Source organism: Cupressus sempervirens, chromosome 10 (genome assembly GCF_028749045.1).
Source record: "Cupressus sempervirens isolate cs-2001-9-10 chromosome 10, ASM2874904v1, whole genome shotgun sequence".
NCBI lineage: Eukaryota > Viridiplantae > Streptophyta > Pinopsida > Cupressales > Cupressaceae > Cupressus > Cupressus sempervirens.
The window spans coordinates 704,637,298-704,781,476 of NC_143127.1; the positions used below are offsets into that span (position 1 = coordinate 704,637,298).

General features: G+C 34.8%; 2 protein-coding genes across 3 annotated transcripts; both read right to left on the minus strand.

Annotated features, from left to right (window-relative positions):
- Positions 1–29,249: 29,249 nt before the first annotated feature.
- Positions 29,250–115,705, minus strand: LOC149535768 (putative lysophospholipase BODYGUARD 1). Of its 2 annotated transcripts, none has more exons than XM_089807579.1 (4): positions 115,083–115,705; positions 104,666–105,006; positions 104,369–104,557; positions 29,250–29,635 (listed from the first exon to the last, which is right to left on the minus strand). In XM_089807579.1, the coding sequence occupies exons 1-4, from the start codon at positions 115,597–115,599 to the stop codon at positions 29,576–29,578; spliced, it is 1,107 nt and encodes a 368-aa protein (XP_089663705.1). In that variant the 5' UTR covers positions 115,600–115,705; the 3' UTR covers positions 29,250–29,575. The 2 variants fall into 2 exon arrangements, with proteins under 2 accessions (XP_089663705.1, XP_089663704.1); XM_089807578.1 differs by having other exon boundaries at positions 104,358–104,557.
- On the minus strand, positions 59,922–62,612 carry LOC149535769 (uncharacterized). Its single transcript, XM_089807577.1, has 6 exons — positions 62,451–62,612; positions 62,096–62,328; positions 61,826–61,978; positions 61,340–61,740; positions 60,830–61,235; positions 59,922–60,694 (listed from the first exon to the last, which is right to left on the minus strand). The coding sequence occupies exons 1-6, from the start codon at positions 62,594–62,596 to the stop codon at positions 60,624–60,626; spliced, it is 1,410 nt and encodes a 469-aa protein (XP_089663703.1). The 5' UTR covers positions 62,597–62,612; the 3' UTR covers positions 59,922–60,623.
- Positions 115,706–144,179: the final 28,474 nt, after the last annotated feature.

Sequence of the window (144,179 nt, forward strand, 5' to 3'; positions counted from 1 at the left end):
ACAAGTTGACTATATATGAGCTGATAATAAATTGCTAAGTGATCTTAAAGAGATAGAGAAGAACTTTCACTATTCTATAAGATACTTTTCTCATTTCAAGGACATAGTGCAAGAGATCTAAGCAAAAATATAATTCACAGTAAGATTACAGATGATATTGCAGAAATAATTAATATTTAAATTGTATCAGAATAAGAAACAATAAATGCAATTCAAAAGCTAAATGATGAAAAGACCCCCGCAGTAGATAGTCTCCCAATTAAACTGTATAAAGAGAACTTAGATTGGTTTGGAGATGACCTACTTCAAGTCTCTACTGAAGCCATTAGATAAAGGTTGTAATTTATTTATTTGCCTGATGTTTTCATATTTCTAATCATTTCCTTGTTTTCTTCTACAAGGTTGATGAATTATATGAATGAATGTAATCTTTTATGACTGAAGTGTGTGTGGTGTGTGTGTGGATGCAAGCCATACATCGATGATCTTGTGAACAAGAATGAGTGGAATCCAATGAGCTTCAATGAAATTGAACATGCATGAAGAGGATGATATCAAGCACTTTGTGAACTATGAGTTGTTGTCCATATATGTAAGGCAGTAAGACATTTTTTTAATTGAGCAGTGAGCTCTAGGCATTGTGCCTAAATGCAAGTGCATCCCTATTTGTAATAAGTTAATACTTTTAATAGAGTATAATTTATCGTAGGTTTCAGCCCCATTGTCATCCCTTGTCCCCTCCTAACATGGTTTCCATGATATACTAGAATCTTTTTTGAATCACTAGAACATGATATTAGATCTTACTAGGCTCCCGTGTCAAATGATTTTCTTTTGGACGAGGCCACTACTAGTTTTGAGGCTATTGCAATATGTAATGATATAACCAAAGATAATAAGAAGACTTCTATCATTTTTAGTAACTCTCATCCTTAGACATTTGATGTGTGCCATATAAGGGTAGGTTGGTTGGGGTTGAATGTCATGAAATCTGATCTAAAGTATTTTGATTATAGTTCCAAGGATGTTTGTGGGGTGCTTGTTCAGCACCCTAGGATAGAAAGGGAAGTTATTGATTACTCTTATTTTGTTAAGAATGTTCATGCTAATGGTGTGAAGGTTGTCATGGCCTCTGATTTTTCTACACTAACAATATTGAAGCCTCCTGAGGAATTTGGGGTGGATATCATCTTTGGGTCTTCTCAAAGATTTGGTGTCCCCATAGACTATGGGGGCCCCTCATTTATATTGCTTGGTTACATCTTAAGAGTAAAAATGAATGATGCCTAGGAGGATTATTGGAGTTAATGTGGATTCCCATAGGAATCTTGTGCTAAGGATGGAAATGTAGACAAGGGAGCAACACATCAGGCAAGATATGCCACTAGAAATATCTACATGATACAGGCAGTAATTACAATATATCTTCTATGTATGCAATCTATCATGGTCTGGCAGGATTGAAAAAAAATGTATAATGTGTACATGGTTTGGAAGGAGCATTTATTAGTGGATTAAAGAAATTAGGCACTGTTAATGTTGAGGATGCTCCATTCCTTGATATTGTAAAGGTTATATGTGTATCGTTAAGCAAGGGGATATGGGCATCAAAACTTCTATCATTACTGTCTCAACTCATGGAATGAATCCTGCAAGTGCTACAATGTGTGGAATGAAAATTGTTGTTGTTTGAACTGTTGCTAAAGAAAATGAAGGATGTAGAGGAAAATAAGGAAACCTTGTAGCACTTATGATTACCTATCCTTTAATGCATGGTGTGTATGAGGAGTGTATTAAATAAGATATGTTAAATCATTCATGACAATGATAGTCAAGTGTACATGGATGGTGCAAACATGAATGTGCAGGTTGGACTAACTAGCTCGAGTTGAATTGGAGTGGATGTATGCCATCTCAATCTTTACAAGACATTCTACATTCTACATTCTAGTATGGGGCCTATAGGAGTAAAGAAGCATTTGGCACCATTTTTACCATCACAACCTCTGGTACCAATAAATGGAATTACTACTCCTAAAGGGAATCCACAACCACTTGATATGATATCAATAGCACCATGGGGCTCAACCATGATTCTACCAATATCAATAAAAAGGGAGATTACGAAAAATTGAGAATGGGAAAATGGACATTAAACATACTAGTTTGATGGCAGATAATGTGTATAGAGAAAAAATTATAAATCCTTATGTTTTGGAATGACAAGCAGGGTAGATAGAGTTGAATGAAGGCTCTGACAGGAATAAAAAGAAACACAAGGCAATCAATAGTCGTAGATAGTTCAAGAATTGACTTATTCCTAATATAGAAAATAGTGCAAAACTTAAAGAGAGATTAACATTTATCAAGTAGATTTGATCATCTCAGGGTCAGATAAACTTCTATTAGTCAGGAATAAAATAGAAGATACAAATCCATTGTAAAATAAACAATTTGTAAGACAATATTATCAAACCCCAATTCTTGAGTAAATTAGGCACCAAATGCTGACAAAATATCCTCACAACCCTATTCAAGAGAAAATTTTGACTAACAACCATTGATATGATCCCACAACTTAATTTTGGAGTTACCTACAGATATTTCAAATGCACTATCAGGGGAGCTTCCACAAATTAGAGTGGACAGTCCATGTCAAATCTCTTTAGCGTATAACTTGTTGTGCATAGTTGCCAAGTTTGCTTATTGTATCGGGCATATTAATGAACAAGCATATTAGTTACTATAGGTGTTTACGACAGTTTGATTAGTTTTTGTCGATATTTTTCAGGTATTCTATAAAACAGTTCACCTGCCTTGCGTATGATATGACATTTTGCATGCATCCTACACTCTCTCATTCGGCTAATGATGGATTACGAAGAGTGATCTGAAACGATGATGCTAAAAAACACACAATCAAATCCAAAATGAACTTGCATTACAAATGGATTATGGAAATCTAATATTGTTGATTTTGCATGCATGTCTACCAGGACAATCACAACTTAAACATATATGCATGTTTAAGTAATCAACAATATTAGATTTCCACAATCTATTTGTAATGCAAGTTTATTTTGGATTTGATTGTGTTTTTTAGCGTCATTGTTTCAGATCACTCTCCCTAATCCATCATCAGTCGGATGAGAGTGTATGATGCATGCAAAATGTCATATCATATGCAAGGCATGTGAACTGTTTTATAGAATGCCCGAAAAAAAAAATTTACCCAGGCGTTGGTAGAAATTTCTACCTTCAATGGTCAAACTTTTTGACCTTCATTGGTAGAAATTTCTACCTTCATTGGTCAAAACATTTGACCTTCATTGGTCGAAATTTCCAGTTTCAATGGACAAAATTTTTGACCTTAATTGGTTGAATTTTCTACCTTTCTTGGTCAACATTTTCTACCTCCAATGGTCAAAATTTCTACCTTTCTTGGTCAACATTTTCTACTTTCAATGGTCAAAATTTCTACCTTTCTTGTCGACATTTTCCACCTTTAGTGGTCGAAATTTTGACCAATTCCAGACAGAGTTTGCACCATGGCTGTGAACGTTCTTCGACCAATACTTTGGTCAAAATTTTGACCAACTGGTCAGTTGGTCAAAATTTTGATCGAAAAAATTCTAACCAATGGGTTGGTCGACGTTGGTCGAACTGTGGTCGAAAAATGAGTCGAAATTTCAACCTTCAATGGTCGAAAAATGGTCTTAGATGTAGTAGTGTGGGTTATGTTTTGCAAGGATGAACCAAAACCAAGACCTCCAGGAAAACTCTTCATGTCTAAATGCCACACTAATATATTGCTAGAAATTAGTGAGCAAAAAATGTTTCTTGAACAACCATGCCTCATCATAAACATCTATTTTTTTGGAATTTATCTGCACATTACTTCTCATGTATTCAACCATTCTTTTCTGAAGAGAAAATTAATCCCAAACTTTTGACCAAGATGCTACAACATTTCACATTCATAACTTTCAAATTGATCACTCTTAAGAGAAATCCCAGTAGATAAATTGAGATTGCCAAAATCTAAATGTCCACATAATTCTAAAACATATGTTGCATCATAATCACATTCACTAGAGTCATCTTTGATAGCAATTTTAGATTTCAAACTGAGATTGAAACAGAATGATTCTTCATTGCACATAGGGTCAAACTGAACCGAAATAACTTCATCACTTTTCATGGCTATCAATTCTGAAAACTTTTCATCCAAATTTAAAATCTCAATACTTGAAGAAGAAGACTTACATTTGGCCTGCATCAAGATATGATTAGCTTCCATTTCATGATAAAGAAAAATATAATCCAGCTCTGAATCATCTTCATGGTGTTGCAACATTTTGTTAGCCACTAAAGATCCCTATACAAAATTTGTTCTTGCATCTTTTTCTTCAACAAAAATTTCAGATTTAGTGAAAGAATTATCAATAAATGTTTTAGCCTTTACATCAATACGAATTTCTTCTAGAATACTCAACTTTGCATGGCCTTCAAAAAAAAATGATTCTACTATAGGATTGTTACAAACTTTTGAAAATTGAAAATCATTTTTGTCATAATCTTCAACAAAATTGAAGTTTTCATATTCTAGAAGTGCATTAATCATAGAATGATTTTCAAATGACACCTCGTGCAAAAGATTATCTCTATTTTCATCAAATCTGGAACTTTCTTTATTAGGAGCAAAATAAAGCATGGTCAAATTTTTATTTTCTACGGTGCTTACCAATTCCTTGTTGTTGTCAAGGATGCCTTTCTCCGTGGAAAGTTGTTCTTCTAAAAATTGTGGTATTTCTTGTTCTCCAAGAACCAAGCAATTAATTGGTATTGGTTCTTCTTTTACTGATTTTTCTTTAGGTAAACTTGTTGAAACATACTTCCCTTTTCTTCAGTCTTCAACATTAAAGTATCTTTGGATCACACACTTTAACAATAGAGAGGATTGATAATCTTCTAAGGGATTTAATCCTTTTCTTTCAGCTTCGGTAATACTTTGTTTAAATGCAGTCCAAAGGAATTGTAAGTTAGAATCACTCTCAACATTTATTTCTTCAAATGTGGGTTTCCTTTTTATTTTCTTTCTTTGTTGAACTTCTTGCTCACTCAAGATTGAAAAATTATAGGAAACAAAATCAGCTGGGACTTCTAAAACCACTTCATCATCCACCTTTAATTCATTGCTTATCTGCAACACCCTTTCCTTACAGTGTTTTAATAACTTTGTCTTCACCTCTAGTTCTTTCAATTTGTGATACTTGGCACAGACACCTTTCCATAACACAATTGGTGCATGATCTTCTTTGATACTCAAGTTCATTTTTCTCGCACAAGTAATACTTTCTCTAAAAGCATCAAACAAATCATGCAATACTGGATCATGTGTTTCATGAAGTTCAATCAAAGAAGGATTTAGCCTTCTTCCTTTCACAACTTTAATGGGCATGGTCTTTCAACAACAGAGTCGCCAATCTCTTGCAACTAGAGATAATAAAAAAAATTATGAAAATGAAAGCACTAGACTCTTCAACCAGAAATGATGAGAATCAAAACAGAATCGCCAATCTCAAGCAGAGATAATAATAAAAACTGAGGAAGTAAAACTTCAGGACTAATCTTCTTTTTTGCTTCCCTAGTAGAGTCGCCAAAAATCTGTTGGTAAACATATTGTTCTTTCCAATGTAACTCTTAAATGTCCAAACCAGTGAAAAAAAATTTGATACCAATAGTTTGATAATCTATCATGAGGTTGATAGATTTCCTCTGAATTGAAAGGTGCAGCTCCCTTATCAATGATATTCAATGAATTTTTTTGTTCCTAAACTAATTGGGGTACGTTCTTAACCCGAGAACAGAAGAGGAAAACCAAGCCAGCCCAAGATAGAACTAACTCAGGTAGATTTTAGTTCCTAAACCTAGCCAATGCCAAGAACCCACAATTCCTATGACTTCTTGATACTGGTAATGCAATATGGATGCAGACTATGTGAATGCAATGAAGAAATGAAGATTTAATATTCAGATTTCTACAATAGGAATACATACAAATACTTTGATCTACAACACATTCATTATTTGACTCAAGATGCAAGATAATGTCCAAAACCAAATACAACAATGCTCTGATTGAATATATTCATAAAATAATACCCAAATTCTCTAATTTGAAGGAAAAATCTTCTTTGTTTTGAACACAACAAATACAATGCTCTGATTTTTATTTGCCTACAACTCTGGCCAAATCTTTTACAGAAATCAAAACATAAAACCCCTAAATGCATGAAATGAAATACATAACATAAACTAATATCTTCCCTCTAATCCAGCAATACCTACTCTTGCAAAAAAGAAGAACCCTTTGCAAATGAAAAATTTTTACAATAAATACATTCTCCAGCAATCGTTTGGTTTCTTCTGGTGACTTTTTAGTTCTGTAACTAACTCTTGTCTCTTTGACTTCTCATATTTTTCCTTTTGAAAATTAATATGCTTATTAACTTTTAAAGTTAATAATGATATACATTAACATATTTAAATTATATCTTAACAATTGACATTTAAATATGTTAAATCAATATCAAAATCTTACCTTTGTTGGGTAGACAACAAAATTAATACTGCTGCCAGGTAAAAATGGGTCATTTTTCGAGGGGCATATCTTTTTCTTCTAGTGTTGGATTGAGCTCATTTTTGGATATGTTTTTCCAAACTTAGTTTTCTACATTCTGATCAAAGCGATTGGAAAAATAATCACCAATTCAAAATATATGAGCTACTAAATGCTGGTCTATATGACTGTTGCAAAATTAAAATTGATAAAATAAAGTTTCCAACCACTCTTCCTTCAATGCTTTGTAACCCAGATGTCTTCAATTTGCCAGTATGTTCTTCCATGCTTACCATGTTGATTATCTACTGAATTTTGGGAGTAATTCTCTAGAAAGCTTGTGGCAAAAAATCCCGAATGGAGGTCAAAAAGCATACCAAGTTCTCAATTTTCCACTTCTTTGTTGTAGGTGAAATTTTCACATTCTAGTAACAACTACACTTTGTAAATAATTAACAAGTAATACTTCTTCTTTGCTATCATGTCACTGGTTATATAACACTCAATTTCATTCTTGGCGAAAATCTAATATTTGTCTTCTCCCTTTTGTGGAAAACTCCAAAGTGACTACAAAAGGCGTAGTAGAAAATGAATTTTCCACTTCATATTTAATATCACGTTGATGCCCAAATATTCAAGCAATAAATCATTGCAATATTATCATTCTTTGTTGAATCAATTAAGAGCTCTTTTCCATCTCTCTATTGTGGATTTGATGCTTGGTGGAAATTCCATTTTTGAGTGTGGAAAGCACACCCAATCTTCAATTTTCCACCTCCATGTAGTGGGCACAATTTTGATGTAGATTGATTCATAAATTATTTTTCTAAAGTGATCTTGATGCTAGACCCCTTATGTCTTCATTTTGGATTGAGATTTTCCTTTTCTCTCCTCATGTGGAAAATTGAACTTTGACTGCAAAAGGCGTAGCAGAAAATGAGTTTTCCACTACGCTTTTCCCTTTGGTGGAAAATGAAACATTTGCTTCTCCAATGGGAAATCTGAAAATGACTATGAAAGGCATAGCGGAAAATGAGTTTTCCACTATGCTTTTCCCTTTGCTGGAAAATGAAACATTTTCTTCTCCAATGGAAAATCTGAAAATGACTACAAAAGGTATAGCGGAAAATGAGTTTTCCACTACACTTTTTTGTTTAGTGGAAAATCCCAGGTTGACTACTCCATTGCGGAAAATTCAAGAAGTGCTTGTCTATGGCGAAAAAATTAACTTTGACTTCCATTTGCTTTCACTTTTGCATATCTGGACTCAGTAACAATTCAATCCTTCATAGAGACTTTCTTAGAATCAAGGAATGCATTAGTGGAAATTTATCATGGGTGGCGATTAAAAGTTTTTAAAATTGGGGTACTTTTAGTGCGCCTACATCCACCTAGTTCTTTAAACTTGAAAATGCTGTCCCATTTCATCAAAGCTAGTTTCTTTTTGTCTTTTTTTCTATTCTAGAAAAAGCTTCTAAGTTGATTATCTAATTTCTTTTTACTGCCTTTGGGTAACAGTAAACACGACATCTGATAAATGGGGATAGATGTTAGAACTAATTTAATTTTAGTGGCACATTCTTCTTTAGTCCCTTTCCAAATTTCCATTTATTTGTCTATTTTTTAAACTTCAAGGTTCTAAGATTTGTTATATTTCATGTTGTTTTCTAGCTGTATTCCTAAGTATTTGCATGGGAATACATCTTTATTATATTCCACGTAACTACAAATCATTCTTTCCATATCCAATTTTATATTTAGAAAGAAATCTATTTTTTTCTGCATTTACCATTTGTCCTGAGGCTTTCATGTATGTTTTAATTATTTGTTAGTATTTTTTAGCTTATGTCATTGTGCTTTCTCCTCGAAGAATGGTGTCATCTACAAATTGTTGGTGTGTGATGTTGTCTATTCCTTCTATTGTTGTAACTCCTCTTATATCTCCTTCTACCAGAGCCTTTTTAATTTCTATACCAAAGGTTTTTTCTATAATGATAAAGAGAAAGGGTGATAGTAGGTCTCCCAGTCTTATTGCTCTAGAGATGTTGAAGAAACCTTCTGGATAGCCATTGGTTAGGAGACAATTGAAGATTAGGTTAATCCATTGATGGGAGAAGCCAAATTATTTTAGCATCTTACATAGGAAGATCTAGTCTACTTTATCGTAGGCTTTCTAGGTATCTAATTTCATTAGCATACATGTTTTCTTATTAGTTTGTGCTGAATGAATTATTTCTTGTATAATGATGATTCCATATAAGATTAACCTTCTTGGTACAAATCTTGTCTGTTCTTCTGATATTAATTTTGGCAATATCATTTTAAGTCTATTTTCAAGTACTTTAGATAATATCTTATAGATGGTGTTACTAGAGTGCTAGCAGTCAAAAGTACCCAAGTTCCTCATGGTTAGTTTTTTTTGCGATTAGAACTAAAAAAGTATTGTTGATTTTAGCTACTAAGGAGACTGAGTTCGTTTTTGCTTCTACAACTTTACAAATATCCTCTCCTATGATGCCCCAACATTTTTGGAAGAAAAATGCTTGGAATCCATTAGGACCCAGTGATTTATCTGGGTTCATGTTGAAAAGTGTTGTTTTCATTTCCTCTGTCAAGAATGGCTCATTTATTACTTTGTTATCCTCTTTAGTGATTAATTTTGGTATGGTACTTTACAGGGCTTTTTGGCTGATATATTTGAGTTGTCATAATTGTTGAGTATGTTAGAATAATAATTAACACATATATCTACTATTTGTCTAGGTTCTTCTATCATTATTCCTGCATTGTTTCTCATTTTTGTTATTTTATGTTATTAGTGGTGCTATTATGAAAAAACTTAGTGTTATGGTCTCCTTTTGTTAACCAATTCTCCTAGGATTTTTGTTTCCAATAGACTCCTTTTTCGAAAATGTTTTCTTGTTTTGCTAGAAGTTCTTTTTCTTTAAGATACTTTTCATTATCCATCCCATTTTTTATTACTTCTTCATTAAGTATTTTTAGTTCTTCTCCGTTCTCCATTTTTTCTTTAAATATGTTATTGAAATGATTTTTGTTCCACCTTAAAAAAAATCTTTTAAAGTTTTGAGTTTAGGCATGAAACATAACATCAGAGATCCTTTGTAGGTGCCTTCAGCCTGCCATTGTTTTACATTTTTTGCAAAGCTGTCATCTAGGAACCACATTTTCTCACATTTGAAGGGGTTCCTTGTTGTCTTGATTTGTTCCTCAATTTCCAACCTAACTAGGAAGTGATATGATCTTGCATTTGGGAGGATTGAAGAATGTATTGCATAATTAAAGTTGCTTAGATCACCTTTGAATATGAATCTATCTAGCCTTTCTACTATGTGGCTAAAACCTAATCTTCTATTGTTCCATGTGTATAGTCCATTACTCAGTGGTATGTCAATTGGATTGTCTTTAGTAAACCATTCTCTGAAATCTACCATTGTTTGGGATACTATTTTTGAACCACCAAATTTTTCTTCTAAGTTTAAAAGAGCATTGAAATATTTGCCTATGTTGATTTCATTTTGTACAACCTTCTTGTCTATTGTGGGGATGGATCGATAGACATTTATAAGAATAAATTGGATATCATTTCATGAACACTTTATTCTTCCTCCCATCCAATGGTTTGTTGTTATAATCCTGTTGTAATATACCTTTCTTGGGTCCCAAAGTAGCCCAATAGCCCTTGAGGCTCCATTTGATTCTACCATATCTGATTTCAAGAATCCAAGTTTTTTGCTAAAATTATCTCCATCTTTGTTTGGCTTAGTTTCCAAAATTAAGATTGGTTCTAAGTTAAAGAGTGTTAAGTTGCACTTGAACACATGCTTCTTGTTAGGGGCATTTAATCCCCTAACATTCCACATAGTTATCTTCATTTCTCTTTGGGAAGGAACTTCCCCTTCCTTGCTTTAAGAATATCTTTAATTTTCTTTTGATTCTCTTCTTTTCCTATTGCTTCTCTAACTTCTGCTAGTAATTTCCTTCCTCATTTTTTGGTTTGTTTGCCACATCTTGGACCTCTCACTCCTTCTAGGTTTGCATCTATGCCTAGTTTATCCATATGCTCATTTGCATTCTTGAGATTGTCTGCTATTGTTTTATCTACATTGTCCATATCATTTGTTGTAAGTTGTTTTAATAACTGGTCGCTTAAGTCCCTTCTCTAAGTTTTTAATTCTTCACATTTCTCTGTGTGTTCTTCATTCCTGTTTATCATTATGTTCTCCATATCTTTTCCTTCTAGTTCTTAAACACCAAACTCTTCCCATTTTTTATTTAGATTTTTTATATTATTTGTCACACTTTTATATTCTTTGTTGGTCTCTTTTCCTTCCTTACTAATTTCATTGAGTTTTCTTAAGAAGGCTTCTACCTCTATCAGAATAATACTGTTACTTTGGTTTTTCGTTATGTCATCCTCTTCATGTATCTACTATATAATACTTGACTTAAAGGGATCTTTCTCATTTAGTGGAGTTTTCTAGAACTTATAGGATTTTCTCTTAGATTATTTTTCTCTTTTCATCACCATAATGTGTTCCCATTGGTCTGATGTGGCAGGGGGTCACTCCTACATTTGGGCCTGAATTGCAATGACAAGCCATCATAATTACAATAGTAACCCATCGCCCAACCGACATCAATTGGAATTGGCTCCCATGCATCAGACTTTTGTTGTCGCAAGTTGCGATGGCAAGGGTTACCATCGCAATTGAGATGGCTACAAGTGTCATAAATTGGCCTACCACTTTGGAAAACCATTCATTTTCACTATAAGAATTGGGATGAAAATATGTTGAAGACACTATCACAATTGCGACATCTGTGTGACAGATATGCTATGGGTCCCATGACAAGCCATCAAAAACCTTTGTTGCAATTGGGATGGGTATGTGGCAGGAATTTTGTGGGATTGATGGCCAGTCATCATAATTGCGACAAGGTGTTGTATTAATAAGAAAATTGGTGGCAAACAGTGAACAACTATGATGCAATCATAGGTTAATATTGAGCTTCACTTGGTTTCGAGAATAGTTTAATATTCTCTACTAATCAAGGCCAACCACGTGAAGGTGGAAGCTCATTTGGGCCCCCCTTGCCCACCCCCCCCTAAAAAAAAAATTAAATTAAATTCCCTATTAACATCTAAAATATTTAAGAAATGATCAATGTTTAAAGTACAAAAAAAGGTTCCAAACTTGCAAAAGTGACATAATTTTCCTATTTTCTGCTACATGTCATTTTTCTATTACATCCAAAATAATATTATGTCACTCTAAATCAAAAATGCACATGCGGCTATGTTCAAATGCATGGACAATAGGCAGAGCTAATAAAACACAACACAATTACATTTATTAAGTAGCTCTATTGACTTTTTAATATTATAGATCGTCATCATGAACAATGTTCGTAATGGTCTATAACTTAAAATACCTAATTAAAGACCTCTAACAAAAATGCAAACTTGTTGCATTTTTCAACTCTGCTTGATGTCATATGCATATGAATTGACATTGCATATTGAACTATGGCATCCTTCTTAATGCCTAAAACCAAGAGATTCACACAATTAGTTGTCATACAATCATAGGTTATTGTTGAGCTTCACTTGATTTTGAGAATAGTTTAATATTATCTATTAATCAAGGCTAACCACGTGAAGGTGGAAGCTCACTTGCGCCCCCCCCCCCCCCCCCCCCCCCAAAACATCTAAAATCTTTTAAAAAAGGATCAATCTTAAAAGTACATGGAATGTCCTCATCTCTGCCTACTACTCTCAGGGGAAGTCCATCTTCATTGCTCATGAGAAATTCATCACACGGATACATCCAAGAATGTCCTCATCGCCTCTTGCATAAAATGAATCCAATATTAAAAAATGCCCCCTAAGAAATAATAGTTCAAGTGAAATAACACATGAAAAATGAGAGAGAGAAAAGAGGAATCTACTTACCAATAGGCATTGCCATCACATCTATGGTCATGCTACTTGTTGAGTGTGTTTTATTGTTTTTCTATTGTGCCAAGATCTCTCTATTTACACACACACAGACATATGTATATACATACATAAATACATACATACATATACAGAGATCACAAGGGCACAAAAATGAGATGAAGAGATCAAAAGGGCACGATCACAAGGGCGCACACACACACACACACACACACACACACACACACACATATATACATACATATGTATGTACGTATATACATACATATGTATGTACGTATATACATACATATGTATGTATGTACGTATATACATACATACATGTATGTATGTATGTATATATATAGAGAGATCTTTTTTACGGTGCTAAGTGACTTACCACAACATCCTCCACAAAAATAATGCAAAATAGGAAAAATTTGCAAAGTTACCAAGAAATTTTACAAAAAAAAAATCATAGCAGATATTGTTAGAAAGAAACAAGCCATAATCTAGTTAAATGGGTCTTATTGCTAATTAGCTGGGTTGATATATACATAAATTTAACTGGTTATGGCTTCTAAAAGGGAACGAGCCTCATGATTATGGCATTTACACATAAGAAAAACTTGCTTTTTCAACTCCTTACACTCAACTCTTCACTGAAGTTATTCTTCTAGCAGTGAGAATAGATGCTACAAATTCTTGGGAGCCCAGGGACCCTGAACCTATGCTACATTTTCTGGAGACATGGGAGAAGTTACTGCCGGCTTCAGTACTTCATAACATTCTGGATCATATAGTGTTGCCCAAATTAACGACAGTAGTAGATACTTGGGATGCAGATATCACAAGGATACGACAATAAATTCTTATAGAATTGTCATCATATTAGGCACAATAAAATGAATGAGATCCAGAGATCAGAAGGGCATGACAATGAGATGCAGAGAACACAAGGGCACAACAACGAAATGAAGTGATCACAAGGGCACAACAATGAAATCCTAGATCTCCACATGATACATGCATACATATACATACATACATGCATGCATGCATGCATACATACATATATACATACATATATACATACATACATTCATATACATGTATGTATGTATGTATGTATACAAAGAGATCTTTTTTAAGGTGCTTATTACATCTTAGCACAACAGAAAAATTGATCCAACTGCATACATATTCCAGAATCTAAATAATTAAACAATAAAACTCACTCAACCCGTGCTAAGTGACTTAGCTCGAGATCCTGCACAAAAATGATGTTGATTGTTCCTTTTATTGTACCTGATCTGATGACAATTCTATAGGAATTTGTAATCAACCCAAGTAATCAGCAACTAGACCCACTTAACCAGGTTATGGATTGTATATATACGTATATTTAACTGGGTTATGGCTTCTACAAGGGAATGAGCCTTGTGATTATGGCATTTACATAGAAGTAGAACTTTCTTCTTCAACTCCTTACACTCAACTCTTAACTGAATTATTCTTCTAGCAGTGAGAATAGTTGCTAAAAATTCCTAGGAGCCAAGGGACCCTGAACCTATGCTATGTTTCTGGAGACATGGGAGAAGTTACTACCAGCTTTAGTACTTCATTACATTATGGATCATATAGTGATGCACAAATTAACAATGACATTAGATACTTGGGATCCTCGGAGGGAGAGCATGCCAATACATGCATGGTTACATCCTTAACTTCCATTGTTGGGTCAATGTATGGAGCCTTTATACCCAACCATTCATTATAAATTGGGGAATGTGCTTCATGCTTGGCATTCAAGTGATGCATTTGCATATGCAATTTTATCACCTTGAAAAGCTGTATTTGATCTTGCTAGCTGGGAACAATTGATTGTTCATTTTATTGTACCTAATTGGATGATAGTTCTATAGGAATTTGTAATCAACCCAACTAACCAGCAACTAGACCAAATTAATAGCAGCAATAGATACTTGGGATCCTCACAGGGAGAGTGTGCCAATACAATTCAAAATCCGCAGAATTTAAATCAAGTTATTTATTTGCAATTCTTTTAAACCTTTAATAAGATAGGCATAAAATACCAAGTCTGGTAGACCCAGACATTCTAGTTAAATTTACTGACAAACATAGAACAAATAATAACATAGTCTACTAAGTTTCTCAACATGTTCCTATATTGTTAATACCATGTCTTAGCTAATTTTCTTGAATCTAATTGAAGTCAAATTGGAATTTTAAAAGCTTGTATTTCTTGAGCACATAGAAATCATAGTTATAATTAAGAGGCGCAGACAAGTAAACATATTTCAAACCCCATTGCAAAAGAAAGAAATCATTAAATACAGATACTCTTTAAAAAGATGAACAAATTTTCCCTTAACAAAATTAGATATATTCTAGGATTTATGTATGATATTTCAACTAGATTTTCTTGTTAGAAATCATGACATTTGGAAAAAAGGTATAGATTTGAAATAAAATTTTGTATTAGCCAAAACCAAATAAAAATCAACTCAATTTTTCCACGCCATTGAAAATATCATTCGTTCCTACATTGTCAAAACTTCATCTTAGCTTATTAGGCAACAAATTATCTAACGGGGTTTCTTCTTTGGGGGCAAATTAGATGCATCTTAACAAAGCATTCAAAGCGATATTGTTGAAAGTTTTATGCTATGCTTAAAATTGGTAGAAAAAAGGAGAGAATGAACATAGTTGCTATTTTCGACTGGCAAAGCAGTTTTCAAAGCTAGTAAACTAAATGGGCATCAACAATCAGAGTGGATAAAATATTGACCACCCATTTCACTTAATCCACAACGATTGACGTTGTATGAGATCAAAGACATCTAAACTTTCTTAATTTATCTTTATGTTCTTTATATTTGAGCTCTTATAATCTTATTTTTGATAAGGTAATTGTTTATAATTTGGATAATCTTTTCTTCTTCAAATAGTTGATGCTTGGTGTCAACTTGCAATGCACATTCATAATGAAATATGTCGATTAATCTCCAAGTCATAGCATTCCGGGGCTAAGAAATGTCAATTCAGGAATCTCTTTGGTCACAATGTCAAACACTTCTAGAAGATGTCATAATGTATTTGGGTCAAGAAAGATTACGTGTAGGAATTGTCTATGCAGTACATTTGCATTTAATAATTAAAAAATCAATATAGAATTATAATCTATGTTTTTATATAATTATTATTAAATAAAGAAACAGGTATAATCGCAAGACAAGACGAAAGCACAGTTATATATGGACAAGGGAGTAAATTCCATAAGTAGAGAATCTTAACAAGCTTGCTATTTGGAAACTCCTTACGAAGGATTTATTTAGAACTTCCAAGGATGTTGATATTCATGACATTTCCATTATTACTACCTATAAATTTTATAGCTCCCAAAGACTTACCTTTCCCTTTGTTGAAACATTTAGATAGAAGGAATGCACTTAAGAATTGGTACAAAAGCCTAGAAAGAGTACCTAAGAAGAGATGGATCTCACATTCATTCAATAATAAAATATAGAATTCATTCATTATCACATAAAGTAAAAAATAATTATGAGCATCCATAAAATAATCTCATAATGTCCAAAGCTAACATCTAACATTAGTTTATCCTTTAACATTCATTAATAGTAGCATATAAACACATAACATTCAATAACATGTGAAATAATGTATTTAAGCATGCCTCAACCAGTTATGATTTAATTTTGGATCACCTACCTTATTAGTTTGGAATTTTGTTCCCACCAAAAATCATAAAATGTAAGAATAATTGTACCAAAAAGAGCATAAAGAGATGGTTATCGTGCACCAATCATGTTTTTTAGTTCTTTTGGCACAATCATTTTTACAATTTTTTGGCTCAATCTTCAACTAGTTAGTATGTGTTTTGAAAAATTATTGTTGGCCTATGATTTAGGAAAAAGAGAAATATCAAACTTGAACAAGATGTACATAAATGCAATTAATTTTAAACTTCAATTTTATAAAATTACAAAGAGAATCATAGAATTATAAGAAACTATTGTGGTTTGTACTGTTTGAAAATTATAATTACGAGTGATAAAGTTATATACCTTTGATTCAAAGAGCACCAATAATGGAAATGAAGTATTGCAGAAGTTGCAAGCTCAACTGCCCCCCGCCCCATGTGGATGGCACTATTAAGTAGAAAATAGTTACATCCATCCATACATACATACATACATGGTTAAGTGCTACCTAACTATGTCCAAGGCGTCTGCATACTAGAGGCATACTCTGCCTACTAGGCTGCGTACATACTCGTATCTACGGGATCAAGACCCTTGAACTGCTCACTCTAATGAATATTTAGTTATGGTTTCTAATTGTTTTGATTTAGTTGTATTTGTATAACCACTGATGAGCTTTACTCGCCTAATACAACTCTTTGCCATCATACACCCACTCGGGCAAATCAAGCAATTTTTTATAATTACAATATTGTAATACCTCAATGCAAACTTTGTATTGTAGTTTACAGTTAATGTAAGGTTAACCTATATACATCCTAACTCACTCCTTGCATAGATATGTTTAAAAGTTTGTGACAATAATCAATGGGTCTAAATAGACCAGTCAAGTTAATGTTGAAACACAGAGTTTAGCCTTTTATTTTCAAAAGATGGGTACACTAGGTACATATAATGTCTTAAAATAGTTAAGTGCTATCTAACTATGTCCAAGGCATCTGCACACTAGAGGCATACTCCGCCTACCAGGTTGCCTACATACCCATATCCACGGGATCAAGACCCTTGAACTACTCACTCTAACGAATATGTAGTTCTTGTTTCTAATTGTTTTGATGTAGTTGTATTCCTATAACCACTGGTGAGCTTTACTCACCTAATACAACTCCTCGCCATTGTACACCCACTCGGGCGAATCAGATAGTTTTCTATAATTACAATATCGTAATACCCTAGTGAAACCTTTGTGTTGTAGTTTATAGTTAATGTAAGGTTAACCTATATACGTCCTAACTCACTTCTTATATAGTTATGTTTAAAAGATTGAGATAATACTCGTGGCCATGCTATCTGTTGAGTGAGTTTTATTATTTTTTTGTTGTGCCAAGATCTCTTTGTCTATATACATACATACATACATATACACACATATACATACATACATATATAGAGATCACAAGGGCACAACAATGAGATGTAGAGATCACAAGGGCATGACAATGAAATGCAGCAATCACAAAGGCACAACAACAAAATCCTAGATCTCCACTAATCTCCACAATCCACAAGATCTCTCTATATATACATACATACATATATACATACATACATCTACATATGAAATGTTATCACCTTGGAAAACTGTATTTGATCATGCTAACTAAGAATAGCTGATTGTTTGTTTTATTTTACCTAATCTGATGACGGTTCTATAGGAATTTGTAATCAACCCAACTAATCAATAACTAGACCAATTTAACTAGGTTATGGCTAATTCCTTTCTAAAAAAATCTGCTATGATATGTTTTTCTAAAATTTCTTGGCCATTTTTCTTGGTATGCATTATTTTTATGTAAGATCTTGAGCTAAGTTAGTTAGCATAGGTTGAGTGATTTTTATTGTTTTATTATTTAGATTTTGGAGTATGGGCTTTGTTTTATCATTGGCTTTGTTCAATCCCTGATTTTAGTGAAGTAACAAAGTGGTTTTTAGGGTGGAAAGGACTGTATAATGAAGAGGAAACTTGAAAACTTGAATGTTGAAATGTTGAAATGAAAGCTATCGAGGATCAAACACCTATGGAAGAGTTACAACACGATGTGAAGTTGATTTTAGATATAAACAAAAAAAAATGACATAAATCATTCACCATTTGTTTTTTTTGTGGAAAGTTGTGTGCAAAAGAGGGTGGAGAGCTCTGAACATTGGTGGAGTTTTCATTGTCGTGCCCTTATGATCGCTACATTTCATTGTTGTGCCCTTATGATTTTGCATTTCGTTGTCGTGCCCTTGGTGGAGATCGGTGGAGATCAGTGGAGATCTAGGATTTCGTTGTCATGCCCTTGTGATCTCTGTGCCCTTGCTTTTTAATTTCAATGTCATGTCGTGCCCTTGTGATCTTTGTGCCTTTTGCAATATTACAACATTTAGAGTCAAATTGCGACGACAATTTGCGAGGATGGTGTAATTTGTGGTGCTTGGACCCAAATGTAGTAGTTCTTGCTCTACAATTTTCTTCAAGGGGAGAAGAGGTACCTATGTAAATGTTCTTTTCTTTTCCTTGTAAACATCTATCTCTTTATATTTCCCCTTGCAAGTGATTAGATAAACTTCTCTTTACACACACATGTGTGTGTGTATGTATGCATATATACACATGTATATACATATACACATGTATATATGTATATACATATACACATGTATATACATATACACATGTATATACATATACATATGTATGTATATGTATGTATGTATGTATGTATGTATGTATGTATGTATGTATGTACATACAAACATGCATATACATAGATCACAAGGGTACGACAATGAGATGTAGAGATACATATATAAATACATACATACATTCATACATTCATCTACATATGTAATTTATCACCTTGGAAAATTGTATTTGATCTTTACTCAATCGCCGAGAGATATGTAAATTGTAAGTAAAAATTTCTACATAATTAATTTGGTATGAATAGTTTTGATTGAATTCATCTGAGAAGAGTGAGTCTACTCATGATGATAATGGCTCCATGTATTGGGTCTTTAGAGTAGAGATACTTACAAAAGATTAGATGTTGTTTATGGATATGGGATGATTCGTTTGTGTGAATGGTTGATTGGGAAAGTTGCAGAAAATCAAGGTGTCAGTTGTGAGTAGTTTCATTAATTAGATAAGGGAATCAGCTTTGAAAGCAAGATGATCAAAATTGGCATGTCTCTATCTCAGAATAGAAAACTACCTCAAATGACAAGAAAAAAAATTATTAAATATATGAAAAATCAAAAGAAAATTCACCTATAATATTTTTAAAGGACAAAAATATAATAAAAATATAATTTGGTGGAAAAATCCATGAGCTATGTGGCTCCAAATTGTGGCTATTCCATTATCCAATAGTGGAAACTCTTCTCGTTAAATATGAAGATCTTGAAATTAAAAAAGATAACTATCAGAGATCTATATTTGTGTTTTAATGATAACAAATATACAGTCTAACTTTGAGAAAAATAATAGTCTTAAATGCATATGATTAAATTAAATAAACAAGAGTACTAGTTGTAGCTATATAATTCTAGTAGTACTGATTATGTTAAACAAAATGTTCAATAAAAAAAGTATGAAGTGACATAAATGGATCATCTGCTTGATCCTATTATGACTTAATGTGAATGCATCTGATCATTACCTGGATGACATTATGTACAAGATCTTTACTCAACCGCCAAGAGATAATATAATTTGTAAGTACAGATTTTTACATACTTAGTTTGGTATGAATAAATTCGATTGAATGCAAGGATGATTGCTTGTTTGAATTCAAGACCTGAATGATTAATTTAATTTAGCACAAGTACTATGCAAGTGTGTATGTATGCATGTAAAGCAATTCACATAGTGAACTAATTTACATACATACATGCACATATGCATACAATTAGCATAATCAGTTATCCTTGAATTTGACCAAAGCTATTATATATGAACAAGAGATACATAATTAGAAAGAAAAGAAAAGAACATTTACATAGGTACCTCTTCTCACCGTGAAGAAAATCATAGAGCAAGGGCACGGAGATCACAAGGGAACGAAAACAAAATCCAAAATCTCCACTGATCTCCACCAATGTTCAGAGCTCTTCACCCTTGTTCGAAGCTTTCCACCCTCTTTCACGCACACAATCAATCAAAACAAATGGGGAATGATTAATGTCATGTTTTCCTTTCTTTTTAGTTTATAATCCATAATCCACAATCCACAAGATCTCTTTGTATATATACATACATACATACATACATATATAACATACATATATACATACATACATACATACATGAAAATAACAATACACTTTCTAAGAGTTTATAGTTGTTCAACAAAATTAATGTTTTACAAGAAAATGCATCTAAAGAACTATTAGCTTAGAAGAAAGAACATGTTGAAATAGTACAAAAAGTGTTTGACATGAGAGGTCTGCAGGTGAGAGTGTTGACCAATCTTGAAAACTTGAATGCTGAAATGAAAGCTATCGATGATCAAATACCTATGCCAGAGTTACAACACACTATGAAGTTGATTTTAGATAAGGTAGAGGTAGATATTTAGAAGTTTGATAATTGAAATTTAAGGCATGAGAGCAAAGGAGGAGTGGCTTTAGAAAGAGAACGAGGAGTGGCTTTAGAAAGAGACTGCATGACAGAAACAACAACTAGACAACATAAAGGATATTATGGGAGCCACTGAAAAGAATCCAAAAAAGTATTGTGGTAGTACTATGACATTGGAATCACTTGCAAGTGTCTTTGAGAATTTACAATCCAAATATCAAATGCTTATAAGAGTGTTTAAAGTATTAGCACAATCTCCCTACGATGATCCCAAGTATCAAATTCTTATAAGAGTGTTTCAAGGTTGGGAACCACTTCAACATCCTTTATATGGTTTAAAGGTAATGTTATTGGGGTAGAGGCTTCTACAAGGGAATGAGCCTTGTGTTATGGCATTTACACAAAAGCAAAAACTACTTCTCAACTCCTTACACTCAACTCTTCATTGAAGTTATTCTTCAAGTCTTTGTACATGCAATTTTATGACCTTGGAAAACTATAGTTGATCTTGCTAAGTAGGAACAACTGATTGTTCATTTTATTGTACCTAATCTAATGACAATTCTAAAAGAATTTGTAATCAAGCCAGCTAATTAGCAACTAGATCCATTTAACTAGTTACGGCTTGTTTCTTTCTAAAAATATCTACTATGATATGTTTTTTTTTAATTTCTTGCGAACTCTGCCCATTTTTCCTAGTCTGCATTATTTTTGTGGAGGATCTTAAGGTAAGTCACTTAGCATGGGTTGAGTGAGTTTTTTTTTTTTTTTGGATTTTGGAATATGTATGCAACTAAATCAATTTTTATATTGTGTAGCTAAGGTGTAATAAGCACCTTAAAAAAGATCTCTAATTATACATGTTCAAAAGGAGATATAAAGAGATCCCTGTTTAGAAAGAAAAGAAACCAACATTTACATACTCTTGAAGAAAATCACACAGCTGGGGCATGGCAAAAAAATCACAGAGCAAGGGCACAACATGGCAACAAAATCACAGAGCAAGGGCATGGCGACAAAACACAGAGATCACAAGGGCATGGCAACCAAATCGCAGAGCAAGGGCACGACAACGAAATGCAAAGATATATCACAAGAACGAAATGCACCAAACACATGCATAATCACGAGGCTCATTCCCTTGCAGAAGCCATAACCCAATTAAATATATGTAAATATCAACCCAGCTAATCAGCTACTAGACCCATTTAACTGGTTATGGCTTGTTTCTTTCTACAAATATCTACTATGATATGTTTTTGTAAAATTTCTTGCGAACTTGACCCATTTTTTATGATCTGTATTATTTTTGTGCAAGATCTTTCAAGGTAAGTCACTTAGCACAAGTTGAGTGAGTTTATTGTTTTATTATTTGGATTTTGGAATATGTATGCAACTAGATCATATATGTAATAAGCACCTTGAAAAATATCTCTCTGAATATATAAAGAGATACATATTTAAAAGAAAATATAAAGACACACATGTTTACAAGGCAAATAAAAATGCATTTACATACATACCTCTTCTCACCCTTGAAGAAAATCACAAAGTTAGGTTATGAAGATCACAAGGGCGCGACATGACAATGAAATTGCAGAGCAAGGGCACGACACGACAATGAAATTGCAAAGCAAGGGCACAACACGACAATGAAATCGTAGAGCAAGAGCATGGAAACGAAATGCAAAGATCACGAGGGCACAACAACCAAATGCACCGATCATAAGGGCCACGATAACCTTCACAACTCTCCACCCTTGTTTGGAGCTCTCCACCTCTTTCGCACACAGCTCTCCAAAATCAAAACAAATGGAAAATGATTGTCATTTTTTCCTTTTTTTTTTGTTTTATGCTCATGAGGGTGTCGCAATTATGACTCTGGCACCGTTATTGTGATGGCATCAAGGACAATTGCAAAAAAAAAAAAACATGAAAATGACCACAAATTACCCTGTTGTCACAATTTGACTCCAAATGTTGTAGTGGGTATTCCACTCATTTTTTCTTTATTACCATTATCTTTCGATTCAAAAGGGATACATTACTTTTCTATTATTTTCTAATTTGAATTATTTTATGCATATGATCTCTATGCTACTCTTTTTCAAATATTATGGTTATCATGTCTCTATTGTCTTTCCCTAACTTTGTATTTCCTATACCTCTTTGAACTGTTGATGTAACTTCCCATGTCTTCCTTTGTTGAGTTTCTTCCTATGCACGATCTATTTCCAATGAAGTTATTTCAAAAACCATATTTCCCTCTTCTAATGTAATTACATTTTCCTTTGTTCCTAATAGTGCTTGTTATGAGCTTTTGTAGGATTTGAGCAAATATGCAAATCAAATCCACGAAGTCCACACATACCTACATGTAGAAATCTTGTCACAAAGAAGTAAAAGACAAGAAGAGGCAAGGGTTTGATCTAAAACCACGCAAATTGTATATTCAGATGAAGAAGAGATTATGAATACAAAGAGATCAATCCTTATAAAATGAGATCGAAACTCGAAAAGAGTAACCTAGTAAGTTACAAAGGGTAACCTAAAGGTGAAAGCTATTTAATAATTACTAATTAATTATTAAATAGAGAAAGCTAAAAAATGCATAAAGCAAAATCTTAAGAAGGCAGTTCTAAAAAATGCATAAAGCAAAATCTTAAGAAGGCAGAAACTACCTTCTTAAGATTTTTCTTTATGCATTTTTTAGCTTTCTCTATTTAATAATTAATTAGTAATTATTAAATAGATTTCACCTTTAGGTTACCCTTTGTAACTTACTAGATTACTCTTTTCGGGTTTCAATCTCATTTTATAAGGATTGATCTCTTTGTATTCATAATCTCTTCTTCATCTAAATATACAATTTGCGTGGTTTCAGATCAAACCCTTGCCTCTTCTTGTCTGTGACAAGTTTTCTACATGCAGGTATTTTTGGGCTTCGTGGATTTGATTTGCATGTTTTCTCAAATCCTACATGGTATCAGAGCCAGATCTATTGTAGTTTGTTCGATATTTGGAGAAAAAGAGAGAACAAGGGTTTGGTGGATCAGATCTAGAGTTTTTCGTATATTTCCTGATAAAATAGGGGGTCACTGATTTTCAAAGTAGCTTGAAGCCAAACAGACATCACAGATGCATTCAGAACGCGTCAAAACCCTTGTTTCCATATAAAGTTTGTCCGTTTTGGACAAAGTTGATCTAGGAGGCAAAACAAATTTGCCCAGTAGGGTCATACAGCCTCTGGCATGTGTTACAAGGCAATTTTTTGCAAAAAAATCAGAAAAAATAATTTTAAAAATGGTTTTTTACCACAACGATTAACTAACCGCAACGGAACCTCTGCAATCACTGTTGGCAGTCACCACTTAGCGGCCCGTTAGCAGTTCCACAATGGCCCCGCCGTAGCAACCCCGCTCCACAACGAACCACCACCTCCCACAGCCCTCCCACCACCCAACTACCCCTCCACTAGCGGTGCGGGTTTTTTTTTTTTAATTATTTTTTTTTTAATTAAAAAAAATAAATTTTTATGCATTTCGAAGGGCCCTGTTGGTCTTTTCTCCATAACTTGAGCATATGGACGTATTTTTTCGATCTAAAAAATGCACCGAAAATCTAGTTCCGAAATGAAGACATTGGTGCAAGTTTTTTTTGGTTTTGAGGTAGTTTGGTTGCCTATTTTGGCAATCAAAGCTGGATGTTCAATTTTTCACTCCTGAGGGCATATCTTGAGCATCCCAACTCCATTTTCAAAAATGTTATATTTTTGGAAAGTTGGTTCTGTCTACTTTTCAGAAATGTTGTGGTTTCTTCTAGATTCTGCTCCATGCTCATTCTATCATTTTTTTTATTTTTATTTTTCTCTATGGCGGATATCTTGGGTGTTTCAAGTTTGGGGATCATTTTCTTGGCATGGGATCTCTTTTTTTGGGTTGTACTTTCTATTGTATCATCTCTTTTGCCTTTCTGATCATTGTTGATATCATTTGTAAGAATTTTTATGCAAATGCACTAAGATAAAGTGTCATATTGCATCTGTTTTTTTGTTTCAGTTGTTTGCCTTGTTTTGCCTTCTAATTTGAGCAGTGTCATCTAAGGACACTCATGCAGATTATTGTATCCTTGGGATTCATTATATCTTGTGCCCTATTGTACATGCACTACTTTGATAAAGTGTCATGGGGGGTTGATGTTTTCCTTTGTTTGCCATCTTCCTTTGTCCAGTGAGTGTCCCTTTTGTGACATTAGCGTCATGACGTGTCTAAGATTGATCACCTCAGTACACATTTATGTACTCTTTTGAGCATCTTGATCATGATTGCTTGACTTGTAGTTCTTTTTGGACCACTTTTTCAGTTGCATGTCACCTCACCCTTGTTTATATTGGGGGGGAGGCGAGGTTCTTCTGTTGTTTCTAATGCTTCCTTGGTTTGTTGGAGTGAGCTATGTATTCAGTATTTGATCCTATGTACTAGGTGATTGCAATGGATGGATACCTATACATTTTGGTGAGATGGATCATCTACCATATAAACACTCTTCTTTTCTTTCCTACTTTGGTTGTAGCCTTCTTGGTCCGATCGATCAGCTCTTTAGGCTTTGGTGTTTTACTCTTTAGACTTTGGTGTTTTAGGTCATCTGTATTTTGGAGTTTAGTTGTTTGCCTTGGTTTGCCTCCTGATTCGATGCAGATTACAATCTTCTCTACTTGGTCAGATTCTATTTCAAAGGAGATTCTACAAATCAGCAGTTTCCTTTTGACAGTATTTGCGGCTTCTTCAAGCTTTAGTGGTTTTCTTCATGATCACTCTTTGTTCCTATTTTCTAGAACATTCCTCTAGTTGGAGGCTTCTGCAATCCTTCACTAGGTTTTTAGCTATCTCTTTTTGGAGAAGAGTTTTTCCCACTAGGTTTTCTCTATTTCTCCGTCTCACAGAGATTTTGTTGTAATTGGATACCTCATCAAGCCTTGTTGTTGGGACCCAAGTTTGCTTTCAGCATTGCATTGTAGTTTCCTTGCTCTTTCTGCATTGTTTGTAACTACATATTGCTCAAGTCCTATAGCTTCTACTTATTATTTCTATCTCTATCTGATCCTTTGTCCCATTTGTGCTTGTTGTCTGAGGTTTCTTTGCCTCTTGATTGTTCTTCTAATTTTTTAATATGTCTTCAAGCATCTCTAATATGATTGGACCTATATTGTGTTCAATGCCTTCTTTATTAACTTCCCTATTCCCTATGTCTTCTTTCTCTTCTCTATCTTATGTAGTTTCTCTTTGGTTGGGGCTAACAGAGTGTCCCTCATGTGTTTGGGACCACAATACCATTTGATCTTCAATGTGATTTTGAGTTAGTAGTAGATCATGGACTAGTTTATTATAGGTATTAATGTTCCTTCTCATATCTTCTCTAAACAAATTTTCCTTACCACACCTTTCACATTGAAGTAGTCTAGACATATTGCCCTTTATATTGTTGTAACCAACTATTACGATTCCTTCCTTTGGTTTGTACATCTCTTCTTTCAAGTTTTCTTTAAGATTAAGTATCTGATCCGCTTCTATGTTGTCTTTATTTCCTTCCCTGATCTCCCCTTCCTCTAGTTCTTCTTAATTGACTTCTTCTTTGTTGACCCTATTTCTATTGTTAATTGAATTAAGATTTGTCATTATCTTTGGAGAGACTTGGTTCTTGTTTCTAATGTGGGTTATCCTAAGTATTTCCTTTAAATCATAAGTTCTTTTAATGAATATAGGGTTAGCAATTCTAAGAGGATTAGGTTTGATGATTTCTTTTATTTTCCCTTCATTTTGGTGAATGTTAAAGTGTAAATGGACCTATTCGTTATAATTTTTTTAGGCTTGAATTCTTGATGTCCTAATTCCATATTTAAAAGAAACTTAATGTTGTTAGATTTATCAAAATTTGATTCTAATTCTATTAGATTCCCTATGCCATCTCCTATATGTTTGAATAAATGAATTTGGTTTAGTTCTAGAGAGATGGCTTTACTAATGGTCCAAGTTGGGGCATGGAGTTTTTTTTACCATATTTTCATTAAAGTTTGGTTGTCATTTAATGAATATCATAAAGAAATATTTATAGAAGCAATAAGAACTTGCAAGAAAACCATCTCTAATGTTCTTATCTTTGCATTGAATATACAATAGCCGATTAGATAAAGTAGAAATACTTACATGTTTGCTGCAGAATTCCTTTAACTAGTTCATCAAATTATAGCATCTGGATTCAAGGCCATTCCAATAGGCATACAATCCTAGTTCCTAGCACTCCATCTATTGTTTCTCACTGACTTTGTTGTTGATTATTATTGCATTTTCAGTATGGAGAGAGTTTAAACTAAGGGGGAGGGTACATTTGTTGATTGCTAGTTCGAGGCCAAATTACTTGTTAGATCTTTCCCTGATCTAAACTCAAATCTGGGATCGACAAGGTTGTAGTTTCTAAAAGATTTGTCTTTGAGGCTTTTGCTATTAAAAATGTTCCCCAAGTTCATAAGAGCATCTGGGGGATATATATTCAATACGTACGGTGATATGTACGCATTGGGTTTGGATATAGAGGGCGAACCACGGATTCTGAAGGCTAGTGCTTGGGGTGATTTTCATAACCTCCAATAGGGGCATTGTTAGCCTCAGAGATGATCTTGGGGTACATACTTCTCAAGGTAGGGTTACTATTATTAACAAAGCTAAGATGGTTTTTTAAGTTAAAATTCTGATTGGGAAAGCCATTGGAGGAGAAGGAAGAGACCAAAGGAGGTACCTTTTGCTTATTCGGTAAGGATCGATGCTACTTAAGCTCTACATCAGGGATATTAGGATCAGCATGATGCGAGATGCTAACTGATTTCACAAGTTTGTCATTTTTAATAAGTTTTTATTTTTAAAGAAGTGAAACTCCTATAATATTTTTTTATTTCCTATAAGTAGAATTAAAATTCATGCAATTTATAGATTTATTATGTCACTTATATGATGATTTTTCAATGTGTAAAAATTGTAAGTTGTTTTGAAACATTCATACAATAAGAAAAGTTTCACAATTGTAATTCCAATGAAGAGAAATTATAAATTATTTTATTCTTAACAGTGTTATCAATATTTAAATAGCAAAAAATAGTAAAACAATATCTCTAAAACTAATATTCTAAAAACATAACAAAATAAGTAACTTAAAAATTAGGAAAGAATTAATTTTTTTATCATATATTACTTCCATTTTTTTTTCAAATTTTATTAATTTCTATTTTGTTAAAATTACTATTAAATTATTCTATACTTCATATTTTATTTTAATGGCACTAGATTTGTATAGCCCTTATATTATTAAATCCCTATAGATTTTTCTTACAACACATCAATTGTTTTTCAGACCAAAAATAGCCTTATTGACTAATAAGAAATAAATAAATAAATAATGTAAACTGTAATTTTTGTATGCAATTTATTTATTTTATTAAAATACTAAACAATTAACTTAAACTTTTTAATTATTATATTTTTAATTTAATTTGTTTATATTATAAATAATTATTACTAATAATAAGATATACAAGGTACAAAAGGTGCTGCCTAACAGCAGCGGTATGAATGAATGGGGAAAAGTCCAGTGCCTTCCATAAGGCAAATGACTTCTCCTCTGGCCCTCATGGCTCAGAAAACTGATAAAAGAACTTGAAATAAAATAACCAATCTGCAAATCCCGACGCCTCAAATCTTCCCATTATATTTTCTGCTACTAATATTAACACCGCTATTTGCATCCAGACTGTCAAGCACCAAATCGCAATGCACGCGGAAAGTAATAATCATTGTTTTCAATTTCCCAAACTTCAAATTCAGAGGGATACTTCCCTTCTTCTACTCTGCACAAAATAGCCTATAGGCTATTTATACTTTAGAAGTCTGCAATCAATTCAAATTGATACTCTATCCAGGCATTTTAAATTTGCAATCAATCGTAGAAGAGTCTGATGGAGTTTCATGCACATTATCCTCTCTTGGTGACATTAAATGTTATGTGCTTATAACATAAAAGTTGTGGACAAGAGGATAAATTTTTAGTTTAGGTCGATGACAAAAAATTTATAATAAGAAACATATTTGTAAAAAGTTTTACAATTTACTATGGAAAGCATAATATTAACTCATGAAAAAAACTGGATTGATAAAATTGTGAACCTCCCATTGAGATAGAACAATACGGCATATTAAACCCTAGGAAGACATAGAATGAAACTAATTTTTCAAAAGAAGATAACTATATGCATTTTTCAAAAAGAAAATGATATCTATTAAAAAAATCTGAGGCAAAATTAATGAGAATTCTCATCAAATCATTCACAAGATGCCCACAAATCTTCCAATTCTTTTGCAAGCGTTCTCTCGCGACCCATAATGATAGTCACATGATCAGCATTATCCAACACTTTCAGCTTAGATTTGCTAACTCTTGACTTTATTGCTAAACTGCAGTCTAGAGGAACCACTTTATCCTGTTTCCCGTGCAAGATCATCACCTTACAATCTGTTTGTCCAACAACTTCTAAATACTCGTCCATTTCATTGGCTGTCCCACATATCACATTGTGAAAGTTATGCCAGGCTGACCAGTGTGTATGGCGAGTGGTGTCTTCTATTCGGTAAAATACGATCCTGGAACAAAAATTTGCAAACAAGCACAAAAATTGAATATATATTACTCTTAAAGATGGATTCAGATTACAGGTTCAACTTCTCATAGTTTATTGCTACAAATCATTAGTCTGTACCTAGAAACTTATGGAACCTTGGAGTAAAAACAGATCTATACTCATTTAATTATTTATCTTGCCATAGCAGAGAAAATCAATGAAAAGTAAATTTAACACAATGGTTGGTGATATCTGTTCATGTAAAAATTGAAGAATCAGTGTCAGAGGCGAAGAAGTCAAATCTGGAGTTTTGGTGGGTTTGAGCTGCTGGAACTAACTCATCTTTGACTACATGCCTTCAGTAGTATCAGATTTGCAGAGGATATTATTGGGAGCGAATATCTTCCTGCAACGTTTTCCATTAGTCTTACAATTGTCTAAAGAAAATATATATAAGTAGGAGATATTTTCCACAGCAAAAAGTGTCTCAAAAAATCACAATAAAGAAAATATCACCAAGAAGTACATGCACTGGATCCAAGAGTATTTATTCGAATTGGAGACTTTGGAAAGAAAAAAGCCTCCGAGTAACCATGATTGTAAGCCCACTTTCCAAAATGACAGGCTTTTTCAAGTCAAAAAGAAGCCTGATTGATGTATATTGCCTCAAGTTACCGATTCAGATGTTGATGCGGATGCGGCTATGAGAATTGGGTGCATGGATGTATGATTTATTTTTCTTTTTCTTTTGGTGTGCGTGTGGGGGGTGAGGTTTGGATGCATTGGGGTGTGTTTATATATATAAGATAGAAATATAATTGATATAGGTATAATAATATACTAATGTACATAAGTTTATAAAAAATAGCAATCAACAAGGCAACTAAACCTTAAGATGACATCCTTAAGGAAGGTTGCAGCTCTCCACAATCTCCCCTATGCAGTATAAAGATGGAGTTTTTGTCATCGACAAAAGGGGAATCACGGAACATGGCGAGTTGGAAAGGAACATCCAATCAGCATTTCCACCACATCATCATCTGGAAACCAGTCACAGTTCTATCATAGAAGGATGGGAATGGCAGTTGTCATTACTGTATACAATTTTCAAATAATGTTAGTCAATACAAAGTCTGAAATAACACCAATGATCGGGAAAGTGAGAAAGAAAGAAAGGATTCACACATATATAAAAACCATCGAACAGAAACATGGGTCAGGAATATCCACTGTGAAGCATCCGCTTCTAAGCACCTCCACCTCCATATCCGGAAGCACCCGCTTCCACATCCCACCTCCAGGCAAGCATATCTGGTATCTTAGATATTGGCCGTGCCTTGATGGTACATGCTTTTAGGAATGGAAAAAATTCCTCATTTGAGTATGGCATGGAAGGTAGTTTGGAACAAATAAAATAAACAAGCTGAAAGTAGACTTATGCTCCACCAAGTATCAAAGACAGGGACAAATAAGGTATAGGAGAACATGTCTTCAGGATGGGTTTTCTTCAAAGCCTGCAGGGAGGTAGATTAGTTGTTGGTGGGGTAGGAGGCTGTCTATATCTCCCCCCATCCACCCATTGGGATCTAATGCACCAGTATCCTTTATACCATGAGTGGATTGGTCATCCCTCATGATAACACTGGTGATCAGGGGCAGGGCTTTGGGGACTAGTAAGCGAGCAAAGCATAGGAACTTTCAAATATTCATACAATAACATTGATAAGACATTCATCATAGACAACATATAACGTCAGAGATTCTGGGTGATTGAATAGGAATTATGATGTTCATATATATGTGCATGAGTTAATAGAGACATCCTGTGTATTCAAGTGAGGGATTTATTATTGAAATTTCCTTGAATCCTTCAGAATTGCAAGTTCTGCTATCAAACTAATTCACGAAGAACGATTAGGTAAAAACTGAGTGAGTATATTCCATTTTGGGCTCAGCTGGAATACTAATAAATGGAACTGTCCTATAAGTTGCTTGTGTACTGCACGGTTGATAATTTTTTGCATTATGAAAGTGGTATTTTCTGCTGACTATGACTAAAACTTATATATACCAATATAATGGCTATAGCACGCAAACTTTGTCTGTATCATTCCTTGCATACTAAACAAGTTGCCCAATGTATGAAACAAGATGATCCTTGCCTGTGATTTCAAATGTGAGTAAGCACAGATTTGCAATAGGGTATAAGTATTATATAGTTTTTGTGGTCATGGGTAATCATTGGTCTATTACTTGGTAAACCTTATAATTCCAATTATTGTTGACTCAAACTAGGTAATATATAGCTTGGTTGCAATAAATTTCAATTTTGATGGCATATATACAGCAGATTAGGGCTTTCGTTGATTAATCTTGGCCCTTGATTTCAAATCACTCTTGGTCATTCATTAAACTTGAGCCCTCTATATAAAGGATTATTTTGTAAAGAGAGTTGTGTAACATCCCGTTTTCCCGGGTCTAAAATAACATCTAACATACTCAAAGAATACAGTTATTACTTCGTTTCATAGGAAGACAATTATATCATTCAGGTTCATGTGAATAAGATTTACCGTTAAAATCAGTTAGACAAAATTTCTTAACTAAAAACTTGAAATAACATCAAATGAAATTACTACAGAAGTTGAAAACCACATACCTTGGAAAATTGAAACTGAAATCAAACTAGGGATGCTTCACTGTATCAATTAGGGCATCATTTACCATCGGTTCATTTAGGGCTTTTGATACTGCTATTACAATTAGGGCTTCCAATACCGCTGATTCAAATAGGGCTTCCGCTACCACGGATTCAAAATTAGGGCTTCCAATACCACGGATTCAAATTAGGTCTTCCGATACCGCTGTATCATGTAGGGTTCCAGCTGTCACTCAATCAATTAGGGCTTCGGATTCCTTTTCTTCCGATTACTTAATTGTGACAGTAACTCAAGATTAGAAAATATGCTTATATTTGTTGTTCATATATATGAAAGTAAAATGACAGTAACAATGAAATAATCCAATTTAATCTTACCTCGTAAATAAATATGATAATACCTGTTTTCGATAAACAATTAAATGCATGGCTTATCTCTGTCTGACGCATGTCCGACATCTTGAGAGAGGTGAAACATTGTCAGGGGCTTAACCACCCAACCTCAAACCACAACATATCCCCACACGATCTCTAACGAGAAAGGCCCTCCCTACCCAAAATCGACAGAGAAACATCTTGCCATCCACTGGGCATCATAGTATATAACACGCCATACGACTTGGCACCAGGATATCACAATAACAGGATTATGCATGAGCTATTAATTAATTCACATCAAATGATAAATATTGAAATGTCATAACTGATACTGGTTCATATTATTGATGATTCCTTTCTCACACCTCATCACCCATCTTCTTGGCTACACAGCCGGGTGAGTCCCAGGTATTCGGAATTCTCAGAGCAAACGGCTCTATCAAGTATTCAAGAAGACGACATACATCCATCATCACACATTCTGTGTTTACATAATTATGTTCTTTTAAGATTCCAGAATTTTGATTGTTTAAGTCTAATATCCAAACGATGTAATGGTTATGGATCTGTACAATGTTTTTCTTGGCTTCAACCTAAGACTCATAATACTTGTTTTTCAGAAGAATACAGATGCATTTTATATTCACAGGTATAGTGTGTCTGACCTAGGTCTATGGCTTAGCAAAGAATAAGAATTGCTTTCTAAATTATTTACTGGTTCTTCTTGAGAGCACTATCCCTTATCTCATAGGCATATGGAAATACTTTGTATAGGCTTGCTCTGATATGACTTCCTTTTAACAAAGATCTGATATAAATTCTATATTCTATTATGGAATCAATATTCTGATATATATAACTGGCTATTCAAAACATAAGCTTATGTGCAGCCATAATAAGGAACAAAAGATACCTCTATAGAATGCATGGAGCGAAACAAGTAATGTAGTGAACCAACATCAAAATACCATAAACTTAGCTCAGTCTATATGAATAACCGGCTAAGGATACCCAAATTGGATTTAGAAAGGAGTTATGTCCTTATTAACATATTTGTTTTAATCTCAGCCTATCATTTTATATTGACTGTCAACAGGCATTATATTCAATGGAAAACGAACTAAGAAATTCAATGATTCTATATTATTTCACTCAATATTGGAGGAATAAACCGACTACAATTGGGTTTGTACTTGGCAAACACAAAGAATAGAATGAGTCATGTGACCTATGATTTCATATGGCTTTCTTGCCCTCAGCTGGAAACGTCTGTTCACTTGCTGATTGATAGTACAGTCGCCGGTAGAACATAAAAGTTGGGAAGTCAAGGTGGGAGAGATACTGAGATATCAGACTGTGAACATCCAAACCCCGGCCAAGAATGATTTTCTGTAGTCAGAGAAAAGGAGGGGAAAGATAGCTGAATGGAAAGAGGAAGAATGATCCTCTAAATCGATTCATGGCTCCATTAAAGGTTAGCCGAGACTCCTCAACTTCCATCAGTTATAAGAAACCCGTTCAAATTCCCAAGATGACCATTCGGATTCCAATTATTGAATCGACTATGAAGAAAGAAAAGAATAAAAGAAAAAATAAGAAGTTGGAAAGTTTTAAGACTATTTGAATGCGAAATATTAAATCGATTAATTATGCCAAGTTTTATCATTTAAAAGCAAAGAATATTAAATTGAAAAGGATAGAGTTGAAAGGTTGTAATTCGAAAATTATAATAATTCTAATATTATTATAATTCGAATATTATTAAAATCTTTTATGTACTTATAAACATCACTTTATTAAATTATTAAATTTTAATGATGCCAAATCATTTTTATATTATATACACGCTTATAGATATTTATTAAAATAATATGATGAAAGATAAATTAAAATCTTTTAAGGTACGTTTTATATTTAAACTCAATTAATTTAATTAAATTATTAAATAACTCATGCAAGTCCCGCAGATGTATTCTATTTCAAATCGCTAGGTCCTTTACCCGTTTCCCCAGTGATGGTGATGCCTTGCCTAATTCTTTTCTAACAATGCTTCCACCCCTTCAACATGTTCCCTGCAAGGAATTTCTATGTAATTAAATTATAAATTATTTAATCATAAATAATCAAAACAGTTAACCTTTCATCTTAATTCCATGAATTCGCGATAAATGATCAACTAACATGTCATCTTCACTTGAAATCATAACGACCAACTATCTTACCATTTCTATCAAATTAAACTGCCAACTGACTTCATGCGAACCTCAACAGCTATATTTCAAGCTAGGTCAAAAATTGAGATGTAACATTATGTTAGAATATATAGTCCACCAATATAACTAAGACGAGGGGGTGAATCAATTATCCAACTATTATCACAATTATCAACCTTAACAAAACTTAACCATATGAGCAATATAATCAGAAACCACAACAAGATACTCATTCACAATAACACCAGATATGTTAGCTAGGGAAACCCTTGATCAGAGGGAAAACTCCAGTGAGGATGGTACCCACAAGATGATGTGCTAATATAAATATTCCTTATTAGAGGATGGACCCTATTAGGAATCTATAACAACGTTGAGTACATATCAATCCCTATTAAGAGACTTTGAATACCTGTTAGGAAATTCCAACCCTGTTAGGAGTTGTAGAGGATAGATGGACCCATTGTCCAAACAGCTTCAGGGGCAAGACCAATGAACCCATTGCCCAAATGATCTTTGTATTATTCCTTGTAGAATAATAGAATTGAATTGTATTGCTTCTTCCTCTTTCTCTGTCCTGTCAATCGGACTTCTACTCTTTTTTGATCTTGTTACTAGACCACAAACCTCGCATCCAATAATCCTTTGGATCGCTTACATTCACCAACACTCTGCTCTTATTTACACTTTGCACTTGATACACTTAACACACACAATCAAGGAAAACATATTTCCTTTATAATGTATCTTCAAAATAATTCCTTGAGTTGGCCTTGAGGCTTTCCCAATTAATTATAATAAGATAATTAATTATTTCGTAATAACAATAGCACTGTCAAGTCACAGTCTATACAATTTCTCACACGTGTGACACTAGGCTTGCGCATTCGCTGACGTCACAGACTGTCTATTGTTACTATCTAACTGCGCATCTCCAAATTATATCTCTGTTAGAAAATATAATGCAATCATCAGAAATTGCTTAACAATTACTCTATCTTTGTACTGCTCTTTGTGAATCACTTATAACTTCCATATGACTTCGACTCGTGTTACACATATTTAAGTCATTAGGACACAGTGTGGAACATGTCCTTACTCACACATCACCATAACATTAAACCTCTTTCCCGACAACCTTGATCTCTGTTTGCTACTCTGTCAGTCTTTACAGACTTACTATTATGTTGACATCAATGACAAACAAAGTCATGAATGCAACATGTCAATACTGCCACATGCTCACCAATGCCTAGGACACTCCCCCAAAGGAATACCATCAGCATTCATGCTAACAATCTCCCCCTTTGGCATTGACAACAGCATAGATGAAAAACATTTAAGTTCCAAGAATACCAAACAATACTTTGTTGCTATTGTTGTTCTCATCTTTTCAAATCCACTTCATCAATCAAATCTGAAATCTTTTAGAACATGACTCTGTTTTGCATCTTCTAGATCGACATCATGAGTTGTTCACCTAAACAACTCCTTAGCTTCTCCCTCATTCAATGGTACTCTTATCTTCCCTTTGACATTAATAACTCTTCATGCTGCATATCTCCCCCATAGAGATATTCCTTCTCTTTTACATGAATCTTTCTAAATCTCCCTAATAACTCTCTCTCCCCCATACATACTTAGGAAATGTTTTTCATGCACTCTTCTCACCCATTGACATCAATGACAAAGGCCTCATTATGTCAATTTACTGCTCTAAGTTTTCAACCAGCTCGAGTGTCCAAAGACACTATTCAATACCAAATACCAAGAGTCCTCGATGACTCTGAACATGACAAATACTCCCCCATACAAGAAGCATCAGTGTTCAGTCCAGTTAAACAATAGTGCTCTGTACCACTAGACTAATGCAATCTCTACATCATTTACTTTGAAGTAGGCAAGGGCATAACCTCAAGCATGCCTCTCAAGTACTCAAATGTATTTTTAAGTAATGGCTTCGTAAAGATATCTGCAATCTGATCTTTAGTACTCACATACTCCAATCTGATCTCCTTTTCTGCTACCTTCTCTCTCAAGACATGATACTTAATAGATATATGCTTAGTCTTAGAATGTAATAGAGGATTCTTAGACATACTTACTATGCTTGTGTTATCACAATATATGATAATAGGCTCTGAAAATTCTTTCCCAATATCTTTCAGCATCTGCTTCATCCACATAACTTGATTACAGTTATTTGTTGTTGCTACATACTTTGCCTCATCTATACTTTGTGAAATACAATCTTGTTTCTTTCTCAGCCAAGAAACCAATCTTTCTCCAACAAAGGATGCTCCACTACTGGTGCTCTTTCTGTCATCCATATTGCCTACCCAATCTACATTTGTATAAGCACATAGAGTGAAATCACTTGATCTATCATATCATATTCTATAATTAGATGTTCCTTTCAAATATCTGAAATCCTCTTTACTGCTGCATAATGATACTCCTTAGGATCAACTTGAAATCTAGCTACAATCCCAACTACATTTTCTATATCTAGTCTAGTGTGAGTCAGATATTGCAAACCTCCAATCATGGATTTGTACTTCTTCTGCTCAATTGTAGGTGTCTCATCTTTGCTAAATAACTTATGACCAGTTATCATTGGTGTACCAACAGGCTTACAACTTTCCAAGCCAAATCTTTTTAACAAGTCCTTCAAATACTTTGTGAAATAAAAATGTCATCACTATTCTGTACAATTTGCAAACCTAGGAAAAAAATTAATTTCTCCTATCATACTCATTTCAAACTCATTCTTCATTTCTTCAGCAAACTTATCACTTGCTTCATCATTACCTCCAAATATTGTCATCAACAAATATTATTATTATCAGCAAATTATTCTCAATTTCTCTTAAACACAAGTTACTATTTGTCGTACCTTTAGCAAATCCAAGCTTTGCCAAATACTTGTCCAACCTTGCATACCAGGTTCTAGGTGCTTTCTTCAAACGATATAGAGATTTCTTCAATCTGCATACCATATATTTTTCTTCTGTCAAAGGGAAACCTTCAAGCTGCTCAATGTATACTTCTTCTTCAAGTTCGTCATTCAGGAAGGGTGACTTAACATCCATCTAATACACTTTGAATTTCTTATTTGTTGCATACGCCAGGAACATTCTCACTACTTCTATTCTGGCTATAGGGGCATATGTTTCCTCATAATCTATTCCTTCTTGTTGTGAATATCCTTTGCACACAAGTTTGACCTTGTTTCTTACAACTTCACCTTGTTCATTCATCTTGTTTCTAAAATCCCATTTGGTTCCAATAACATTCTTGTTTTTAGGTCTTGGAACTAATTCCCATGTTCCATTCTTCACAATCTAATCTAATTCTTCCTTCATTGCTTGAATCCAATGATCATCTTTACATGCTTCATTCGCACTCTTAGGTTCAACTTGAGAAATCAAACATATCTCTTCATTAACTATGTTCTTTGTCATCAGTTCTTTGTCTTTGCTTCCAATTATCTGCTCTGGAGGGTGATTCTTTATTAGATTCCTGTTAGAGGTAAGAGTTGTTAACTCAACTCTTACTTCTTCTCTTGGTTAAGATCTTTCTCCTCTTTGCTCAATAGTTTGCACATCATTCTGCAAATCATTGTTAGTCTCAAGGAAAACTTCTACATTTTGTCTAACAATTTCAATATTATCTTCTTCTTCATCAGAATTGTAATCCATCATCTTTTCCTTTATTCCAAAATTTTCATCAACTTTCACATTTGTGCATTCAACTATTGTCTTGGTTCTACGATTCTATTCCCACTGAGATGTCTTGTGTCTTGCAACCTCTAGACCATGTTTCTATTCCAATCAGCTTACCATCTTTCTCTTTGATAATGCAAGTCTTTTCTATGAATTGCAGTTGATAACCTTTATCCAGCAATTGTCCAACACTCAACAAGTTATGCTTCAATCCATCAACAAAGTAAACATCATCAGTGTTAGTCTTTCCATCAAGAGTAATACATCCCATCCTTGTAATGTGACAGGTTGCTTTGTTACCAACTCTAACAATACCTCCATCATAATTCCTGAATTTAACAAACCTTTTTATATCACCAACCATGTGATGTGAACATCCACTATCAATTATCCAATCAGATTTCTTTTCAACTTGGAAAACTAGAGTTTTTTCCTTTCTAATTTCTTTGTCAAGATCATCTTCTTTAATGGCTAGAGATCCTAGCTCATCATGACTTTCTCTGAACTTTTTCATCAGATTCCTCATCTTCATTTGCATACAAACAATTTCTAAGTCTTATAGGCTTAAACTTCTCCTTATACTTTTTCTTTCTTTTAGGAAATTTAGATGCATAATGATCAAATTCATTACAAGTCCAACAAATAAAGATATTCTTGCAATCTGGTTCTCTCTCTTACAATAAGGGCTATACCTTCTTCAATCTTCTTATCTTCATCAGACTTGGCTCTACTGCTGATAGCAATATCTCCATGTGTGCTCGCACTTCGAGACAAACTTGGTCGAACACTTAAGGCACTGAAAGTTGTTTCAACTCTTGTCAATTCTCCAGACTATCTCGAACCTGCTTATGTTGCTTCCAATCTTCCAAGCAAAGTTTCCTTGGTGAACTTCTCAATACATGGTATCAACAGTTCAATCATCTATACTACTTGCTTGAATGATGGTGTCAAAGTTTTCAATATTTTCCACACAACCTCATCTTCTTCCTTGGTTCCTCCATATGATTTGATTCCTGCAACAATCTCAGATATCCTACCAACGTAGCTTCTTACAGATTCATCTTCCATCATCTTAGCATCTTGAAACAAACATATCCAATTTTGCAGTCTTATCCTTTTAGTAAGTGAAATAGATCTCTCTCTGCTTCACTGCATTGTTCAAGCTTTTCTTCTTCTACAATTGTCTTGCTACTTTTTGTCAATAGCCAATAGCCTAGACCCATACACAGCAAATGAGTCTTCATCTTATCCTTCCAGCTATCATAGTTGACTCCATCAAATTTAGGACTATCCTTTTTTAAGTGACTCGTCATTGATCTCCCAAAGCTGTTAAGCTTTCTCTTCAAGGACCTGATGCTCTAATACCAATTGTTATAATATATAGTCCACCAATATAACTGGGCGGGGGGGGGAGGTGAATCAATTATTCAACTATTATCACAATCATCAACCTTAATAAAACTTAACCATATGAGTAATATAATTAGAAACCAGAACAAGATACTCATGCACAATAACATCAGATATGTTAACTAAGGAAACCCTTGATCAGAGGGAAAACCCTGGTGGGGATGGTACCCACAAGATGATGTACTAATATAAATATTCCTTGTTAAAAGATGGACCTTGTTAGAAGTCTATAACAACATTCAATACATATCGATCCTTATTAGGAGACTTTGAATCCCTATTAGGAGATTCCAACCCTATTAGGAGTTGTAGAAGATAGATGGACCCACTATCCAAATAGCTTCAAGGGCAAGACCACTAAACCCACTGTCCAAATGATTTCTATATTATTATTTGCAAAATAATAAAATTGAACTGTACTGCTTCTTCCTCTTTCTTTGTCCTGTCAACCAGACTTCCGCTCCTTCTAATCTTGTTACCAGATCACAAACCTCGCATCCAATAATCTTGTTAATCGCTTACTCGCATTCACCAACACTCCGCTCTTATTCGCACTTCACACTTGATACACTTAACACTCTCACAATCAAGGAAAACATCTTTCCTTTATACCATATCTTCAGAATAATTCCTCTAGTCGGCCTTGAGGCTTTCCCAGTTAAAATAATAAGATTATTAATTATTCCGTAATAAGAATAGCATTGTCAGCTCACAGTCTATACAACTTCTCATACGTGCGACACTAGGGTTTGCATATTCGCTGAGTCACCATCAGACTGTCTACCGTTACTATCTAACTGCACATCTCCAGATTATATCTCTGTTAGAAAATATAATGCAATCATCAGACTGCTTAACAGTTACTCTATCTCTGTAGTGCTCTCTGTGAATCACTTATAACTTCCACATGACTTCAACTCATGTTACACGCATTTAACCTCGTCACCAGGACATAGTTTGGAACATGTCCTTACCCGCGCATCACCAAAACAAACTTATTTCTGTATAACCTTGATCTCTGCCAGTCTTCACAAACTTACTATTATGTTGACATCAATGACAAATACAATCATGAATGCAAATGTCAATACTACCACATGCTCACCAACGCTTAGGATACTCCCCCAAAGGAATAACATCAACATTCATGCTAACAAGTTATGTTGGAGAATTATTGCCAAAGTATTGTCAAAATTGTTCTCTATTCATCGTTGGTCTTCATGGTGGATATGTACGATCATTTTGGAGTATTGTGTGGTTTTATGCATCTCTCACTTAGATTAGGATTTAATTTCATGTAGTTGAAGTCTTAGCTGAATGGGAATAATTGTGGAAGTTTTCATGCTGACTCGAACAAATCTAGGCCACTAGCCTCTTGCTGATGGTAGGAGTGCCTTGTGTGGTAAGTCAATGATTGAATGCACTTAACTTCAATTGATATTAAATCTTTAGTTTTCATCTATTTGATGGGATTGAAGAAGACATTGACATGAAAACCATTTGAGTGTTCCTTAGAAGCTCGCACTAGGTGGTTGGAGGTTCCAATCAAGCTAAATCTATTAGAGTCCAAGTCATCCATGATTCTTTACATTCACAATTAGGAGTAGACAGTTTAAGTTGATGTGGAAGTTGGGAAAACAAAACTATATTTTTTTATTACACATTATGAAGCTAAATCTTTAGAAATGCAAGCGGTTGACGTACATTCAATGAATAGTGCAAGACCCATATGTGGTTACCAGCAAATCACATTATTTCACTATGTGAGTGTCCACAATTAAAGGAGCCTTGAAGTCATTTCATGATCTTCATGAGAGATGGCCTTATAACAAGAGAGGATTGAGTATTTGATGTTTTACTCTAAAATATTGAGTATTTGATTTTGCATGTTGTAGTGGAACAAAACTTACATCAACAGTTATGTAGCATAATATCTTTACTTGATCTCTTTTGTGTGATAGGCGTTTTTCTTACAGATGATCATTGGCTCCTTTGGTTGTTTCATCAACTCCTACATGGTATTAGAGCACAATCATTGCTCTTACATGATATCAAAGTATCAAATCTCTCAAATTCTTGTTCACATGCTTGAGACATAGTGTTGGAGGAATTTTTTGTGCACTTTGGGCTCAAACAGAGGTCACAATTAAATTCAAAGTGGCCAAAAATGGTGTAGGAGCATGTGCAGGTGCATTTCCAATCAACACCAACCAAAAGAAAAAACTAGATTTTCAATTTTCATGCGTTTGGTGGTCTCAATAGCATCTTTCTCGACTTTGTAAGGTTTTCTTCATGGTTACTAAGGATGAAAGGGAGGTTTTAAAACCCAAATTTGATCATTAGTAGAGTTGCATATGCTCAAAACTATGTATGCAAAATGTCCCTTGGAAGCACAAAATGAATTTCATCGCATAACATTTGTTAGTATTCTCCTAATCTATAGAAATTGGAGTTTTTTTTAAAAATGGATTCACTAAAGGCTTTAGATTCTTTCCTGCAAATGAAAATAGCAAGTGTGAAGCTAAATTCCTCTGCAGATATTCACCTTGCCTAAGTAAAAATGTGAGCTTTGGTATAGAATGCAGTACCCATCAATGTGTCAAACATGCATGCAAAGTGTTGAAGCATAGGTGTGGCATGTTGAATTATTATCACTGCAAATGTACTAACATTGCCATTGTTATAGGTGTGTTTCAAATGCAGATTTGAATCTCATATAAATATGAGACATGTCTCTATGGTTTAATCATCATTAAATTAATAATAATATGTATAACAATATATAATATATATATACATATTAGATGCTATACTATAATATATATATATATATATATATATATATATTATTTAACATGGATAAGTATATATAGAAAATGATGATTTACCAATAACAATAATGTATTTCAGACCGAATCAATCCGACTGAAGCTACAACCTTAACACTCCCTCTTAGCTAGGGAGAATTTGTAGAACACATTATGCTCTCTAGTATATGAAGAGATATCATCTCAGTATGATATTCCTAGAATGAAATTTTAGGATATCAACATAAATCCATCAACTTAGATATTATCTTTCAATATAATCTGAAATATGATTCAACAAGAAATATCAATCATATGATATTCATCATATGTATATTATTTTGGTATGTGCATAGGCATCAAATCCTTGATGCCTACCAAAAGAATATGTTATATCCTAGAAAGATATGAGTTATCTGATTTTCAGCACTCTAGGACTACAACTTAATAAGAAATCACAATGTCATGGTCTCTATCATGACAAGTATCATGATCTCCAACACTCTGGGACAACAACTTAATGAAGTCTAATCATGATGCGTTCGTTATTATGACTTCTAGCACTCTGGGACAACAACTTAATGAAGTTTGTCATATAACAGATCTACCATTTATAAGATCGTCACCTTACAATGGTTACCTTCTATTATATATGTCAATGAAAGATCGTTAGCTTTCATTACATATCATATGCGAAATAGTAACCACCATGAACCAAGTTAGAGGGTGGCACAAGGGCTATCACCTCAATTCTCTCTCATAGAGAAGAATGCATTATAAGGAATTTCACTTTGAACTTTTCCCTTATGGAGAAGAGATCACACTTCAAATTTATCCCTTTGAACGACAATCCTGGGAAGTCAAGTCCTCTAATAACTTAGAGCTCTCTTCGCCTAAGGATGCCTGTCGAACTCCCTTTGAATCTAATATCAATCTTCTTGACTTTCTAGTGATAAGTCATTACTTCCTCATTATGTACACAAAGTAGGCCCATCAAAATCATGCAGTCACACACATGTATCTCTAGACTCCCTCTAAGTATCAATCTTCCAAGCTCTTTATCTAGTCTGATCATCAAATGACTAATGAATTCTACATCACAGTTTCTTTCAAGCTACTGTCATAAGATTGAGCCTACACAATATTTTGGTAGTATGTGTAAAGTACCAACCTTCATTTCCTGCAAGAACATCCTCAGACATAAAGAAAAAATATCAAGGTAGATAAATCTTCTAGCATGTATAGAATTACAAATATGAGAGAGACTACAATGAGTAGATAAATGTAACACTCAAAGATAAGAATACTTATCTGGACATGAATGAAACATCTCCCCTTTAAAGATGGTTCAAGTGGGAGTGGAACATTGTTTATCATTTCCCCCCACAATGTGAACTTCCCACTTTATTATCAAATAATTTTGCATCATATTCAAGTATGAAAAACGTCTTAGTTATTTTGTCAATGCCAGAAGATCACTTTGTTGGTTCTGAAAACTGCAGATTGGAAATCCAAGAGCCTGCCACTTCTCCGATAGGATTCCACAATCAATTTTGGCCAACAAAAGAGAATCACCTTGATTCCCCTACACTTCAAGCTCTGCTACACCTAGGTGGGTAAACCTTCTCCTCGAACCTGATCACTTGGTTCAGAGCTTTTTTTAAGCGAATTTAAGCTTTGAAGAGTTCTTCGGTTAGCAAAGTCCTTAAACGCATTTAAAAAGAAACTGAATGTTGAGTGTTCAAAATGGTTGGATGTTTTGTATAATGTTTGTCAATAATGAATTTGATGCTTGTAGGAACAAAGATATAGATTTTCTGAATTCAATAATAAAAAGGCTAGTGCTCTGCTTATCCGGGCAATAGAGTCAACTTCAATGAGGATTTTCACATACAACTTTATAAAACTCTACGCACTTATATTGTCAACAATTAAATAATCAAGATGCAACAAATCAAATATATATGCAATCTTAAATTAGTCCAGATTGAATTCTAACTCCTCTGATAGGGAGACAAATTGGACACAGATACGGAAAGAATTGTATATTTCACTATATCTGTGATGATCATATTCAAGATGCTAACTGATTGTGTCCACTTATCTAATATTTAAATTGTATACAAAATTTGAAAAATGATTATAAATGACGAATCATCTACAGTTTAATTCTCCATACCTTTAATAATAAGCAAGCAACTTTTTATTTTATTATTTAAATAAAATAATTGAATTTACATTATAAAGTCATATCTAAGCTTCTTATCCCTTCGTACAAATTTCCTTCTAAAAATGCTTCTTCGAATGTCTTTTATTACAAAATAATCGATGTCCCTCAAATGAATGAATGAAAGATTTTTAATGACGTTCACGAGGCCATAAGCCTAAGGGACCCACAGAGAAGTCCTAGTCAATTGGATGCGATTTCTCCAACCTCTCTTTTGTTGTTAATCTGCATAAGTAAAATGGCCCCATTAAGGAGTCTTGGTCCTTCGAAAAGGTCTTTTGTGTTGTTCACTTTTAACATTTTTTTGTGTTGGCTACGAATGTCTTCGTACATCGTACAATCCTTCAGATAGTGCTACTCTGTTTCCACCACACCCTCATTGCAAAATCTACAAATTTTGTCCTCCCACTCTTCCTTAGGGACCTTCCATCTACCAGTTTCACATCTCAAACAGTGGGAACCAGATCTCAATTGAGCGATTAGGATTTTTGCCTTTCCTTTGATCTCGGCTCCTAAATATTCTTTGTCGTCATGTTCGCATGTGAGATTATATTCTTTGACATAATAGGCTTTTTTTCTACCTAGCTGGTTTGCCCACGTGACAAATCTGACTTTTCCTGCCACCCACTTTTTTATTTCAGAATTGTTTTCCGGGCATTCTTGGTAGTCAATGTTCCACTTATTGAACTATTTATAATTTTGTTTCTTCCATGTCTTCTTCCGACAAACTAGTTCTTCATCAACCACTCTACTAGGCCAACAATGTGCATCCATTTTACTCACCTTCTTTGGATAGCTCAACAATCTAACAATTGTCAAGGCCTCCACCGGGAACATGCCCGCCTCTGCTAAAATGATCTCATATGGGACTATGGATTTGATTCTGAGATTAGTTGTAATGAAGTGTTTTTGAATACTTTCAATTTGTCACCATTTATGGTTTGATACGCTACTCCCCCATACCTCGCTACCATGTAAAATAACTGGTATCACCAACAACCCAAAAAGGGTTTTCTTAGTCTTCCAATCCCATAACTGTATTGTCTTGCACCTGTTTTGAAGAAGATAAGATGCCTTCCATCCCCCTTGTATCATTTTTGATCTGCATGTTTCCCAACTAAGCCGGTAATGAAAATCTATCCCCAAATACTTGTATTCTTCTACAAATTCTAGCACTTTTTCATTAAAGTGCATTGTTGTTTTCTCATCCTCAAGGAGAAAACCGTGATCTTGGTCTTAGAAGTGTTGACCTCCATCCCTACCTCCGTGCAAAAGGTTTCTAAGTTTTTCAAATGTTCTCTCAGCTCTTGTGTTGTTTTAGCAATGAGAATGAGGTCATCGACATATAAAAGCAATCTGATCACATAATCAGCCAGCTGAATTCCCTCTCCATTGGCTTTGTTTAGCCACTCCTCTAACTTGTCAATATAGAGGCCAAACAAAGTAGGCGATAACGGGCATCCCTGTTTGACCCTTATGTCACTGCCAAAGCATTCTGACATGCCCACTTTGGTTCTAATTTTTGTTTTAACTTGTTCGTAAAGTTTATAAACAGCAGCTCTATACTCTGTTGGGACCTCTAATTCTTCCATCCTATTCCATAACTTATCCCTAGGGACAATGTCGAAAGCTTTCTTAAAGTCAACAAAGCAGCAAAAAGCCTCGTCCCCCTGTTTATCCCACATTTTTCTATGAGGAACCTTAGAGTAATGCAGTGATCAATGGTGGAATGTTTTGGTTTGAAACCCACCTGTCCTATAGCTCTTTTCCCTTCTTTTTCTGCCCATCCACTGATTCTCTACTCTACCACAGTCTCGTAGATTTTGCTTAATAGTGGGTTTACCATGATGGTGCTGTAGTTGGAAGGGTTGTTGACATCCCCGCTCTTATGGAGAGGAATTACTACACTGGTGGCCCATTCCGTGGGAAAGCAGTCTTGCGTGACCATGTTAAAAAATGTTCCTAATGTGTGGAGTCAACAAATCTGTCCCCCACTTCAGAAATTCAGCCTTCAGCCCATCAATATCTTGAGCTTTTCCACTTGCTAATCTCCTTATCCCTAGAATAATGTCTTCATCAAAAAAAAGTTCATCCGAATTGGTGGTTGTGGGAAGTGAAACATCATCCTCTAGTCTCTCATAAAGAGTCTTTGCATACTCTAGCCATTGAGAATCCGTAATTTTATTTTCAACCTGTTTCCTAACTTGCTGTAACTTCCTCCAAAAATCTTTAAGATTGTGCTTTCCTAACATGATTAGCTCTTTCCTTCAATTAGTCACATATTCTTCTTTTTTGGATTTGATTAGCCGCTTGTACTCTCTTGTGATTGTTTTGTTTTCCTTTCTCCCTTTAAATTTCCTTTTTGCGGCCTTGCATTCTTCGTCATACCATGGATTAGTCGGAAAGGTGTTTGAGATGCTCTTCTTTATCCTTGTTCTCTTGCAACCTTTTAGTGCTTCCTTCATTAGTGGGATTAGAAAATTGCTGCTGATGTGACTTTTCTTATCACTGTTTTCCTTGATATTCGTGATGTTATGATGCATTTGGAGTTGTTGTTCAAGAGCGGAGCAAAATATCTTTTTATTATCGTTGTTTATAAGAATCTTGCCCTCTTTATGTCCTTTTGTGCTTTCATCTAGAACCTAATCACTTTTCAGTCTTTTGACCTTCATATTGTATTTAATACAGAGAGGCATATGGTCTGAATTTAGTTCTATGGGACATTGTTTAATTCCGAAATCAACTACTTTGGTGATGATTGATTGTGAACATATTAGATAGTCTACCACACTTTGTCCGTTATGCGTTTTGCAAATAAATTTCTTTGATTTAGGCCACATCTTCATACCATTACACACAACTAGTCCGTGGAGGCTGCATAGCCCTAAGAGTTCAGCACCAAAGTGACACACACCACCTTTTTCATCTTGTGAAGTTTGTTTGCTGATATTGTTATCATCTTCTTTTAGCCACAAGGGATTACTGTCCTCTGTTAGATCGTTGCCCAACAGAATAGCCTGGCTACTCGCTGTCCTAGCATTAAAATCTCCTAGAAGGATTGTGTTACCAGTTTGATTAAAGAAAAGCACATCTTTCTTTAAAGCTGCAAATGGATCTTCATTGTCGAGATGTCTCTTTTTGTAGAATTTAGAGCTTTTTGGTGCAAAATAGCACACTACTAGCCATGTGATCTCCTCACCATCCTCAATCTTCAGCCATATAAATTGTTTATTTGGGTCCTCTTTCTCTAATTTTATGATTTTGTTCCACGTATCTTTTATCAAGATAGTAATCCCTCCATGACCTTTACTTGTCTTTGTTTCTTCATTCCACACAGAGATTTTATCGTACCCTTCGAAATCTGAAATCCTACTTCTCTCATGTTTGTGTCTTTCTAGGAGACAAATAATGTCTTGTCCCTCGGCTATGGGCTCCAACCTCGGTCCTCTTCTCCATGGATATCCTCTACAATTCCAACTTACCGTGCTTAGATACTCTCGTGGGGCCCTAAGTTCCTATTTTTGATTCACTAATTTGTCGGCAATATGTGCTCTACCGTTTTTCATCCAAGCCCATTTGCCAGCAGCCCTTGCTGATTTTACTTTCTCCCACTCCTTCCTCCTTTCCTCTTGCTAGTTAATGGTTAAATCCTCGTCTAAGAATATCTGGGTGTCTTTGAGTAACCCCCTGTTCTTCAAGATTGCACTCTTATCTTCTATTTGCTGAAAGTAACTCTCACATGTCTATTTTTCCCCATTCCCATACTTCTTCAAATTTTGTTTGCTTGCCAGATTTTACCTGTCCATTTTAGTTTGTCACTAAGGAAGTCGTGTCAAAATCTTTGTTTTCTCTCATTCCCCATAGTCTTTTAAGCCTTTGATAATGATGTTTACAGCCCTTTCTTGTATTTCCTTCTCCTCTCTGATTTGTCTCTTGACTTGTTTTTTAATGACTTCCTTCTATTCCATGGATGGTTCATTGACCACTTGTGCCCATGATTTTGCTTCTTTTATTTGCACTTTTAATTCATTTTCTCTTAGCACTATGCCTGCTAATGTTGCTTGAACTTCCTCCATTTTTGTTGTGGTATTTGATTTAGTTATTTTTTCCAAGTTATTTTCTATTGTCACTTTCCCTTCATTCAAAGTCTGTTTGATAGATATTATTTCTTGCTGCCCTCTCTCGATGTCGTCTTGAAGATTTAAGACCTGTTTTTTCAACCATTTATTTTCTCTTTCAAGTTCCCAACTGGATATTGTGACCTCCTGTAACTTTTCTCTATCCTGTTGTCCTTTCTCTTCCAAGTCCTCTACCCTTCTTTTCATGTCCATAAGGTCATTACATATGTTTCCGAAGACCAAAGTAGAGAAGAGGAGGGGGGTTGTAAGGTTCTTGTAGAAAACTCCCTTTGCAAGTTCCTTTGTTTGTTCCATCTTTTATTATAGGAATCCCTGTCACAGTTTCCTGAGATTCCTCTTGTATTGGTGAAACATCTTTTGCTTGTTCCTTTGTGTCGGTTATTAGGAGGTTTTTAGCTGTCCTTAGTAAAATCATGATAAGTTTCCTCTTCTACAGTTTTATTTTCTTCTTTTGGATTTGTCTCCTTTAAGTATCCCTAGGTATTGTTTTTCATTGACGAAAATGAATTTGGTGTTTACATCGTGATGCTCTTCCTACTGCTTTTTTGGCAAGAGGTATTGACGACCTACAAGAGCCCTTGGTTTTGACTGCATTTGAGGATTGCAAAGCAACCACTGTGCCGTCCTGAGAGTGTTCAAATACTGGTTTAGGTTCCCATACTGTTGCCTGTCCTGATCCTGAATATTCGGTATAGGGCCTCCTATTCTTAACCTCGCAATATTCTGCATTGTTAACCCAGATGTAGAATCTCTTTGTGTTTGTGTTCGTTGTGTGTTTATGTGTGGTGCTTGTTTTGTCATGAGAGAAAGGATGAATGCAGTTTTCGGGTTCCAACCCGTTCATAAAAAAATACAATAGAAAAGAAAATAAAGCATAGTTTGCCGAGTCTAACCTCTAATCTCGGTGTTTGATAAAATAATAATAAGATTTTGTTTCTCCTACTCTGTCATCTACTGCTCCCTATGGACTTGACCTGTCTCCTTTCCTATGCTCAGCCTCTATGTGGTCCCAGTCTGTTGTCTTTTCTGCCCTGTTTGTTGTTGCAAATCCAGGCTCTGCCCTTGTCTTGATAAACTCGTCACTCTTCAAATCTCGTGCAAATCCTGTGGCTGGTTGTATCCTCTGCAAATCTCATCACTGGAATCAGGTCGTGCATTCAGCAGTCATAACAAACCCTCTGCAAATCCCGTCGCTAGTATCCCCTGTCGCTGGATTATTCTCGTCCTGATGCATCCCTTTCCTCTTGGTCATTAGGCTTTCTCTTGTGTGGACATTTTCAAAGAACCTTGACATCCTCTATTTATACCTTATTCATGACTTAGAAGTGAGTCAACGAAACATTATATCCTTTTAAATCGTAACTCTTCATCTGTTACTTTAATATTATTATTTTTAATATAACACCGCTTGTTCAAAATTTAGAGGTTATCCCGTCAGCTCTTCCTTAAATAATTACACTTTTAATTATAATCACATCTTTTAATTTTCAATATTGTTACAGCTTTCAGGATGACCTTATTCGATGATATGAAATATAAACATTCTCAAGCTAACATAAATTTATTTTTTATTCATGCCTTCATATGAGCTTTGCCTGAACGAACGTTGATCACCACAATCCATTATAATCTTTGAGTGTCCTACCGGTGATGGTATGGCATTTTGGTTCATATCAATTAATCACTGGGATCAATCGCCCAACCTTCCTCATCCTGTTTAATACTCGGTGTCTGACCATCAACACTGGTTCTCTTATCATTAAGGCCTCGTTTGGTTAAAAGAAGATGAGGGGCAGAAAAGGGATATGAGGGCAAAAGTCTGGTTTTAGAGCTAAAACCAGGCATTTGGTTCATCAAACTTAGAACCCGATTTTCACTTTCATCTTCCATTTTTTTACCAAATTTGGAAGATGCATCTTCCAACAAAATAGGTGGAATTCCAAATTATAACCTGAATTTGGGTTTTTATGAACGCGTTTTAATAAAACCATCGAGTCTGCCAAAATCATGGTAAGATTTTTGGAAGATGAAAAAGGCATTTGGGAATAGGGTTTCTCGAGCAATATTGTTCTTTGCATTGTTCTCTGGCGATGGCTGAATAGGGTTTCTTTGCATCAATGACGTCTGTGCATTTGGAATAGGGTTTCTTTGCATCAACAACAGTTGTACATTTGGTAATAGGGTTCTTCTGCATCTCTATTTCTCTCTGCTTTGGACGACAACGACAGCTTTGAACGATAGCTTTGGACTCATCTCCACACGCACGATTCTCTTCTCCCACCAATTTTTGCATTTTGGGTTTTTTGTTGTGTTTGGACAAAATATTATGACGTTCCACTCTACCTGGACAAAATATTCTCTTTAAACTTCCCATTATTGTCTAAAAGTTTGAAAAAATACAGCATTGGAGAATTTATATATACCTTCACATGCTTGATAACATTCATAAATTAGAAGACAAGTGCTAAAAAGGGGACAGTTTGGAGTTCAGAAAAAAATACAATGAATTGGTGGATTTCACACACCTACTTGGGTGTTATTAATTAACTATTCGTACCTTAAGTTCCTTGTTTTACCTGATATAATCCAAAAACCTTTTTTATTCAATCTAAGGCTAACAATACATCTAGTTCCACAAAAACATAGATTAAACTGAAATTTTCTTTACATTCAAGACATAGATCAGTTCAAAATGATATTCCCTGTAGGACTTCAAACTTGATCCCAATATCAAATTACGGACCCTATACTAGTTTATGAGGTTGTAAACTATGTATAGATCAAGTATGTATAGATCAATGCCAATCTTGGCTCCGATCGATACATAATTCATCTACACATAGTTTATGAGATCATAAACTATGTATGGACCAACTACATATAGATCAATGGAAATCATAGCTTTTATCTATACATAGTTGACCTATACATTGTTTATCATGGATCTGTTTTTATCTGCTTAGCAAAACAGTCAATATGTGCTCAGTAATGAGATCAATGCCAATCATGCCAATGAAATGAGCCACTAAACTATGTATACATCAACTATACATAGTTTATGAGGTCATAAACTATGCATAGATCAAGTATGTATATATCAATGCCAATCTTGGCTCTAATCTATGCATAGTTCATCTACACATAGTTTATGAGGTAGTAAACTATATATAGATCAATGTAGAGAGAAAGCCTATTCCCAAATGCCAACAATGCTCCTTTTCATCTTCTAAAAGATGAACCTCAATTTTGATGGACCCGATGGTTTATTAAAATGCATTCATAAAAACCCAAATTCAGATATAATTTGTACATGTGTGTGTACATACATACATGTGTGTTTGTACAATTTATACATGTGTGTGTGTACATACATACATACATACATGTGCATGTGTACATATATACACATATCTTTGTATGCATATACATGTGTGTCTGTGTTCATAAATACATGTCTGTGTGTGCATATAGACAAATGGAATCAATATTATGCATTCATTGCTACAGACAGATTACATGGAGTAGAATGACACGTTATTGTTGCATTGTTCATTATGGGCTTATGATCCTCATCAGTTGGTACTCCTTGTTGTATTTGAATAAATAATTGACTTCTTAATGCAATGAGCCTAGCAAATAATCATGTTGTATCTCAATAGGTGATAGTTGATATCTCGTAACTAATAGTGTATAATTTGTCCACATCTTACACTACTGATGGATCTTATGGACAGTATAGAGGTTCAAGGGCGCATAGTTAGGTACACCACATACACCCGTATTCTCACAATTCTTTTCTCTTTCGTAGTCATAGCCAAAGTACTGGTAGCCCGAGAAGGCAGTCAAATGGGTAAACGAATAAGAAAAGGAAATTCTTTTTGTAGAGATATTATTCCAATGAGGTGGATTGTCATGATCAAATTCAAATGAGTAGGGCAGTCGTCTTTCATCTAGCTTGTATTCTCACGCTAAAAGGAAGCTTGAGAGATACGATCCACTTGAAGTTAGAGGAAACTACTGATGTTCCTCCACACCCTTGGGCACAATCTGAGGAACCGCAAGATTGCCCATAACTTTGGGCACTCAGGAGAGACAGTCAGTCAGTACTTCCAAAAGGTGTTGACGGCTGGCTTAGCCCTTCACAAGGATTACTTCATACCACCTAGTCCAAGCACTCCTCCCGAACTTAGTGGGAAGGACTGTTTTGACCCGTTCTTCAAGGTAAATAGTGCATTGTTACAAGTTTATTGTCTGGATTGTTATCCTTATCTTATTATTGCTTGCGCATACATTTGATCAGTGTATCATATCCCATAGGATTGCGTTGGAGTTATCGATGGAACCCATATTCCAGTCACTATTGATGTTGACATACAAGGTAAATATCGTGATAGAAAAGGGAACTTGTCGCAAAATGTTCTGGGTGTCTACTCCTTTGATTGTAAGTTTCAGTACTGTCTTGTTGGTTGGGAAGATCTGTTGCGGATAGTCGTGTTCTAGCTTCAGCTCTATCTAGAGCAGATCCACTTGTAGTTCACCCTGGTAAGCCAAATCACATTTTAATATACTCAAGGGTATGCTAAATGTTTCAAGTATTGACGATATACTTTCTTTATGCAGGAAAATATTTTCTAATGGATGTTCGATATCCAAATGCACCTGGATTTCTTGCTCTTTATCGATGTACATGCTACCACTTGAAAGAGTGGTCAAGAGAAAACCCAATAAACTGTACACATGAGTTGTTCAACCACCGACACTCCTCTCTTAGAAATGCAGTAGAACGTACGTTTGGTATTCTGAAGCAGTGTTTTCCAATCCTGAGACATGCAATGTCTTATGGTATCATGACACAATCCTATATTGTTTTAACATGCTGTATACTTCACAATTTCATTATGATGGAGGATAGCCTTCCATCGGAAGTAGCTATTGAAGAGGAAGATGATTGTGATGGGATAGAGGTACCAGTGTTTGAGACATATGGGTTGTCTCAAGAGGATAGAAATGAGTGGGCACAATTTCAAGAAGATATAGCAAATAGGATGTGGGAAGATTACAGATCCCAAGAATAATTGAACTTTTATGGGACAATGTGTTTTATTTGATTAAAGTGATGTATGCATTTATAGTGATGGATGATTTCCTTTTTCTGATGTTAGTCCTTGCTACATTCCAATTAAATTTAAAGAGCATTAACTTTCAATTTCAATAATATTATTAGTTTAAATTGTAATATGTTTATACCTATTGAATATGTTAGCCTCGTTGCATTAGGATGTATTAAAAATTGAAATTTAAACTTTATCATCTTCAATTTTAAATGAAATACAGCAAGGAGTACCAAATGATGAAGATTATAAATCCACTATTAACAAGAGAACAACGAATTCATTGAAAATCTTATTTTTCTAATGTTAGTTCTTGTTGCATTCCATTTAAATTTAAAGAGCATTAACTTTCAATTTCAATCATATGATTAGTTTAAATTGTAATATGTTTAAAGCAATGACAACAATATATACCTTGTGAACAGAAATTGTGGAGCATGGCATATACTGAGCTCATGATGAGCATGAACGAACCCGTTAGTGTGAGCCAAATGGATTCTCCCATTACTTTGAGCGAGATGGATGGACCCCTCAATGCGAGCCACATATCTTCTTCTTCTTCAAAGAAATAATGTGGAAAAAACAGATGGTACGCAAGTTTATAGACTTGCTCCTCAAACAAGTTCATCTCAGATGAAAAGGTGAAGGTGGTTTTGAAAAAGAAGCGTGGACCGCCATAGAGAGGACATTCAATGCAAAGATGAACTTGAATCTATCACAAGATATTATTAAGAATAAGCTCAAAAAATGGAAATTAGGATACAGAGTAATAAAGGACTTGAGAAATACAATTGGGTTTGCTTAATGAAGCAACTCAAATTGTGGATGTTGAAGATTCTATGTGGGATGACATTTTGAAGGTAGGATGATCTTTGTACTCTTTTGATTGAAGAAATATTGCCTTCTTATTTTAATAATGAAAGACTAACAACCTAATCCATTTATTTATGCTTACATGTAGAGAGAATTCAAAAATGCAAAAATGTATAAGAGGTCACCCTTCCAATATTTCAATGAGTTGGCTGTAATTGTCGGCAATGACATTGCTGAAGGGTACACAGCTGCAACACCCCTTGATGCTGAAGAAGGGCGCCCTATGAACGATGCATTCCACCCGCTTGATGAAGACAATACCGGTTACGATACACCTCTTGACAGCCAATCGGATTTGGCTGAAGAGTTATATCATTCCAATCAGTCTAGTGCAAGTGGTAGAGGAACTCCTCCACCATCATCATCAAGAAGGGGAAAGAGGAAGAAGACAACTCTGGCTGCATCATTGGATGTGATATGCGAAACTATGAAGGAACTCAAAGATGGCCTCGATAAGCCTCAGATTGTAAAAATGGATAAATTTGAAGAGGTTAATGTTTTGAGTGTCACGTATACTGCTCTCAAAGCCATCCTTGAACTAAGTCGAGGTGTTTTCCCGAAAGCACACGACACCTTCATGCTTCAACCCAAAAGAGCCAAAGGGTTCTTGATGATGGATGAGGCGGAGAGAGTGGACTGGATTGCAATGAAATTTGGTGCAATTTAGTTATTTCAGCTAGTTACTGCTACTTTCAGAGTTTCTTGGTTTACTTTGACTGTTACTTTGATCTTATCCATTGACTATTACTTTGAGTGTTACTTCATTTACTTTTTGTTTTTATACATATTTTATCTCATACATTAATTGTTACATAGTTTAGTTGTTCATTTCATTGGCATGGTTGGCATTGATCAATACATAGTTTAGTTGTTCATTTCATTGACATTTGCATGATTGGCATCTGAAGTAATTCTAGTTTATGAGTTGGGTTTGTTTAATGGTATTGCATTGATCTCTCACAACACTAAACTGGAACTTGTTACTAAGCACATATTGACTATTTTGCTAAGTAGACTGACAACAAACTGTTACATAATTTAGTTGTTCATTCCATTGGCATTGGAATGATTAGCATCTAAAGTAATTCAAGTTTATGAGTTAGCTTTGTTTAATGGTATTGCATGGATCTATACATACTTGATTAATCCATAGTTTAGTTATTTATTTCATTGGCATGATTGGCATTGATCAATACATAGTTTAGTTGTTCATTTCATTGGCATTGGCATGATTGGCATATGAAATAATTCCAATTTATGAGTTGGCTATGTTTAATGGTATTGCATTGATCTCTCACAGCACTAAACGGGAACTCCTTACTGAGCACATATTGACTATTTTTCTAAGCAGGCTGGCAACAAATTGTTACATAGTTTAGTTGTTCATTTCATTGGCATTGGCATGATTGGCATTTGAAGTAATTCCATTTTATGAGCTGCCTTGGTATTGCATGGATCCATACATACTTGATCTATACATAGTTTATGACCTTGTAAACTATTCATATAGTTGTACATTTCATTGCATACAGATAATCAGAGCTTTAACTACGATATATACAGGTAATCAGAGGTAATGACATGAAAGCATTGATCTATGCATAGTTTATGACATCATAAACTATTATGTGTAGATGAACTATGTATAGATCAGAGCTAAGATTGGCATGGATCTATACAAAGTTTATGACCTCGTAAACGTTTGGTATAGTTGTTCATTTCATTGTTATTTAGAGCTATAGTTGAACTATACTTAACGTGGAATAAACCAAGGAGTAGCAAATGATGAATGCTCAATTGTAGAACTTGAGAGCATATGCTGATAGAAATGTGTTTTGGTACATGATTGTACAGTTCGTGATTTTGTCCCATGTTATATGTATATTCCTAATTTGCTTGGATATTTTTTTATTTCTTGTCTTTTTTTCCCTATTTGGTTTCCTATGTATGTGCTTCCTGATGGGATGTCAACGGTATTGACAAAGTGTCTTTCTTTTGTGTTTTTCTAATTGATCCTGATTTGTTGATATTGCGAGACTGCAAATGCTGATTAAAAAAATTATATATTAGATGATTGTTTGTTCATGTTTGTAAACGGTCAATATTTTTGATGCTACTCCTTGGTGCATTCCATTAAAAAATAATCAAGTTTTACTTTTTCAAGCATGTTTAGTTTGTATATGTAGGATTGACCATCTAATGATACAAACAGTAATGGGAAGATTGAGTAGCATATGAGAGGGTTGCTCATCGAATGTGGGGCATAAGGGTGTAGAGCGTGGATTTCCCTGTGTTTTTATATTTAACAATGTGTTTTCACACCACCATTCAAATCACGGATATTGTTCTTTCCCATCAGTTCATGGATATTGTTTGTGTAGAGTGTGGATTTCCCTACGTTTTCATATTTAACGGTGTGTTTTCACACCACCACTCAGATCATGGATATTGTTCTTTCCCATCAGTTCATGAATATTGTTTTTCCATCTTCTATCTCATGCTAGATATGTTACTTTGAATTATCTGTACCGATAGCAATGAAATGTACAACTATATCAATTATGTTAGATCAATGAATAGTTTACGTGGTCATAAACTAGAGAATTTATAGGAAAAATGGTTATTGATAATTGAAAAATAGAGAGTTTTTGCCTCTTTTTCTCGTCTATGTAACATAATATTATGATGGCTTTTTAAAAATAAATAAATCTCACTTATCTTTCATTGAATTTATAAAGATTTTTTATTTTATTGTAGGTTACAAAGAAGTGAAGGCAAAAAATATATATATTGTTTTTCTTTTAGCTTATAAGGAATGCACAAAATTCTAAGAAAGCCAAAAACAAAAGCATAAGATCTTGTAACAAAATTACTGAGTGCGGATTTAGATCAACTTATGCAAATGATAACAATATTAACCTGTATGAAAAATCTCTCTACTAACAATTTGCTTATAAAATGAATCTGCTATAGTTTGTTATGGATTCAACCAATTTATGTCATTTTAATCGAGTTCAAAATGATTAAGGTTCAATTTTAATGAATAGAGTCATTTGATGTTTTTTATGATGAAGATTCTAAATTAAAAGGGATGTTTAAAAAATTAAGGCAAATCTTTTGGTTGAAGGGAAATTATGTTTCTGCTGTAGATAATTTTAACACGATTTTTATCTATCTTATTTTATTAACAAATTGGAACTATGTTTTACAAGGTTCTTTGCATTCTTTATTAGATTTTTGACATTTTACTGCATTTATTTAAAATATATTTGTGAGAAGTTATGTGATGTCAATAACAAATTCAATATAATGTTAAATCAATATTCTTCTTTTATGGATACTATGAACTTGTCTATCTCTTATTCTTTACAAATAATTTCAATTTTTTTTTGTCTCATATTTTTAAAAATAAATAAGATTCTTTCAAATTTGTGTATGATTGAACATGTTCAATGTTTATTTGTTTAAAATAATAATAACATTAAGAATAATTATTTAAATAAATTTCTATCAAGTCTTTCTCTATATACAACATGTGAAAACATATTAGCATAACAAATACCTCAAATCACAATACTTATCTGAAGGAAAACTGACATATTTTCAGCCATATACAGTTGTGCAGTTTCGGGAATTCTTGGGTGCATTAAAACATTGAGCAGTTTCGTGCATCGAAGTAGCTACATCAAATGAGTCAAATATCAAATGAATATCTTTCTGCTCGTTCGACATTCGCAGATCGAAAACTGTGGTCCATTTTCGTGCCTGCGCAAAATCGCAAGACTGATTTAAGTGAAAGGACTCCTTGTTGCGATCTGGCGATGTTGTGCAGTTTCGTGCATCAAAGGAGATAAATCGAATGAGTCAAATATCGAATGAATATCTTTATGCTCGTTCAACATTCGCAGGTCCAAAACTGTGGTGCATTTTCGTGCCTGCGTAAGATCGCAGGACTGTTTGAAGTGAAAGGACTCCTTGTTGTGATCTCGCGATGTGGTGCATTTTCGTCCCTGTGCAAGACTACAAGACTATTTGAAGCGAAAGGACTCCTTGTTGCAATCTCGCGATGTTGTGCAGTTTCGTGTGTCGAAAAAGATGCATTGAATGAGTCAAATATCAAACAAATATCTTTCTACTCATTTGACATTTGCTTTAACACCTAGTGATTATCGGCAAGCGGACAATGAAATATAGTCATCTTGGCGATGAGCGATAAAGATATTATATCGCTATATGTCTCAGCGATAGTGTTTTCCGTGATCAAAAAGGGGAGGATTGTGTTGTGGCGATCAGCAATAGAAAATACATGATTGTCATAACTTATGGCGATGGCAGTATGATCTCTCAAAAGGTTGCTATATAATATAGCGATGGGTCTAAAGGATCGTGCATTACGTTTGGAGTAAACATGGCATAGCGATAAGCTATAAAGACACGTATATCGCTATGTGTTATGATGGCAAAGTAGTATAGGTCACTATATATCAAAGTAACAAGAATCGAAATCGGATCGGAATCGGCAAGGCCAAATCGAATCGTGAATCGGCAATGAATCGGCAATGAATCGGCAAATTTGAAAAAACCCTTTAAATTTAAAGATTTTAACAATTTAAAACTTATTTCATGCACCCTTTATTGAATATAACTTAAACACACTATAACATCATCAAATAGAAGTTAAAACTTAACATACATAAACATGGAACATAAAATCCATCACATATGTAACTATGTTATCTAAAATGTAAATTGTAGGCTAGCTGAAGTAAATAGAAATCAAATGATCACAATGATTTAAATCATAGAATGTATGTAAGATGATCCATAAGACATCAAATCATAAATGTATGTAAGAATCTAAGATGAAGATCCATGAAAGTTTGAAACTTTGAAACATATGTCTATCAATGATTCAGTATCAATATCTGTAAACAAAATATAAAAACAAGGCTCCAGCTCAAGCCTCAGACTCATAGTCATCATCATCATCCTCAACATCATCCTGAAGCTCGGCTGCAACCTCAGCCTCAGCCTCTGAGTATCCAGTCTGCCTAGTAGCAAGGCGTCTAATGTAGGTCCTAGAGGACTGCCGAGCCATCTCCCGCATGTATGATGGGCTCATGAACGTCGCTCGGGCTTGTGCCTGTGCGTGCCCGTGTGCGTCTACCAATGCCTGAAGAATGTGCTCTAGCTGCCTCAGCCTCTATATCCACCTGGTCAACCCACACACGGTCTTCCTCAGTGAAGACTGGATCCACAACCTCTGTGAGCCGCTCTGATTCTGGATCAATCTCCTCCAGAATGATCGGAGAGGAGTCAATGCCCAAAATCTGTCTGATCCTAAGACGGAGGTTGTAATGAACAAAGACAATATCATTCAACTTTTGCACTGTCAACCTGTTTCTCCTCTCCGAATGGATGTGCTCGAACATGGACCAACTGCGCTCACATCCAGAAGCACTGCTTGGCTAACTCAGAATATGAATGGCAATTTTTTGAAGTTTTGGGGTTGTGGCCCCAAACATTTGCCACCATCTCTCTGCAATAAGGGGAAAATTGAAAATAGAAACAATTAGTCTCATTTACAAATTACAAGTTAACTCTAAAATTACATAATCAACTTTAAGATTAGAATCTAGATTCATGAACATTGAATATATTATTTAATTTTTACCTGGTTGTAGTGTTGTCTGAGCATTTATGGCCATCCTGCCAGAGAAAAGTGGCCCCTCTTTATTGTTGAACTGGTCTAGCTCAACAATCACAGCAGCGCTATCTTCATCGCTACTCAACCTCTGAATCACTGTGTATAAGCCAGTGAGAACCTCCACATCCGCCTTGAACTCAGGACGGAAACGATATGCCAGATTCAGAAAGTAAGCTGCTACATGGATGGGTCGATGGAGCTGATTCTGCCATCTCCTATCGATGATGTCCCAAATAGGGCCATACCTCTCCTGCACTCCTGCATATTGGGCTCTGATGGCCTCCTTGGCCCTATCCATGCCCTCATAAATGTAGCCCATAGAGGGCTTCTCCCCATCAGCAATTCGTAGCAAAGCTACAAGGGGCTCAGTGACCTACATATAAAGTAAAACAAAAAACTTGAGTCAAAACTTAAATATAAAATAATATAACTTAAAGTAAAAGTAAAATACTAAATGTTAAATTGCAATAAATTTACCTGCAGGATTTCTCTAGCGGGTTTCCAAAAACCATCCTCATCAAATATGCAATCCGCCACATCTATCCCTACAGTGGTCGTAGCATAGGAAGAGGAAATCCACTCCCGCCCAACAAACATGCTCCTCAATTCATCCCTTGATGTCAACAAGGACTGCAAGGTGATGAAATTCGAGGCAAACCTCGTGATACCTGGGCGAGCTAACTCTTTGCCTTCTGTGTACTTCCTCATTGTGCTAAGGACAAATGAATGATTATAAATGAATTTGCATATGTTTTTTGCCCTTTCCACACATGACTTGACAAACTCAAGTTTGCCAATTTCCTCCAACATGAGGTCAATGCAATGTGCCGCACAAGGGGACCAAAATATGGTGGGGTGCCTCTCCATCAAAAGTTTACCTACAACAATTTTAAGTCAATTAGAAATTCAAATTTCAAAATTCAAATAAATTTATTTTCAAAACTTGAAAAGTTAAAAGTTTACCTGTAGCAACATAACTTGCTGCAGTATCCGTCATCACCTGGATCACATTTTGTTCTCCCACCTCTGCTATGACTTCCTCAATAGCCTCACATAAGTATGTGGCATTTTTTACATGTGCGGAAGCATCAATGGATTTGATAAACATGGTATATCCTACAAGTAACAAAACAACGAATTAGAATATTAAAATTAAATGGATCATCAACAAATTAGCATTCAACAAATCAAAATTTACAATTATGTATGTAGGAAAGTAGAATGATCAATTACCTCCACAGGATACAAGAAAATTGAGGAGTGTTCTATTCCTCCTATCTGTCCAACCATCAGTCATGATGGTGCAACCCTTTGCAATCCACTCCTTTCGGTTCTCCTCGAGCTCAGCCCTCATGTCCTCTACCATCTCATCCAAGAGGTATCCGCTCAACTCAGCCTTAGTTGGGGCTTTAAACCCCGGACCACAAATAGCAACCGCGTCTATCATGTTTTGCCAATAAGGAGCCCTGTCACAAATAAAAATTTAGATGTCAAAGACTCAAATTATAAAACGAGTAAATATAATTAAAGTTTCACTTTTACTTTTAATTTTAACTTTAAAGAAAACAACGAAAAAAGAATCAATTACCTGGCTGCAATAAATGGAATGTTGCAAAAGTACCAAAATTTGCATATCTCCTTTCTGGCAGCATCATGAATTTCCTTGTTCAAACCCATGCCCTCAAGCGTGGGTTGGGAACCAAGAGTAGTGCGGGGCACAAAGTAACTATCCATTCTGTTTTTCCGCACTCTGGGCTGCAATAGGTTGGTGTGGGGGCTGCAATAGGTTGGTGTGGGACTCTGTCTCAGTATGTGACCGACTAGCACTAGCACGAGCAGAAGAACTAGAATAAAAAGGAGGCCTAGAAGAACCCTCTCCAACACAACCTACAGATGCAGAAGCTGATGCAGATGCAGATGTGGATGCGGCTGCAGATGCGGATGCGGGAACATGGGAGCCAATACCCCTTAACCCTTCAAGTTGCATTTTCCTATTGGCTTTGTCTTTTTCAATTTTTTCTAATGCCATTAAGCAAGTGCGTTTTGCCTCAGGAGTTTGGTGAGTGCAAATTGTAACATCGTGTCCAGGTATAGCAGCAATGTGGTATTTCAATCTATAAATACCCCCAGAAGTTATTTTTTCTTTACAAAAAATACATTTTGTTTTATATTTGGTTCTTCCAGGAAACTCTTCGTTATATTTCCAACATTCATCTTTTCTACCCATTGCGAATTTGCAAAAAATGAAAGCAAAGGCTGCTGCAATAAAAATTTATATGTAAAATATCAAAGTTTGAAGCTAATAAAAGCTACAAAACAACAAACCCTAGTTTGCAACTTAGTAAAAATAAAGAACATTCAAGATCTAAACTAAAAATCTTGAAAACTATAAAAATTTAACAAAAAATGCATAATACACTAACATGCAAAAAAAAAAAGAGCACTTACCTCTTGCAAATGAGTTGAGGAGTGTTGAGATTGGCTCCCTAATGCTCCCAATGCAATTGATGGCCTCCCCAAATGGATTGCTGATCTCTTTTGTGCTCTTTCTTCTTGCCGGTTAGAAACCTATGGCTTTTCTTTTCTCTTCTTCTCTCTCACTTTTCCTCTCTTCTACTCATGTTTAACAAATAGAAGGCCCTTTAGGGTTATAACAAAGAGAATAGGTCAAAAACAAAGTAAAAAAAACAAGCAATTTTTCTAAATTTTACAACTCTATACTTTATTGGCCGCGGGCGATTCATGCCGATTTTTCAAGGCGATTCATGCGATTTTTTGTATGAATCGCTTGAATCAGCGATTCAGGCGATTCACCTGAAGAAATCGGCAATGGCGATTTCCGACTCCAAAAAAATTGCCATTGCTGAATCGCCGATTCAGGCGATTTTATGGCGATTCTCGTTACTCTGCTATATATTATAGTGATGGGTTAAAAACTTAAAAGGATCATGCATCGTGTTTGGAATAAACATGGCATAGCAATAAGCAATGAAGACACGTATATCGCTGTGTTCTGACGACAAAGCAATATAGGTCGCTATATATAATAGCGATAGGTCAAAAGGATTGCGCGTTGTGTTGGTGTAAAGATGACATAGCGATAAGCGATGAAGAGACGAATATCACTATGTGTTATAATGACAAAGCAATATGGCTATAACAAGGATTGCTATAGATTATAGCGATAAGGCAATTTTGATTGAGAATCTCTTTTACAAGAAAATGGATATGGCGATGAGCATTAGGGTTATCACTAATTCTAGCGATAAAAGTGAAAAATGTAATAGATCGCTATTATGAATAATGAGATAAAGTGATCGATGGTGTGTACATGTTTTTGCCAGGAGTTCCAGTGATCATTTATTTGAATATATTTTTCGTGGAGCGGGTGAGTGATGACCAGAAATTACTATTGACACCGATCTCACGATGTTGTGTAGTTTCGTGTGCCGAAGGAGATACATTGAATGAGTCAAATATCGAATGAATGTCTTTCTGCTCATTTGACATTTGCAGGTCAAAAATTGTGGTGCATTTTCGTGTCTGCGTAGGATTGCAAGACTGTTTGAAGGGAAGGGACTCCTTGTTCGGTCTCGCAATGTTGTACAATTTTGTGCATCAAAGGAGCTACATCAAATGAATCTCTCTGCTCATTAACATTCGCATGTCAAAAATTGTGGTGCATTTTAATTATTAAAAAAAATTAAAATGAGAAAATAATAATAAGATAAAATAATAATAATTGAAATTTTTTAATAATAATATAATTATAAAGGAAGGATTGTTTTTTAAAACTAAATTATGCAATCCATGTGTGATGAATTTCCATCAATCAAATCATATAGGATGAAGTTGGTATCTATTTATAATACTTGTGTTTCATAATAAAATAAGATTAAAAAAATCTACATCAAATTCCAATTCCAATTCAAAAATGAACAACAAACGCAAGAAAAGAATATTCCCAGTCACATTCCATTCCAATTCCAATTTCTAAATTGGCAACCAAACGAAGAATATAAATTTGTATATTCATCTTTCGTGTCAACCAAATGGTCCAACTATCTTCCCAAAATGCAAAACCAGGTTTTCAAAAACCTAGTTATGAGATAATAAGGTTTTGAGCCAAATTCATCTTCCCCAACCAAACGGGACCTAATTTCCTTATAAACATTTGTAGTGGTTGTAGATAATCACTGCTTCATTGTCAGACTCCTATCTATTTATCTTATTTGTCTTGATCCTATTACTCATATGCTTATTATTTTATTTATCTGAAGCCTTGGTATTTATCAATGTTTTCCTCAATTGCCGAAAATGCTAGAAGAGACGAGAAGTTGGAGGACACTCTGGGTTATCCTTTGAACATAAGAATTCATTCAGTCTTCTCTTCCACAGAATGAGTCACCCTTCTATTCACGAACTCCACTTCCTTATTGCAGTGTTCAAGGAAAATGTGTTTCAGATGTTTGGAGGCTTCCAAAGGTATCGTTTGGTGTTAAGTATAGTTGTCGGTAAATTCTATATTGTAGCCGACGACTAGAATTGTATCCAAATGGGCGCATGACAGTTGAGTCACCCCTTCGGGAAAGTATATGTACACCGTTTGGAAGGGAATTTGAAGACATCATCAGAATCGTTAGAATTATTGTAATAAGCATATTGCGTATATGAATAAAGTATTTGTTTTGCGTTATATCTTACTATACTACATGCATTAAGTATCATTTTACCCTCTACGGTAAACATTTGGCGTCTTTGTAAGTCGAACCTAGAACGAAGGAAGTGTGATGAAGATTAATGCTGAATTTGCTTAATAAGGATAGGAATAAGAGAAAAGATAAGGATGAAATACATACGACGCATGAAGTTTTAATTTTAGCACAACAGGCGAAGCGCAAATAGAAGCTTCAGCAGATTGCCGACAAACACCGAGGGGGTGAAGGGGCACAAACGAAGGGAGTGCATTCACCTAGCAGGTCGAGGAATGTTGAGGAATTGCTGGAAAAGACTTGACATCGATTGAATTTGGTGGAAGAAACAAGGGAGGAGTTCCTTAACCTGTATACGCTGAGGGTAGAACATCTGAACGGAAGGGAAGCAACTCGCACGGCTCGAAGTGCCAAGGGAGCATGGGTGTAGAGTGAACTCTTCATTCCTAATACACCCGACGAATGGATATAGGGAGAAAATCAAACCATTTCGCTTGAGGAAGATCTGTTCTCACCAAGTAGCACGGTTGTTGGAAGTAGGATGGTTGTCCAAAGCAGCACGGTTGTATAGAACAGCACAGTTGTGTAGAACAACACGAGTGCTCAGAACAACACAAGTGTGCAAAACAACGTGGGTGTGTAGAACAATACGGGTGCTCAAAATAGTGCGGGTACACAATAGGTACCTCAGAATCAGGTACCTCAAAATCAGAAGAAAGTAACAATGGCAAGACCAAAAGAGAAATTGCCAAAGTTTAATGGAGATAGGACGACAGATCCAATCAAACACTGCAAGACGTGTAAAACAATATGGACAGAAAACGGTATAACAGATGAAGATGATTGGGTCTGGCAATTTCCAGCAATCCTATGGGGCGTAGCAATTGATTGGGTTGCAAGTGCCGACCATCATAAATTGACTACATGGGCAGATGTCAGAAAAGAGTTCATAGCAGAGTTCCAACTAATATGGAACAATAATGAAATTGTAGCAGAGATATACAACACTAAGCAAGGAAAGAATGAAACAATCTATGCCTATGCAAGACAACTAAAGGAGCTAATTGGGAAAGATGGAGAGTCAACCAATTGACTGATTGAAGAAAAGATGGTTTGTTGAAGGGCTACGGCCGGCTTTGAAAAAGAAGATGAAGATTGTACCACCACCATCGTACACCAATGCGTATAATCACGCAATGGGCCTGGAAAGCGAACAGAAAACAAGCAAGAAGAAGCATAAATCGTCAGATTCAGACGATTCATCGTCTGAAAGTAGCAGTAGTGGTGAAGAATCAAGCAAGAAAGTTCAAGCGTTACAGAAAGATATGCTATGAATGATGAAAGAATTTAAAATTTTGAAAAAGAATCCGAACTCAGTGAAGGGAGAATTGTGGTGCACGGACTGTAAAGAGGATGGCCACACAAAGGGTTCATGTCCGAAGAAACAATTCTATGATATCTACCAATGGTGGGACATTCCATAAAGGAGTGCTCGTTTAATATGAAGTCAAAAGGACACCAGCAAGTGTTGCTGACGCAGGAAGTGTCCACCGAAAATAACATGAACAACAATGCAACCTCAGGAGGTTATCACAACAATAACTGGCGCGGAAGGGGTGGAAATAATAATAACAATAATAATAATGGAGGCCAGAGTCAGATTCGATATGACGCGAGTGGATGACCAATGATACAATGTCGTGCATGCAACCTCTAGGGCCACTTCACCAGAGATTGTACCACGAAGGAGACACCGCAACTATTATGTAGATGGTGTGGTCCGGGAGACCACGAAGATTCAAAATGCCCCAAGCAAGGGGTGAATTTTTTAAGCATTGAAGCATGTGATGAGAAGGTACTAGCCATTACACGTGAGCAAGCTAAGAAGGCAAAGTACCCTAATGCAGAGGAAGAAAAGAAACGAACAAAGTTGGAGAAACAAATGGAAACAGGAAATTTGCAAGCAAAAGACTATCAATACCTCGAAGAGGAACCTGGCTGAACAAAACATGATAAGGCAAGTAATGCAAACAGAAGTTCCGATAAAATTAAATGACCTTACAATGCCCCAGTTACGGACAGCCATTTTGAATATGACACCAATTCCGAAAGTGATGGAGGAAACAGGAAGGGACGGTAGTGAAACGATGACAACAGACCTGATGCTACTAGCACTCACGATGGGAAGGAATCCGGCAGGAGTCGAGATGGGTATTCTGGGAACTGTACTTACAAACACAATAGTGAACGGAGGATCAGGGGTGAATGTGTTACCAGAAGATATATGGAAAAAGTTAGGACAACCCGCGCTGTGGCCACCTACATTCCAATTACTCACGGCGGATCAACGCGGAATCAAACTGTTGGGAACCTTGATGGCACAACCGATAACTATTGGAACACAACCATTTTTATTAGATTTTGTAGTCATTCCATTGAAAAGAAAAGGGTATGATGCTATCCTTGGACGGGATTGGTTGGTACAAGCAAAAGTGAAACATAACTCGAAATGAAATACCCTATCCATGCAATGCGGAGGCCGAAGATTCGTAATTGACCTGCACACAAATGGTAGGTGAGGAGCTGGTGTCATCAAATTCCGAAGGTGAAGGTGACGATGAAGGAAAGAAGAGAATGGAACTGGACGAAGGAGGAGTATTGAGATTAGGAGGGTCAAATGATGACGACCTAGACAAGGTGAACGGCCTATTCCACTAGTAGATGGAGGATTACGAGCTCTTTCCAAACTATAATATGTTAAGGGTCGATGAAAGTGAGAAAGGAGAGGAAAAGGAATGTTTGAAGGAATACAGAGAAGCAGAAGAAGGAAAGGCAGTTACAGCTGAAGCTGAAGGGAAGAACATATAGTACAAACCCAGAAAAAGGAAAGATTCCACCGTACGGTACACGGTGAACGGACCGCGCAAAAAGAAAAGGTTACAATGCACCACAAATTTAGTAGAAAGGTATCAGCAGCAAGGAAAACACATCATATGGTTTGCACAGGAAACAAAGAGGAAGGGCTTAATAAAAACTTCAGCAATACAGAGTGAAGGTTCTAAAATCAAGAATATAATTATTGATGGCAAGGAGTGGCAGTTGACAAAATTTATGGTACCAAGTTCGAGGATTGTGATAAAAAAAAAATTGGAGATATGGAAAGTCTAAGGGAGGGATGGTATAATTTAAATAAACTTGATGAGTGACGATTGCAGGCACAATGGGCCACGAAGGTTATACAGAACAAGCATAAGGCATGGCACGACAAGCACTTGAAGTTGAACAGATTTCAATTGGGACAACTAGTGCTAAAGTATAATGGGCACAACGAGATCAGGCCAGGCAAATTTAAAATAAAGCGGGTTGGGTCATATAAAATCTGTGAAGTGGGCGATAACAAAGCAATCAAACTATGGATGCTAGACGGAAAGGAAATGGCCGACGTAGTGAATGGATCGAAGTTGAAAATCTATTGCGAAAGAAATAATGCGCCCCAGCGGACGAACAACTGAGAATAAATAATGAATATTAATGTATATATGTAAATTAAGTGTAAAATGAAATCTTTCTATTTTAAGTTGATAGACGTAATAAGGAAAAATAAAAAATAAACAGGAGAACAGTAGTAAAAAGAATTATCCCAAAACCGTATGACCATTGGAAAAGGAGGAGACTATAATAGATATCACAGAGAAGGATAACATTCATTTAAACAGTAAACAAAGAGTATTACGAATAGTAGCAAACGTCTGGAAGACACTATACATTCTTGTTTCTATTATTTGGGAAGAAGACACCATACGAACCGCACAGACATAGAAGGCAAGCACCGTACGGCCTGAACGAAAGTCATTTAGAGGGAGTCAGTGAGTATGGACATAAATAAACAAAGACAAAGGAGTTGTGAAACCACTGTACGGTCGTACGGACAGAGAGAGAGGCACCGTTTGGCGGTGATAGAAGGGAAACAATTAGAATACCGTATGGCGAAGGAGAGGGTACCGTATGGCCAGTAGAGGCAAAATGTGCGGATACAAAGATATGGGAACTCAACAAATGTTGCAATAAACCATACGGCAAGCAAGAAGGCAGAGATCGTATGGACACAAATGCACTGTCTATGAAAGAGAAAGCACCGTACGACCTTCTGTACAGCATAAAGGATAAAACATAGGGCCGTACGAACATACAAGAGCATTATTGGGAGGAAGAAAGTATCGTACGACGTACGGAGGAGCAATTAAAACAACAGAAAGACGTTGAAGCGGCCATTTGAAGATATTTTGTACAATCGTACGGCTCAAGGAAAGAAACATCAAGCACCATACATTATCAATATACATGAAAGTGAAAAGTGTCAACGGTGTACATTCAAGAAAGAGAAGTCCAGAAGAGCAAAGTTGGACCGTACACCCAGGAGTTGAAAGAAGTGGTTGTACGGCCCTTGCAAGATCAGTGGGAGAACGAAGGAAGCATTGTCATACGATCAGTCAAAGGGTTGCAAAAGACAAAACAACCATTATTAAAACAGGGGTAGAGGTGATTGATAGAATGGGACATGAAGTGTAAAAAAAAAAAATTTTAAATGACGACAAATCATAACAGTTGAGAATGAAAAATATATGGTACTGAACGGAAAGACATAAATAGGTAACGAAGAAAACATAAGCAGTTGGCAGAAAAAGTATGGGATCGGAAGAATATCACAAAAATGGTGTGTTCCATGGACTTTTCTGTGAGTTTGAGGGTGCCCCCTAGACCCCCAGTCAGTTCAGTTATCAGTCGTGGGAAGTATGACCAGTTGATGAGACTTGGAGCTGCTCCAGACATGAAGTGCCTGTGTGCCAAAGGTGGAGAGAGCACTGGAGCAAGCCTTATGAGAGGGGTGATACGCTTTGAAGCACTTGGAGTAGGTGTTGGACGTGAGGCTGTCTTGGTGGATGCATAGAGAGCTCGAAGGAGCTGATCATCCAGTTGGAGGCAATAGAGCGACACTTGGCTCAGCGTACCCAAGAGTTGGAAGCAAAGAATGTGGCACGGGTGGCTATCAAGGTCAAATTGGCTAAGGTGACAGTATTGTGTTAGCGGAGGTTACAAATGCAACGCAAGCACGAAAGGAATGTGGATGTGATGTGACAGAAACAAATCTATCTTGTTATAGTTAGTCAGTTAATGTATTCCATTTTGTTAATCTATCTCGGATATTTTGTAATTATCATCCAGAGACGACTTTTCTTTTTGGGGGGGATGATGTTGTCGGTAAATTCTATATTGTAGTCGACGGGTAGAACTGTATCTGAATGGGTGCGTGACGATTGAGTCACTCCTTCGGGAAAGTATATGTACACTATCTGGAAAGGACTTTGAAGATATCATCAGAATCATTAGAGTTATTGTAATAAGCATATTGCGTATATGAATAAAGTATCTATTTTGTGTTATATCTTACTATACTACGTGCATTAAGTATCCTTTTACCCTGTACAGTAAACAAGTATGTGCATTGCTAACACACTGATGGCAATACCATCCTTCTTTGGGGACGAGGAAATGGCTTTCATCATTTTTTGGTCTGACTGGCTCCATTTTCCTCATTTCCATCATGCCTGTTCACTCAGCAAAATGAGTGGGAATGCACTCATTGGTAACATAGAGCTCGACATTTCTTTCTTCCTTTTGTGCTTGCCGGTGATCATCGTAATGTTTTACAAGTGGTTTTCTTGGCCTGGTCCTGCAAGTGACATCCTCAGCCAACTTAAGTTCTATCCATATTTTCGAACTTCGCACTTCAGCCAACAGCCACATAACATGGAAAATTATCCTATGCCAGATTTTACATACTGTCCTGGAGATGATTCATTACTTAGCATCTTATTTGCTACACCTGTAGGTTTTGGTAACACTGAAGATGAAACTTCTGCATTATTAGACAGATCCCGTGCTAAACTCTTTGACATCAAAGTTTTATCAGTCTTTATAAGAATACTTTTCAAAATGGAACGAGGACTGCATCAGATTCTGTGTTTGAAGAATGTAAATTGTTTCAATGGCTTTTCTCACTTTCTTTAGTTGATACCTCTTATTCTGCTGCTTTTGATATTCTAACTACTGCTATTGTATATATTGATGCTGCATAATGTTCATGATATGTATTTGTTCATTCTTGATGTTTTTCCTGTCTTCTATTAAACTTCAACCTTTCTTTTATACAATATAGTCTTGCATACATGTTTTATCTGAAGGCAAATAATAGCAAGATCATCTTCAAAGACATCTTTATCTATTCTTTTGACATTCATGATGTTGGTGTTTTGAAGCATATTGTATGAATATAAGTAATGGGTAGGATCTGAAGATTCTCCCTTTGTGTAGTATTTGGGACTATAAATTTAGCCAAAATGTAGAGTTCCATCACACTCCAAAGTACAGTCATAATCTACTGCTAAAAGAATATGATTACTCTTTTAATCACTCTTTCCTTGAATGATGACATATGGCGAATCAACTATTCATTATCATCAAAGATTTCTTCAAATGTAGATATCCAGGCACATAAAATTAGTCACCAAGACTACCTAGATTTCTATGTGGCTACAAGAATGACTTGGATCATCTCTTGATTAACTTAACTTTGCATGATAAAATTTGTATCTCTGAATAATCTCCAAGACTATCCATAATAGAATACATGGACCTTCAAATATAATAAGTGGATGTGATCTTGGTTTGTTGAGATTATTCTATCATTCTTCTTGAGAGTCCTTGTTCTCTTAGGAAATAGACATATCCTCGCCCTGTGGATTCTTATTGGATATTTGTTTCGATATATATATTGTGCATCATTGGCACCAATGTTGGATATGTCAGTTTCCCTAACTAGTTCATGTCCACAGGATATCAACCCTCATTGTAATGCCCCTCCTAGGAATATAATTTACTTAACCAATAATTCTGAATTAATGTTTTGATTTTGCTTCCTTGCCATATCATAAAGCCCTTATTTTATATTTACATATTATTCTATGTTCCACAGTCAATACTTCATCTTTAGAGACATCATATATTATACATAAGTTTTTAATCTTCCATCAAATGCTAAAGATCAATGCCTCAATATAATGTCCCTGAATCCTATACGAATTGGAACTAATATTATTCTTGTAAGAGACCATCTAAATCTGTTTCTTTGATATGTAGAGGTTTAACTATCAAGAGTTGTATCTGGTGTATTTCTCCAATCTCAACTTCACAGGTAAACCCTTCCTCGTAATAATAAAATTCTCTTGATGAAAGTAAAATGAGGCAGCAATTACTCCCAAAGCCCAACCTATGATAGATATAAGAAGTTAAACAAACTCATGCTTTTGATCTGTGGTATGGCTCATGTAGGTGCCGTGAGTACTTTTTTTAGGCAAGTCTTAATCACTTTGTTCATTCAAATTTGTAATAGTTATGTGCTGAATGCATTGAGTCAACTTGCTGATGTATATCGCAAAGATGAATGGAAATGGAGGATACAAATCAAATGCCTTGATTATGATTCTAACCTGTATCACTATAATTCATTGTTCTATGCATCTATCTTTTATATCGATTGGGCATGTTCCTTATTTCATCTTTATGACTGTGATATTAAATATGCTGATTGGGTTGATAGGGCCCATTATTTTCTCATCTGCGGCTGAAGTACTGTTATAATATAACTGACATTGGGGTTGAGAATATTTGTTTAGGGTTCTCCTTTGCTGACTGGACTCCTATCCCGTCTATCGATTTCATTTTTGCCGACTTTTCTAGTTATTGATTTGATTCTGAAAAACCAACTCCTCCTGCGTCTTACTGGATCAAAGCATATTTTACAAACCTCCTTTCAATGCTATTGCTTGTCATCACTTCCTAAATTTCACAGTGTTCAACACAGCAGTTCGTTAGGTACTGTCATCTATGAATCAAGTTATGGTACTGTAGATAGATATTTGCCAAGATCAACACCAAATAACATTACCAACTGCACTTTCAGAGGCCACGATGTGCACGGAAACAATATAGTTCCAAATTTTATTTAATGTATAAGCCAGTGATTAAAATACAAGTGAAACTTCCAACAGATGAAATGGATTGAATGCAAGAATTATTTCTTTTATGCATAAAACAAAACAGCTTTGTTAAGTTCCCCTTCTTCTTAGTCAAGCCTTCTCATTACGCAGCAGTAACTGCTGCATATAGTTGTGACTTTACTTCTTATGGGGACACTTTAATCTTTCATTCCTCTAATTTGCCTTGTTTACACTCAATCAGTGGTACCTTGTCCTTGGGGATTTGTCTTCCACCCACATGCCTTCCTCATGCTGGGGTATCATCTCTATGCTGGTGATTTGTGAAACACATATCGCCATCTATGACCAACCTTCACAAACGCTTCGTAATTTTCCTTTATGTGTGGGAAAAGTTTCATCCGATCTACTAAATTTATCCATGGACTACTACACATTTTGTTGAAGACCATTCATATGCCTGAGAGAAATTTCATTTCAGTATTCCCTGTGTATAGATTGGTCTACGATTGATTTGCCCGAATATTTTATTGGCAATATATTTGTCTTATGTGATCTAAATTAATATGAATTGCTAATACATATCAATCCCTATCCCACATCACAAATGTATCCACATTGTCTTCTTGGGCAGCGACTGCAGAGTTAGTATGGAGTTTAAATTCCTTAGGTCACGTCTGCAATGTTTGTATGGGGTTGTGATTCCCCCCATCTTCCTTTTCTAATCGCTCTCCTTTATTCCTGTTCGCTGCCTTACATTTTCCAGACAAACTATCCTTGTGTATGTGGAGGCCCTCCATTTTCTGCCACAGTTTATCAGCCAAGTCATGCTTATCTGTTTTCTTTAAAAGGCTGTCAGAAAGTTCAACAGCTGGATTTGTTTCTTCTACATCACATAAATTGTGTACAATCTTCGAGTGCTTAGTCTTGTTTATGGTCCCATTTTTCGTAGAAGCGTAATCAGAACTAAAGCTCATCTTTCAGATTATTTTGATTAGCATTTCTAGTATTATTTGTTACATGATTTTCTTGACTATGATTTCACATTTATATATGTTAGTTTTAGGATTTTTTTTCTTTACCATCTTCATTTGCAGTTTGGCTCTAATACCATGTTGAATTATCAAGATTGCTGCAAATGTACTAACATTGCCATTGTTATAAGTGTGTTCCAAATGCAGATTTGAATCTCATATAAATATGAGAGAAGGATACATGTCTCTATGGTTTAATCATCATTTAATTAATAATAATATATTAACAAAAATTATAATATGTATAACAATATATGTAATATATATTATATACAATAAAATATATTAATTAATATGGATAAGTATATATAAGAAATGATGATTTACCAATAACAATAATGTATCTCAGATTGAATCAATCCGACTGAAGCTACAACCTTAACATGGCAGGTGGACGATTGCAAATTAAGTTATATTTTGGGATGCAAAGAGTCTCTGCAAAAGTTTGTGCTGAGTCTTGTGTTTTGATACTGAGTTTAAGTACAGGAGGGAGTACATCTTGCATTGATTGGTATCAAAGCTAGTAGTTCTGAGTGTATGGGCCAATCGCCAACGAGATGTGATCTACACTAGGACCTATGGGTGGCGAGTTGAATGTTGTACAAACTGATCGTCGACTGTGAGGAAGTTTGAACATGAGGAGTGAAGCAGTACTAGGAAGCTCAAAAGATACATTGTCGTTGTGTGAAGTCCCAAACAATTGAGAGCTTGGAACCTTAGAATGCATGATAAGAGATTGTAGCAATTGAAATGCTGAGGCCGATGAAGAGAACAAGATGGATCGTGAGGAGGCCCTTGTTGATTGCATTTATCGAACAAATTAGGATAAGAGTTATGGGATGTGGAGATTCCCATTAAAGATAGAGAGTTGCAACCAGAAGCTGAAGGATGTAAGAGTAGCCCATACACATGAGAAGCAAAAAGAAGAGGTTGTGATCAAGATAGATCATCAGTTGGTAAATGAATGCAGAGGAAAATAGAGAGGAAAATACCTCAAAGACTGAGGCAGTGAAAGAGGAAGAAGTTCAAACAATAGAGGTTGTTGATGTTTATCAAGAACTTGATAAAGACAGCATGTTATTTGTGACAAGTGAAGACAAGAAAGAAGATGTCGCAACTATAAGTAGTGAAGCAGATGAGCATAAAAAGGATATTGCAGTGACTGAAATCATGAAGGTAACTGATTTTTCTAAGTTTGGTGAAGTAGATGAGATAGTGCAAGTGGATGTGGTTGTGGAATTTGCATATATACATGAGGAAACTATAGAGTGAGTTCAAGAAGATATTGCAGATTCATATGAATATAATTCGCGTTTGTGTATAGACTGTTGAGAATGGTGCACATGAGAATTGGTTGAGGTAATTGGTTTGTGGTGCATTGAAATCCATGATGGAGAGAAAAGGGGAGAAGTTATTTGGTGGAGGAGGTCAGTTAGCGGCGAGTGGAATCCCATGAAGGGAAAGAGAAGATGAAGACTTTGGCATAGGAGGATGGCACATGGTAAATGTACATACACAAAAGGGGAGAAGAGTGGTAAGCAGAGTTGTAATCAGACAGTGATGGTTGTTCTAAAGAGATGCTGAAAGACAAGGAAAAAGAAGAGATTCCATCTCCCCGACACAGCAATGGAGTTCATTGCGGGTTGCTAGCAACCTGAAAATGTAGTCCAACTATCTAACTCCATTTTGTTAGTCTCACAAAAAAATTCCTACTCAGCGTGTTTGGTCCAGGAGCACCCACAGGTGCATTTGCAATCAGCACCGACCAAAAACAATTTTCTTTTTGGATTTTTAGTTTTGGTATGTTCAGTGTGCTCAATGGTATCTTTCTCAACTTTGTAAAGTTTTCGTCATGGTTACAAAGGGTGAAAAGAAGATTTCAGAAACCAAATTTGATCATTAGTAGAATTGCAAATGCCCTCATTACCGTGTACACTTGGAAGCACAATATGAATCTCATTGCATAACATTTCTCGGTATTCTCTTAACCTGTGGGATTGGTACTTTGAAATAAAAAATGGATTTACTAAAGGCTTTAGATGCTTTCCAGCAAATGAAAGGGGCAGGTGCAAAGCTAAATGCCTCCATAGATATCTTCCTTGCCTCAGTACAAATGCGAGCTTTGAGAAAGAGTGCAGCACCCATCAAAGTGTTGAACATGTATGCAAAGTGTGGAATCATTGGCGTGGCATGTGGACCATTTGACTGTCCCAAAGAATGTGATCTCTAGCTTTGAGATGAATGTAGGACATGCTTGAACCTTCAAATAAATTAAATTGGCTGACATAAGCCAATGTTTGGTACTTTTCCGCATAGGAAACATGGGTTATAAAAAACACCTCCAATTCTTTGAGCTGAGGAGAATGGGAGTGACACCATAGTAGACATTGGAGACAAGGAAGAAAAAAAATTAAGAAAGTTCTTCAAAAACCCATTAATGCCATCCAACAAATGCCATCTAACTTAGGAGCAGTGCTAGGGACAATGGTTTTTTTGAAACTGAATTGTTATGATTTGCGGCTTATAAAAATGGAAATCTCGTGTCCATCGGTTGGAGAACCATTCAGCTTCAACTAGAGTTAAAGCACAAGTCTTTTGCTTTTCTTATATGTATGAAGGTGAGGTGAAAAGACATGTGGATATCAAATAGAAAGTCAGATCAAGGTAAGGAGAATGAGGATCATGGAAAGACATTGATAGGAATGAAATAAATCGCTTTTAGCAGATGGTAGTGGGGAAGGAAGAAGTGTTTTGTGTGGAGCTGCACAAAGACAGGAATGTGGAATGTGGTCTGCATAGAGAAAGGAAGGCGAAGAAGGACAATGTTTGCAAATTTTGTGTCTGTGGATTTTTAAAACAATGTAACTTGATTTTATCATTGCAATCTACACTGTCTTTTGGGATACAGAGAGTCTATGCAAAAGTTTCCAAACTTCGAGTCTTTTCTTTCCAAACTTCGAGTTTGAGTACATAAGGGAGTACCTATTGCGTCAAAAACCATAAAAACCGTCTGTCTTTTGCTAAATTTTCAGGAGTTGAGGAAAACCAACTTTTAGTTACTAGGGTTTTTGACTTGGGATCCATGCCATTTTTTTCTCAAATTTACTGATTTTTGTGCAGGTACAACGATTTTTCATCACTGGGTTTTCAAAAAAAATCCTCAAAATTAAAAGAAATATCTGGTTTTTAGGCTTAATTTTTCCAAAAAAAAATTAAAATAGGCTTAAAAGGTTGAAAAAATGACCTTTATTTCTGTTGTTTTACAAAATATTAGATTTTCTAAAAATTCCAACATTGTTTTTTTCAAAAATCAGAATATCAAAAGAAGCAATTAAAAAATCAAATTCTAAAAAGGAGGAAAAGTGCATGCCTTTTACATTTATTCAAAATTAATATAAACCCACCAAAGAAGTGGGGGTGTTGATGGGTGTTTTATTACCACACCAACACAAAATAAAGTGCAGAAAGACACTTTATCCTCTCTTGAGCAAAGACCCCTCGTACGCTAATGATACGAAGATCATAGAGGCAACTCCAAGGTTCCACTACGAACCTGCGACTTTATGTTGGATATGAGCTCGTTTGGCTTGATGTATGTGTTGGAATGTGAAGTCATCATGGGGAGACACTAGCTTTGGTTGATTCATCATGGAGAACAACTAGCTTTGGTTGATCCATCATGGATAACCACCTTCTTTGGTTCAGTCTGGAATTGACCATGGCAAAGTCATCCATCCGTTGGTGGCAGAAATTTAATTTGTACTTACTATAACTGTAAGGGTATGATGAATCGACTTACTATAAATAAAATATCATTTTGATGACTTGACAAAAATAGTAATTTTGACAAGTGTTGTACATGTAATTGTATGGGTCATACTAAATTTAGTAAGTGGAATGTAATTACTAATTAGGAATCTGCAGCTTGGTTGTTATATGTTGGAATGTCAAGTCATCATGGAGAAACCACTAGCTTTGATTGATTCATCATGGAGAACCTCTAGCTTTGGTTGACCATCATGGAGAACCACTTTGTTTGGTTCAGTCCGGAATTCACCATGGCAAAGTCGTCCATCCATTGGTGGCAGAAATTTGATTTGTACTTACCATAAATAGAAAGGTATAATGAGCCGACTTACTATAAATAGTAATTTGTTTTAATGACTCTACAAAACTTGTAATTTTGACAAGTTTTGTACATGTAGTTGCACGGGTAATACTAAATTTTGTAAGTGGAATGTAATTAAGAATCTGCAACTTGGTTGTTATATTCAACTCAAAGTCATGATTTCTCACATGTTTTGAACATTTTTGTAACTTTGAAATTTTTTGAGAAATAATACTGAGAGATGTTTGCTCATGGTTTTTAAGTGGTATAATTATAACAAGGTTTTCCACGTAAAATTTTGTGTTATGTGTGTTTTCTCTTTAATGTAATTTCCTACACTTGTTAATTTCTTAACAGTATGATAGTAACCCAAGGGGGATATTATGGTAAAATAATGAATGTGTTATTAAACAAAGATCGTGAATTATCTATATATACAAGATACAAGAGAATGTTTCTATAACGAACAAGGGAGGAAATAGAAACATTCTTGTAGAGTGAACAAAGAAAGTTTCCATAACGAACAGAAGTTTATGGAAACATTACAAAAAGAGTGACCATTAGAAAAAGACGAAAGAGAGAGAAAATAGAAACTATCTAATATCGTAATAGGGGACTTATGTGTGATATCACTCTACACTTTAATATTGTGGTTGAAACTTCAGCAACAGATGTAGCAATCTTTTGATGCTTTTCTCTTCAAGCAAACTTAACCGAAATCAACTAAAATTGGTGTGGAAGGGGTTAGAAGGATCTAATTATACTCCTAAGGGAAATGATATCAATGGATAAATGTCTAATGGACGAATCCTAAATAAACTAGGTTCCACTTTGCCATAATCAATGGAACCAATGCAATCTTCCAAGGGTTATGCAAAAAAAATTCATATCATAATGAACAATGCACATTCAATGATCAAAGTTAAGCATCCACAAAAAAGGGCTCAAGCTAACTTGTCATTGCAATTCATAATCGACAATGTGCGAAAAGTATGAGCCATGAAAAGTCATCAAACACTTTTAACATTCTCCATTAAAATCAAAGAACTCCATCGAACAACTGAGAAATTGGAAGATCGCCATGCATCAAGTTGAAATAAACACGAATCAATCATATCTTCAAAAATATCAAATATTATTTTCCAAGTCTTACAACAATGTTTTCTCCTTCTCTTATACTACTTTATAATGTCCCCATTTTTTGTCAGTCTGTGCAATTGATAGAGTTAGCTCATCATAGCGACCCTTGTGAGCTGACAGGGTGTTTTGGGGGTCTCAGTTGATTACTTACTATTTTTCGTAGATCTATTATGGGCAGTTGCTATTTTCGGCTACGCAATGGATGGCTTGGCAGTTGGCCGTCTCCTATAGTTAATTAGGTTGATAATTGCATGAGCTCTTATTTATTTATTATTCATTGAGTTGCATTATTATAATAATGTTTATATTATTATAATAATGACTTTAAGAGTTATTTCTAAAAAGCAAGTTGGAAAGTTTCTAGTGTTGAGTTCTTTTGGGAAACTTCCACGATTTATTAAGTGGATTTTTATGGAAACTTCTGCCAACAAAAGCTTATAAATGAGAGCTCATTTCATTGGGAAAAACACGCTTGATTATATATTTGATATTGTGCTTTCGTGGTTTTTTCTTGGGTTCTGAACTCTACGCCCTTGCTGATGTATAAGGGATGGAAATTCTGAGAATAGCATTTGCAATTTAGCTGCTGAGGTATAGCTAAGATTGCTTAACTTCTCTACTGTTCATCATTGTATCTAAGAAGTGTTGTCATTCCACTGCTGAAGTATAGTGGATTTGATATTCGTTTGCACAATCTCCTACTGTGTATTTTGTGTCTTGCAGATTGGTTTGAGAATACTGCTTGGATAGTGAGGAGGATCGAATTTTCTCATCCATTCTAGAGACGACATTCTAGAAATTCGATTTGTGGTTACTGAAGGCTGCCCATTAACATTTAGTGGCAACGTCCCATATAGTAATACGGGCCTGGGCAAGCTTGGAGTCAAAATTCAGCTACCAAAGAGTTGGACGGCATTGGTTTCAAGACCTGCAATATACTGTCAATCGTGTGGGAACCCAACCATCAGCCACGTGTGCAAATTGCAGACCTGTGGCTAATGTGTATGGGCTTGCAAAAGCTACTGTGTGTATACAGTTTGCTTGGACAGGTCGGTTTTGCATCTAAGTCACCTGTGTTTATTTCAGAGGGCCGATTTGCACATTCAGCTCTATAGCAGGTTCCTTTTCTGAATTACTTTCAGCATAATTGAAGATATCAGATTCAACATTTCGGTCCAGGATATGATCAAACTAATAAATATTGCAATACTCTTCAAATCAGGTTCATTAGAGTTTGTTCTTTCAAGCAATAAATAAAGTTATTTGATGTTTCAATTACTCGTGGTGTGAAATTCGGATTGAAGTAATTATTTTCTTTTAAGTAATTTCTTTATTCAAAATCGCAAAAATCATCAAAAGGGTTTTAATATAAACATTATAGATCAAGAAATCAGTCTTCACTTCAGTATCACAACCAAAGACTATTTCGGGTTATTACAGTGGTATCAGAGCGGTTTCTTGCCAGCCTGTAAGAATAGGGCTTAGAATCAGTTGTTAGTGGTCAATGATTGATTCATTATTTTCTATCATGGTTGACGATAGGAGATTTGTGTCAGGTATGCATTATACCTGAAGAGGACATAATTCTCCTCCCAGAGAAGGAGAACCTGAGATTAAATTTGGTTCGGATGGTAGTCCGAGTGTTTCTAGTGGCACGAGACTACAACCCATAGATGATGAGGTTGATAGAGATGCCCTGCAGGCATTTAGGAATATTGTAGTCGGGCAACAGCAAATGACAGATGTACTGCAACAATTGTCTAATACTCTACAGCAGATAGCACTACCTCGAGGACAGAGTAGGGAGAGAGCTCGAGACGTTTTTTTAGGTTCTCATAGATCTCGAGTTGAGGATAGAAACTAGGATGGTGTTGGGTACAGAAATGCAAATCGAGTTCGAGTTGAGGATTGTAGTGGATTAGCTGACAGAGCTAACATACATATGACGCTCATGATAGGTTGTGGAGGCCCACGTTTCTGAGACCTTGAGATGGATGTGGTTAGTATTGAGCCTGAGGTCACTCCTTTTGCTGATAATGTGCTAGGACACTTTACGGAGTGGGATACTTTACCACAGTCGATTGAAGATCATTTGAATTTTGATAGGTTCCTGACTCAAAAATGGGAGCATTCCAGAGTGAGGCTCGGACATGAGAGACAACAACCTCAACAAAATGAGCTACAACAAGTTGTCAATAAGATAACTTTGGAGCACTTTGATGGAATTGGGAGAGTTACAGCATGAGTATGGATTCATAAGCTAGATACACATTTGGCTTTGCATCCTATGTCTAAAGTGGATGCTATCAAATTTGGAGTGTTGCATCTAGACGAAGTTGTCCATGACTGGTGGTACAATGGGTTGGTTTCTTTGCAACATGATCAGATCACTTCCTACCAGGAGTTCGTGGATCCCCTAATCGAGAGATTTGATAGGAAGGATCCGGAGGTGTACTTCCATGAGTTGGCTCGGCTGAAGTAGTTTGCTGGATTGGAGAGCTACATTAGTGAGTTCCACAAGCTTTCAATCATGGTTTATGATATTTCGGAGTGCAGACGAATGATGTTATTCATGGAGGGGTTGACTGAGCCACTACGTGGATGGGTGAAGTCATTGGACCCATCTTCTCTATAGTTAGCGATGAGGAAGGTGCATGACTTGGAGGCCTCTTCTCAAAGCAAGGTTGCTTTGAAATCTTCTGCTCTTTCGCCTGATGATGAGGAGTGCCAACCAGTTGCTAGGGACAAAGGCAAGTTAGTGGGAAAATCTAATGACACTTCTAGAGAGGATTTGAGGAGGCATCAACTTTGCTTTTGGTGCAAGGGGCCTTTCTCTAAAGGTCATACTTGTGCATTAAGGTCAAAGGGAGCGATGAATCATGGTATGTGGGTTTACACTGATATGATTACGGATGAGTCGTCACAACAACATGAGGATGTCGATGAAGATAATCATACTAATGATAGAGTTTATACTATGATGAGTATTTATAATTTGGTATTTGACTGACATGTTCAGGATTTGCACCGGGTACAGAGTTGGCCTGAGCCTAAGTTGGATTGTTTGCAGGATGATGGGGTAGGCATAATGAAGGAGAGTGTGTCGAGATCTCCTATGAATTTGCTAGTAAGTGATGTTCCAACTTTTACATCATCAACATAGATATTTCGTGCCATGTTACAGGTTGTGTTATGGGTCCTTATAATGGCATTGGCATTCAGTTGGTTCAATGAGGACAGGGACATAACTTGCTTCTTGTGGGATCCCGGTGGAGGTTTTTGTTTCATACCAAAGTGCTTGAGGACAAGAAATTTCGGAGATGGAGGACTGTAATGTCCCCATTTTTGGCCAGTCTATGCAGTTGATAGAGTTAGCTCATCACAGCAACCTTCGTGAGCTGACAAGGTGTTGTGGGGGTCTCAATTGATTACTCACTATTTTTAGTAAGTCTATTATGGGTAGTTGCTATTTTCAGCAGCCTAGTGGATGGCTTGGTAGTTGGTTGTCTCCTACAGTTAATTAGGTTAATAATTGCATGAGCTCTTATTTATTTATTATTCAGAGTTGCATTATTATAATAATGTTTATATTATTATAATAATGAGTTAAGAGTTATTTCTAAAAAGCAAGTTCGAAAGTTTCTAATGTTGAGTTCTTTTGGGAAACTTCCACGATTTCTGAAGTAGAGTTTTATGGAAACTTCTACCAACGAAAGCTTATAAATGAGAGCTAATTTCATTGGGAAAGACACGCTTGATTATATATTTGATTTTGTGCTTTCATGATTTTTTCCTGGTTCTGAACTATATGCCCTTGCTGATGTATAAGAGTTGGAAATTCTAAGAATAGCATTTGCAATTTAGTTGCTGAGGTATAGCCAAGATTGCCTAACTTCTCTACTGTTCATCACTGTATCTGAGAAGTGTTGTCATTTCACTGCTGAAGTATAGTGGATTTGATATTCATTTGCACAATCTCCTATTGTGTATTCTATGTCTTGGAGATTGGTTTGAGATTACTGCTTGGATAGTGAGGATCGAATTTTCTCATCCATTTTGGAGACGACATTCCAGAAATTCGATTTGTGGTTACTAAAGGCTGCCCATTGACATTCAGTGGCAGCGTCCCTATAGTAATACTGGCCTGGGTGAGCTTGGAGTCGAAATTCAGCTACCAAAAAGTTGGACGGCATTGGTTTCAAGACCTGCAATATACTGCCAATCGTGTGGGAACCCAACCATCAGCCACATGTGCAAATTGTAGACCTACGGCTAATGTGTATGGGCTTGCAAAAGCCATCATTTGTATACAATTTGCTTAGACAGGTCGGTTTTGCATCTAAGTCGCCTGCGTTTATCTTGGAGGACCGATTTGCACATTTAGCTCTATAGCAAGTTCCTTTTTTGAATTACTTTCAGCATAATTGAAGATATCAAATTCAGAGTTTTGGCCTAGGATATAATCAAACTAATAAATATTGCAATACTCTTCAAATCAGGTTCATTAGAATTTGTTCATTCAAGCAATAAATAAAGTTATTTGATGTTTCAATTACCTAGTGTGAAATTTGGACTGAAGTAATTATTTTCTTTTAAGTAATTTCTTTATTCAAAATCACAAAAATCATCAAAAGAATTTCAATATAAACATTATAATCAAGAAATCAAATCTTCACTTCAATATCACAGCCAAAGACTAGTTTAGGTTATTACATACTTCTACTCTCAAAAGCAAGAGTTATTCACTTCCAATGATTTACGAATGAGAAGGTATAGCCTTTTATAGAACCCCTTACACAAATGAATGACCAAGATTGATTTTAAATCAAGGGTCACAATTACAAGATGGAACCCTAATTAGGGTTTAGTACAATAGCACTTCTATGGCACAAAAAAGTGGGCCCAAGTCAACAAATGAGAAAACATTACTAGTAGGAAAGTGGGTCAAGTAGACCAACGAGGGAAGACGTCCACTAGGCATTTAATAACTCATCGCTAAATTAACTTGCCCTTTGTTCTTCTCTCTAAATGGAGTGAACCTGGACATGTCAACTTGAAGACCCTTGATTAGCTGGTGAAGACAACTAGGTGCCACATCAGCATGTTATGTGCCATGTAGACTTGGTAACTCATCATGGGCAATGTTTTCTAACTGCATCATTTTATAACTAAGGTTATAATTTTAATCAACTCTTCAAAATCTATCTCTCCTTGACCATTTTTACCTTCCATGTCATTTTTCTCCTTTTCTCCACTTTGAAAGGCTTCCATTGCACATGGGTACCTAATTAGACCTTTAGTTACAGGGACTCATTCATACATAAATCTTTTTTGACTCCCCAAGTTTCACTTAAGGGAGTGTTAGAGCATGCATTCTAGTTGCATTAGGCACATTCACATATGTTGCTTTAATTAATTGTGCACATGCTCAAGAATATTCTTGTGCATATTATTATGCATAATTGAGTATATGTTTGCACATTTATGTTCTAGCTTAAGCTCACTTAGTTTAGCCTAAATTTAGGTTAGTTTTGTCTAGCTAGGCTCCAATCTGCACATTTGGTATATCATACACTTCTAGTTTGAATATCTAGCTCTAGTTTACTATTTTTAACTTGAGTTACTTTTAAGATAGTTTTAACACTCCTATAATGTCTCCCCTCAATTGAAGAGTCAAACTACAATAATCTCTCCAACACTCATTAAATCTTATGAAATAAAAGAAGATGAGTGTGTGGAGTCACTTTTAATTAAGTCCCTCCAATGACTCCTGCTTTTCAGTTGCGTTAAGTGAGGCCTTTGGGGTTTCCCTTATTGATGGGCAAATTGATGAGTTTAAGCCAATAAAATCTTCCAACTAAAGTTGCGAGCTCATCTTCTGGAAAATTGCCTAAAATCTAGGCTTTTGCAACTATTCGGTCTTTTCTAGATTGTGAAGTCTTCATAAAGCCATTGTTGAGGATTATTTGGTTTTCTATTATCTATATTTTCATATTTTCTTATTCTGCAATAAGGTTGTAGTAATACTAGGACGAAACCCTTGGTAATTGGTGAACTTGGACGTCTACCCAAGCTTCAAATATGGATGTTGAGACAACCACATGATTCAAAAACTTAGTGTTTGGAAAGTAAGCGCAGGACAGATTTGGGGTAGTGTTGTCCTGCATTTTGTCACCACAAAATGCAGGTGACAAAATGCAGGTAATAGTACGAAACTTTTTCAACTTAGTTTTGCATTTCTCTGAGTTTAGTTTGTTATTTAATTGGTTAGTATTGATCAACTAATCAGTACCAATTGATATAATGAATCCTTTTACTGAAGGCTTTCATCAAATCTTTTTCATTTTTCTGATTGTTGAGCCTATGCTTGATTTTTTAGGCCTTCATTGTCCTTTTCTTTGCTTTTGAGTTTGCATTTATTGATTTTTAGTCCTTTGGTTTTGCTCATGTCATGCTTTTCACTTTTCCCTTTAATTTGGTCTAACCTAGAGGTCAATTGAAATTGTCAGTCAAGAGTATTGCTCATTTTAGTGCCTCAAAAGTGGACCTTTTGGATGCAACACCATGAATTAAACATATGATGTTATATTTTCAATTTGACTTTCACTTTTTGAAAAATATAACTTATATTCACTTTTTGATATGTTTTTAAGTTACTTTAACTTTAAATTTTTAACTTAAAGTGACTATAGTGCACTTTATGTTATAATTTTAAGTTGAGTTACTTTTTAATTTTTCACTTAAAGTAATTATATAACTATATAGTTTTAGTTTAATTTTTGGTTTTAAAAATCAAATGTTTATTTAAATGTTACTTTAAAATGATGTTTATATGTTATATTTGAAAATATGATAAATAAATATTGTTTATGACCCATTTTGTAACATTTTTATAATTTTAAGTGAATTAAATGACTTAAAGTCTTCATAAGTGAACATTTTATATGCAATAACATGTAAAATCCATCATAAGTGAACATTTTACATGTCGTTGCATATAAAGTTTATTTTAATGAACTTTTTTTATGTCATTACATCAAAAGTTCATCATAAGTGGACCTTTTTTTATGCTATTGCATCAAAAGTGAAGCTTTCATGCTTAAACATCTAAAAGGTGAGTTGCATTTTAAAACATGTTTCCTCTCCCAAAAGGTCCTTTTTTCCTATGAGCACATTTTAAAACTTGTAATGGCACCCAAGATGTGATTTTGAAGAGATGCATGTTTTAAAATGTGTAAGTGACTCCAAAAGGTCCAATTTGATCAAAAGACATGTTTTGATATATGCATTGACCCTCCAAAATTCTGTTTTTGAAGAAAAACATGTTCTTGCCCTCCAAGAACCCGATTTTGATCATAACTTGAGATTTTATCAATGGATTTGCATGAGATTTCTTCCATTAGGGTCGTTTTTTGCTTGGCAATGGATTTTCTAACATCAAAAATGGATTTATCTTGCTTCCATTAAGGTCGTTTTTGCTTGGCAATAGATTTTCTAACACCAAAAATGGATTTATCTTGCTAAAAAACAATTTTTCAAACTCCTTCCAAGGGCATGTTTATGGAAAATTCTTCAAATAAATTCATTTTGAGTGATTTAAATCACGTTTTTGCAAGGAAAAGAGGAGTTTTGGCATCTCCAATCATTTGCAATACATCTTGGCTCTCATTTTTGCACTTAGAAGCCAAAAATGTTTCCATTTCATGCCTTTTATGAATCACGTTTTTGCTAAAAAGCCCAGAAAATTGGGGTTTTTATCCATTTTTCTGCATTTTGGAGTCACGTTTTTGCATTTTGATTCATGTATATGCATTTGGGGAAGTCGTTTTTGCATTCACAAGTCAAAAATGACTCAAAAACATGCATTTTTTGCCACATTTTTGCAAAAACGGCCCTGATTTTTGCATTAAAAAGTCATGTTTTTGTTCAAAAAACTCAAAAAGATGCATTTCTAGCCCATACCTTTGATCAAGATGGATTGTTTTTGAGTTTTAAATGCATGATATTGTCTTTGGAGACCATGTATTTGGCACTTCCATGTCAAATTCGATCCTTCATTGGTCATTAATTTTTGTTAAATGCAAGTACAGAAAAAGTCAAGATGTTGTTTGGAAAACTGGATTTGAGGAAGAATTGGTCTTCAAGTCTATAAAACTTGCTATTTTGGCTCTTTAACCTCCAAGTAAGTGGACATTTTCAAACTTGCTCATCAATTCGTGCTTATCTTGCTATTTAAATGCACATTACTGCTTGATGATTGCCACTTGTTGAAATCAATGCCATGGAAAGTGCATTTTTTCTTTAAAAATGAAGAAATTGTTCATTTTCTTGTTTTTGTTTTTTCTCCAATTTCCAATTTCCAATTTGTGTGTTGAAGTGCATTGCATCTTGACATGTTTGAGTTTAAGACCAAAGACGTGTTTGTTTTGTGTTTGTTTTTCGTTGTTTGCTTGCTTGCTTTTTCGTTTTCCTTCTTTTGGAAGAAATTGCAAATTCTTTCCCAAGAACTTGAGCATGTTTCACTTCACTCGACATTCCATTTCCATCTTTCCATGTCACAACACTTCACATCTCATTCAACAAATGCGATTACATATTTTCCATCTCATTCACCATCCGCACATGCATGTAATCCCATTTTCCATTTCGCCTCTCTATATGCATTCACGCCTCCATGACAAATACATGTTTTCCACTTCCCATGTCATTACAAGCTTTGCATCTCTTCCATTTGCACTTACATGTAAAAGCTTGTCCACCATTCGCCTTTGCTTTCCATCTCATCCTTCATCCCTTGTTGCATGTTGCATTTACATGTAATCCATTTTCTGTGCAATGACATCTTGAAAGCCCAAGTCACATTTTTTAAATCAGCACTCTCCATTTGTACGCATTCCCATGCGCCAAGCACTTTACTTCAAAATAGGAAAAAAAAAAGTGTAAAGTTGTTGATGGAAAGTTGTTCCGAGTTTATATCCGGACATCGTCAAGAAAGTTTTCAAAGTGTCAAATAATCCAAAATGTGTCAATTTACAAAGGAGAATTCACGACAACTTGAACGAGAAAAGCTTGATCACATCAAGTTTTCAAATGACTACGGCAATTCATCAAAATCAGAGGTTATCAAAAGATGCAACACCATGGTTATCAAGGTGAATGCAATGGTACAAAATACAGGAACTCCCAATCCTGTGATCATCCGGGATTGCATCATCAAGTACAAAGCCCTTCAGAATAATCCCTAGGATTGTTTCAATTCTCTTTTGTCTTTCTTCTTCTTCTTCTTCTTCTTTCATGTTTGTAATTGAAGAGGATGTATTACATGAAGATGTGTAATTACATGTAATGCGAGTTACATGTGTATGTAAAAGATGTAATGTGAGTTGCATGTGCAATTGCATGTAACCCTATATTTTCTCTTTTAGTTAGACTAGATCACAATTGGTTGAGTTGCTCCCACTTTTTCCTCCACCTTTTTCTCAGCTTCTTTATCTATATAAAGGAGTGCCCCCTCATTGTGAAAATCATCTTTTGTTGTATGCAAGAAAGCTCTGCCACATTTGTGCAAGCATAACTTTGATTGTGTAGTACAAAGTTGGGAGAAAAGCGAATAAAAGAAGCAATTGGATTCGAAGCTTTGACTGGAAGCAATTGTGATAGAGAAAATTAGAAGCTTTGACTGTAATTTGTGCCTATTTTCTTGATTCATTTTATTATTGTGTGTTCAATAAAAGAGCATAGTGATTTAAGAAGCAATCAGAGCTGAATCATTGACTAGGAGCGGTTGTGGAAATATATAGCTAGAAGCTTTTTTTGTAGCTTATAGTTCTTTCTTAATTCGCAAAATAGTTAAGTATTCTTACTTTTAGGAGTCTTTGTGACCTAATTGTAAAGCTTTTCATATAGAAGTATGACTGGACTTAGAGCCAAACCAGTACATTTTCAGCTAGCCTTTGACTTAGTGAAGGTTTATCGATATCACTATTTCCAGCTCTTGATAGAAGTTATTAGAGATTCACCCTACCCATTATTTGCTCCACGAATAAGTGGATTCTTTCTTGAAAGTTAAGAAGAAAGGATATTGGTAACACCCATTTTATATAATCTCTTGACTTCGTGCTTACCTTGAGTTGATCCAAGGAATGGTGAGAAGGGGAAGCCTTCCCTTTAAGGTAGGAGAGACTCTGTCTCACACGCTGTGGTTGGTCATCCTATTTTGCGAGTGGATTTTTACCCAAAACTGTCGATTGCAAAATATCCACCCAACACGTAGCAATGCTTGCATGTAGTGATTGCAGGGGTTAGAGAGGTTTCATCTGTAGACAAAGAATATCCAACAAATCCTCATCAAATAATAGCTAATTGGGTAATGCAACACTACCAGATCTTAATATGGAGATAAACAAACGGGGTTTTCTTATTCAAGTATTTATCTTTTTCAGAACTTCTGACACTGTGTTGTAATTCTTGTTTCAAATTAAGCTTGGAATGAATGAGAAGGCTTCTATAAAAATCGATTGAATAAATTTTGTAAGCCTAATTGTTTTTTCAGTATAACCTATAATAAGTTATATTCTTGTCTTTGTATTAATTCCTTAGAAAGGATATTTGACTTTCTGTTTATAAAGCGAATCATTCATTCATTGTATCCCAAATCCGAAATCCCAATTTATTATGTGCAATCAATGCAAAAATTTAAGATTGTTATATAGCATATTATCTTTGCTTGATCTTTTGTGTGATAGGTGCTATGCTTGCAGTTGATCGTTGGCTCCTATGGTAGTTTCATCAACTCCATTATATCAAAGCTCAATCATCACTCTTATGTTCTGAAGGTAGTAAGATTGTTCTAAGCAATGACAACTTAGTGGATAATGGAAAATATTGCACAAGATCATTAATTCTTCAAAGGATTAAAGAAAAACTACTCACAATTATTGTAGGGTATTCCATCATTCATTTTAACTAGATTACTACAATCCTGATTCCATAGGCGTAGGTTTGGGTTGGAATCCATCATCTAACATATCAAATGCATTCTTGAAATAATTTTTGGTTGTCTCAAGCATTGCTTTTGAGTTGCCTCTATTAACTAGGTCATCAACATATACATGAATTATCACAATCTCCCCCTTGATTCTTAAGGCAAAGATTCAAATCATATGGGTGACTATTGAAACCATGTGAATTATCACAATCTCCCCTTTGATTCTTGAGGCAAAGATTCAAATCATATGGGTGACTATTGAAACCATGTTGTATCAATCATTCATCACTTTTATTATACCAAGCTCTAGGAGCTTGTTTGAGAGCATATAGGGACTCAATATGTTTGCATACCTTTCTTCTTCACTGGGTGTAATGCGGCCCTCTAGTTGGGTCATATAGACCTCCTCCGTAAAGACTCCATCAAGAAAAGCACTTTTTCAATCCATTTGATATAATCTCCATCCACATTGTGCAGCTAAAGAAAAAAGCATTCTAATGGCTTTATTTTTTATTGTGAGAGCGAATGTCTCCTCATACTCAATCCCTTTTTTGTAGGCATTACCTTAGCTACAAGTCCAGATTTATGTTTATCTATACTACCATCTGCCTTAGCCTTAAATATCTATGTACATCCAATTCCTTCATACTAGGTGGTAGATCAAAAAAACTCCAAACATTTTTCTTCATTGGAGATTGATACTCTGCATTCATAGCCTCTTTTCAAGGCTTTGATTCTAGTCCTTCCTAAATATTAGATGGTTCAAAGTTATCAAGAACTTAACTCATTAGTATCATTGCAAGCCATGTTGGAAGTCTTTGGTCCTCAAGTGGAAGTGTTTGGGACTTTATCTAGCCTTGCATCATGAATGGTACTAGTATACCACTTAGGCATAGATCTCATGACATTTTATAGATTTTGCATTAGATTGACTGTCAACATTCCCATCAAAGTTGTAAATAGGAGCATTGTCTAAAGTTGGTGAAGAAATGGGAGAAGTTATATCATTCTTCTCTTTAAAAATGACAAATTTGCTAATTCTCTTTGAGTGATCATCAACAAAAAGATGAAAGTACATGAATCCATTATAACTAGGTGTGATGGGTCCAGACAAATCAGTGGGCACTAATTGCATAGCTTGTCTTGTGTGAGGTTCAGAAGGATAGAAATGTACTTGATGTTGTTTCTAGTAATAAAACTATTAAGTACCAAGATTTGCACCCGATACTAAACTGAATGAGTTCAGTAATTCTAGTATAACATGGGAATCACTTCTATGCGGGACATGCAATTGAAGTGAGACCTCCAGTATCTAGGCCAGTTCCTATATGATGTCAACTTTATATATCACCTATCTTAATGAAAACTGTAAACTTGAAGGAAAAGGGAAGAAGAATGAACTTTAATGGAAAACTTATAATGAACTGCAGAAAATGAAGGTGATACACCGATAATACTAACTAAAGACCATACTTTCCTTAACACATTTAGTGCATACACAACTATCCCAAGAAGGTATGATCTTGATGAATACCCTACTTGTATAAGTATTTCATAACTAGGCTTTGCTGGAAAACATCATAAGAAAATGAATCACAAATGAAATTTTTTTAAACAACTTTACACAAGTTATGACCTACAAATAAAGCTCAGTGTACTTCCAAGATGCAGAATGAGACATAAAAAATGCTATAGATTTCAAAGGACGAAATACAATAAACACTTAATATCAATCACTATGATGCATACAAAGAACTCACAAGATATACCCAAAATGTTGTAATATTACTCTCAAAGGTCCTGAAACTAAATACTCCAGTCTGATACAGTCCTAGAAAAACAAGCACAATGCTCTGCCATAAAGCGAAGGCTCTCCCCAAAAAAAAACTGAACCTCCTTCTCTTTAAAAATCAGAAGTATATTTCATCATGTCTCCTTTAACAAAATCCTACAAAATGGGAATCATCAACTCGAATTTGGAAAGAATCAGTCAAAAACAGGACTCTGAAGACTCCAAAAATGCACCAAGTGTCTCTCAAACTCTTTCTATGCCATATGTCCATGATGACAACTCAAAGAATACTTTAAGAAACTCCTAAAATCTCTCCAAGGACTCAACAACTCACAAAGTATAAGTCAAACTCCTCTATGTGTTCACAAACTTCAAAAATCTTCCTCCCCTCAAATCTTGGCACTTAGAAATGCTAATTTGACAATCAATTTATATGATTTGTCCAATTATCAAGCCCCTTCTTTTTAAAAAATAACTTGTAATGTATATGGTCACAAAATAGAATATCATAATAATATTATTGTTTTAAATTCATCCTTTTATATTTATTTTATTAGGTAATATTGATAATTCACTTAATAGACATAACTTTGAATAATGTCCTATTAAGTAAATATATCAATTTTTCTAATAAAATAAATATACAAGAAAACTTTAAACCGATATTATTATTATGAATCTTATTTTATTTAACTAAAGACATACTTTGTAAACAATTACAAAGTGGGCTTGATGGACCTGAAATCTCCATCAAATTGATCATAAAATGTGAAGGCCAAAAAGGAAAGCTAAAATACATTTTTGTTTACCGTATGGGTAAAGAGATTAATGCATACAGACAATAAACAAGAACAGCAGTACTCCTTTTATTATTTGTATATGCCAAAGACATTACATTATGCTTACAATGATGATTTACAATGATCTCAAATAGGGTATATATACTTCCCACCGAACCTTCCCAAAGGGGTCCATCGGCTACATGACAATGCTAATCTACCCGTCGGCTACACAATGTTTACCGACAACATCATCCCATCGGCTACACAATCTCTACCGACGACATCATCCCCCCCAAAAGAAAAGTCATCTCCTGGCAACTTCAGAACTAACAAAATAGGAGACCACAATATACAATACAGAAAGAATATATACTAGAGAGGAGGTTGTAATCCTGAAGAATGTTATTGTCGGCGCAATTCATACACTTGATCCGTTCGGATGCACAAATTCTTCTGAATCCGCGTATTAACCTCTACGGCTTCCTTCAGAAGAAGCGCTGTGTCCAAAGCCTGGGCCTTAGCTAATTGCAATTCCTGCTCAGCCGCTTCCTTATCCCGCAAAAGTGTTGCATGCTCAGCCACCCACGCTGCTTGCTGGCTAGCCAAGTCCGCATTTAACTTTTCTCTAGCCTCCCTTTCTACTATCAGAGACCTCCGAGTTGTGACCTTTTCTGCTGCCCTATCCACCTCTGCATGTCTGCAAACATAATAGACTTCTTTGTACAATCCCACTATTTCATGCGCCAGCTTCTCCATCGGAGTGGTGCACGGCCCCAACTTAGGCTCGATGGCCCAATCAGCCAACATCTCAGGTGTCTCAACTGTTGGCCATCCCCTGTCCTCAAAGCACAAATAGAACTGCTTCAGAGAAACCCCCCTGATATAAGCCCGGACTAAATGCAACTCTTTCCGACGAGTCAACGCCTGTAATGCAATGGTGTGTCTTTTCTTCAGTGCAACCCGCATGGCCCTGAGGTAGTCCCTACATCTGTCCACATCTGACCCATAATCCTCCTTCACCACATCGTCCATGGTCCATTCCCCATCACTACTCGTCTCTGCCACTCCTGCGGTAACCATGTCCACATCTGGTGCCGCCTCCTCCTTCCTGGATGCATCCTCAGACCGTGGAACTGCCACCTCCTATGGCTCGGATATAGTGGTTGGTCTTGGGGAGACCACTCCATGCCTCGGGGATTGAATGGACGGATCGACCTCTACAGGAATGAGTCGAAACTGCTGCCACAGAAAATACGCTCGTTCTATCCATCACCTCCATCTTCTCGGGCTGCTCTGTTTATGCTAGCTCGATACTCTCCTCTCGTTGTGCTAGTTGTGCTGACTGTGTTGGCTGCGCCTCCATCAACAAGGAGGACAAAATAGTGACCACAGCATCAGAGCCAATCACATCTAATCGAACATGAGGTTCGGGCTCTCGGGCTAGCGACTCTACCAACTTTGGGGCTTGCTCTATTGACGCAACGGGGTCTGGTGTACAGCACTAGGAAGGCATGCCCTCGGTCGCGGCCATAGGAGAAACAACATCCGCCACAGTCGCCAAGAAAACAACATGTGAAGTGGTTGTCGTTGCAACATCTAACGTCCGTGGGACAACATCTACCACTACCCATGGGACAACATCTGCCACTGTCGGTGGAGTCATAACGACTGGTGCATGACGCTGGCCAAATAGAGGAATGTGTGAAGTGGGAGTGGTCAAGTGCGCCAAAGTTGCCAACTGCGCTGGGGTGAAGAATGTGGACTCGCTAACTGTTGAGTCGCTGCCAACTTTCGCAGAAGTACTCTCTTCCTCAAACTCGGCCCTGCTGCTCTCTGAAGTGTCCTCCCGTCTGCTATCCGTGTCTCCATATGCCTCTAATCCTTGGAATACCTTCTTCTACCGCGCTGTTGTTCCACCCGTGTCCAAATGTCTCCAATAGAATATTGGAGGCTCTCCTAGTGCCAACTTTCCCCTCGGTGGAACCTCAAAATCATCCAATGGTATCTGATTAATGGCTGCCTCCAGAAACAGGCCAATGGCATGGTGCAGCATAAAGAACGTCCGGTATTGAAGTGTCATAAACTCCTCCATCTTGTCAATGAGGACTGTAGCCCAATCATACACTGTGCTATTCATGATGTCATTCATGAATACAATCTGTGGCAAAGCTATATCCGACACCCGACTTGCCCCTGTCAACTTGCTTTTGATGACATCCATGATGCATCTCCAGTGGCCCTTCCGAATAAAATCTCGCGAAGCCCTCTGCATTTGGCACCCTTGACCACTGATTCCATTTCTTCAGGCGTAAGATCGCGGCCTACTAACTTCACCCAATATTCTTTTCGTTCCTGTGACAGCTTGTGGTTCTTGATTTCCACTTTCCACCCTCCTTGGCCAGGGATGCCAAAAACCCTAGCAAAATCCTTAGGTATGAAAGGAACTGTCATGCGATGCTTCTTGTACAAAATTGTATTGGTTCCACTATGCCTATTGTATGATTCTATCATGGTTCGCAAAACCGATTCAAACAATCGAATGGAGAAAACTAGAAGCTGTATGGCCCAATGCACTTGTGCTCCTACCATAATTTGTTTAATTACCTCTATGTTCAGAGTTTCTTGCCACCATTTCCAACATTCGCTGCCATTGAGCCCTTCAAATTGAACCGTACAATGTGAGAGTTCAACCCTTACTTTTTGCTTCTTACTGATGGATGTTAATGGCCCTGCAACTCGGATTCCAGAAGCCAAGACTCTAGCATTCTTTTCCATACTTGTCTTTAGCTAGTTCTTCCACTGCTTTTGTTTCCCTGCGGATTCCATAATAACGGCCTCTTGGCTTACCTTTATAATGTAGGGTTTTTCCTCCTAACGCTTTTGTTTTCCGCAGCAAAGTTCTCTCTGGAACTTCCCGAGAATATCCCTTCCTAAATACTTCTTTTTCTCCCACGGAGATTTAAAACAAGTGAAGCCGTGAACATGCAAAACACCCCCCGCTTTGAAACACAGTCAGCAAATGGTTAGATCAAAGCCGCGGGACTGGAAAAAGATCTGACATGAAACAGGAACTCCAAATCAAACTCTCGCCGAAAACCACAACCAACGATTCACGTAGCTGAATGAGGAACGAAATCGCACGCCAAGGATAATTTATACTAGGTATAAATTGACCCGAGATTAAAAAGCTATCGTGCACAGCCACAAGATTTAGGAACCTTTGCTGCCAAGAGGAAAACGTAAGCCGCTTGAGCGAAAATCAGCATGTAAAGCTTGCCCTCGATCTTTCAGTACAAAGGTCCAACGACAACCTTCCCGGTTCCTTCAACTACATCCACCCCCTCTTCCCGAGGCCCTGAATTTTCTTTCTCATAAACTATAGATGCTACACCACTGGTTCCTTGTTTTCTTAGCCGCTGAAATTTACATCTATGGTGACATAAAATTAACATCCGTGGGATATAATGTCGTCTGAGGGAGGTATAAAGTTTATGTGCGGTTATATAAAAATAACCCACGAGAGGAAACACCTGCGAAATACCATGTCCACAGGAAAGGTGCCCGCAGGACAAGTGTCCGCGGAGCTGCCCGCAGAACAGGTGTTTACGGCCATCCTCCGAGTTTTTTCTTTTCTTTTCTTTTTTTTCAATTTTTTTTTTGGAGTATTATCCAGTACTACAATAATCATTTTTTTTTCTCATGTTACTACAACAAATCTTTATACAACACTTTCTCATTGAATATGAGACCCTTTCTTTTTACAATTTTATGACTTTCACAATCTCAAAGTCTATAACCAAATTCATCAATGTCATATCCAACAAATACACATTTCTTTCACCTAGCTTCCAGCTTGATTCTATTTTCAAAATCTATATGTGCAAATGCTTTACAACTGAAGTATCTGAGAAAAGAATAGCTCACCTTCTTACCAGTTCATGCTTCCTCTGGAATACCACAACCCAAAAGAGTCGAGGGACCTCTATTAATCAAATATACAATAGTATTGACAACCTCTGCCACATATTTAAGGGCAGTCCAGCATGCAACCTTATGCTCCTTGCACACTCCATCATTGTCTTGTTCGTGTGTTCAACCACTCCATTTCCTTGTGGAGTCTTTGGAACAATCTTTTGTCTACGAATACCATTACAATAATCTTCAAATTCAATACTACAATAATCAACACCACTATCAAATCTGAAACATTTTAGCCTTTTACAGTCTCATTTTCAACCAAGCTTTTCCGTTTCTTAAAAGTTACAAATACATCAGATTTATGTCTAAGGAAATAAACCCATACTTTTCTAGTTGCATCATCAATAAATGTAACAAATGATGAGAGCCACTAAGGGAAGATACCTGAGTTGGTCCCCATACATCTGTATGCACAAGCTCTCATTTTTCATTTTTCTTTTCCTTCCCACTCTTCACAAAACTAACTCTCTTTTGTTTTCCATACACACAACTTTCATAGAAATCCATATTGACACATTTTAGACCTGGAAAAAGTTTCTTTGAATGAAGTAATTTCATACCTTTCTCACTCATGTGCCCAAGTGTGTTGTGTCAATGTTGTTTCAAAATCTACAACTATTTGTTCTCCCTGCTCAACTGCAACAATTGTTCCTCAACATTCATTTTTCTCTGAAACAATTAAAGTAGAAGGAATGGTATGACTTATACAAAGATATAAGGTGTCTACTTTCACACCTTTTGCTACTACTAAGAAACCTTTTGAAACCTTCCAATTTTTATCATTAAAAGTAACTGTCCAACCCTCATTACCTAGTTTCCTACTGAAAGTTAATTCTTACTCAGTCTTGGAATATATCTTACCTCTTGTAGTAGCCAATGATTCTCATTCTGCAACTTAATCTTAATTTTCCTCTTTCCAACAATCTGAGAGGGTTTATTATCTCCCAAATAAACAAGCCCAAAATCCCCTTAGACATAATCAAGAAAATAACATCTACAGGGAGTAGCATGAAATAAAGCTCGTGAATCGTCAACATTTTCTAAGAAAAGAAGCAAAGCATCCTCTTCAAATTTATTAGTTACCACATTTGTCTCCTTGTTTCCTTCTTGTTTGTCTCCTTTATTGTTCTTTTGATTCCAACATTCTTTCTTCTTCTTATGCCCTAGTTTCGCATAGTACCACCAATCTCTTGGTCCTCTGGATTGAGACTTCTTTCCCTTTGGTTTTTCTCTTGATTTTCCACGATTTACATAATTGTTTCCTCTTTGATTTGTTCTTCCTCTACTCTGTGTGTTCAAAACATTTCCTGATGTAGATCCACCAAGCTTTTCCTATGAGTTTTGTCGCTCACAATCACACAAATAACATCATCAAATTTTAGGGTATTAGATCCAGCAATAGAATTACTCATAGCCATTACCAAGCCATTCCAGCTTTCAGGCAAAGAACACAAAATCAAGAGAGCCCTAATTTCTTCATCAAAAGTAACATTTACAGAAGATAATTGACTAGTAACCATATTAAACTCATTTAAATGATCGGCAACCAATCCACCCTCTGTCATCTTCATATTAAAAAACGCTTCATGAGAAATACATTGTTTGAAGCGAAGGGCTTTTCATACAACTTTGCTAGGGTTTGCATCAACTCTTCAATCATCTTTGCTTTCATAATATTAAATGCCACCGATTGTGCCAAACATAATCAAATACTTCCAAGTGCCTTTCTATCCGAAATATCCTAGTCCCTATCTGTCATAGTTGTCGATTTCTTGGATTTTCTTTGCAATGGCTGCCATAAATCCTTCTGATAAAGATATCCCTCCATTTGCATTTTCCAAAGCTAAAAGTTATGCCCAGTAAACTTCTCAACCTTTAACTTACCCTCGTCTGTCATTGCTCCCACTCAACCGTGAGACTCCCACTCAACTGTGAGACCTTCCTACAAAGGATAACTAAAACAACCTCGCTCTAGTACCACTTGTTAGGATTAAAGAGACAAAAAGAATAACTACATGCAAATATAACCAGTATCAGAAAATAATAAACCACACAGAAGAGAATGTGAGACACAAAGATTTAACGTGGTTCAACTAAGCCCTAGCTATCTCCACCAACAATGAATCCAATATTCTTATTATCCAGTGATTACAACTTGAAACAATTTTTTATCCCTTACAACTCAATACCGTTGCAAGAAGCAAAAATCTCATCATACCTAATGAAATCCCTAACCTTAAGCCATTTTATACAAGCTTTTTGCCACTTACCAAATTAGGGCTAGAATAAGTCGTCTAATAGAAAAAATAGTTGCACACGTGGGGCTCTGCCCTAAGACCCTGCAAGGGGCACTGTCCCCAAACCCCCATAGTAAAATATGGGTGGAAACTATGCCGAATAAAGTGGGGAAAAATTAACCTGAGTCTGATTAGGCTCCAAATAACAACTTGGGTCAGCGCAGGGCCCACCCTTGGACTTGTGGGTCTGCATAGGTTCATAGTGGTTTGGACTTGGACGGACCCACAAGTCCAAATGCAAACCCTACTTGGACTCACTGCATACCATTTTGAGGACCTGAACTCGGTTTGAGGATCCAAGGTGCGAACCTAGTTACGTAGGTTGAAAAGGCTTACCACACAACACTCCATGCAACCTTGTTCAAACAAAAGTGTTGTAAGGTTTGGTTTACTTAACATGCACTAGACCAAATATCCATTTTGTTGAAAATTATCTTTCAAAATTCATACAAGAACCAAAGATGTGTCATTGAAAAGTAGCAAAGAGAGTTCTAAGGTATATCCAAGGTACATCGAATCATGAATTAAATATAAAAGGAATGATAAATTCTTATAGGAAATCCACATCAAGATTTGTTTTCTTCTTGGGCCTAGTTTCTATTTATTTAGGAAGTAAGAAACAAGCCACTAATGCTTGTTCTTCAATAGAAGTAGAATATCATGCAGAAAGTGCAGTAAATTGTGCAATAGTTTGGCTACATCAAGTGTTAGAAGATTGGAAGCACCTTAAAACTAACCCATAATCCTTTATTGTGAAAATCACAGAGTTCTCAAGCTTGTTTGTAATCTAGTGTTTCATGAATAGACCAAGCAAATTGAAGTTGATTGCAACTTTATACAAGAACATGTTCAAAAAAACAACATTAAACTCCTTTGCTGCTCAACACAGGAATAATGAACAAGCATCTTCAAAAAGCCTCTTGCAAATGTGAAGATTGGTACTTTTCGGAAGCATTACTTACTAGTAGTTAAAAGCTTAGAAGACGATGTGGGATTCCTTACTGCAGAGGCAAAAAAGGGAGTGGATTCAAAAGTAGAGGTGGGTAAAAGCTAGCCGAAAGCCACTCCCAACTAGCCGGAGGCAGGTGGAAGCCATGAAGCCACTCCTAGCTAGTTGGAGGCAGGTGGAAGCCATCCCACCTCCTGTTGGTTGGGAGTGGCTTTCAGCCAACTTTCGCATCCAAGAGCACCTCCAATAGCCCCCGCAAGCCCAGATGACTGAAAAGACTTTCTTTTTTGTATTTGACACTTAAAACACTTATTTAGCACATGAGCAAAAGACTTTTTTAACCTATTTTTTGCTCCTAAACCCTAAAATGGCCCTGGAAATATCATTCTATCAAATGTTTTAATTTTTTATAGTTCTTTCATTTCTTTGCATGTATATATATTGGTAACTGAGCTTAAAAGCAATGATTTAACAAGTGGTAATGTTGGATATTGCATTATTCATCCTTCAATTGTTATGTTTTCTTTTTGTGTTGATTTGTTATTTTTTTGTAGCATATTTAGGATATTATTTGTTATTTTGTTGAACCTATTGTCCACAAGATTCATCATATCTATTGTATAAATATGTGACTCCTAATGCAATGTAAAAACAATCGGAGTCTTATGCTCTATAAGTTGTCTATGCAACAAAAGGTAGGGAAAGCCTTATGGAGCTTCTAGTGAGGCCTTTGGGTATCGTGGAGGAATTGCAGGATGGCTTGAGTTCAAGATGAAAGAAATGCTTCTCCTAGTGTTACAGGCTTAATGCTATGGTGAGTAGACTCAAGCTAGGAAATGAGGTAATGCATGAGAAGATAATGTTATCTCTAAAAGTTGCACCCAGATTGAGTTCTAAAACCCAGTCACTTCGAGAAACATGGAAATACTCCTAGGTCTGTGGGTTACCTAAAATGGGAGTAAATCTCTGAATTCTAGGTTGGTTCCTTATGAGATGCTTTCACCTATTTTCTCTTCAAACATAACTTAGAACTTCGGAGGGAAAGAGATAGAGGGATAACATAATTAAAACTTAAGACTAAGGTGATGCACCGAACTTGAAATGAGATTGATATTCTTAACACAATGAAACCTTCTTGAAACGGTTCAAATATGACACAATTCTAATAACAGATTACTCATTTTGCAAATGGTAAAAAACTAAAGGATTCTCACTTAGGACTCAAGATGAATCACAATAATGACAACAAATCAGTACCTTTCATACAACAAGATGAACCTCGGAAAAGATCTTCAAACAACTCTTCCATTCAAAATTTCAAAGGGTGAGACAATAGAATTCCCATAATTGTTATAAAACAATCTGTATGCAAACGATGAAGGACTCGAGAAGAAATCACAATAATAGCTCTCTTACAAAAAACTGGGAACTCTTACAAATGAGCCTCAAGCTCATACTTATGTTTTTTTCCATCCAACTACATCATTAATGCAAGCAACAACTCCTTGGTCGAATTTAGTTTTCAAGGCCAAATTTGAGCCCCTAAAAAGTCTTCAAAAAGGTGTAAATATGGCCCAAAAGTCATGCCTCCACAATATCAACATAAAGATCCCTCATTAATGCACTCTTATCTCTCAAAATATCCCACAACAAGTCTCTAAAAAGTAATAAGTTTCTGATCTTCAAATCCCATCAATATGACCTTAGACACCTTGAAATAACTCTCCAAAATATCTCTGTTTGACTTGTAGAGATAAAAATAAATATCTTATCTTGTACTTAAAGTAATAATTATTAAATAACTTATAATCCATTTACTTAATAAATATCAATTAAGTAATGAACTATAAAGTATTCAATACGTTTATTTAACAATTATTAAGTAATTTGTAATTTATTGTTTAAACAAAATTAATTACATTAATAATATTTATTTAGTGATAATTAAATTACTTAACAATATTATTGATATAATAATGTTCATTAAAAATAATAAATTACAAATTATTTAATGATTTTTTTAAATGATTGAAAATAAAATCTTTATTTTTATTTTATAAGCCAATTTTCATATTTTTTATATTTTAAATAATATCAAATAAATGATTTATAAAATATCATTCATAAATATTATATAACAAAATTCAATACAAACTTACAGAAAAAAGAAAAAAAATTTGAAGCTTGTTATCGTTTCCAAAAATCTGGAAGCTCTTTGTTGTTTTCTCTTTAGATCTGAGACTTTGGGGTAAAGTTTTATTCAGGAAAAACTCTGCTTCCTTCCTCTTACAGCAGTTGCAGATGTACTTCTGCTGATGGCATTTCAAACTTGTAAATGCTTCCTTTACTTCGCTGCTATTGATGGTAGAGTCTGTAGCTGCTAGTTCATTTTTTTCCTTTTATGACCAAAATGATGTATTGCATACGTATCCTTGTTGCTTTGTAACCCTTCAATTTGCTGCAAATCTGACTCTTGTATTTGGTTCAAACAAAAAATGCACCATTGATTGACATAACTATGACTCTACCTAAAATGAGCCGAGGGGTAAAAATTTAGATAACAGATACAAAACTTAATAATGGACGTGAACAACCTTACAAACTTCTACAAAAACCTAACTGCAGTGATTAAGAACATGGTGGTAGCTCGCCACAATGCTCTGCTATTGATATCTCTCAACAAAGTTCTACTGGATATATCAAGTGGTCACAAATTGCCATGGTTGGGCAATGACAAGTCAGTGCACTCATTTAGATGAGTGAAAATGATAAAAGGGATTATGATGTTTTGGAGGTGGCAGTCGGTGTTTTATTGACTACGATATTGGCATTGAAGGGATCTGGGAGAGAAGTACACAATAAGGCATATGAAAGATACAAAACTGCTCCCAGTGGTTCAGTTATGTCCCAGTGGGATCTTCTTCAGCTTCCCTGAATGGGAGTATGTTTTCCATGTTCTATTTTCTGGCTTCTTTAGAAGGATGATATTTTCATTTTATCTCTTTCTATGGTAGCTTTTATGCTGTTGTTTCTAATAATTTTGTATCCTAGCTGTCTCTGAGTGCCTGCTAAACCCATTTACAGATTGTTTAAGCAGGTCTGTTGCTACTTGTTTTGTAGATGTATTCAGGCTTTTAGCAGAAGATCTGGTGCCTCATAATAGCACACCACAAATATTTATTTGAAACAATAGCCACTGTAAGTCTTGATCGGTTGAATGGATCACAATCTTTAGATCGAGATAATTCCTTCACCAGATAAAATGAGCAGAGTAAATTGCATTAGTAAAACAATTTTAAAATACCTTTGCAATATAATTTGAAGTTTGCAAATGACTCACATTAACTGCAAGCTTTTGCCCACAATGGAGTTTCTAGGTTAAAACATTTGTGCCAATCTTGTTTCTGGTTGATGTTTCTTGTTATTTTCATCCTTGATTCATCCAATTGTAACAATGTTTCATTCCAGCAACAAATGAACACTAATTCCACACACACATGGTCTAATGTTTGTTAATTTGAAAATAATTCAAATAGGATAGCATAGAAGTTAGTAAATTTCTATAAAATCCTGACTCTTAAGGATAGTAAGGATCAAAGTTATACAAGCAAACATTTGGGTGTATATATATTTATCTCTACGCACTACAGGATGATATATACCTGCTCCTTACCAACTGCTTTAGAATCCATTCCCATAATCGGTGGTTCTTGCATACTACTAGACAAACAGTTCTACCAATATGCTCATACCATGACATTATGGATGAGCCAAAAGCTAGGAGAGGCCAGATTGTTTTGGGTGCAACTCTTTTCAGCACAAAATGACATGTTTGCTCCCCAGGTGGTGCTGAATAATATGGCTGTATTCAGAAAATAAGATGAGATTATTATCACAAAAAACCAAAAGAATTAGCGGAGCAATGTCAACATTGTTAGATTCAAGTAGGAGGAGAACATATGGTACTCACTGGAGATAAAAGTGTTATCGACTTCAATGCATATGGGTACTTGGAAGCCAATGCTAGAGCAATGATGCAACCCATTGAATGAGCAACTAAATGGAAGGACTTGACATCGTATGGGTGAAAAACTGACCGTTCTATCATGTCTATATGCTCTTCTACTGTATATAAGCAATTAATTGGCTTAGGACTCTTTCCAAAGCCAAGAAGGTCAACTGAAAAAAGCCTATATTTTGACTTTCCTGCTTCAGAAAATTTGGGGTAAACAGTCTGAGTCCAAAAAGAGGATGAAGAAAGAAACCCATGTATGAATATCACATCCATACCCGAAGCACAATTATGCGAGCCTGCCATTACAAGGAAACAGTAAGGAATAGATAAGGCCACAAAATGTTAAAATGTTAGAGAAATTTATTTAAATTATAAATTTTAATAGACCTTCAACATTGGTATTTTATGTGGAGATGTGAACATAGCAGAGTGCAAATTTTCCCTGATATTACTACATTTTGGTAATAATTTACATAAGAGTTGAAGAATGAAAATGAAATATTCCATTAGATTTCAATGGAAAGATACATTACTGAATCATTTCAATAAAAAGTTCTATATATCCATAATCACTTCTGTAAGAGTTCAAAATGGATGCCTAACTGTCTTTTTGAAGTATAAACAAGATTTATGTATTGTAAAGAGGGAAATACTGGCATAAACGGATTACATATAAAGGATGACTTGAATAAAGTTAAATTACTGTAAGTTATAGGTGGATACTTATGGCATAACCCAAATGATTCCACCTTCCAGTGATCTTAAATCGTAAAGAAAGTTGGCAGAAAACCAGACTTTCAGTGTGACAACTATGAGTCATTTCAGTAAAGATCCAGCTCAGCTCATCTCAAGTACAATCAATCAGTCAGTCATGTAAGAGAACATCAACAGTTCATTATAATAGAAGACAAGTTTCCGTGAAAAGAATTATTTCAATTCAAAGATAGCTAATTCAACAAGGAAATTTTCTAAATTAGTCTCCATAGGGAGGAGAGAAGGAAGAAATTATGTTTGGTAGGAGAAGTATTTTATGCTAGTGGAAATACTGCATATATGAGAATCGAGATTCCTAATTTTCAGGACAGTTATTCTAGCGAATAGCTTCAGGCGGTTTATCATAGTATGTTACTATGTACTTGTCTTTTCATAGTAACAAAACACAAAGCTCTACTATTATGTTCAATTATTTATTGATTACAAATCTAAAATTTGATGCTACACAATAATGGCATAAACGTAACCTTACGGAACAAAAAGAGCATGGATAACAAGAAGTTGTGTTCAAGATGGAGGCCTAATGTATGATTGCATCACAGAGGAAGTGTAGATACTACAAAGGAGATAAGAGAATTAAAAAATTGCCCAACAACATGAGGCCATAGATGAATTAATTGGTGACAAATATATAGAAGGTAAGCCAGTAGAACAAGCTCCCAAAAAATGGCCAAATTTGATATCGTAAAAAATAGTAAACCTTCTAAAGCTAGAGTTGACTACATATTTTGGTAGTTTGAAGCCAGAAGCACTAGTGGATTGAATAATAGTTTACAAACCTAGTGAATACCCATAATTTAATTTGGGAGATTCTTAAGGATTTACTCGCCAAGCCAAGGGGGACACATTTACAATAAATACTCAACCAGTTTTTGGCAAGTACCTGCCAAAAATCAGTGAGTCTACGTTAAAAACTCGTGTACAGCCTCCACAACTGTGAAACATAAGTTTGATGCAATTGGAACACAAAAAACATGGTAAAAGCATGATTTTGATACATTCATAAGATATCCCAATTTTCTCAAGAATTTGTGCTAGCTGTTGTGTGTTGAGGAGCAAATTAGGGGTTTTTGCAACTATATTATTAGACCTAATTTATATTTACTATTTAGCTTGAGGGAAAATAGTTGATGCAACTTAGCCAATGAGCCAACCCACTCTTGAGGACGCAATCCTTAGAGCCACTCGACTCAACGTTTCCAAAACAAAGGGTAGAGATCACTCTTGTGTGGAGGGTTCAACACAAGAGACCATTTCTACCTAATAATAATAAAGAGAAGCTAAGGAGGAAGAGCTTATGCTTTCATTATGAAACAAGATGGGAACAAGGGCACAAGGGTGGCGAAGAAGAAAAATCATGCCCTTGGTGCAAAGATATATGGAGGCCATGACACATATGCAAGCAAAAGGACAAGAGGAAAAATGGAGTATGCTTCAAATGTAGGAAAGAATGAGAGCTAGGGCATGTGTGTAAGGAAAAAGTTCAAGACAACAAAATTGAAGCATCAAGGTTGTGTTAATGCAAAATAAACACCCTATAGTGCCTTCCATGTTTGCATTTTGTACCTTGGCTTATTTTGATTTGAGAGATACTTTGATGTGTTCTCATGTATTGCATTTGAGATGCTTCAATGACTTTATGGTTATTTTGGTTGCAGTATCATAGCTGATAAATGTTAGATGCTATACCATTTAATTTGATCATATCTGCATGATGATGCTAGTGATGTGACATGATGCCTTATGATGATATTAGATTATTTTGTATTTGGACGTGCTTTTTTGTTTATGATCATAAGATAGATATTGCTGGACTCATTGTTGATGTGAATGTGCTACATATATTTATCTTGCTCTTATAGTGAACTTCTACAATGATTTTAATGGATTATTTAAATGAATTTAATTAAATGCTTTATTACATGATTTTGTGCACTTATTTCTTTGGCACACACACACACACATGTATGTATGTATAGTGCATCTACTCTTGATGTTGTTTGTTTATTGTACAAGATTTATATCCCTGGCAGTGGCACATGGAGTTAGTGATTTGGTCATTCATACTAAGTCAATGTTGTCCCTGTATGGGCAATGTAACTGCCTTAATAGGTTAATTAATCCTCCACTAATTGGTAAATCTGGATTCATAATGCATTTGGTGTTTGGACCCGTGAACATATTTGTGCATTTAGGACTCTGGAGTGGTCGTAGAAGATATTACTTTAATGCAATTTAATAGTTTAATGGAAACTTTATGTTGATCTAAAGGTATTAATATATACCGGCTAGTTTTCCATAGTTGAATTACAAGCAATTGGAATTGCCTGATATAATTAGGAAAAGGGGCCAATTGATTATTAAGTTATTTTAATAACCTAATTATTATGTCACTTTAAAAAGTGCTTATATTGGCAAAAGGAACTCTTTTATTTCACTTTGCACTTTGCCACATTGTGTTTTGAGAGCGAAATTACTCAAACCCTTTTGTGGCAAATCTTTCTTTTGTTCATTGGGTGAGATTGGCTTGGCAGATTGTCACGAGGTTGGTCTCGTCTCGTAGCAAGAAAATCTTGTGTTGTTGAGCATTTCCCCCCTTTCAGCAGATCTATTGTTATTTATTTGTTGCATTTCCCATTTTAGACCTTTTGGCTGTGAGGTAGAGTCTTCTCATTTTAATGTTTCGCTTCGTTTTACCTTCTGTTTCTTGTTGCTAAATGTTTGGAGGATGAGAACTAGTGTTCCCCTCTGTTTCCATGCTTCAATTCAACCCGGTTGGATGGGTACAAAATATGTGTGTGATTTGTGATTTAATTTGTAAGTTTTAGCGAAGTTATGCTGCTAAAATTTACATGTGAGCTTGTAGCTCAAGTTTGATTTGAGATTTGGGTGTTTGACCTCATTTGGGAAGTGGGTTTTTTGATTTCGTCAGTTTTTGACAACATTGATTTTTTGAGCAATATTTTGGTTGCTAAATGTACTAGAAACAATAGCAGCGGCAATTGGTTGGATAATCAAAGCAGAGGATGTGGAAGCAATAGCAGAGCAATGCTTGTTGAAGGATGTTATACTACTGGACTTGTGAATTTCGATAGTTGGAATAGCCATTTGCAGAGAATGTACCTTACTAATGAGGAGGACATGTGGATTAAGAATGAGCATGGGATTTATGTCTTGAATCCTGTCAGGTGTTCATAAGTTCCCCTTAGGGAAGATCTTCTATTCACCTGAGGTGTCTGATGCAAAAGCATTCAGGGGTAGTTGGGAATCTTACATCACCCAAAAGCATTTCTTTACAATTTGTTTCTTTTTTGTTCCAACTGGACAATTTCTTGTGTTTTGGGTATCAATCGGTCCAATTGCTTCATTATCTTTTGCAATCCTTATGATATGATCTAGGCATCCTGGAGATCCTATGTCTAGCTTCACATCTTGATCCGATGTTCTCTAGATGAAGTTATCTTAAGATTGATTCAGTCCTATATTTGGTTCTTGTTCTAACAATCGGGTTGGCAAGATTCGGTTTGCGAAGGAGATTCATGTCACACGAATCCTAATGGTGCATTGTTCTATGTTGTTATAAATGTGATAGGCCTCCTTGTGTGTGTGTGCACAACATGGTGTATCTAATTGGGGGTGTTCTTATACATTTGGGCCCTAACCTATATTGTTTGTAATAAGTTTCTTTCTATTGGAGATTGTTAATCAGATAAATCGACTTGTGGTTCGCTATCTTGTATATAAGTAGGGTAGCAATTCTTATTTGGGAGGGGGGATAGTAGCTTGGTGGTAGTAAGGATAGTCAAGAAATTTGATAGTGAAGATTGGATAAGGCTTATGTCCTTAGTAATGAGGCATGTCTATTAAATAATTTGTAATCTATGCTTGGAGGTCAACTTGATGATAGTTGAAGATCATACTTCCTTATTTGCTAGAGTTGCTCATTGTTTGCTTTGTCATTTCCATTGTGGTGTTTTTAGCTACAAGTTTGGACATCTCCCTTGGGGACTTCTCCCTTCCCTGCATCAGATGGGGAAATCAGAATTATATATCAATATGTTGTATTTTACATATATATACACACATATATACATATATATACATACACATATATTTACATGTATACACATATATACATACATACATGTATATAGATATATTCGTAATACATGAGATATTAGTATATACATAGCTTAATCCTTAATTACTTGCTATTGCCCCTTTAAGGGATAGGTTGATTTTGTTAGAAAGAGGACTAAATCTTCACGAGGTAGGTGAATCCCAGAGTTGAATGTAGATGGGGTCCTAAAGCCTTGAGGGAGCCTACCTATAGATTGGTTTCCAAGCGCCCTATGTGATGCAGAAGCATCTTGGGTTTCCTTGCAATCCTACTCATTTTCATTCATTCTACCAATTACTGCCGAGTTTATAGTGTTGACCGAGTTGCAGTGCCAAGCTTTGCCGAGTTCCTAGCATGTGTCGAGTTCTTGTTGGTGTCGAGTTCCTGTATGTGCCAACCATTTCCAAGTGCCAGTATTTGTCTTGGTCCTTCTTTGACTGAGTTGTCTGCATCTAGTTACAGTTTGGGCCGACCTTGCATATATCTAATTTTGGTATTTGTATTTAATAAGTGTCGTTAGCTGACTTGTGGTTGTGTATGCATTTAATGTAGGATTTAATTTCTATGATAGGCAGACCTATGGCTACACAAGTATTTAAGAAGGTGTAGGATCGAGTTTTAGTGAGTCAGTAGAAGTTAAGGGACCTAGAAGGTTCGAAGCATATGTGTCTAAAAATGCAAATTTGAAGCTAGATCATGGATCTTGTAATGTATTTTGTATCTAGTCGTAACCCAGAAGACCTTACAGCTGAGCATGTATGCTAATAATTTGATGAATCAATAGAAGTGTTTGTTCTCTCTCTCCTTGGTGTTGTTCTCTTTGTTGTTTGCTTTTGTTGTGTTTACTTTGCAAGGTGGTTTAGATAGTTGGGTGTGCCTTTGGCCCTAGTCATTTGTTTTCTCCTTGCACCATGATGACAAGAAAATCTCCATCCTCCTTAGGGTCTATGATTATGAGAGAAGTAAGGAATTGGAGCTTTAGTATGTTAACTATCAAATGCATTTTAATTTAATCTATTCTAAATTCATAATGACGTACATTATCATTAGGAATTTACAACTTCCTAGAAGGGAACATTACAGAGACTAAGTAAATTTCCAATTCCAAGCATAATCAAAAACCCAATCGAGAATTTCAGGTAAATCAAGTAAAGTCCTAGTTGGGGACATTATAAGGTAGCAAAGATACGCCCTTTGTAGGACATGAAAGTGGTTGTGAATGAAGCGTAATAGAATGCACATGATGAGAACCTTGAGGAGGTTGAAAATGAAAAAGAAAGCAGTGTGGTAGTGGAAGCACACTTAAGGAAAGAAGAAGATGATGACAAGGTAAGAAAGCATGCACAGATGTTCTTCTAGGAAAGTTTGAGTCAATCTACAATCCAGCATTGTTAGCACCAATGAAGGTGGACAAAAAAAAGAACAAGAATGTGCAAATGTATCGAAGAAAGCTGGAAATTAATCAAGGTAGTCAGCTCAAGGTCCAAGAGGAGAATGAAGAAGATAAGTTGCCCTAGAAAAGATAGCAAAGAATGAGAAAGACAAAAACCAGTTAGAGGTCAATGATTAAATGTGGACAAAAACCCACACAACAACGACCTATAATCTAGTGAGTGGCTGGAAAAAGAACCAGCGAGACAAGCTCTAACGATATCAAACATGGTGGAAGAGTACATATGTTATGGTAAATTGATATTGTAATAAATGGAGGAGATGAAAGCTCCTTGTATAGATTTACGAAGGCAATGTTTTTGAAAGTAAAAATTGTGAATACCCTCCCTTAATGGCTATCATCCAACTACCCTGCAAAAGACTCTACATGTCTTGAGGTTATAAATTCTTCAAAACATTCTACTATTGTTAAGACTCTCCCTCCATCTACAGAATGTCAATGACGAAGAGTAGCTGAAATCCATCTAAAAATACAAAAGGCTGCCCGCTTCTTCAAAATGCTCTGCAACAAGAGACAAAAGCCTGCCACTGAAATGAGTCTGTCACTAACGCTCCCATAATCTGCAAAGCTTTTGACCAGAAACCGTTACTAAACATCCAACTTGATGTTGGATTACAAAGTTGTCCCTCCATGTAGCCAAAGACACGCTAAGAATAGCTGCCACGATTTTGAGTAAAAATCTAGAAACCCTCCAAATTTTTAAAGAAGAGCACGACGCCCAAAATAAACTACAAAAAAATGCCATTTTTGAGGAAAATTTGTCAAACCCAAGATGACAAATAATTGTTTTTACAACGGAATCACACACAACTTTGTAAATTATAGAATTTATGAATGATTTTTTAGAACAAAACCGAAAAACTAAATAAATAGTTGGCACAAAATCCGAGAAATGGATCAGCATAAACATCATTTTTAAAGAAAAATGGTAAAACCTTTCTAGAAACCAAAGAGCCCTCCCTGACAAGAGCAAATGCTAAATTTTTTAGAGAAAAATTATAAACCCAAAATCAATCAAAATTCAAAGGACAAAATTATTAAAACCCACCTAAAAAATCATGGAAACCCATCAAAAAAAAATTAAGGGAAAAAATTATGAAAACCCGTTCCAATATTTTTAAGGGAAAAATTTATGAAAACCCATTGGAGAAACCTTCATGCAGCAAAACACAGAACTTTGTGTGATAAACAGCATATGCAAGCAACATGCAACTCACAAAAAGCACATGCAAGTATATGCAACCCTCAAAAATCAAAGACTTTTTCTCAAACCAGGAAATCGTGCAATCAAAACCATCGATCAAGCTCACAATTTTTAGCAAACTCTTCCAAGAAAAATCATAAAATACCTCTAATGATTTTTTATTTTAAAAGTTTGAAAAATAATTAGAAAAATAATATAGATCAAAAGAGGCTCGAGGTTTTTTTTTTTAAATCACCAAATTTTATGATATTCCATCGACCCTCTTTTATACCATGTTATGTAAATTGATATTGAATGAGACAGAAGAAATAAAATCCTTATAGAGATTTACATAAGACGATATTTTTGAAAGAAACAATCATGAAATAAAGACAGATATAGAAACTACCTATTAAAACTAAAGACTAAGGTGACTATCAAAGAAGAATTACAATATTCCAATAACATTATGACCTACTCAAGAGATCAAAATAATTCTTCTACAATTTAACCCTAATTTGTGAGTATCATACTCCCAAACTCTTACCTGGTGTGTTTGATCATGATGTAGAAACAACTTAAAAATCGGGCAATTAGCATCAACCAAAGAAAGCATCTTTTATGATGTCTTTTTTTGGATCCAATGTTGGAGTTTGACTCAACAAGCTACCCTTAATCCTGATAGCAATACCACAATTTCTTAAAATAAATAATACCACAATTTCTTAATAATAAAAAGTACCACAATTTTCATAGTTTCAATAATTTCTAACTTGGAAGAGAGTGTCCAAGACTTGGTTATGTATCAATTGGATTTGAGGGTCCCAAATGTGAAAGGTATCTGACCTAAGCATATTTTTGGTCCAAAATCACAAATCTTCAAGTATAGACAGTTTTTCAAAACAATTGACATCCCTATGACATGGCTGCGCAATTCAAAAGAAACATCCCACATCTGAAGACATGTGGATGATGGATTGTTCAACAAGATGGTAACCACGTCCATGAATTTGGATAACCAAAAACATATTTGTGTTAATCTGTCCTTACTAGGCTGCAATAACTCCATGAGAACGTGGTTGTTGGAGAATTTGGATGCTTCAGAACCAAAATGACAAAAAAATTGCTGATATTGCAGCAGATTGAGTGGAAGACCCTAATGTGTTTGTTGTGAAAAATCCATTCGCTGCAATTTGTGCTGTTCAGCATAGATGGCTTCAGAGGCATTTATTGAAGGTGTGAGCTCATTGGAGTGATTGGAATGCCTTTAATCAAACCAAACGTAGATTCATAATGGGTTTTCCATCTAGAACGTGAATCAATAGAATTTACCCATCAAATTTGAAGTTTTTCCAGGCCAGTTGTTTTTTTAACCTTTTCTGGGCATTTTTATGGCATCACAGCTGCACATAAACCAAGTGGAGTTTGGGAATATCAATTGTAAGTTTGAACTGGGGATTTTAGTTGACAAAAATCATTCTTCAAAGATTTTCCATCAAAGGTAAATTTGAAGGTTTTGTGGCTCTGAAAATTAGGCCAAATATTTGACAAAATATACAGTTATTAAAAAGCTGTGATTTGCTGATTTTGAATGTTCTGAAATGAAATTGGATAAGTCGAGTCCTCTTGTGCCTCTAACCACTCATAAAAATGTAATTTGAGTAGCAGCATGCCCTATCTTCATGCTTCATTAGTTAAAGTGTTAATCTTCCATTTAAATGTGTCTCTAAGACATGGAAAATGCATTTTTGGTCTGAATCAATTTTGAAGGTTTTCAGTGATTTGATTTGGCCTAGGGTGGTCAGTGAAACTCAGACGCAGTCTATCCTGATCGTAAATGAGTTTAGTATTGTTTTAGGGTGCGTTCATGTTTTGGTTCCAAGATGGGGTGGTATGATAAAAACCCCTACATTGACTACATCATAGTTCAACTCTAAAGCTAAGAATAGTTGCCAAGGAGAGAGGATGGAATAAATAGTTTTGTTTATTTTATTCTGATGTTACATGGATCTTAGCTTTCTCTAATCTTGTATTGCCCTTTCCGAGTTAATATTTCATTAGCCTGCAAGGGCAAGAAAATAGATAACGTTTGGAGGAGACTTTCACTTAGCAATCAATGTCCAAATAATATAAGTACACAGTAACTACGTAATTGAAAAATGTCATTCATTCTGCAACAATTGTTCTGTGTTCTTTTCACTTTTCATTCAAATTTCCTTATACTTTTTCTTGAACAATTTTTCTTCTGTTGTCTGCCAGTTCCACATTTAAACCATAAAAAAAGCAGATGGGAGATTAGGGCTATTTTCCAATAGATAGATTGCTACATATAATTGTGATATTGCTATCAGGATTTAACTGTGTGATTTTGAGTCAAACTCATTGACCCATGTTTCATGAGTTGTGATTCAGCATGAATCCATCTCTCAAGAGAATAAATGGAACACTTAGCACTCATTAGATCTAAGTGATGCTCATAGGGGTGAAGCACCGGGACTTCCCGGGAGGTCACCCATCCCAGTACTACTCCAGCCTGAGTGCGCTTAACGACGGAGTTTCCTTTCAGGTAATAATACAATATTATTTTATTTGCTCCTGCTACAAGTTTGGACTACATGTGTACTACTAGTGACAAGAGCCCTCAGGTTTGGCATGCATTCTTGACAGCAAAAATTGCATGTTATTAGTGCTACATTGGGCCTAGAGAATGTTTAAGTGCAGCTTCTACTATACTTCTGTTACTACTGATAATTTCATTAAATTATAACATCAACGACAACAAATAGCATTAATGGCCCACAAACATTATTTCTAAGGAAAAGAAATACTAGTTTCAGCATACCTTGCCCCGCAACTTCAACATAAAGTTTCCGTGTATCTGATGAGAGACATCTGTGGCAAGCACAATCAGACCACCTACCCCCCAAATGTTTGGATTTCCAATTAGTTCTCTCGGTAACGTAATCCACTCCAGTTCTACCGTGTTTCTTCATGAAACAAACTACAGCCACTACCAGTTCCCTCACAAAGTTCTTCCTCGAATACAAAGTTTCTGACAAACCTTCTACTGAATTATTGCCATCGAAACAGTAGCATGGTCTCCGCTCTTTCTCCACCAGAAAATCAACCACCCCGTACACCATGCATAGAATAAAATCGAACAAGTCCAGAAAGGCAAAGACAATTATATTTAATATTCCAATGAAAGCATCTGCTAGAGACTTAAAAATGCTTCTCCGAGGAACTAAGTTGCCCACATTGGCTAATTGTTGGTCTGATTCACAGCTTTCGTTAATGGCCTTATCCTTACACAGACTTTGTTGACACATATTCCCTGTATATAACACGAAACTGTACATACGTGATATTTAAAGCTCCTTCATGTCATTTTGTTTTGTGAATGAGTGCGAGCCAGATTTCCAATTTTAAGGTTAGAACTTTATGACACCGCATCCAGTAGCCTAGAAGATCAAAGAATTTCCCTATTCTCGGTCTATTAGATGCCCACATACGTCACTCTAGCGATCCATTGAGAAGGCGCCATGTGTCATGGTAGAGTTCTGCTGGACAAATTTTTAACATATTTTCTGCACTTTGTGTCATCTCTATTCTATAATTTTATTACTTAAAGCTTTATAATGACGTTTTTTAGTTTAGAAATCAATTGTAATGATAGAAGTTGAACATTATAGTAATTAATTTATATAGTAAATGAAACATAGATGTATCCTTTATTAGATGCTACTTTGTGTCTTTATTATTAGTCTTGTACTAGAGACAATTAGTTTATTCTTTGGTAAGCGTGCAAACAATTTTTATCCTATGATCTTATATAATTTTTTTATTAAAATAAATTGTGATTTTTTATTTCTATTTTTCTATCGGTCCTTCTTAGTTTTGCTCTAGTCTTTTTATTTTCTCTGCAGAAAAATAACAGTAAATGAAAACAAACCATATGTAACTTTGCATGCTTGTTTAGTTGTCTTACCACGTGTTATTTTGCATGTTTATTGGCCTACATTTTACATTTGTTTATAGTAATTTGATAGATTATTTTTTATTTTCCAAAGAAATCTTTGGCATTAGCTAGGTTAATGTAACAATCACATTTCTCAGGGCTCAAAAGAGGATTCATCTATGTCTTTATCACGAAGTTGAGGCATTCTTTGTATAGGAAGAACATTGGCTTTGTCAAATTTGTGTTGTTGTTTTTTTTTTTGAAAAAAAAACTATTTGTGTCTGCATGTTAGTCTTGGAATGTATAAATTTGAAGCATCTGGATATTAGTTGTGGCATTCTTAACCTTTCATAACATCCAACATTTCTTCTCTCATTTTCTATAGATTATAGGCTACTTTGAGGATTCTTGAGCAATTTATTTTAAGAAATTTGTATCTTTCGTTTTCTTTACCATGAGTTTGTTTTGCAAATCTAATTCACTGGTGCTTTTTGTATTATGCACAATCTTATTTTTATACTAATTATCTCTATAATGAGCCACCACTCTAGATGTATTTGTATAATCCTTTTACTGTAACAAGGATTTTACTGATTCCACTATTTAAAATAAAAATTTGAGAGTTATTTTTATTTCTTTGGATTGTGAAAAAAATTGTGTGTATTCTCCCTTGAATATTTGAATGGGTTTCTTGTGCATTGCGTGGTTGGGCTATGACTACTACTAGACTCTCTATGCACAATCAGTTTGAGAAAATTGAAACATTTAATGATTTGGTTGTACAGGAGATTGAAATTACTTAAGAATTTTTATGTTACTTTAAATCTCCTATACAAAAGACGGCGTTGGTTTTATCTTCACAATAAGGACACACTCTATATTAATTCCTGCCTTCCTCTTGTATAGCATGAGGGTTCGATCTTTTCTCAAAAAAAAGTGGCTTAAAACAACAACAATGTTACTTTTTAAGTTAATCTTAACTGTCTAAAAACTATCGTAGTCTCGTAACTCTCTTATGCTAGATAGGGAAGACCGATTCTCAGAGGCCATGAAATATTGATGATTTTGTGCTTGGCGAGCAAGAAGAGGTGGGTTCTCAACGGTTCAAAAGATGGGAGTATTCAGATTCAAAGGAAGGAAAGAAGATTCTCCTTCATTCATGTTTGGTGGTGATTGCAATCCATGAGGGACCCATTACCTACATTGTCGTTGTGTCAAATGTGGAGTTTGTGGTCTATATCGAGGAGCCTAAACAGGAGCATCAGAGCTTCACATCTTTCTATGCCACAACTTCAAGTAATTGAAGAGCATGAAGCGGAAGGAGAACAAAAGAGGAATAGGTGCAGAGTGATTCCTGTGTTGTCCCCATCATGGTTGAAGGCTAAATTGAATTCTCTCAACTCTCACACAAGATCCCCACACCGTTAAACATCATTAGATTTCTACCCATGAACTTGTTTTGTTCTTTGTAATCTCATTCTCTCATTAAATTCTATTATGCATTACCTAGTAGCTTATTCCCTTTCTATGATTACTCATGAGTTGACAACACATACACTACTATTAGAACAATGATCTTTTGAATTATTGTTTTGATATAGTGAATGTGACTTCTCTTTCATTGTAATATTATTGAACATATTTTGATATGATTAGTACTATAGTAGGAGTTTTTGTTTCTTATCAATGCACCACATTACTCTCATCACCTGACATTTAAATTTGTGTTTCAAATTCAATGATGCTTGATGTTTGAGACTATGCTTTCATGTGAAGAATATTAATTCAACTTCACTAGCTTTTACTCAATAACATATAATATCTTGTATTTTTAGCTGCTCATATAGATATGTTTATAAATTCTAAATGCACAAATAGAACACATGGGTTGTTTTTACGAATTTCTAAAAACACATGATCTCAATGTCTAAAATAGATTTGCTAAATGGACTTAGAAACTAAAAGAAAATGCCAATAAAATATGCATAGCCATCTTTAACCACATTTTTCAAAATGCTCACTATCTACACAGAATCAAAGGAGGGTGGTTGTGGTATGTTTAATATTCAATATTGTGTGCGTCTAAGTGATAGAAAGCTTTCATAGGAGGGTCATTTTTAGTGCAAATCTAAATATAGCCATGGTGAAAGGGAAAGGAGTCACACTGTCATTAATGAATAGCTTTGTTCCCTACAAAACTATAATTGTGTGTTGCTAGCAATCTATCATATTGAAGCTCTTGAGAACATTGATGGTATATTTTCTTTAGTCGAGAACAATATTCCTACTAGTCCTATCCTTAAAATGGATATCTCCTTTGATTTTGACTTTTTGTCCTTATTGTCTATTTTTTCCACAGACCTTCATTTGACAATGAGAGCTTCTTTATAGCACTTCTACCCCATTTTAATATGATTCTTCTCCTTCCTAGAAAAAAGGGGAGGCTACCCTACAACATATAATGGACAATGTTTAGTTCTTAGTGGATACTTCTTTGAATGGAAAGTGAACCAAAAATGGAGGAAAGTGAGATCTAACGATGGGAAATTTGTGCTATCTATTCACCAAATTGGAGAAATTGGGAAATGCCATTATTGGAGGGAGATTGGGCAAATTCGATAATCATTTCCTCTATTCCTTTTGACATACTCAAAGACCAAATAGGCTTACACTTGTTCATAGTCAACGGATCCCTCAATCCCCAATTGCTTGCTAAAATTTCTTGTAGAATCTTGGAGTTCTTTAAAGATGTAATGTATCAATCTGTCTGTCAGACTCTAACATATCTAACAATACATTGATATTAGGATTAATACTTTGTTAATCTTTGCAACCTCCAATTTTTTGTAAGGATTAATACTTTGTTGATCTTTGCAACCTCCAATTTTTTTCAGGATTAATTCTTTGTTGATCTTTGCAGCCTCCAATTTTTATTTTTATTTTTACTTAAAGGATCTACAAACTCATGCCTTCTTTATGAAAATCACTTTATAGCAATTTAGGTTGAACCCAAAATTCTTTTGCATCTGAAATTTTGAAGTAGGTCAAATCTAGAATGTTATTGATATATTGAATCATCCCACTCTAAGGTGCAATTGAATGGATTTGGTGAGTGTTTTAAAATGCTACTTTCTGTTTGCCACCAGTATACTTTAAATGGCTTTTGTTTGTGGATCCCAACATATAAAATGACAAATAATTATTTATTTTATCTACCTATGCCATTAGTGGATTAGGAATCAACCTTTAAAATAAACTTATGGGAGATGGAGGGGATGGATTGACAAGAAAGAGTTTTCTTACATAAGTAGGCTATTTTATTGTATATATTAAAATCATTTATTTATTTATATGTCAAATGTGGTATAACATAATAATGATCAATATACCTAAATAAAATAAATTTTTAAATATTATATCAATTATTTTTTTCTATTTTCTATTTTATATAACTTATGTTTTATTTATCTATTAATTAAATTTATTTTTATATTAAGTATTTTATTAATATATTTTTAACAATATTTTTAAAAATAGAAATTCTAAGGAGAAAATTTAACTAGTTTCAAAACTTAGGAAAACAATTTCTTATAAAGTTAAATACAAAAGGAGAATGTATTATAAACATTTAAATTGTAGTTTTTGTTTATATGAATAAAATATGATAAGCATTAAATCAAATATCTCCAAAACCTCACTATAGTTTTCTATTCATATGAATATGAGATGATAAGCATTGGAGTTAAAATGAAGTCTATTTTTGCTCTTCCAATAGGGGTAATGAACCAGTGTCCTCAAAATCATTTGTTAAGTTCTATTTAAATAATTTTTAAAAAATAGAAATATCTACAATTCTAAAAAGTAAATGCAATATCCTTAATTAAGTAACAATAATACTTCATCTCTTATGCCTTTTTACAATAGGCAGGGACTTGTGCTCTAACAGAGCTCTTGTTTTTAAGATAAATTAAAAATAAAGATGATTTTGTTATTGATTTTTGTCTTATTTAAATTTTTATTCGTAAATTTATTTTTTCATAAATTATAGTATATATTATATTTATTTTTTTAAATAATTTATTTATTTTTGTTGGGTGATCAAACAAATTACTAATATCTTGATGAATCATGATTTAGGAAATCATCTCCTCAAAAAATGGAAGTAATAAGAATATCCATTAATAGATAAGACAATTAATATTTCTTCTTATCACCTCCCTTCTTGTGGAGCTTAGAGTAGTAACAAAGGAAATCTTTAATTTTTTAACTTTTTTGCCCTTCATAGTTACCCAACCCTCTTCCACCTTAGTCGCCTCCTCAAGCCAATCAAAAGATGCATCTTAATGCAAACCCCCATGCAACCACATACCTTCCTTTTGAATTGTGATTAGCATTTGATCCCATTTCCTCTTGTTGAAATTGGTCTTCAATAGCAAGACCAACCTCCTCTCAAATATCTAGAATTTATTTTTTTCTCCCTCCCATTCAGCCTAACAATAGCTTGTGAGTTTATTAGCATAAGCACCTTATCACTTCTTGAGAGCTAGAAGTGCATTTGAATTAGAAATCTCTTGTTGATGCAAATCACTACCTTGAATAGCCTGAGAAAATATCTTTTGTTGTTCACCCTTCTTTTCCATTAAACAATGGAGGTGGGAAGCATCCTTCCACCAAGAGGCTATCTTATCATGTTTATGCTTAAAACATTGGGCATCCATGTGCCCAATCTAAAAACATCCCCTACATCTTCTTAGAAATTTGGCTAAGGATATATGTTAGAGTTGTCATTTATGGCAACATATAGCTTACTTTGAGAAAGAAAAATGAAAGGAATAGTCTACAGTTATTATTTGAAAATTATCTAAGTTTGCATCAGCAGAATAGTGTACAGTTAGCCTATTTTGTTTAGTGCAGTTCACTGAAGGCACTTGGGCTTATGCCCACTTACAAGAAGGAAGGACATGATGCATATGACACGTGGGTAAAAGCACATAAATTTTTCATATGTATGGATGGAGTTATGACATTTTTATTAGTTATTATTTATTGCGATAGAACAGAGATAAAGGCATAATAAAGGCATTTTGGTTAAGGAATTGTTTTGGTTCACCAAAACAATTACTTGACAATGTTGGGATGACATCCTAGATGTTAACCTACACGTGGCAAAAGATAATTCAAAAGATTTAGCAAAGTATCAAGCAACAAGGTCGACAAAATGAAAGAATTTGATATAAAGGAAGAAAACTTTTTGTTTAGCAAAGTGTGGCATTGTATTGTAATTATATAATGTATATATGTGTACTTTATATGATCGGTATTGATGCAAATTTGATTTTAGTTCAAAGCAACACAGTTGTATGATCAGTTTTGGAGAATGAACCAAAAGGCATATCAGATTTTAAAGATATTGGCACTATATGAAGGTTTTTATATCCATCTCTATTGATAGCATTGTAAAGTTATATTTTCTTATTTGAGCAATGGGCCCTTCTTGCATACTTTTATATCATAATACCAACTCCTAATAGGTTGAGGCTTGTAACAAGGCCTAGTCCTCTAATAAGGACAAATGCACTATACGGATGTAATAGACTCTAAATAGGATCAATATCTTTCACAAGATACTTTTTATTAGTGGATCATTTTGTGGGTACCATCCCCACTAGGTTTTCCCTTGGCCTGAATTTCCCTAGTTGACAAATAATGGTGTTATGAGTTGCATTGTATTATGGTTATGTTTGCTTTTCAGTTTGATTATATATGAAAATTTAAAGATTGTTAATAATATCCACAGTTGGGAAAAAGTTTGTGGAACACTAATTCAAACTCCCCCTCCCCCACCTTAGTATTCCCTATTTCTAACTATTGGTAACATAGCATAGTTACTTAGAGGAAGCTTAGTAGTTTGAGTAAGATCTCTATGGATGTGGATCAATTGTAAAAGATCTTGAGAAACTTGATAGTGTTGCAGAGAAAAGAAATAAGTTGAAGATCAAACTTAAAGATGCACAAGACTTCATTCATAAATTAAAGAGAGTAGATTGAAGAAGAAAGAGTTGTGTGATCAGATCAAGGATAGTGGAGTAGTTTCAAGACTTAAGAAGGAAAATGAAATTTTGAAGCATGAGCTTGGAGTTACAAATTTGAAAAAAGGATGATGGAAGATGAAAAGAAAAGTCATTCAAATTTGAGAAATGAGAATGTAGATCTGAAATCCAATCTTACCAAGGTGACATCTGAACACAAGACTACAAAATTACAATTTACAAAACTTGAGAAGTACAACACTATTGTTAAAGAAGAACTTACACAAACAAAACAACATCTTGAGAAGTTATATTCAAGCACTAAAAATCTTGATGAATAGATTATGGAATGAAGACCTTTTGGAAACAAAACAAGAATTGGATATGTTGAAGGAGAATCATCTAAAGGATATGAAGTTATTGAGGAATAAGATCTAGTGAACCAACAACCTAATCTACAAGAAGATCTGAACAAAGAAGTACATAATCAATCTAATCAACCTAAAGAAGTAAAGAAAAAATTCAATGGAAGATGCTTTGCATGTAATCAGCTTGGAAATATGAAGAAGGATTGCATAAGTAAGTATCCTAAACCCTTTTCTAGTTATTTTTATAATTACTTTGCTTATGGACATAAATCTAATGAATGTATGAAGCTTAGATGTAATAATGATAATAGAATGTATGAAAGTACTAACCATGTAGCTAGGAAACTATTGGGAAAAACAAATGTCATAAGAAGTGCAATTATGTATTATAAGTGCAACAATTTTAAGCATATTGCTAGGGATTGTAGATTACAAACAAATCAGTTTGGACTCGGATATGGAAATAGAGTTAAAAGATGTCAAAATTGCAACAATTTGGGATATACAACAAGATTTTGTAGAATGAATAACATGAGATCACATAATGTGAACTTTAGAAGGAATGTGAAAAATAATGTAAGAAGGAATGATAATGTGAAAAGAAAGTAAGTTCAAAGTCCAAACAAAACATATTTTACAGAAGGAACACCTGCAAACACTAAGGTATGGGTAAAGAAGATAAAAGACACATCAGAGAAAAAGATGAAATCAATAATTGTGGCATAAAAACCCCTTATCAACTTAAGCAAGTGTCTTTGTGAAGGAAATAGGGGATAATATACTAGATTCATCAAACCAATTAATGGTAACATAAAATTTTAGGCACTTGAGGGTAGAATGGAATGTTGTTAGGAAGCTACAATAAAGAGTGCATAAGGAAATATAATTGTATGTAACTACAGGAAAGAAATATAACTTACTAGATATATTGTCATCTTTTTGAGTTGTTTGTACTTGCTCAATTAATGCAAATGCAAATTTTGGTGGATTTAAGGGTTGAAATCAATTATTTTGAATATTGTTTGATCGATAGGAGATCGTAAGGAGTTAGCAAAGAGATTGAAATGTGATTTGGAATATTTGAGCAACAATTTTATCAATTTTTTGACAAAGCCTTAAATTTGGGTTAACAAAGGTATTTTTTATTATAACATTCATTTATGAAGCATATTTGAATCTAGATATTGTGAAAATTTATCTTTCACTAGTTCATGATAATTTGAAGAAACCTAGGCATAAGTTTAGGAGAAACCATATTGTACCTTTGGAAGATGACCTTTTCAAGGAATTTTTTGTAAATACCAGATGGAGTTTTGATTATGGAAGACATTAGATCATACATTCACTGCAAGTTTGAGACTACATGAGATTCAGACATAATGAGTTAATTTGATAATGTGTATAAGGAAGATAAGGCGCTTAAGGAATTTTTTAACACCTAGGGCAACTAAAAGTTGTGAACTATATATTTTACCATGAATTTGAGAATGAAGAGGGGAAAATAATGATTTTAAGCCATGTACATGACAATATATTCTAGATTGGAAATAAACCTATCAAAATTACCAATCACCTAATCCATGAGGTAACAGACTTGAGCAACAAAGGCATAATTCATGTAAATGAGAAAAATGTGAAGAAATTTGTACAACAAAATATAGAATCTAAGTGGGATGGTAGAGGAATGACATTGAGTTTAATCAAGAAGGATGGTGTAAGATTTATTAGTAATATTTTGGACTATAAGATGAATTCAGATGAAGTTTCAGCAGGAGTCATAAATTGCTTATAAGATATGTGTGGACAAAAAGGAAGTGAATCATTGTGATATTTTAAGGCAACAACTATTTGATAATCTTGAAACACTAAAGAAGAACAAGTATTCTACTTTCATATTTGAATCACTACTTACTTATCTATTCTTTCATATTTTGAAGAGTTCTCCTAACATGCCTACATCTGAGTGGAAATATGATAAATGTATTTGTTGGAAAGTAAAGTCCACCAAGATAACTGAGGGATTGGAGGGGTGAACCAGTTATCAGACTATTAAAACACTTATCAAACTTATTAATCCTTAGCCATGGGAACAATATGACCAACAACCATAAGAAGAGACACATACACAATAACACCACATATGTTACCTAGGAAAACCCTTCATCAAAGGGAAAACCCTAGTAGGGATAGTACCCACAAAATGATGTACTAATATAAAAGCTCCTTGTAAGAGGATGTACTTTGTTAGGAGCTAGTGAAATACATTAAGTGCATATAAATCCTTGTTAGGAGACCTTAAATTCCTATTAGGATATTCCAACCCTGTTAGGAGTTGTGCCAACCCTGTTAAGAGTTGTAGAAGATAGAAGGACCCATTGTCCAAACAGTTTCAGGGCAAGACTACTGAACACATTGTCCAATGGATCTTTGTATTATTCCTTGCACAATAATAGAAAAAAAAACTTGAACTCCTACTATGTCCTCTTGACCAAACCAAACCTCTTTAGATCTTGATACCAGGTTTTCTAACTTGCATCCAATAATCCTTTGGATCGCTCACACGAATTTACCAAATTTGCATATCACTTGTATAATTTTCACTTGCATAATCACTCACATCACTTACATGATTTACCACAAGGAAAATAAGCTTCCTTTGTACCATATCCTTAAAATAATTCACTAGGTTGGCCTTGAGGTTTTCTCAATTAATTATAATAGGACCTCTTAAAAATATTACAATTCTTTACATCTTTTCACAATTACAAAACATTGTCGACTCACAGTAAATACACCTTCTCATATGTGCGACCTTGAACCTTACACACTCATTGATATCATCATCAGGTAGTCTACTATCACTATCTAACTTCACTCATCACAATTCTATCCATGTTAAGAGATACAATCCAATCATCAGAAACTATTTTTGAGGTAATTTTCTACATATTGTCCTCTGTAATTCTTGAATAACTCTTACATGTCTTTGACTCATTGCACACACACTTGTCTACTTCATCAAGCTTTAATGTAGAACATATCCTCAACTGTGCTTGAGCTCATGATCAATACACAGTCTGTATGACCTTGTTCTTTATCTATCTGTCTTTATAGAAATGATACTATGTTGACATTAATGACAAACACAATTATGAGTGCAACATGTCAATCATGTTAGCAATATCCCCCTCTGGCATTGATGGCAGCATAAATGGAAAACATCTAAGTTCCAAGAATACCAAATCCAACTCTACTATTGTTGTTGTTCTCTTCTTTTCAAATCCTCTTCATCAATTAAATATGAAACTCATAGGAACAACTCTTCATCCATGCTTTCTCATTCTAACATGGATGGGCATCACTTGTTCACAATTCTCCCCCATTGATATAACTTAATGTTTCTCTCCATTGACATCAATCTATCCACGAACAATTCTCCCACATGCATACATCTCCCACATACTACCAGAAGATGTTTTTCATTTGATCTCTCCCTTGTTGACATCAATGACAAAGGCATCATTATGTCAATCAATTTCTCAAAGTCTTCAGTTGGCTTAAGTGTCCAAAGACACCATTTTATACCAACTACTAAGATTCCTTGATAACTTTGCTCATCACAAATGCTCCCCCATACAAGAAGCATCAACATTCCATCTAGATAAATAATAGTGCTCTATACCACTAGACTGATGCACTCTCTGCATCATCTACTCAGAAGTAGGCAGGGGTATAACCCCAAGCATAACTCACAAATACTCAAATGTATCTTTAGGCAAAGACTACATAAAAATATATGAAATCTACTCCTTTGTATTCACATACTCTAGTTTGATTTCTTTCTCTACAACTTTCTCTCTCAAAACATGATACTTAATGGATATATGCTTAGTCTTAAAATGTAACACAAGATTCTTAGACATACTTATTGTACTCATGTTATCACAATATATGATAACAAGTTCTAAAAACTCTATCCCAATGTCCTTCAACATCTATTTCATCCACATGATTTGATTATAATTGTTTTTTGTTGCTACATACTTTGCTTTAGTAGTACTTTGTGAGATACAAGATTGTTTCTTTCTTAGCCAAGTAACCAATCTTCCTCCAAGGAAAAATGCTCCACTATTTGTACTCTTTCATTATCCATAGTGCCTACCCAATTGACATCAGTATATGCACACAAAGTAAAGTCACTTGCTCTATCATACCACAATCCAAAATCAGGTGTACCCTTTAAATATATGAATATTCTCTTTACTACTACATAATGTGCTTCTCTAAGACCTTCTTGAATTCTTGCTACTAAACCAACAACATTTTCTATATCTAGTATGGTGTGAGCCAAATATTGCAAACCTCCAATCATGGATCTATATTTATTTTTCTCAACTGTAGGTGTCTCATCTTTGCTAGATATCTTGTGACTAGTTAGCATAGGTGTACCAATAGGCTTACAAATTTTGAAGCTAAATACTTTCAACAAGTATTTCAAATACTTAGTCTATGATAGGAAGATACCATTACTATTATGTACAATCTATAGACCTTTATAGAAGTATTTCATCTCACCAGTCATACTCATCTCAAATTCATTCTTCATTTCATCAACAAATTTGTCACTTGCTTCATCATTACCTCCAAAGATTATGTCATCCACAAATATCACAATGATCAACAATACATTCTCAATTTCTTTCAAATACATGTTATTATCTGCAATACCTTTAGAAAATCTCAACTTTTCCAAATACTTGTCCACCCTCGCATATGAGGTTCTAGGTGCTTTCTTTAGACCATACAATGATTTCTTCAATCTACACATCATTTCCTTTTTTCAAAGGAAATCCTTCAGGTTGCTCAATGTAGACTTCTTCAAATTCTTCATTCAGAAATGTTGACTTCACATCCATCGGATATACTTTGAACTTCTTATTTGTTGCATAAGCCAAGAACATTCTTAATGCTTCAATTCAGGCGACAAGGGCAAATGTCTCTTCATAGTCTATACCTTCTTGCTATGAGTGTCCTTTGCATACCAATCTTGCTTTATTTCTCACAACTTCACCTTGTTCATTCCTTGTTTTTGAGAACCCATTTAGTTCCTATAACATTCTTATCTTTAGGTCTCGCAACTAATTCCTATGTCTTGTCTTGACAATTTGATCTAGTTCTTCCTTCATTACTTGAATCCAATGATCATCCTTGTATGCCTTAGCTACAATTTTTGGTTCAACTTGAGAAATCATACATAATTCTTCATGTACTATGTTTCTTATCATAACTCCTTTTTCTTTTCTTCCAATAATTTGATTACCAAGGTGATTCATTGTCAAATTCTTGTTAGGTGTAGGCATTACTGACTCAACTCTTGCTTCTTCTCTAGGTTCAAATCTTGGTTCATCTATATGTTCAAAAGTTTGAACATCATTCTACAAATCATTGTTAGTCTCAAAGAAATTTTCAACATTTTCTATGATAGGCTTAGGATTAACTCCCTCTTCATCAAAATTATAATCCAACATTATTTCTTTGACTCCAAACTTTTCATCCACTTTAACATTTGCACACTCAACAATAGTTTTAGTTCTTTGATTAAAACATCTATAAGCTTTTATTTTCAACGAATAACCAAGGAACATACCTTCATCACTTCTTGCATCAAACCAACCAATATTATCATCTCTCTTTATGTAACACTTACCTCCAAAAATTATGAAATACTTCACTGAGGGTGCATTTCCAAACCATAATTCATAAGGAGTTTTATACTTTTTTTAATCTACAATATGTTCATTGTGTATACTATTGTATTGACTACTTATCTCCAAAATGTCTTTGATACATCGTTCTCAAACATCATGGCTCTCATTGCTTTGTTACAGACCTATTTCATCTTTTAGCAATTCCATTTTGCTTAGGAATCTTAGGTGTTGATAGTTGTCTCTTAATGCCATTTACTTTACAAAAGGTGTTAAACTCATTTGAGGTAAATTCTCCACTTCTGTCTGATCTTAAACATTTAATATTCACTCCAGATTCATTCTCAACTCTATTTTTAAACAATTTGAACTTCTCAAATGCCTCAGGCTTTTCTTTAAGGAATGCTACCCACATCATCCAAATAAAATTATCAACAAAAATCATGAAGTACCTTTCACCGTAGAATCCTCTTGTTCTAATAGGACCACTAAGATTTGTATGAACAATCTCAATTTTTGATATAGTAGAGAACTTCTTGCTAGGAAAGGAAACCTTCTTCTGCTTATCCATAACACATTCTTTGCACACAACATTAGTAGGCTTCACAATTTTAGGCAAATTTGTAACAACAAATGTACTACTAGCCTTCACAATATTATCAAAGTTTATATGACAAAATATTATATGTGATAACCAACTATTATCCACCTTTGCAACCAAGCATTTCATTATTGTAGGGTTCAACTAAAAAACATTACCTTTGGATCTTGTACCAATACCAATAAACTTACCATCTTTATCCTTGATAATGCATATCTTCTCTATGAATTGTAACTGATATCCCTTGTCAACCTTTTGTCCAACACTCAATAGGCAATGCTTTAATCCATCAACAAAATAGACATCATCAATGTTAGTCTTTCCATCAACAGTAATAGATCCTATTACCTTGATATGACAAGTTGTATTGTTACCAAATATGACAATCCCTCCATCATGATTGCTAAACTTAACAAATTTATTCATGTCATTGGTCATATTACGAAAACAACCACTATCTATGATCCAATCAACTTTCTTTTCAACCTGCAAAACTAAGGCTTTCTCTTCTTTAATTTCTTCTTTTATAGCTACAAATCCTAACTCATCATCACTTTCACTTTGAACTCTTTTATCATATTCATCATCTTCATTTGCATAGAAACAATCTCTAGGTATTCTAGACTTGAAATTATTTTTAGACTTTTTCTCTCTTTTAGGACACTTGGAAGCATAATGACCAAATTCAATACAAGTCTGACATTTAAAAAAGGGAAATTCCTTCTTTAATTCTTCTGTCTTCCTCAAATATGGATCTAATGTTGCTATCATAGTCTCCACTAGTGCTTTCACTTCTTTACAAGGAAGAGTGAACACTTAATGTACTAAAAGATGTTTCTACTCTTGTTAAATCTCTAGATTTCTTCAAGCTCACTTCTACTTCCAATCTTCCAAGAAGAGTCTCTCTAGTAAACTTCTTAGTGAAAGGTGTCACTTGCTCAATAATCTACATCATTTGCCTAAATGGTGGTGTCAAAGTTTTCAAGATCTTCCATATAATCTCATTCTTGTCTTTAGATCCATTGCAAGACTTAATTCTAGCAATAATTTATAATATTCTACCAATATAACTTCATACAAATTCATCTTCCATCATATTAGCATCTTGAAATGAATATATCCAATTTTGTAAGGTTATTCTTTTAGCATGCACATCGCCTTCAAAAGTAGATTCTAAAGCTTTCCAATTTTCATTTGATGTCTCTAAGGATTTTACCTAATTGTATTCATTTTTAGGAAGATCTTATAATAATGCTTCTTTGTTAAACATATTGCACATAAATAGATCTCTTTCAACTTCACTACATTCCTCAAGTTTGATTTCTTCTCACCAACCAATATCTTGGACCCATACATAGAAGATGAGTCTTCATATTCTCTTTCTAGCTATCATAGTTAGCTCCATTGAATTTAGGACTTTTTTTCTAAAATGACCTGCCATAGATTTGTTAAGCTTTTCCTTAAAGGACTTGATACTCTAATACCAATTGTTAGAAAGTAAATTCCACCAAGATAGTCGAGAGGGGGGTGGGAGGTGAATGAGTTATTCAACTATTAAAACACTTATCAACCTTATTAATCCTTACCCATGTAAACAATATAACCAGCAACCATAATAAGATACACATACATAATAACACCAGATATGTTAACTAGGGAAACCATTGATCAGAGAAAAAAACCTGATGGGGATGGTACCCACAAAATGATGTAATAATATAAAAGTTCCTTGTAAGAGGATGGACTCTGTTAGGATCCAATGAAGTACATTTAGTACATATCAGTCCTTGTTAGGCGAATTTGAATCTCTATTAGGAGATTCCAACCCTGTTATGAGTTGTAGAAGGCAAAAGGACCCATTGTCCAACCATCTTCAAGGAAAGACCATCAAACACACTATCCAACTAATCTCTATAATTTTTCTTGTAGAATAATACAAAAGAAATAACTTGAACTCCTCTATCCTCTTGACTAGACCAAACCTCTTCACATCTCGATACCCAATCTTCTAACTTGCATCCAATAATCCCTTGGATCGCTCATGCACATTTACCAACTTCACATGTCACTTGTATAACTCACACTTGCATAATCACTCAAATCACTTACATGATTTACCACAAGAAAAATAACCTTCCTTTATACCATGTCCTCAAAATATTTTCACTAAGTCTGCCTTAAAGCTTTCCAAATTAATTTTAATACAACCTCATTAAGATATTACAATTCATTACATCTTTTTGCACTTACAAAACATTGTTGGCTCACAGTAAATACAACTTCTCATATGTATGACCTCGAACCTTGTGCACTCATTGACATCATCATCAGGTTATCTACTATCACTGTCTAACTTCATTCATTATGATTATATCCTTGTTAAGAGATACATTCCAACACGGGCATGGATTTTTAAAAAAAAGATATTTTTCCTTCCATATTCAGACCAATCTAAAACATTTTAATTGATGGTAAAAAATTGAGGTCAAATGTACTAGTGTAATCAATACCTTCTTCTTGAGAATAGCCTTTACATATAATTCTTGCTTTGTTTCTTGATACTTTTCCATCTTCATTCAACTTATTTCTGAATACCCATTTTCTACCAATCACATTCTTATCTTTGGGCCTAGGAACAAGAGTCCAAGTTTTATTCTTTTCTATTTCTTCTATTTCTTCATTCATAGCCTCAATCCAACTTTCATTTTCTAGTGCATCTTTAACACTTCTAGGTTCAAATTTAGCAAGAAAACATGTACCTTTTAGTTTGCTTCTTGTCATTATTCCATCTTATTTGTCTCTAATGATCTAATCAGGTGCATGATGCCTTCTGACATATTTAGCCAATACAGGTTCTTTAACTTTTGAATGAATTGTGTTGTCTTTATTTTGAATCTCAACTTCAGGCTCAGGTCCTTCTATCTGTGGCTCAAGTTCTTCAAACTCAGTATGTACTAACTCGATAGCCTCTGAATGTAACTCGGGTCCCTCTGACTCGGTTTGTACTTCCTGTAGCTTGGTAACTATCAGAGACTTGGAGAGTTCGAGAGATGAAGTCTCTTTTTTGTCAAATGTATTTGGAAATGTATCAAGTTCATAGTAGATAAATCTTCTGTAATCTTCTAGCTCTTTTTTCCTTTCTTCTTCATTATTTTCTGCAAACTCATCAATTCTCACATGTGCATTTTCTATGATTTTGTGAGTGGACAAATTCAGACATTTGTATGCTTTACTTTTACAGGAATACCTTAGAAATATACCTTCATCAACTTTTACATCAAATTTCCCTTTTCTAGATTCTTTCGAGATATAACATTTTATACCAAATACTTTCAAGTAACTTACATTGGGTTTGTAGTCATACCATAGTTCATAGGGAGTTTTGTTTGAGTCCTTCTTCAATTGAACTTGGTTCAAAGTAGGAACTATAGTGCTGATAGCTTTCTTTCAGTATTTGATAGCAACATTCTTCTCAATCATTAGTGTCCTTGCACAATCCATGATGGATCTGTTTCTTCTTTTAACTATTTCATTATGCTCAGGAGTACCAGGGGCTGATACTTGTCTTTTGATTCCTCTTTCAATGCAGAAATTGTTGAATTCATTTGAGATGAATTCACCACCTCTGTTTGATCTTAAGCATTTCAATGTTTTTCCAGTTTCTTGTTCTACTCTAGCTAGATACCATTTGAATTTCTCAAAAGCTTCTAATTTTTCTTTCAGATACATAACAGTCATCATTCTAGAATAGTCATCAACAAAAAGAATGAAAAATTTTTATCCACTATAAGTTTCTATTCCAATGGGTCCACATAAATCAGTATGCACAATTTTCAAGACATCTTCTGACTAATAGTTTTTGCTCTTAAAACTAATCTTTCCCATTTTACCAATTTGGCAATTTTTGCATAATCCAACATCAGGTTTCTTCAAACTAGGAATACCTCTTACTCTTCTGAGTTTGCTTATCTTGACCATATTATCAAAGTTTGCATGACATAGTATTTTGTGCCATAACTAGTTTTCTTCTACTTGAGCAATAAAACATTAGCAATCATTAAGATCAAGAAAAAATAGGTTACCTTTTGTTTTCCTGCCTTATCCAATTAGATTTCCTTGGCTATCCAGTAGTCTTGCTATGCCATTCATGAATTCTACCTTGAATCCAATGTTGTTTAGTTGTGCCTCACTTAGTAAATTATGTTTTAGTCCTTTAACCCAATAGGCATTGTCACATACAAGTTCATTGGTTAATGAGATATGACCTTTTCCTTTTATGCAACAAGGTTCATTGTTTCCAAACTACCTCCATCATAGTGTTCAAAATGTTCAAACTTAGTTTTATCTCTAGTCATATGGTGAGAACATCCACTATCTATGATCCATGTGTCATTTTTACTAACATGAGAGACAAGTGTCATCTTATCTCCTTCATCATCATATTCATCTTTTACAACAATATACACTATTTCATCTTCACTGTTATCAGAATCTTTAGCCATAAGAAAAGTTTTCTTACCTTTGTCTTTGTAGGATTTCTAACCTTTGAATTCCTTCTTGCCTTTGTACTTGTGGCTTTTCTTCTCTTCCTTGCCTTCTTTGTTTGGACACCTAGCAATAATATGACCAATTTCTTTAAAAGAATTTTACCTTTGTACTTTCCTCTACTCCTATAACATTTCTTTACAAGTAGAGCTTCAACAATTTCAAGATCACTATCAAAACTTTCTTTAGTTTCTTCCTCACTTTCTGATTTATTATCTTTTATTTTCTTACCCTTTTCTTTGAGTGAGAGTTTAGCTTCAAATGCAGACTCAATATTCTTGCAAGCAAGAACATATGTCAAAGTTGTCTAGTTCAAAAGCTGTCAACCTTCCTACTAGAGCATCCAAGCCTATCTTGTTATTTGGATTGCATCTCTTTTCTTGAATAGTAGATGCTCTGATTGCATAGATGGGAAGCAAAGTTTTGAGTATTTTACTTGCAATAGTTTCTTCTTTAATTTCTCCTCCAAATGCTCTGATTGCACTAACACTGGCCTTAATTCTTTTTACATATTTTTCAACATTTTCATCTTCTCTCATTCTCATTTGATCAAATTGTCCTCTAACGCTTTCTGCTTTGGCTCTTCTTACATTGTCATCTCCTCTATAGATTTCTTTCAGTTTATTCCACATATCAAAAGCATTTTTTAACCTTATCAAATTCAACATAACTGAGAGCGAATGCAATATCAATCATCATGATGTTATGGTTCTTTTTCTTAGCAATATCATCAATTGATAATGTTCCAGTGGGATTTTTATATTTTTTTATCAAGATATTTGCAACCTGAATCACTGATGGTAGCTAAATGAAGCCTCATAAGTCCTTGCCATCTTGCAAAGTTGTCTCTGTTCAACTTTGGAATCTCTCTTTTGTAAGACATCCTGAACTTTAGCTTAGATCCTTGAAACTTTCTCTACAAGCACCAAAAGCTCTGATACCGATTGTTGGAAATATAAGAGGAGTAACTAAGAGGGGAGGGGTGAATCAATTACTGCTAAAATAAATCCTAGATCCCATGGATGTCAAATAAAATTTAGACTGATAAAACTGATTACTGATGATACTCGGTAAGCATACAAAAATTTTTGTAACTCGATAAATGCGGTGTGTATTACTTTAATAGATCTTAAGATGTTATCAATAATTTACTTGCAAGCATAAAATAAATAACATGAACACGTATGACACCAGGATTTAACATGGAAACCCAATTTGGGAAAAACCACCAAATGCAACTAGTTAATGTTTTTCACTCTTCTGAAGTGAGCCTTGTTAGGAGCCAACCCTGTTAAAGGTTACAAAATGCACTGTTAGGTGTGATCCTGTTAAAGGATTTAATCACCCTATTAGGAGTGGCCTTGCAAGAGGTCTTGAAACAATTTAATGGAATTGCCACCTTGTTCGAGGACTTACAAATGGCTATTAAACCAACTCTGTTAAGAGATTTTAGATCACTACTACAATGGTTAGAGAGTAACAATGAAATGACCTGATTGTGATGCAAATGAATTGCTAATTAGAGATCTATGTTTTGGTTCTTACTCGATCCTTCCCGATCAAATAACACTTCTCTGCTCCACAAGGATACCTGCTTATCCTTCAAGTTCACTTCCTCTCTTCTTATCTCTTCTAATTCCCTCAACTTGCATATCACACACTTTGAAATCACAACTTGACCTTTTACTTATACCTTCCAGATTCTCAAGTCGACTCAAATACAAATTAGAATAACCAATATTCATTACCATAGTTGGTTAGAATCAATGGGTAAAATAATTAAGCTTTACATGCCAAAATAAGAAAATCCTTTAGTAGCCAATAGTGGCATGTTGTGATGGTTAAGTTGTTGTGTTGTTATCCTTGCCATCAAGGTTCAAATCTCATGGGGATGAGGTCCCCCGTTTGTGGCCTCACTGGTTCATAGCTCCAGGTCAAAGCATTTACCCCTCTTAAATTTTTTTTTTTTTTTTAAATTAAAAAAAATCCTTTAGTAGCCAACCCAACTCGATAGAAATTGATTCTGAAGCGATTTCTTGTGTTAACCAACAAAAGCTCGGTTAACACTACGAACTTACAAAATTCCTTTGGTAATTGAGTGAACTCAGTTAATACTAACTCTGTTCAACTTTCCCTTCGTTAATCGAGTGAGCTCAGTTAACACTCTTTTTTGCTTAACTTCCTTCGACACTTGAGTGAGCTCTGTAGATACTGCCTTCTGTACAGGCTAAACTTAGAAATGCTCAGTAGACTAGGAAAACTATCTTCACTGACCAAGTGAACTCAGTATGCACTGACTATCAACTGATATGACATTTGCATAACATCAAAGACAACACATAATTAATCAATTGTATCCAACAGTACCAATATCAAAAGATGATAAGTTCGGTCAAAAAAAGGAGCTATGCATTTTTATTATTCTACAAGGAATAATACAAAGATCAGTTGGACAGTGAGTTCAATGGCCTTGCCCCTGAAACTATTTGGACAGTGGGTCCATCTGCCTTCTACAACTCCTAATAGGGTTAGAATCTCCTAACAGGGATTCAAAGTCTCCTAACATGGACTGATATGTACTGAATGTATTTTATTGGCTTATAACATAGTCCATCCTCTAACAGGAATTTTTTATATTAATACATGATTTTGTGGGTACTATCCCCACTGGTATTTTCCCTCTGATCAAGGGTTTCCCTTGTTAACATATATGGTGTTGTTGTGTATGAGTATCTTCTTATGGTTGCTAATTACATTGTTCACATATTTAAGGATTACTAAGGTTGATAAATGTTTTAATAGTTGGATAATTGATTCACAAACCCCCCCCCCCAGTCATCTTGGTGGACTTTACTTTCTAACAATTGGTATCTGAGCATCAGGTCCTTCAAGAAAAAGCTTAACAACTTTAGGAGATCAATGATAGTTACTTCAGTAAAGAAAGTCATAAATGTGATAGAGCTAACTTTGATATTTAGAAGATGGAGTTCCTTCACGAGATATCAGAATTATGTATAGATCAAAACATTGAATTTCCAGATCCAGAGTTTTTTTGTTGCATACAAAAGGATAAACCTACTAATGCAATCACAAGTGAAGATAGATCTAGATTTGAAGAAGACAATAAGATCGAAGAGGGAATTTTTGTACTTAAGAAAAGGGAGTCAGAAGGTATGAAATTTTTTGTTTGTTGGACATATAAAGTATTTGGTCATTTATTATCTAGATGTCCTAAGAGAGTAAGGAAAATTAGAAAGAATTAACTTTCTAATGATGATGAAGAATTTAAAGCAAGTATGAAAAGATTCTTGAATGATGACAATAATGAAGCTGATGAACTTGGATTGGTTAAGGAAGAGGAAGTAATAGAAGAGAGAGTTTTAGTGACTATTATTAATGGTTATAATTTTGATGAAGAGGCTAATCCAAAGACTAACCATAAGAATATTGAACTTTTCTTTGAGTCTAAACAATGATTTATAGAATGATGTTCAAATTGTTGAACAAAGAGAAGAACAAATATCATAACTGAGAGAAGAAGTAAGAGTTGAGGTAGAAACTCCTACACCTAGCAGGAATTTGGCAAAAAATCACCGTGCTAAACATATCATAAAGAGTGATGACTAGAAATAAATTACATGAGGAATTATGCTTGATTTCTCAAATTGAACCCAATAGTGTAGAAGAGGCATGCAAAGATGATCATTGGATTCAAGAAATGAAGGAAGAACTAGATCAGATCATGAAGAATGAGACATGGGAATTGGTTCCTAGGCCTAAAGATAAGAATGTTATGGGAACTAAATGCGTATTTAAAAAGAATGAACAAGGTGAAGTTGTGAGTAATAAAGCAAGGTTGGTATCCAAAGGATATTTATAGCAATAAGGTATAGATTATGAAGAGACATTTGCCCCTATTGCTAGAATGAAAATAGTAAGAATGTTCTTGGCTTATGCAGCAAGCAAGAACTTTAAAGTGTATCAGATGGATGTAAAGTCAACATTTTTTAATGGAGAACTTTAAGAAGTCTACATTGATAAACCTAAATGATTTTCTTTGATAGAAGAAAAGGACATGGTTTCCAAATTGAAGAAAGCAAAGTATGGTCTAAAGCAAGCACTCAGAACCTAGTATGCAAGGTTGGATTAATATTTGGCAAAATTGGGATTTGCTAAAGGTATGACAAATAGTAACTTATATTTGAGAAAAGCTGAGAATGGATTGTTGATCATTTTAATATTTTTTGATGACATCAAATTTGGAGGTAATGATGAAGCAAGTGAAAAAATTGTTGATGAAATGGAGAGTGAGTTTGAGATGAAGTTTTTCTTGGGTTTACAAATTGTGAAAAATAGTGATGGTATTTTCCTATCACAAGCAAAGTATTTTAAATATTTGTTGAAAAGATTTGGCTTGGAAAATAGAAAGCATGTTGATACACCTATGGTAACTAGCCACAAGTTATCTAGCAAAGATGAGACATCTACAATTGAGCAGAAGAAGTATAGATCTATGATTGGAGGTTTGCAATATCTGACTCACACCAAACAAATATAGAAAATGCAGTTAGGATAGTAGCAAGATTTCAAGATAATCCTAAGGAATATTATTATGCAATAATAAAGAGGATATTTTGATATCTAAAGGGTGCACCTGATTTTGGACTATGGTACGATAGATCAACTGATTTCACTTTGTGTGCATATACAATTGTGGATTGGGTAAGGAGTATGGATGATAGAGAGAGTATTAGTGGTGCAAATTTTTTTCTTGTATGAAGATTGGTTTCTTGGCTAAGCAAGAAACATGATTGTATCTCATAGAGTATAATAGAAGCAAAGTATGTAGCAACAACAAACAATTGTAATCTAATCATGTGGATGAAGCAAATATTGAAGGATATTGAGATAGAATTTGCAAATCTTGTTATCACACATTGTAATAACACAAAGTACAGTGAGTATGTCTAAGAATCATGCATTGCATTCTAAGACTAAGCGCGCATGTGCCCACACACACACACATATATGTATGTATGCTCCTGCCTACTTATGAGTAAATGATGTAGAGATTGCATCAATCCAGTGGTACAGATCACTATTGTTAAATTGTACTGAATGTTGATGCTTCCCATATGGGGGAGTATCGAAGATGAGAAAAGTCATCAAGGAATCTTTGTAGTTGGTATAGAACAGTGTCTTTGGACACTTGAGTTGGTTAAAGACTCGGAGCAAATGATTGACATAATGAAGCCTGTATCATTGATGTCAATCAGGGAGAAGTATACATGAAAAAACATCTATTACGAATGGGGGAGAGATTGCATAGAATATATCTCCTATGTATGGGGGAAAGAAGTATTAATGATTTCAATATGGAGAAATATTTAATGGGAAGAAGATGCGAACAATTGATTTCCATCCATAGAAGAATGAGAGTTGTTCTTAAGAGTTGGAGTGTGAACAATCGATGTCAATCCTGAGAATAAGAAAGCACATATAGAACATTATTCTAGTGAGTTTCAAATTTGATTGATGAAGAGGATTTGAAAAGAAGAGAATAGTAACATCAATAGAGTTTGATTTGGTATTCTTGGAACTTAGATTATTTTCATCTATGTTGCCATCAATGCCAAAGGGTGAGATTGTTAACATGAATGTTGATGGTATTCCTTTGGGGGAGTATCCTAATCATTATTAGAACACTTCGGGAGATTTTTAGCATAATTGACATGTTGCATTCATGACTATGTTTGTCATTGATGTCAACATAGAATTGTTTATGTGAATACTTATAGAGAATGAAGTTGTACAGACTATGTATTGATGATAAGGTTAAGCACAATTAAGGATGTGTTCTACATTGTATCTTGATGGCATGGATAAGTGCACATACAAAGAGTCAAAGATATGCTTGATTTACATAAGACAATATACATATAGAGTACCTGAGATTAAGTTTTTTATGTTTAGATTGTATCTCCTAATAGCGATAGAACATCGATATGCATAGTTAGATAGCAACAATAGACAACCTGATGATGACATCAACAGGTGTGCAAGGTCTGAGGTCGCACATGTGAGAATTTGTAAAGACTATGAGCTGACAATGATTTGTAATTATGAAAAGATGCAATATTTTAATGGGATCCTATTATAATCAACTAGGAAAGACTCAAGCTCGACTGAAGGAATTATTTTGAGGATACGGTATAAAGGAGGGTTATTTTCCTTGTAGTGAAAATTGTGATTAATATATGAAGTGCGAACTGAGCAAGTGATGTGGAAGTATTTGGTAAATATAAGTAAGCGATCCAAGGGATTATTGGATGCAAAGTTGGTGATCTGGTATCAAGATCAGAAGAGGGTGAGTTTGGCCATAAAAATAGCTCTACATTTCTATTAGTTTGTAAAGAATAATACAAAGATTGATTGCACAGTGAGTTCTGTAGTCTTTCCCCTGAAGTTATTTGGACCAGTGGGTCGATCTACCTTCTACAGCTCCTAACAAGGTTGGAATCTCCTAACAAAGATTCAAAATTTCTTGACAGGGACTGATATGTATTGAATGTATTTCATTGGCTCCTAACAGAGTTCATCCTCTAACAAGGAACTTTTATATTAGTACATCATTTTGCAGGTACCATCCCCACTATGGCTTTCCCTAGTTAACATATATGGTGTTATTGTGTATTAGTATCTTCTTATGGCTTTTAATTATATTGTTCACATGTTTAAGGATTAATAAGGTTGATAAATGTTTTAATAGTTGGATAATTGATTAACCCCACCCCCCAGTTATCTTGGCAGACTTTACTTTCTAACATTTTTATCTTTGGTAGATGCTCTAAATTTATGTTATTCTTATGATAACAATATTCACTATATTCACTATAATTCTCTCTCTCTCTCTCTCTCTCTCTCTCTCTCTCTCTCTCTCTCTCTCTCTCTCTCTCTCTCTCTCTCTCTCTCACACACACACACACACACACACACACACACACACACACACACATTTATAATCCACAAGAGCTCTTTATTTCCTCTATTTTAAATTTTTTTGTTTCCTTGTTTTTTTAAAAATCTTTGGTGGACGCTCTAAGTTTATTCTATTCTATGGTAATGATCTTCACCACAATTAACTCTCTTAATTTTCTTTTTTGTTTCTTTGCTCTTGTTTTTTTTAATTTCATGGTATCAGAGCAAGTTACTAATTCCTATTTAAGTGAAAGTCATTGAACATTTCCAATCTATGGAGCTCATTTGTTAGAGATAAGTTCTTGAGGAGAGAGACGCACATCAACCATGTTTTGCTATTAATTCCATTGGTTGAGCTTGTATATCTACACACACATATACATGATAATACCTTACTTTAAATAATTTTAAGATATTGGAAAAAAAAACTCAAACAAATAAAATAATTCAAAATTAACATCTAAAGTTTTTATAAATAGATGTATTTCTTATATCTATACTAATTTTATATATGACAAATAATAATAAAATTATTTATAATAATTTATAATATTTAAATAAATACCATGAATTAAAATGAAACAAGGAAATACAAAAATAAGAAATAACTTTAAAACAATAATCAATAAAATAAATAGTATGATGCTTAAATTGTTGTACTATTAATGATGCAACGAAAATTTGTATAAAAAATCATTAAAAGAAATACTAGTATAAAATAAAAAGCACAAATCAAAAAATGTTAATTGTAAGAAAATTAATATTTCCCATGGTGTATTAAATAAAGGGACATTCCAAGCATCCCTACATCTATTTGTGTCCTCTTGTACAAGTGTAAGGACATGTCATATTTTATAATTCCTTTAATAAGGAAATCAACTTATCCTCCTTAAGAGGATGTTGACACTTTGCACACAATTATTATGAATGGCAACATTCATAGATTTGTGAGTGACCTTTGTAACTCCTCTCTCATCTCTGTTTAAGAGGTGTTCCTCTCTCATTCTTACACACACACACACACACACACACACACACACACAATTTAGGCTTATGTCTAATTCATAATTTACAAGGGGTTATTCTTTGTTTCCCCCCTTTGAAATCTTCTCGGCTCCTTGTTTTTGATCTTTGGTGCATGCTCCAAGTTTATGTGTTTCTTATGATAACAATTTTTACTACAATTTACTCTCTTGGATTTCTTATTTGTTTATTCTCTCATTTTTAAATTCCTTTCATGCTATCAAAGCAGGTTACTAATCCTTGCTCGAGTGAAAGTCATTGAAAATTACTAATCTTTGAAGCTCACTTGTTAGAGAGACATAATCTCTTACTAACTTGTTGTGTGTTGTAGTTCTTTTTCTTTTTTTTTTGTTTTTCTTTGGACGCTTGTTGGCAAACCGATTTATCTTATTTTTGATATTTGTGTTCTAACCCTTTTTGGAAGACTTATTGCTAGAGAGTTGTTTTATCTTTTTTACTCTAATTTTTTCTTACAAGTTCCATCCTTTTATCTCTAGTTCTAAGCTTCAACAAATTTAATCCTTTGTTACAAAATTTTATCCGATTTGATTGTATATTTTAACATATATTTGTTTTCATACTAATCTTCTTGAAGAGTTACTTTTTATTTCAATTTTTAACTTTTTTGGGTTTGGTTGGTTTTCTGCCAAACCTACTTAGTTCAACATGTTTTGGAAGGCTTGCTACCAAAACTAATAACATTTAAGTTTAATATGCAAAATTTAACATCTCTTTGTTTGTAGACGTTAAAAAAATCTAATGCCTTTTTCAAATCTATTTTTAAACATATCTATAGTTGCACATTACAAACATATTTTTCTTTCTTCTTTTTTCCTTTTACAATATTTGTGTTGGTTTCTCTCATATTTTGTTTTCTATTTCAAATTTCAAATTAATTTTATGTACTCCTTTAGATCAATTTGTATCAAAGGTCAAAGCCTATACTTTGTATTAATTTAATCAAACATTACATTAGATACTTCAATAAAAAGAGTTGCTAACCACTTAGTTCCTAAGACCCAAACCTACATAATAACTATGACTATTTATAATACACAATCTCTTACATCAAAACTTCTACCTATCAATCTCATCCATAAGCTTCAAATCATGCTACAAAAGCTTCTAAATCTACTCTAATAATAATCATCCTAATTTTTGTCTTTTCCCAAAGAAGGGTCACTTGGATGGGAACCTAGACCATTTGAATAGTATTGAATGTGAAGAAGAATAACATCAAATAGGGAAAAAGCCTCTACCCCAACATTTGGAGTGATTAAGTTAGCTACACAAGCAATTTCATGATAAAAATATTCTCAATCTCTAGCTACTAGACCCATCTTGATGATATCTAGTAGCCTCACAAGTACCATATTCTATCTAACTCGTGTATAGGAACAATAATCTCCACTCAAGCATTGGACTCATATAAATTATAATTGTTGTCAACTACGTCCAAGATCACAACATTTACAAATGTCTCCTTAATACATCTTTGGACAATCTTCATTATGATATCATATAATGGTAAAACATCATACACATTGGAAAGGAATACTGAAACTACTTGAGAATGGAAAATAATCATTGGTGCTTGTGGGTTGAGCACCCCATCTCCAATAATGCATCTTCTAGCCCTTTCTACTCACTCAACATGACTTCAAATGGAACCTAGAAATAGTGGTTGAGGTAAGCAGTTGAAATGGAGAATTTCCATTTTGGGATGTGAATACCTTAGCATGTTTTTAAAAGTTTGTAATCCATCCCAAGATTTAGGTCTTTCTTACCTTTGCAATTGCCCAATATTATCCATAACTTTCTTATCCATAGCAAAATATTAAAAGAAAAATTGTTATCAACTTTTGTGAAGCCATCAATCCATGCAATGCTAACATTTAATCAATAAAAATCACAACAAAAACCTTATTATAGTAAAAATAACACTATTAACTTTAGATATTGTTATCTTCTATGGATATTTATGCACAAATCAATTCCTTATACATTGCTTCTATCATTTTACCTATTTTTGGCATCCATTATTTATAGAAGTATCAACATGGTCAAATGAAATGCAAAATTTAAAGGGATTGATGTACTTATCATGCTCTTAGAAGACTTTATCCTTTCTTGTGTGTGGCTTGACAGTGATCACTGTTTTGACCATTTTTTTCATTTTTTTAAAAACCTTCCACAATGTTTTTTGATCTTGGATCACTGTTTTTAAAATATCACTTAGCCTTACTTTAATTTTTTTTTATTAATCTTTAAACGTACATAGCATGCTATTATTTTGCTTATTTATCAAGGGTGTGATTAATAGTTAAAATCAATTTTTTTTCAAAACTAATATATTTTACCCATCAAACTAGTTTGTAAACAAAGTAATTTTAAAATTTATTTCCCATTCTTATTTTCTTTATACTCTAATTTTTGTGTACTTTCATCATGCTTTTTCAACTATAATTTTCAGCTTTTCTAATGAGTTTAAACTTCCTAACATTTAAAGTAAATTTTCAATGTAAAAATTTTAATTATCATTTTCAAATTTCATGTTCTTTAAAAAAACATCATTTCCAAATTCCATGTTCTTTAAAGTTTCATGCTTTACAATTTTGCACTCAAGTGGAGAGGTTTAAGAAGTCTTTTTTTGACCAAGTTCAAGGAGGTTGGTGCATTTTTTAGGATTATCATGGTAAAAGGGTGAGGTGGATTGACCTTTTCCTTAAACA

Excerpts from the sequence above, each read along its gene's own strand:
- LOC149535769 (XM_089807577.1), bottom strand. The coding sequence starts at position 62,596 with ATGGATAGTTACTTTGTGCCCCGCACTACTCTTGGTTCCCAACCCACG. Across the intron at positions 61,236-61,339 it reads CCGCTAGAGAAATCCTGCAG|GTCACTGAGCCCCTTGTAGC; the intron begins GTAAATTTATTG and ends CTTTATATGTAG. Across the intron at positions 60,695-60,829 it reads TCAGACAACACTACAACCAG|AGAGATGGTGGCAAATGTTT; the intron begins GTAAAAATTAAA and ends CCCTTATTGCAG.
- LOC149535768 (XM_089807578.1), bottom strand. The coding sequence starts at position 115,599 with ATGTACAGTTTCGTGTTATATACAGGGAATATGTGTCAACAAAGTCTG. Across the intron at positions 105,007-115,082 it reads TGTTGAAGTTGCGGGGCAAG|GCTCGCATAATTGTGCTTCG; the intron begins GTATGCTGAAAC and ends TTGTAATGGCAG. Across the intron at positions 29,636-104,357 it reads AAGCAGTTGGTAAGGAGCAG|GATCGTATTTTACCGAATAG; the intron begins GTATATATCATC and ends TTTTTGTTCCAG.